Genomic DNA, 140,458 nt, shown 5'->3' on the forward strand with positions numbered 1-140,458 from the left:
TCATGTGCTTTTAATTTAGGGTGTGTACACAGCCTTACCTCAGCCTCCTCCACTGCGCTTGAGGGCAGCAGGCTAGCTTAGACACACACACACACATGCACAAACATAAACACAATGTGCCTCCAGACTGTCAGTATTTTGTGGGAGGGATTCACGTGCCTAATAATGAGTAGATTATTAGTAGTAATAAGAAGTGGCTTAAAGTGCTCTGTTGCCCTTGTGCGGAAAATCCAGTTTAAGAAAGAAAGAAAGAAAGAAAGAAAGATGCTTTGTGGTTAAGAAAGTGGCAGGGAAGTGCATTAAAAAATATAGAATGATCAAATCCTTAATGGAAAGCTGTATAAACACGCTGTATGCAAATTCAAATGAAAGCAGGATCTGTGCTTTTTTCTGGGGGGACACAGGGGCACACATACCCCTAAACATGTCGTGAATCTTTGTATTTTTGTCCATTTACTGTATTTATTTTTCCTGATTTGAACTATAAAATGGTGATTTTCTTGAGAGTACACCAAAACATTTTTAGAAGAGAAAAAAAAGCACTGAGCAGGATAGATGCTCATTTTCCCATAAAATTCCTACAAGCAAATCAGAACGAATGCTTAATAAATCCAAAATATAATCTAACTTTTGCATAAGTGTTTTGCAAGCAAATCAGGGTGAATGCTCAATGAAATAGTTTGTCTACAGAAACCAACACCCACACCCACATATACACACACACACTAGGGATAGTAGCAAAATTCACTGCATGCATCCAACTGGTCCTTAATCTCCTGGTCCTACCTCTTTGCAAAGCAGCCTCGCCTGCAGAAACATTCTGCAGATTTCCTTGTACTGTACTGGTTGTGGTCATTGTTTAGAATTTTTTCAAATAGGACAATATTTGCTCTGATACAATTTAATGATAATTTAATTTAGTCAGCTACCGTCATCATCTACCCTTGGTTTAAACTGTCTGCTAACTGACTACTGCTATCATTATATTTAAACTTCTTACGTTTCATTATTAATCCGTGCAAAAATACAAACTGCATTGTTGTTGTTTTCTGTTTCCTGGGCAAACTGTGTGGATGGGTTGCAGGGGGTCCATATGGACATCCTGATGAACGAGCATCTAAACATGATTAGATCTCCTTTGACCTCAGCTCAGCTCAGAAAACCTCAGGTGTCTTTCTCAAGGAGAAGTCTGTCTCTGTACTGGAGGAGCAAGGGGGTGGGATGGGTGTTTTGCAAAATCAATGAAATGGGTCACACATTTGCTGTAGATGATGACAGCAGCCACGAAATTAAAAGACGCCTGCTTCTTGGGAGAAAAGCGATGACAAACCTAGACAGCATCCTAAAAAGCAGAGACATCACCTTGCCAACAAAGGTCCGTATAGTTAAAGCTCTGGTTTTCCCAGTAGTGATGTATGAAAGTGAGAGCTGGGCCATAAAGAAGGCTGACTGCCAAAGAATTGATGCTTTTGAATTATGGTGCTGGAGGAGATGCTTGAGAGTCCCATGGACTGCAAGAAGATCAAACGTATCTATTCTTAAGGAAATCAGCCCCGAGTGCTCACTGGAAGGACAGATCGTGAAGCTGAGGCTCCAATACTTTGGCCACCTCATGAGAAGAGAAGACTCCCTGGGAAAGACCCTGGTGTTGGGAAAGATGGAGGGCACAAGGAGAAGGGGGCAACAGAGGACGAGATGGTTGGACAGTGTTCTCGAAGCTACCAGCATGAGTTTGACCAAACTGCGGGAGGCAGTGGAAGACAGGAGTCCATGGGGTCACGAAGAGTCGGACATGACTAAACTACTAAACAACAAGTTGGTAACATGCTGGCTAGTTGTCAAGAAAAAAAATGGAAAAGAACATTATCTGGGGAGAAGGATCAGGTCTATTACATCTTCATTCTCGCTAGAACAGACAGTTACCTGAGGCAAGATGCCTAATTCATGCCTACTTCAGTGGGCAATTACAAGCTCACTGGATTTTCAACCAGCTCTGAAATGACCACTAAAAAGGTAAACAGTAGCATTGTTTTCAAAAAAAAAAGGCTGAAAGACCAGATTGGGGATAGTTACATTTAGTAAAGTGAGAACTGAAGCAAAATGGTCTGGGTGATGAGTTCACCGAATCCCAATCCAAACCGATTTTGGCAAGAATTAGATTGTAATGAACTGATATCCATAGCCTTTTATATACTAACCTTTTATGCTCTTCCACATTTATTTAATGCTCCTAACCCTTCTTTTAGCTTCTTTTAGATTCCTATAGTGTTTTATATATACCTTCTGTTTTAATAATTTTAGCTTTCCAAAACGTTTTACAGATTTTAAATTATTGTACCCCACCCTACTTATGCTGGTCTATGACTGTAGTAAAGATTTGATTGATTGAAGAATTAGATTACATTCCTACCACTCACTGCCCCTCAAGATCTGCCGCCTGAGGCAGCTGCCTTACTCTGCCTCATGGTAGGACCAGCCCTGTTAAGAAGGAAACTTTGGAAGAGTGCAAGATATTACTGGCTTAGGCTAAACCAGGGGAATGTTTTATTGCAATATGAGGATTTATGATATCTTTGTTTTTCTCCTTACTTTGCTCTCTTTCATCTGCCATGCCCATCTTCCTTCTTTCCCAGTCTCTCTCTCACGAATAATCTCGTCACATATCTATAGACAGCATTCAGCTAAGTTGTTGTTGTGTGTGGAAAGAGGTATACGCATACAATAGCACCTTTTTCCCCCTCTCCTCTCCTCCCTTCACATGCCACAAACCCCGTGCCCCATAAATCTGCTCTGGACCCAACTATCTTTCGAAATACACACTTCTCTGAATTTTGCAGTACAGTTCTCCAGCCAAATAATTGTGTGTGCGCGCGCATGCATCTGTGCATGCATGTGTATTAGGTTAAAGGGTACACATAAATGTGCATAATCAAAAATAACATACAAAAATGCCTCATAGTAGGAAAAATTGCCTTGCAAAAATGTGTGTACCAGGCAAAATGGCATGCAATGATGTACAGGTTAGGAGAAAGTCACAAAGTGCTGGTGGTTTTCATAAGGACTCGCAAACTAAATCACAAACGTGTATGGAAATGTGGGAGACTGCAAGTTAAGAGTGAAAAATGAGAATCTGAATCTGAAACTGACAGATTCACCCAGCCACTATTTAAAACTTATACTATCTCCATTGGTTTGTATCCAATGGTAGCCCTAGTCAGAGGAGACCCACTGAAATTAATGAACCTAAATTAGTCAAGTCCACTGACTTCAATGGGGCTAACTCTGAGGAGCCCTAGCAGTGGACACAACCCGTTCTGTCCTTGTTGAAGTAGCAAATATTTACCTGAAAGGATCAAGAAAGAAAGCGATTGTGACAAGGTCTTCATGACTTGATCCTACCTCTTTGTTATGATCTCTCCTTCAAGCTTGTTGCTTACCCAGAGTCCTTTTGGATCCACCTCTGAGATTTTCCTTCTCCCAATTATATATGAAGGTTGAAGGTTTGTTTGTTTTTCTTGCAAGAACTCGGTGTGACATCTTGGAAGACAATGGAGGCAGAAGAAGATCTTGGGAGATCTAAGCTCCTCAGACTAATTAATTCACCAAGGGGCTTGGGTGTGTGTTATTCTGAAGGTTTCCATATGTGCAAAAGGTCTTAGGCAGACTTTAGTAGCAGCTGAAGAATAAAATGTATTGTTTCTGGAAGGTACACACCCATAACAGAGGCTATCGTGAGCTCCTTGGAGGAAAAGTGGGATATAAAATTCAGTAAATAAATCAAATGATGATTTTTCATAGGGGAGTTTTATTCCACTTGATTTCCATTACACTTTTTGAATGAATACCCATGGGCCTAAAACATAAAACTTTGTGGTAAAGGTGGAATAACTCTGTACATGCTTATGGGCTTGCTTGCTTGCTTGCTTGCTTGCTTGCTTGCTTTCCCCTCCAATACTTCAGGCATGGATATAGGAACATTTATGTTTTAAGCAGAGGCTTGACAACCATATGTCAGGAGTGCTCTGATGGTGTTTCCTGCTTGGCAGGGGGTTGGACACGATGGCCCTTGTGGTCTCTTCCAACTCTATGATTCTATGATTCTATGTGCCCACAAAAGACCACTTGGCCAGGCCTCCATGAAAGCCTTTCTCTACCTGCGATACAGAGGGTTGTGATTTTTAAAAATAAAAATTAAAATCAGCCTTTGTGCTGTGCTGTGCTGCTCATTGGTGCAGACCACTCTACTAATAAATGGCACAGCTACAGGGGTCAGTTGAAAAGTTGGCAACCTAACCAAGAAGCATTCACATCCTGTACAACAGCTTGCTGTGTGCAGTGGATTCTGAAGCACGGCAAGTTGGCAAACAGGCTGCAAGAGTTCCCTTTCTTGAGATTAAACAATTTTTGGAAAGAAATGGACTAACAAAGTTGTCACAAAAAAACAGATTAATCCTGAACAACAAAATAACACAGCAAGAGATTGAACAAGCTATCCAGAACATGCAATTGGGCAAATCTCCAGGGCCAGACGGTCTGACCTCCAAGTATTATAAGACATTAAAAGACTATCTGATCCAACCATTGATGGAGGTCTGTAATGAAATTATGGAAGGGAAGAAGGCGCCGGAATCGTGGAAGGAAGCTTTTATCACATTGATACCAAAATCTGAAGCTGAAAAGACACAACTTAAAAACTATCGTCCCATCTCCCTTCTGAATGTGGATTACAAAATATTTGCAGACATTTTGGCAAGTAGATTTAAAAGAGTTCTTAATGAAGTAATTCATAAAGACCAGGCAGGCTTTCTCCCAGGCAGACATATGTTTGCAAATACTAGGAACATTATTGACGTTTTGGAACTTTTGCAAACAGATATAAATACAAAAGCAGTGTTAATTTTTATAGACGCGGAGAAGGCCTTTGACAACATTTCTTGGAAATTTATGAAGGGAAACTTGAATGAAATGGGAGTGGGACGGGGGTTTGAGAATGGGATTGACGCAATATATTCAGAACAAAAGGCTAAACTAATAGTTAACAATGTGGTTACAGAAGAGTTCAAAATTGAAAAAGGAACACGACAAGGCTGCCCGATTTCCCCTTTGTTATTTATTTCGGTTCTGGAGGTGCTCTTGAACTTGATCAGAGGGGACCGGTTGGTGGAGGGGATTCAGGTCGGAGCGAAACAATACAAACTGAAAGCTTTTGCAGATGACCTAGTTTTGACTCTGCAGGAGCCAGAATCTAGTACGAAAAGAGTATTACAACTGATACAGGATTTTGGTCGGGTGGCAGGATTTAAATTAAATAAACAGAAAACTAAAGTGTTGGGAAAAAATTTGACAGATATAGAGTCGGAAAGGTTTCAGAGAGAAACAGAACTAACTATGGTTAAAAAAGTAAAATACCTAGGGGTAAACATAACAGCAAAAAACCTGAGTCTATTTAAGGATAATTATGAAAAATGTTGGTCTGAAATTAAGAGAGACTTGGATAGTTGGACAAAATTGAAGCTTTCTTTGTTAGGCCGAATTGCTGCTATCAAGATGAATGTATTGCCAAAAATGTTGTTTTTGTTTCAAACATTACAGATTGTGGACAAAACGGAGTGCTTCCGGAAGTGGCAGAAAGATATATCCAGATTTGTCTGGCAGGGCAAAAAGCCCAGAATTAAGTTTAAGATATTAACAGATGCGAAAGAAAGAGGGGGCTTTGCCCTGCCAGACTTAAAGTTGTACTATGAAGCCGCAGCTTTTTGCTGGCTAAAAGACTGGCTACTTCTCGAAGACACTGACGTGTTGGACTTGGAAGGTTTTAACAATGCTTTTGGTTGGCATGCATACTTATGGTATGATAAAGTTAAGATCAATAAGGCCTTTAAGAACCATATTGTCAGGAAAGCAGTGTTTAATGTCTGGACAAAATACAAAGACTTACTGGAAAATAAAACTCCAAGGTGGCTCTCACCTCTGGAGGCTAAGGCCCTAAAAAGACCCAATATGGAGGCCAAATGGCCAAAATATTGGGAAATATTAGAAAAAGATGGAGACAATTGGAAATTGCAGAGTTTAGAGAAAATGAAGGATAAGGTGCGAGACTGGTTACATTATGCTCAGATTAAAGAAGTTTTTAAAAACGATAAAAAGTTAGGGTTCCAGGTGGAGAAATCGAAGTTGGAAACAGAATTGTTAGAACCAAAGACTAAGGTATTATCTAGAATGTATAACTTGCTGTTAAAATGGAATACACAAGACGAAATGGTTAAATCGGCTATGATAAAATGGGCACAGGACATTGGGCATAATATTATGTTTGAGGACTGGGAAAGGTTGTGGACCACTGGGCTGAACTTCACCGCATGTAATGCTCTGAAGGAAAATGTAATGAAAATGATATATAGATGGTACATGACCCCAGTTAAACTTGCCAAAATATACCATTCGTCTGATAATAAATGTTGGAAATGTAAAGAAAATGAAGGAACATTCTTTCACCTCTGGTGGACATGCCCTAAGGTGAAGGTCTTCTGGGAAATGATATATAATGAGCTGAAAAAGGTATTTAAGTATACCTTCACTAAGAAACCAGAGGCCTTCCTTCTGGGTATTGTCGGCCAGAAGGTGTTAAAGAAGGACCGAACATTCTTTATGTATGCAACAACGGCAGCAAGGATTCTTATCGCAAAAAACTGGAAAACTCAAGATCTACCCACACTGGAAGAGTGGCAGATGCAACTGATGGACTATATGCAACTGGCCGAGATGACTGGCAGAATCCGTGACCTGGGAGAAGAGAAGATGGAGGAAGACTGGGAGAAATTCAAGAAGTATCTACAAAAACATTGTAATTTGGTTGAATGTTAAGAAGGATGCTAGATTATAAAAAACTGGCCACCACTAAATTAGATTTGAAATTTGATGATAAGTGAGACTAAAGAAAATATAAAATTTTTTGGAAGAAGTGTTAGATTATATTTGAATGAGTGGACATGAGATTGTAAACAAGTTGATAATTTGTCTGGAAAAAACCTTTAACGATGTAAATGGGAGCGGGAGACGTGAGGGAGTCCAAAGAAGTGATGAAACTATGTCTGTGATAGAAGTAAGATTGTTTATTATTTGTGCATTTATATTTAAAAACTTTAATAAATATTTATTAAAAAAAAAAAGAGTTCCCTTTCTTTTTTTAAAAAAAAATTAAAAATTATTTTTTTAAAAAAATGAGTTTCTTTTCTTTTCTAGGGTCCTGTTGGTTAGCTAGATGCCTGTTGCTCCTTCAAAGCTATGAGCTGAGGTTTGAATCATAGCTTCACAAGGCTCATGAACTCGCTGCCAGAGGATATAGTGACAACCAACAACTTGGGTGTCTTTTTAGAGGGATTGGACAAATTTTTGGAAGATACAACTATCCCTGGCTACTAGTCATGAAGGGTGTGTTCCACATCCACTGCTGTATTCCAGTTACTGGGAATCACACTGTCAGTTTGCATTTCTTAGTGCAGAAAGTATTGATCTGATGTGTAGAGATTTTTCCTATTCTAATTAATTCAAGGAGCCTGGGTTTCATTCTCTCTCTTTCTCTCTCTCTTCGTTCTGGTGTGGTGTTCTGTATGTAGTGTTAAGTTTAGTCTTATTACAGTATAAGCTCTGCTAACTATACAGTGCTGCCCCGCAAGACGAACGCCTCACAAGACGGAAAACCCGCTAGACAAAAGGGTTTTCCGTTTTGGAGGCGCTTCGCAAAACAAATTTCCCTATGGGCTTGCTTCGCAAGACGAAAATGTCTTGTGAGTTCCTGTGGGTTTTTTTCCTCCCCCCCCCTTTTTCTAAGCCGCTAAGCCGCTTATCAGCTGATCCGATAAGCCGATAAGCTGCTAAAAGCCGCTAAGCCACTAATAGCGCTAAGCCGCTAAGCCGGAAATGGGCTTGCTTCGCAAGACGAAAAAACCGCTAGATGAAGAGACTCACGGAACGGATTAATTTCGTCTTGCGAGGCACCACTGTACATTGGAATCTACTCTGGATCAATGGAGTAGAATTTGAATGACACACACAACTGGGGAGAGTAGTGTTGGCTTCAGGTTCTGCTGTGGGCTTTTCATAATAGGCATCTTGCTCGCCAAAGTATGCACAGGATGTTGATCCTTTGGCCTGATCCAATAACGGTGTGCCAACATTCTTACATTTCCTGTATTTACAATCTGTCATGATTGCAATGTTCCACCTCCACCAGCAGAGGCAGCATGTTTCTGAAGATTAGTTGCTGGGAATCACAGGTGGGCAGAATGCCATTGCCCTCAGGTCCAGCTTGCAGGCTTCCCATAGAGCCAGTGTGGTGTAGTGGTTAAGAGCAGTGGACTTGTAATCTGGGGAACCGGGTTCGCGTCTCCGCTCCTCCACATGCAGCTGCTGGGGGACCTTGGGCTAGTCACACTTCTCTGAAGTCTCTCAGCCCCACTCACCTCACAGAGTGTTTGTTGTGGGGGAGGAAGGGAAAAGGAGATTGTTAGCCAATTTGAGACTCCTCAGGGTAGTGATAAAGTGAGATATCAAATCCAAACTCTTCTTCTTCTTCTTCCCATAGGCATCTGGTTGTCCACTGGGAGAACAGGATACTGAATTAAATATACCTTGGGCCTGATCCAGCAGCCGGACTCCTTTTTATGTACTTTGTGAATATTCCAAAGTGCTTGCTTACTTACTTACTTACTTATTTATTTATTTATTTATTATAGTATTTGATATAAAAGGAAATCTCTAAGACATTTCTAAAGAAAATATAGTCAGAAGAAAACTGTCCATAGCAACTCATATGAAAGCACAACAGCAATCAACCAAGGCTCAATAGAAACAGAATAAAATAATATACAATAGATAAAACTGAGTAGGGTGCAAAAAGAAGAAAAAAGTTTAATGATTAAGAATTGAAGTCTCAAAAGGCTTAGGGTAAACCAGTGGCTCTCAATGTTTTTCCTCTGGGCCACAAATAAAAATTTGCTTGTGCCACACCAATTTTCTTTTAATGATAAGAAATACAATGGAAAACACAACTAGGATTATCTTCAGAATCACTTGATGTTCTTGCTCTCATATTGAAAAAATATATATCCATATTTGGCAAATAAAAAAATATTATTTTGATACTATGCTACACTGAAACATTTCAATGTTTCTTTGATGGTCCTTGAATCTTCCTGTCACACTTGCCGTTCTCTCCTGCCACACCTCTGTGGCGTGCCAGGCCTTTTGAGAACCATGTTGGAGGAGTAAGTTTGTTACACAGGAGCGCTATACAGTTGTACATCAGAAGTCGAACAGAATCCGTTCCGGAAGTCTGTTCGACTTCCAAAACTTTCAGAAACCAAGGCGCTGCTTCTGATTGGCTGCAGGAATCTCCTACAGCCAATCAGAAGCCGTGGAAGCTGCATTGGACGTTTGGCTTCCAAAGAACGTTTGCAAACCATGACACTCACTTCTGGGTTTGCAGCATTCGGGAGCCACAATGTTCAACTCACAAGGCGTTTAGGACCCAAGGTATGACGGTATATCAATTTTAATTGCACAGCCTGCATTTGCCGCTATGTGATCAAATAGCACATGAAAACAACAACGGTCTAGAAGCCACCTGAGTCATGAAGGCCAAAGGCAAAGTAAAACTAGCAAGGTACAGATTGAAACTGTTATGTACTGAAGTTCTCACCCTGGGCCAGCAGGGGGAAACTGTAGATAGTTATGCAAATGAAGGATCGAAAGTGACGTTCAGTGATTGGATAGTTTGTATGCAAATGAAGGATCGAAGGTGACGTTCAGTGATTGGATAGTTTTAGAAACTTGCTACAGTTACGTTGTTCTGGAGCTCTATATAAGCAGGCTGACTGAGCTCTTCAGTTCAGTTCTGTTCTGGCCTTTGAATAAACAAGAGCTGTTGAAGAATCGCTGTGTCGTCTGATATGTTCGCCCACAACTTAACAGAAACCATGGTGGCAGGAAACTCTGCAGGCAGCTTTTTCTGCAGCCAGCTCCCGTTTTCCTCTCACTGTGTCACTCACAGCACAGTAGTAGATGCCAGAGTCACTCAGTGCTGCTGCTACCTTGGTTAGGCAGGATGTTCGCGAGGCCGGATCCACGTCCATGACGAACTCTCCAATGGAACTTGAGCCCGTGTAGCTGGACCCTAAAGTAGCCACAGCCCCCTGAGCCTCTGGTGCCTGTTTGTACCAAGACATTGTGTTATGAGATGTGATGTTGTGCTGGCAAGAAATCAGGAGTTGCTTTCCTTCCACCAAGGCAAGCTGCGAAGGCTGGAGAACTTGGGAGGAGACCCATCTGTGAGCAACTGCAGAGGGAGGCAGAGAAATGTTGTGAGGGGAGCGAATGCAAATTCATACACCCCAGGAAAAAACTGAGCTGAGTGAAAGTACATTTATTTGGCCCCTAGTCCAACACACTAAAAACTGCACCATGCTGGTTCTTTTCCAAAGGTGACACACTTTAGAGTTACTGGGAGGGTGCGTAGAAATGATTTTCAGTAGCTTAGAATTTTGTACCTATCCACCAGGATAAAAAGCACACACAGGCTTAGATTCCTCTCTTTCTCCTCTTCCACACATCTCTGCCTTTCTTATGCTTTACTCTTCTAGCCATATATCTGTCTGTCTGTCTGTCTGTCTGTCTGTCTGTCTGTATAAATATAGTAAAGGTCAGCATCATTTTTCCTGTTGTTTTTGTTGTTTAGTCATTTAGTCGTTTCCGACTCTTTGTGACCCCATGGACCAGAGCACGCCAGGCACTCCTGTCTTCCACTGCCTCCTGCAGTTTGGTCAAACTCATGTTGGTAGCTTCGAGAACACTGTCCAACCATCTCGTCCTCTGTCGTCCCCTTCTCCTTATGCCCTCAATCTTTCCCAACATCAGGGTCTTTTCCAGGGAGTCTTCTCTTCTCGTGAGGTGGCCAAAGTATTGGAGCTCACTGGGCAACTTCAAGCCAGTCACTGCTTCTCAGCCTAACCTTCCTCACAGGGTTGTTGTGGGGGTTCATAAGGGAGAGGAGGACCATGCATGCAACTCCTTGGATAAAAAGGTGCCATATAAATGCAACCAAAAACCAAAGAAACGTAGAGATCCTTCCGAATAGAGATGGGGGAGAAATTTGATTTGGTTCACATTTGAAAGGCATTTTCTGAAAGGCATTTAAAGGTGGTTATTGCCTCTTAAACCACCTAGGGGAGAGAGAGATTGGTTCCCCTTGCTCAAATTCTGATACCATCCAAAGCTGTAAAGAGGCAGAAACTTTGCACACCTTCCTAGCAGATTTAGTGGAGAAATAATATGGATCCTAGAAAAAGTAGTTCATTGAAGACTTTCTGTAATGTCTTCCCAGACATTGGATAACTTTGGACATTCGGAGCCTAATACCAATTTCTCTCCCTGGATCAAGTTCTCCCTTTTGGATTATTATTATTATCATCACCTTCTTCTTCTTCTTCTTCTTCTTCTTCTTCTTCTTCTTCTTCTTCTTCATTATCATCATCATCATCATCATCATCTTTCTGAATGGGCAGAAGTTGACCCACCACCAATTCAGGAAGTGAGTACACTTAACCATCTTTTAGCATTTTGTTTCTGAAGTTTTTCTTTTTTTCAGCTTATTTCATTATTGTATTTGAGCAACAGACAACAGAGAGAGAGAAAGAGGAATATGAACCTGACAAAAGCACTGCTTATTTTCCCATGACAGCATCAGAGTATCAGGACATCATTGCTGCATGCAATTATATCCCAGTCCAGAGACTCCAAGTCAAGCCAGAAAAATCAATACATCCAAATTTCTCTTGCAAAGTCTCTCAAAGGTTCCTCCACCAGTTTCTCCACAATATTGCATGTGAGGAGACTCTGTCATCGCTGGTCCATCCTGCCAATTGATAATAATTGAGCCTATGATCCTATGTCTTCCTGATCTCTGATAACACACAAATTATAGGTTAGTTTATCTATGAGCAACGTTTCCAAAAGCTGGCCTTATCATGCTTCCATTGTCATCTTGTTTTCCTTCATTATTCTCCTTGTGCCACCTGTACAAGTGACAAGGCGAGAGAAAAGTAGATGTGATTGTTCTTACCTAGGAGAAAGAGTGCAGCGGGAGAAAACTTCATAGTTCAATGCAGAGTTCTACTTCAGCAATAAATCTCACAAACGCTTAGCTCCTCTAGGTGGAAGTTGAGAAGAAGGTTCCACATCACAAGGGGTCGGGGGGGGTGTATACTGCGGATGAAACTCAGGAAAGATAGAAACCACTTCCTTTCTTAACTTACAAATACAACCCTACAATATTTGCTTAGGAAGTTGCTCTTTTTTTTTTACTTTGGTCTTCCACTAGCGTTAGAAAGCGTTTCATGCCTTCCTCTGGTTCACACACATTGGGTACATGAACACGTTTTCATTTCTGTCTCCCCGCCTTTTTCTTCCTTTCTTCCTATGGATGAGAAATGGAGGCTTTAAAAAATGGGCTCGCCTCTGCCTGCATAGAGATGTAGGTCATACTCACGTTGTATATTTAAATCACATGGTGTGTCCCCCCCAAAAAATCCTGGGAACTGGCGTGCTTGTTTTCTCCTGCTCTTGAGAATAGCACTCGAGGCAATGGCTTCGAGTTGCAGGAAAGCAGATTCTGACTCAACATTCAGAAAAACCTTCTGATGGCTGTTCGGCAGTGGAACAGACTCCCGTGAGAGGTGGTGGACTCTTCCTTCCCTGGAGGTTTTTAAGAAGAGGTTGGGTGGCCATCTGTCAGAGATGCTTTAGCTGAGATTCCTGCATTGCAGGGAGTTGGGCTAGATGATCCTTGGGTCCCTTCCAAATCTAAGATTCTATGATTCTATGAAATTGCAGCTCTCTTGGGGGGAGAGCTATGCTCCCTATGAATATTTCAGGGGAGCCATGACTGTTAAGGCAGTATAAATGTGCATTAAATGCAAGGTGTGGGTGGCACCTGAGAATTTGAAGCTGGAAGGTAACTTGGAGGTCATTTAGAGCCAGTGTGGTGTAGTGGTTAAGAGCAGTGGACTCGTAATCTGGTGAACCGGGTTTGATTCCCTGCTCCTCCACATGCAGCTGCTGGGTGACCTTGGGCTAGTCACACTTCTTTGAAGTCTCTCAGCCTCACTCACCTCACAGAGTGTTTGTTGTGGGGAGGAAGGGAAAGGAGAATGTTAGCCGCTTTGAGACTCCTTCGGGTAGTGATAAAGCGGGATATCAAATCCAAACTCCTCTTCTTCTTCTTCTTCTTCTTCTTCTTCTTCTCCTTTTTCTTCTTCTTCTTCTTCTTCTTCTTCTTCTTCTTCTTCTTCTTCTTCTCCAACCCCTTAGCCTAGCAGGTGAACAGGAAGCTGAGAATTTCAATTCCAAGAGTGGTTTAGCGATCCATCCCTTCTCCCAGGAAACTCGGGCAATTGTAGCTCTGAAAGGGGAACGCAGGTATCTTAACAGCTCTCAGCAGCCTTAACAAACTGTAGTTCCCAGGATGCTCTGGGGGCTGTTAAAGTAAGGTTCCCAGACGTCCAGAAATGATTTCTTTCAGCTTCTGCCTTCTGGAAGAAGGGACAGGGTTTTAAAGACTAGGAGTAGCCACCTGAGAAACAGTTTCTATTCAAATGCGATTTTGGTTTTAAACGCAGTGTAAGGTAGTCTCTATGTGAGTATATTGTATTTAATTATGGGGTATCAGAGATTTTAGGGGGCTAACCAGGCTGGGATAGCTGGGATAGCAGGCTTGTTGGTTTTTGAATGTCTGGTGTAGATTTTCAATTTCGTTGTTCTGTATGGGACAATCCTATTTGTAAAATGATTGTGATTTATATATGATGCTAATTGTTAAAAGTGAAAATGATTTTAAAAAAATAAAAAAAATAGATATTAAACTAAAATGTTTAATATCAGCAAGCAAGAACAATCCACAATTCAGTTCTGGTAACTAGCTGAATGAGGAATTGTCAAGAACTGTAAGGCGGAAACCGAGATTTCTTAACCCAGGGTACTATTTCTGGGTTAGCAGAGTCTGTAACCTGAAGCGTATGTAACCCGAGGTACCACTGTATATCCTTACATGTTTTTACCTGGCCAGAATGTGTCCTTGGCTTTCATACTCAGAAAGCAGATCAAAACAGCCACCAGCACATGAATAAAAAGCAATATAAATAAGAAGGACATGAGAAGAGCATAGCAGGATCGCGCCCATCTAGCCCACCATCCTGTTCTCACAGTGGCCCTTTGCGTGTTCAGACCCAGAGACCTCCCCCCTAAATAAACATACATTTGACTCAAATTTTAGTTTTGGTTTTTGGCAGAAGTTAGGCCACAACTTTATTGATTACAGAAAGTGAGTGGTTGCATAGGTTCTGGTTCAACTAGTTCCCTGCACCCTTGCAGGTAGCGCTGACCCAGAGCTCCATCATAGGTCAGCCAAGGGTGAACACTTGAGGTTGGTGGAAAGTCCAGGAACCGACTATGTCCACTCCCCAGATGCTCCCCTGGACTCAGGCACGGGCATGGGTGTTGACCAAACCAAGCTGAGTCCCTGGATTCCTTTAACGGAATACCCTTCACATAGGGATGGCGAGACCGTTCTCCCATGCCTATCACCTGAACCAGCGCCTATCCGCCACCTTACAAGTTGCGACGATTTGCTACGTGGCAGGTGAAACCCAAATGGCAACAGCCAATCGGCCAAGTGGGGGAAATTCCTGCCGTGCCCCTGTCCCAACAACAGACGACACATGACGGCATAGCAAGGTCAATCGCAAAATGCCCTAAATATAGAGAGATGCCCTTTATGGGAAACCCAAAAAGCAGGACCTAAATGAGCACGATCTCCTCTTGAGGTTTCCAGCAAACAGTTAACTAAAGGAAACATCAGTTAACTACAAGAAAAAGGAACCCCCATCCAAAGTTGCTGACTTCTCTCTATGGCTTGCAAAGTCGCTGTCTTAAAATTTATTTATTTTTCAAGCACCAACGAAGGGCAAAGATTGCTGCCGCAATCTTGGCATGCAGAACACACACATGGACGCCAGCGATCTCCCCCATGTTGATGTCCCAGCTGTGGGCCCGCCTTGCCCGCTTCCTCTCCCAGTCCTCCTCCTCCTCTTCTCCCCCCCCCACCCGCATGTAAAAAGAGTCAATGCTTTTATCCGCCACACTCATTCACCTCCCGTGCAGCCACCTCCTGTCCCCCTTTCAGCTCCTCCATGTCAGAATCCTGTGCAACACGGAAAGAAAAGGGGCTTGTGTAGGAGACAATGCCTTGGGGAGGAAGAGTGAGCTGGGGGAAGCGAGGATGGGGTGGCCTTGGTGGTGGGGAATGGGGGACTCCAGCCAAAGCGAGGGGGAGGGGGAGGATGGGAGGGGAGAGAGAGAGAGAGGGGTGGCTTCAGCTCACATCTCTTGCCAACTCCAGTTGCATGCAGCGAAGATGGATATGGCCAATTTGTATGGCCCCAGGAAACCAGCGGTTGCTAAAAGGGATGGGTCAGCTCCAGAGCAAGAGGGGGGAAAGGAAAGAGAGAGAAATAAAGGGATGTGATAATAGCAAACAGAGTAGTAGTAGCAGCGAGGGAAGAGGAAGAGTTTAGGCTGCATATACAACATTCATTCAAAGCACATTTATAGTGTATCGCCCCCAGGAAAAACCCGGAGACCTCTACAATCGTACCTTGCTTGTCGAATGGAATCTATTCCGGAAGTCCATTCGACTTCCAAAAACGTTTGACAACCAAGGCGCAGCTTCTGATTGGCTGCAGGAAGCTGCAGAACCCACGTCGGACGTTTGGGTTCCAAAGAACGTTCACAAACCGGAGCACTCACTTCTGGGTTTGCGGCGTTTGGAAGCCAAAACGTTCTAGTCGCAAGGCATTCACCAACCAAGGTACTACTGTACTGTGTTCCTCAGAGAGCTACGGTTCCCAGGATTCATTTTTTTGTTTGTGTGGGAGGGATAAGTTTTAAATATATGGCGTGTCCACAGTTGAATTACGCCTCTCGGGATCTGAATTGTGGCCTAACTTCTGCCACAGAAATAAACTGGCAACCAAAATGGTCAAAGGCCTGGAAACGATGCCTTATGAGGAACGGCTAAGGGATCTGGGCATGTTTAGCCTGGAGAAGAGGAGGTTAAGGGGTGATATGATAGCCATGTTCAAATATATAAAAGGATGTCACATAGAGGAGGGAGAAAGGTTGTTTTCTGCTGCTCCAGAGAAGCGGACACGGAGCAATGGTTCCAAACTACAAGAAAGAAGATTCCACCAAAACATTAGGAAGAACTTCCTGACAGTAAGAGCTGTTCAACAGTGGAATTTGCTGCCAAGGAGTGTGGTGGAGTCTCCTTCTTTGGAGGTCTTTAAGCAGAGGCTTGACAACCATATGTCAGGAGTGCTCTGATGGTGTTTCCTGCTTGGCAGGGGGTTGGACTCGATGGCCCTTGTGGTCTCTTCCAACTCTATGATTCTATGATTCTATGATTCTATGATCTTTTGTGTAACTGCCTTGAACTGTTGCTGGATTAGAAGGCACTTAACAAATCAATAATAATATTTTTGCTGCCAGGCAATTTTTTTAAACGTTCTCTTTGATATGCTGATATGTGTGTCTGGCTGGGAAGAGGAGTTTAAAATGGTTTTTGATGTTGGCCGTTGTCACTGCTATTTATTAGTTTATCATTTTCAACCCAACAGATAAACTGTTGCTTTTAATTGTCAGCTGAACTCCTTTTTACTGTTGAAGCATGAGCCATAAATTTTTGCTAATTAATTTCTTCATTAAGGTAAGAGTGACTTACCTGTTGAACCTGATGGAACTCATCTCCAAGTAAGATGTGCTCAGAGCTACGTGGTAAGAATGGAAATGGAAGAATTATTATTCAATCAATTAATCCTCTTTTGGAGTTAATAACAATGGCAGTTTGGTTTTGGGGGTTTTTTTTGTTTGTTTTTTAATTGGACTGAATTGCTAACATCTCTGGACCCAGAGGTGCAAAGGAGATTAAAATAAATAATGATAATGAAAAAGCACTGGAAAATTAGAGTTTGCTTTATTTGTCTTTGGAAAGGCAAAGGCTGAGTCTCTGCTTACATTTAATTCTGACCCTCAGGGGCTCAGGTGACTGAACTTACCAACTGATACAATAAGACGAAAGAGGGATAGTGGAAAAGGAAGGGATGAAAAGAAAGAAAGGAGCCTTCTCCACTCTTCCTAATTTTCTTGGCGCTTTCGGAGACACGACAGAGATCCCTTCTCCACCCCCCCTCAAAATCCTCTCCACTCCGCCACACACAGAAATATCGTCTCACAAAGGGGCCCGTTTTCTACCTCCCCCCAGAACCACTGAAGTAAAAGTCTTTGCGCCTTTGTGCTGCAGATTCATTAACATTCCCGTGGCGAGCTTCTCTGAGGATTTTACTTTTGTAGCTCTGGGGGGAGGTCAAAAGGCCACAGGGAAGAGGTAAAAAGGAGGCAGGGATGGTGTGGGGCAAAAAAGGAAAAAATTGAGAGACCCCGGAGGCGGGGGGGGGGGGGAGTCAAAGATGTTGGCTTTCAAAGGGGGATGGGAGAGAAGGATGGAGCCTGAAGGAGGTGCATAGGACAGATGGAGAGAGAATGGTGAGGTGGTGCCTAGGAGTGTGGGGAAGGAAGGAAGGAAGGAAGGAAGGAAGGAAGGAAGGAAGGAAGGAAGGGTTTTATGGGAAATGAAGGAAGGAACATACCCAAAGAACAAGAATAGAACGTGTCGCTTTCCCTACTTGTGATTCCCTGAAACTGGTACTGTATTCAGAAGCACTAACAGTGAAGGTAGAACAATAGTCATCATGGCTGATATAAACACTGATAGCAACATCCTCCATGAATTTGTCTTGTCCTCTTTTAAAGCTTTGGGACACCTTTTGTTTTTTGTTTTGTTTTTTGCGAAAAGCCACAAACAAGTATAACAACAACAAAAATCAGCAAATAAATAAATAAACAAGGTTGGAAGCTTTGGCCTCACAAAGGTTCCTAGGGCTGCCTCCAACCCAGTAATGACTTGTGCATGGCAACGTCTGCAAGCGCAACTTCCACAAGTGCAGCAGAACATCCCTCCTCCATCTCCTGCCCTCATTTCCCTGGGTGCACCAATCCCAAATGTGCTCTGTAGGCTTGGGGGAATCCCCAGAGCAGATCTGGGGGTGGGCAGGGGAGAAGAGGAAATTCCTGCTGCAGAGGTTTGCAGAAGTCATTCCATGCACTGATTTAGTTTGACGGAACACCCAGCGATGGAATCTGGAAATCCCAAAACAGTAGCATTCGTGGAGCACATCACACGGTTCAGGAGATTCCTCCATCGGCCAATGTCTACAAAAGAAAGGTGTGGGTATCATGTGCTTGAGGGTCCCTCTCTTTGTTTTCTGCTTTCCATTTTATGAGCTTCAAGGAGCACAGTCAGTGATAAAGCTTCTTATTCTCCGATGAGGACCTAGAAGGTAAAGGTAAAGGGACCCCTGACCATCAGGTCCAGTCGTGACCGACTCTGGGGTTGTGCGCTCATCTCGCTCAAGAGGCTGGGAGCCGGCGCTTGTCCGCAGACAGCTTCCGGGTCATGTGGCCAGCATGACTAAGCCGCTGCTGGTGAACCAACGCAGCACACGGAAACGCCGTTTACCTTCCCGCCGGAGAGCGGTCCCTATTTATCTACTTGCACCTTGAGGTGCTTTCGAACTGCTAGGTTGGCAGGAGCTGGGACCGAACAACGGGAGCTCACCCCGTCGCAGGGATTCAAACTGCTGACCCTCCAAACAGCAAGTCCTAGGCTCTGTGGATTAACCCACAGCGTCACCCGCGGAGGATCTAGAAGACCAGGGTTCAATTGCTTAAACCTTCTCTTGGCCTAGCCTACCTCATAGGGTTGTTGTGAAGATAAACTGGAGAGAGGAGAACCGTGTACCTTGTGCCTTGAACATAAGTGTCTCAAAGGAGGGTTGGGAAATAAATGGAATAATAAGTAAATAAAAATCCCAGGTTTTTCTGCTCATTCTAGATCAGAAACGGACCACTGGTGATTGTGGGCTCCACCATTCCACTCTTCAATTTGTCCATATTTTATGGACAACCAATGCAACACAACTACAAGTGAGGAAGGGCTGGCAAGTTTCAGACCCTACACTACTATCCCATAAATGTTCCGGAACCCCATGAAATCTCAGCACCCCTTTAATGATCTCTTCCTCATCTTGGATTATCTCCTCCTTATTTAGCTTGCTCCGGCAATTTAATTTGCACTTACTATTGCCGTCTTGCCCATTTCACAGATGGGGAAAATGGAGGCTCAGCTACCACCTTATCCAAGACTATTTAAGAAAACCCATAGCTTAGATGGGGTTGAAGTGCAGAATCCTGCATCCCAGATCTGTTCACCAGCCACTCAAGCACATGATCGCATTTCTCTTAAAAGTCTGATACCCAGTCTTCCAGGCTCACCTAATGACTCACAACAAAGTGAGAGGTCTGCATCTTCCTTTACAGTGACAGATATAGGGCAGATTCTAGTGCCTAAACCAGCGGTCAGCAACCTTTTTCAGCAGGAGGCCAGTCCACCGTCCCTCAGACCATGTGGGGGGCCAGACTGTATTTTGGGGGGGAATGAACAAATTCCTATGCCCCACAAATAAGCCAGAGATACCTTTTAAATAAACACACACATTCTACTCATGTAAAAACACGCTGGTTCCCGGACCGTCCGCGGGCCAGATTTAGAAAGCGGCCCCCAGGCCTTAGGTTGCCTACCCCTGGCCTAAACTTACTTTTTTACAGGATGGGAATCTGAGGTGCAGAGGCAGAGGGTTGTGCTGAGTGATGAGCTTATAGGCCTAATAAGGAAAATAAAAACTGACCAATTGCCGCATCTGGATGGCATCCACCTGAGAGAACTCAAAAGTGAAATTGCTGGTCTTCTAACAAAAATATATGTCCCTCAGTCCAGCCTCCTTACCCAAGGACTATAAAATGTCTACTGTAGCACCAATTTTTAAAAAGGGATCCAAATGGGAACTACAGGCCAGTTGGCTTAACATCTGCCCCAGGAAAACTCGTGGGATTTTTTTCTGAAAGGTAACATAACCAAGTATTTAGGAAGACAAGCTTCACTGAAGCAGATCCAGCCTGTTGGACACATAATATTAGTGTACTGTAAATCTTGGTGCTTGCAAACCGCATTTGAACTGGAATAAATTCTTTGAGCGTCATCAAATAAATTTCACCTCTAGCAGGGAGTCTGGCCTCGAACCACAGAGGTGGCTGCATTTCAGCGTTAAAAAGCAGATGCTCTCCTATGTGGTGGTTTAAAAAAAAAAATGCAGAGGACTGGGATAGCTGCAGGCAAAGAAGGAGTTAATTTTGCCCTCTCCCTCTCTCTCTCTTCCCACCCCCCCTTTCAATCCCTGCTAGTACAAAAGAAAAAGAGTGTTCAGAAAGATTAAGAGTTTTGCTTTTACAATGAGGTTCACAAAAGCAGGAGGCGTGTCCCTTAAGTATGTGTGAGTGTGGGAGAGGAGGGGGCTTGGGTTGGGGGGGGGGGTTGCTGGAGAGATCCCATTCCTGAGAGAGAGAGGGATCAGGTGCCCACTGGCTCCCCACCAAAGACAGAGAGAGAGACTTGGGGTCCCCTCCCCAGCCCCCAGCCCCTCCGCAGGGATGTCTCGGAGAAAACAGCGGAACCCCCAACAGCTCATCTCCGACTGTGAAGGTTCCACAGCCTCTGAGAACGGTGGGTTCCTGGAGGGGAGGGCGTATTCTTTGGGGGGGGGGGGTGTCAAGGAGAGCTAGCAGGTGCCATGGGGATGGGGGATGGCAACAGTGTGGGAATGGGTGCGTCATGGGGTGGGGGCACACCAGGAGCTGGGTGGCAAGGAAGGGGTGAGAAGGAGGCAAAAGAGAAAGAAAGTTTTGTTTCCAAACTGGAAGGAAGTTGTTAGGAAACTCCGAAAGTATGCTTTGTAACTAGCCGGTTGCCTGTATGTTCAGGGTTTGGGTCTCTCTACGATTTACTGACAAGCTCAAAACACATCTATCTAGGAGCATAAATTCTGCCATGCTTATATACACATGCATTTTGTCTGTCGTTCTCACATGTACTGTAGTCACATAAGAACTTCCTTTTCATCCTCGTTTTCTTTCTCTCTCTCTCTCTCTTTCTCTCTGACTTACCATCAGCAACCAAGCATCCACTAACATAATGGCCTCTACAGGAAGGATGGGCGATGAGATTTAAAAGCTTAGACACAGTCACCAGCACATTCACTGGGTTTTCAAGGCCCCAAAGACCAACTGACTCCGAAAATGCATGCCATTTCTGACCGCTCCACAAAAATTATCCCAGGAATCATCCGTTTGTCAATAACTACACGGTGGGTCCCTTGGAGGTGAGGGCTGAAAATCCTCCCATGCTTTAGGGGGCAAGGAAGTGTTGTGTACATGAGTGATGCAATATAAATGAAATAATCATAAACCTTCCAACAACCCTGTCAGGTAGGCCAGTTAACCTCACTCATGCTCATTTTACCCACTGGGTGGGCAGAACTTAGAGCGAGAGAAAATTGGTTCACATAAGGACATCTAATGGGTTGGTGGCTGAAGGCCTTTCCGGGTTAGATCTCAGCTTGCCACTATACCCCACCTCTGAGCCCCATTTGCGACCCAGAGATTTCCATCCTTTAGCTCTCACTGCCCCACAGATATACATTGTTGTTGTTGTTGTTGTTGTTGTTGTTGTTGTTGTTGTTGCTATTACTATACAACCCTTCACGGGGTGTAAATTTGCACAGGTGTAAATCACATGGCAGTTTACAATATAAAAACACAAAAATGCATAACCTAGTAACAAACAAAAACAATAAACCCCACCACACATACCCAGTTTAAAAGGCTATATTGTTTACTTAGCCAAAGGCCTGGGAAATGCGGAATGTTTTTGCCTGGTGCCTAAAGATATGCAACGAAGGGGCCAGGCAAGCCTCCCTGGAGCCACCACAGAAAAGGCCCATTCCCATTTTGCCAGACTTCTCACATAGGAAGCACCTCGGATGATGACTCCAGGGTCCTGGTCAGTTCATATGGGAGGGGACGCAGTCCTTGAGGCATTGCAGTCCTGAGCCCATGCCGAACTAGGCCTCAGTCTGCTACAAGAAGAGTTCAGGCGCTTTGTAGAAAGGTCTTGGTAAAGCATGACAACTTCAGGTGACTCAAAGAAGTGAGTCAAGCTGCATTGATCAGGAAAATGGTACGAGAAGGAGGAGCCACCACCCAAGCTGACCGATGTGGAATAATCAGCTTGACCACAACCAAAGCAATTTCCTTCATTATCTACAGCCCAGTCCTAGGCACATTTAGTCGGATGCAAGTTCCACTGTGCCCAGTGAATCTTATTCCCTAGTCTTCAGAACTGCAGCCTTACACACTATGACTAGCACCATTTTGATACATGCCTACCCACATTCTTGTTTCCCTTGCACGCAAAGGCTGCAACCTGGCACACGTTTACTTGGGAGTAAGCCTCCACCTGAACACAGTGTGGCTTTCTTCCAAGTAAAACAAGGATAGGATTGGGCTGTGCATTGATTTTGAGCATGGCATACAGACAGCGCACAAGGATTTGGCCACCTGTACCCTCCCTCATTCATACACAGCCAATCCACTGCACCCACTGGAGCATCGTTTCCACAAATGTGCCTTGATCCTGCCCCCCCCCCCCAAAAAAATTGCTATGCTGCTCTCACATGCATTTTTCTGCACCTTCTCTCTCAGGCCCACATCCTGGTACCATGACATGGCCTGTCACACCCTCTGTTACACATGTGTGCGATACATGCCCTTCCATGCCATCGCTGCCACAGGCCACTTTCACCTTGTCCTTTCCCACTTTAAACAGTCATGGCTCCCCCCCCCCCCAAGAATTCTGGGAGCTGTACTTTGTTAATTGTGCCAAGAGTTGTTATAAGGCCAATATTCCCCTCACAGAGCAACAGTTCCCAGAATTCCCTGGGAAGAGGGACTGATACACCACTATTCTCCCTGCAGAGCTATAATTCCCAAAGTTTCCTGGGAATTCCCCTATTGATACATCGCTATTCCCCTCACAGAGCTACAATTCCCAGAATTCCCTGGGAAGAAGGATTGAACTACTGGGGGAATCGTAGCTCCAAGAAGGAAATAGAGGGGTCTCCTAACAACTCTCGGCAACCTACGCAAACTGCAGCTCCCAGAATTCTTTGGGTGGGGTGGGGGAAGCCATGATGGTTTAACGTCGCATCATAGCGCTTTAAAAGTGCAACGTGAATATGGCACAGTCTTTCTGAGTGTTTTCCTCGACATCTTTCGTGTGTGTGTGTGTGTGTGTGTGTGTGTGTGACTCCCCTCACCCCAGAGAACCAGGAAGAGACGGTCACACACATATGCATTCTGTCACACTTCCTCACACACATATTTTTGCCACACACTGCTTCTTTTCTCTCCCGCTCTCTTTGCTCTTTGTGCTGTTGCTAAGTAACTCGCAGAGTCCTAGATAGTCTCTCTTGTGTTAAGTGAGGTCTCTCTTCCCCCCATCCCCCTGGTTCCCCATCACCCACCCCATCTCGCTCTCCCCCCCCCACCGCCCCTTTTCAGTCCTTTGCTTGAGGAAACTGGACTGGATTGACTCCAGCTTCCTCTAAGAATCTGTGCTGGAGCGAGAAATCAGGATGGAGGCTGGTGGAGGAAAGGAACCGATTAGATGCATCCTTACTCCAAAAGGAGTAAATTCAAGCTGGTGAGGTGCAGGAAAGTTTATGGTCCCTTTGGGAAGAGTTTATTTAAGGGAAATCTGAGCACAGTTAAGCATGGATTCCTGAAAGAAGAAGAAGAAGAAGAACAATAATAATATAATAACATATTAAGTATTCCCCAGCCACTCTGGGCGGCTCCCAACAGAATATTAAAAACACAATAAAACATCAAACATTAAAAACTTCCCTAAACAGGGCTGCCTTCAGATGTCTTCTAAAAGTCAGATAGTTGTTTATTTGCTTGACATCTCATGGGCGGGCGTTCCACAGGGTGGGTGCCACCATCGAGAAGGCCCTCTGTCTGGTTCCCTGTAACCTCACTTCTCGCAGGGAGGGAACCGCCAGAAGGCCCTTGGAGCTGGACCTCAGTGTCCAGGAGGAACGATGATGGTGGAGAAGCTCCTTCAGGTATACTGGCCCGACGACGTTTAGGGCTTTAAAGGTCAGCATCAACACTTTGAATTGTGCTCGGAAACGTACTGGGAGCCAATGTAGGTCTTTCAGGACCAGTGTTGTATGGTCTTGGCGGCCACTCCCAGTCACCACTCTAGCTGCCGCATTCTGGATTAGTTGCAGCTTCCGGGTCACCTTCAAAGGTAGCCCCACATCGAGCGCATTGCAGTAGTCCAAGTGGGAGATAACCAGTGCATGCACCACTCTGGCGAGACAGTCTGTGGGCCGGTAGGGTCTCAGCCAGGTTTATCATCCTGCACAACCAAACATCACTGGACATTTTTTTGCTTCTGCAAATTTATAGTGTGCACTCCAACCTGGTGCTTCTAAGTAAATGCACCCAGGTGCCCGGGTGGTATCTCTTAGAATCCTGCTCCAACAGAACACAGTGATCGGTTAGGAATATAGGAGATTGGGCAATCTTTTGGAGATCCTGGTTCTAAGGTGTGACGGGCTCCAGAGTCCTTTGCTTCTGGTGGTACAGTCAAACCTCGGTTGTCGAACGTAATATGTTCCGGAAGACTGTTCAACTTCTGAAACGTTCGACAACTGAGGATCAAAGGGCGGTCAGCAAAGTCAATGGAGAAAAAAGAAAAATACTCTCCAGAAACCGTTTGGCTTCCAAAAATCATTCAAAAACTGGAGTAGTTACTTCCAGCATTTTGGTGTTCAGGAGCCAAAACGTACGATAACAGAGGCGTTTGGGAGCCGAGGTTTGACTATATACGCTAGATGGAAAGTCCAACACTCCCTACATATCTGAAGAATGCCTTCCCTGGCAACGGCCAACCCAGTAACTCATCTGTTTTGCATGCAAAAGGTCCCGGGTTCAATCCTTGCTACCTCCCCTAAGTTCCCTGTCTGGAACTCTGATGAGCTGCTGCCAATCAGTGAAGACAACACTAAGCTAAATGGACCAATGGTCTGATGCAATTTAAGGCAGATTCCTATTTGGTAAGTTCTGCAGGAGGGGCTCAGCTCGTGGGAACTTCACTAAGTTCAGTCAATGAGGTTATTGCATGAAGCAGGGCCTTCTCCATCGTGGCATCTCAACTATGAAGCTCCCTCCCTGTAGAGATCTGCTTATCCACTTGTTTACATTTAGGCAACGGATGAAAACATACCTGTTTTTGCAAGCCTTTAGGGTGCATTGTAACTGGTTGTCTTTGCACATTGTTGTTGGCTGTTTTGGTAGATTTGCTTCTTCTGAGGCCCTTCTTCGTATGCCTCCTCCTGGAGAGGTGCGGAGGGTGGCAACACGAGAACAGGGACTTCTTTGCGGTGGCTCCCCATCTGTGGAATGTTCTCCTCAGGGAAGTTTGCCTGGTGCCTTCATTATGCACCTTTAGACAACAGGCAAAAACATTCCTTTTTAACCAGGCCTTTGGTTGATCTGATTGGCATCCTATGCCCTTTTAAAATGCGGCTCTATATTTTGGGGGGGGGCGGGTATTGGGTTGTTTTTATTTTGATTACAGTGGTACCTCAGGTTAAGAACTTAATTCGTTCTGGAGGTCCGTTCTTAACCTGAAACTGTTCTTAACCTGAGGTACCACTTTAGCTAATGGGGCATCCCACTGCTCCTACGCCGCCAGAGCACGATTTCTGTTCTCATCCTGAAGCAAAGTTCTTAACCTGAGGTACTATTTCTGGGTTAGTGGAGTCTGTAACCTGAAGCGTCTGTAACCTGTAGTGTATGTAACCCAAGGTACCACTGTATATATATTGTGGTTTTTATCTTGATCTTTTCTTTGAACCACCCTGAGACCTCCGGGTATAGGGCGGTATACAAATAATAATAATAATAATAATAATAATAATAATATTAATAATAATAATAATGCTGCTGCTGCTGCTGCTGATGCAGTGGGATTTTACTTGAGTTTTCAGTGATGGATTTTTTTCTTTTTCTTGATGTAAGGTGTCCTAGGCTCTCATAAGAGCAAGGGTGGCAGTGCTGTTTTTCTGGGAAAAGTGGGGCCAAAACTGCCCATGAACGCCTCCCTTGTTCTCTTATAATGGCAATGGCATCCACCTGAGAGGTACCGGAACTGAGTTCCAGTGAGTTCCGGCTGGGGAGGAAAGCCCTGAAGGGTGGGGTGTATGAACCAATAGTAACACCATGTTCTGAAGTGCGTAAGACTGTGTGGTCTAATGGTCAGAGTGCCAGATTAGGACCCGGAAGGCCAGAGTTCAAATCCCCCCTCAGCTCACTAGGTGACTTTGGGTCAGTCAACTTTCTCTCAGCCTAGCCTACCTCACAGGGTTACTATGGGGATAAAAGTAGAAGCAGGTACGCTGCCTTGAACTCCTTGAAGGAAAATGGGAACAGAAATGCAATAATATAATATATTTTTATATTATATGTAATATGGAGTTTATTGAGTTGGGGATTTATTGGGTTGTTTTTGTTTTGTTTTTGTGATTTTATATTCTGATTTTATCCTGTGAACCATCCTGAGACCTGCAGGTATAGGGCAGCATACAAATTTAGTATTTTTTTTTTTTTTTGAAGAAGAAGAAGAAGAATAAGAAGAAGAAGAAGAAGAAGAAGTTGTTTCAGTTACTTCTTTCAGGTTGCAGTTCTGTATCAAATTACAGATCCTGTAATCTGGTCCTGTGTGAAGTCTTACAGTATGATAATAAGGGCTGTAGCTCTGTGGTAGAACAGATCAATCCCTAGCAACAGAACTGGGAGAGAAACCCTGGCTAAAATCCTGGCTAAAATCATGTTGAGTTAGATGGACCAACAGTTTGACCTGGGATAAGGCAGCATCTTGTGTTTGTTCCCACAGTTTCAAAGGCACATACAGTAGTACCTCGGGTTACATACGCTTCAGGTTACAGACTCCGCTAACCCAGAAATAGTAGCTCAGGTTAAGAACTCTGCTTCAGGATGAGAACAGAAATTGCGCAGCGACAGCGGGAGGCCCCATTAGCTAAAGTGGTACTTCAGGTTAAGAACAGTTTCAGGTTAAGAACGGACCTCCGGAACGAATTAAGTTCTTAACCCGAGGTACCACTTTATCTAGATATGCACTGGCGCAGAAGATGATAACATAGATGGGCAACTTTGTTTGGAATGAGGGGAATCCATCTAAGGGGAGGCCCTCTCCTTAAAAATAGATTGCGATTAAGATTGTTACAGATTTCTAACCCACCTTTCAGGGAAAGTTAGTATGATGCTATCGGCAGAGTGCTGGACCTAGGAGATCAGAGTTCAAAACTCTACTTGGCCCTGAAACACCCTGGGTGACCTTGGGGGCCAGTCATTGTCTCTCAGCCTTACCTACCTCACAGGGACGTTGTGGGGATTAAGTGGGATGGGGAAGAACCAGGTATGCCACCTTGAACTCCCTGGGAGAAAAGGTTGGGATATAAATGCAAGAAATAAAATTAAGAGCATAGATGAAAAGTACCCTGCCTTGAGCTCCTTGGAGGAAAGGTGGAATAATATAAATACAACATTTAAATAAATATATACAGTATATTGTTGTGGGGATTCCCATATGGGGGCAGCTGCATATTCCTGCATTGCAGGGGGTTGGACTAGATGATCCTCAGGGTCCCCTCCAACTCTATGATTCTATTATTAAATGTGGTGGGGAAGAACCAGGTACAGTGAGCTCCTTGGGGTGCGGAAAGTTGGGATATAAACATGGGCGTAGTCAGGAATTTTGTTGGGGGGGCAGAACCTCAGTTTGCTATGTATTTTTATTGATTATTATTGATCGGAGGGCAGGTGCCCCTCCCTGCCCCCCCATATAAATGCAATTTATATTTTTTTAAGAAATTAATTGTGCACTGCCTTACTCCTTGGATGAAAGGTGGGCTAATATAAATGTAACATTTTTTTTAAAAAAAATGTGTCGATTTGCAAAAGGTCCGGGTTTTTTGAGGGGGGGGGCTCCTAAAAGCAGGGCTCCTCCTTCGTCCTGGCTCCTTGGCTCGCTTGCCTCCCTCCTCCTTCCTGGCTCTCCATCCCTCCGTCTCCAGGTGCGCTCCGGAGCCAGGGCGCACGGGGGCGCAGCGCCCTCTCCTTCCGTCGGCGGCAGCCGCCCTCCCGACACCAGAGGTCCCTGCTGCGGCCGGGTGGGAGCCGCTCTCGGCAGCCCACCGCTCGTCTGGCTGCCGCTTGCCTCCTCCTCTTCCTCCATCCTCCGGGATCGGAGGCGGCCGGGCGGGCCGAGATGAGCGCCTCCCGAGCGCACGGAGAGCAGCAGCAGCAGCCGGAGGAGGTGGCGGCGTCGGGCGACGGAGCCGCGGGCGCCGGCGGCGACTGCAGGATGGGCGAGGCCGCAGGTGGGCTCCTCGCCCCTGTGGCTGGTCCAGCCGGCTGGGGAAGGGGAGAGGGGGCGACCTGGCGGCCGTGGCCTCCTAGCAAGGGCTGGAGGGGAAGCAGCCGGGCCCAGAGATCTCCCTCCAGGCGCCCATCTCTCCCCACGCGCTCCTGCATTGCCATTTACGCATCCATCCATCCTAGTTGTTTATCCTGGCCCTTTTCCCCCCACCCACCCAAACAGCCAGCCAGGCTCCTGTCTGATTTGCCATGCCCTGTTTGTGCCTTTCCGTCCCCATTGTCTGCATCCAGAACCCCCTGTTAGCTGTTCTGTAGGAATAAGGTGGATAATTTTCAGGTGTGCTTCCTTCTTTTCTGCCTTCCTTCCTTCCTTCCTTCCTTTCTAGAGAGAACGATGTATGAATGGGCAAAACCTTGCAAAGGTGGGTTGCTGGATAAGGGGGCTTGCAAATTAGTTGGATGTGGGTTGGGCTTTCAGGTAATTAAAGAAATATATATGTTTGCCATGGCGATCCCAATCTTTCTTTTCCATTCTTAAAATTGCATGATATCTGTTTGTCTGCCTTCCCATTTCGTAGGATGATAGGATTTTGCAGTTGGGGGGACCCCAAGAGTCATCTAGTCCAGCCCCCTGCAATGTAGGAATCTCAGCTAAAGCATCCATGGCAGATGGCCATCCAACCTCTGCTTAAAAACCTCCAAGGAAGGAGGTTCTTCTATATTTTTGTTTCCTTCCATTTTTAATAATAGTAATAATAGTAATAATAATAATTTATTATTTATAACCCACCCATCTGGCTGGGTTTCCCCAGCTACTCTGGGCAGCTTCCAACAAAATACTAAAATACAGTAATGCATCAAACATTAAAAGCTTCCCTAAACAGGGCTGCCTTCAGATGTCTTCTAAAAGTCTGGTAGTAGTTGTTCTCTTTGACATCTGCTGGGAGGGTGTTCCACAGGGCGGGTGCCACTACCAAGAAGGCCCTCTGCCTGGTTCCCTGTAACTTGGCTTCTCGCAGTGAGGGAACCGCCAGAAGGCCCTCGGCGCTGGATCTCAGTGTCCGGGTAGAACGATGTCTTTGGCATGCCTGCCACGTTTTCTGGGCTGGCAGGTTTGTTTGTATAACAGGATGGCAATGAGAAGTAGAAACATTGCTTGCTTTCGACATATGGAGGAAACAGACAGAGAAAAGTTTTTCTCTCACACCCTGTGGCAAGGAAATAGTGCGTAGTTAAACTATGGAACTCACTGCCAGAGGAGGCAGCGATGGCCACCAACTTAGATGGCTTTAAGAGTGGATTAGAAAAAACAACAACATGCAGGTTAAGGCTTTCAGTGCCTTACTAGCCTTGATGGCTTTGTTCTGCCTCCACAGTTGAAGGAGGTAATGCTTCTGAATACCAGAAGTGTACTGGAAACTGCAGGAAGGGAGAGAGCTCTTGTGCTCGAATCCTGCTTGCCAGTTTTCCATAGGCATTTGGTTGGCCACTGTGAGAACAGGATGCTGGACTTAGAGGAGCCACTGGCACGATCCACTAGGGCTTATCTTATGGTCTTACATATTTTCTTTTTAAAGTATTTGCAAAACCAGGTACTTGCTGGTGGGGCATAGTGTGTTAGGGGAGGGGGCTACAGCAAGGCAGCTGCCTTAGCATGGAGAAACTCCTGGGCTCACTGTACATCTCCAGCTTAAAGAACCTCCAATGGAAGGAACAGAGGTCCGAAAGAGCAGCTGTCAGTCAACCCTCACCATTGGCCAAGCTGCCTGGGGATTCTGGGACTTGTAGAGCAACACCATCTGGGAATCCAAGCTTGACAAATGCTGCATTAACTAGACAGACAATGTAATTAATATAATACAGTATATGTTTACGTCAAAATATTGGCAGATCCTGAGGAGAGAGAGGGTTGTAACACAAGTTGGTGGACGTACCTGGTTGTGAGCATTAAATGGGCCAGCTTCCTTATACAGTGGTACCTCAGGTTACAGACACTTTGGGTTAAGAACTTTACCTCAGGAAGTAGTACCTCGGGTTAAGAACTTTACCTCAGGATGAGAACAGAAATTGTGTGCTGGCGGCATGGTGGCAGCCTCATTAGCTAAAGTGGTACCTCAGGTTAAGGTTTCAGGTTAAGAATGGACGTCCAGAATGAGTTAAGTTCTTAACCAGAGGTACCACTGTACTTTTGGTCTGCCTAACTCAGCATTGTCCACGCTGGCCGGCAAAGTTTCAAGCAAGGGACATTTCCAGCCACTGTTAGATATAAGCTATGCACCAAATGGCTCCTTAAACCAGGGTTACAGTTTGCCAAAACGGAATGCCTAGTTGCTATTTTGGGGCCAGATGGCTCGAAAGTCGTGTATAATATGACTTTTTGGTTCCAGAAATTCATTCCGATAGTGCAGATAAAATATAATGGATAGAATTCTGCAAGATGTCTTGCTAGTGTGTGAAAACAGCCCGGATCCAAGGATCCGCAGGCACGCACTTCTAGATGGTGGAGACATCAAGGCACCATCCTGACACCCGGGCATATTCATTTGGTCACAAGTGGCCAATAGCCAGGTGCAAAACATGCCTGGCGAAATTTGAACGCTTGTTTCCAGCCATAAGAAGAACCTTCTGGATCAGGCCAGTAGTGTGTGCTGTCTAGTACAGTGGTACCTTGGATTAAGTACTTAATTCATTCTGGAGGTCCGTACTTAACTTGAAACTGTTCTTAACCTGAGGTACCACTTTAGCTAATGGGGCCTCCTGCTGCTCCCGCGCAATTTCTGTTTTCATCCTGAAGCAAAGTTCTTAACCTGAAGCACTATTTCTGGGTTAGCGGAGTCTGTAACCTGAAGCGTATGTAACCTGAGGTACCACTGTATCCTGTTTTCACAGTGGTCAACCAGATGTTTGTGGAAAACTAGCAAACAAGACCCGAGCACAGGCGCACTGTCCTCTCCGGTGACTTCCGGCTGCTGGTATTCAGAAGCATAACTGCCTCTGACCAAGGAAGCAGAGCAGAGCCATCATGGCCAATAGCCACTGATAGCCACGTCCTTCATGCAGATGTCAGAGGGTGAACCTGGGACCTCCTGCATCCTGTTTCCCTTCACTAAAATCTGAGTGTTGCCACTAGCTTCTATCTGATCTGCAGTTGTCCTGTGCATCTTTCTGGTTAAAGATCAGGTGGGCTTGGTTATCAGAGTGCTGTAGTGGTTGGAGCAGAGTACAGTGGTACCTCAGGTTACAGACGCTTCAGGTTACAGACTCTGCTGACCTAGAAATAGTACCTCAGGTTAAGAACTTTGCTTCAGGATGAGAAGAAAAATCACACGGCGGCAGCAGGAGGCCCCATTAGCTAAAGTGGTACCTCAGGCTAAGAACAGTTTCAGGTTAAGAATGAATTAAGTTCTTAACCTTAGGTACCACTGCATCTCAAGATTGGGTCTCCAGCTGTTGTTGGACTACAACTCCCATCATCCCTGCTAGCTGGGATGATGGGAGTTGGAGTCCAACAACAAACTAGGGACCCAAGTTTGAGAAACACTGGGTTAGAGTGTCGGATTAGGACTTGGGAGACCAGGGTTCAAATCCTCACTGGGTGACTTGGGGCGAGTCACTCACTCAGCCTAATCTACCTGGGGATTAAATCGGAAAGAGGAGAACTACGGACACCATCTTGGAGGAAAGTATGGGATATATAAACGTGATGAATGAAATAGATTGCTGATCCAAAATAACCGCACCCCCTTTCTCTCTTGTCTCCGTTTCTCTGCAGGAGATACTGGGGACGAGACAGCCCCATTATCCTGCCCCGCCTGCCGTACCAACTTCAAGGATCCCTCCGAGTTGTCCGCTCACGTGGATTCCTGCTGCTCGGAGCAGCCTACGTGCTCCTCTGCGGCGGCAGCTACAGCCACCGCTGGTCAGGACCACTCCAGCCTCTCCTCCTCGTCCTCCTCTTCCTCGGTAGAAGTCCGTCCCGAGAGCCCTCAGAGCATGGACGTCGAATCGGGGACGCTGCTGTCCGACCCAACCCAAGAAGCGGCCCTTCCCCGGCCCCCTCCCCCGCCTCCCCCAACACTGCCCGCCTCCTCCGCCTCTGTCCCCGGCGGGCACCTCAACATCCCCCTCATCTTGGAAGAGCTGCGGGTCCTGCAGCAACGGCAGCTGCACCAAATGCAGATGACCGAGCAGATCTGCCGCCAGGTGTTGCTGCTGGGCTCCCTGGGGCAGGTGGGCTCCCCGACCCCTTCCTCCGAGCCGGCCCCAGGAGCGTCTCTTCCTCCCAAGCCCCCCTTGCCAGTCTTCTCCATCAAAACAGAGCCAGGGAGGACCCAGGCGTCCAGCTCCCCTGAGGTCCCCAAGCCTGCTTTCTTCCACCTCTACCACCCTTTCCCCGGAGGCGCCCGAGTGCCCAAGGCCGAGCAGCTCCTGGCTCCGGCCTTCCCCACAGCTACGGGCATCCTGGCCGCCCAGTGCTTGGGCACCGCCCGGGGTTTGGAGCAGGCGACGTCTCCGGGGCTCCTGCGGCAGAAGAATGGGGGAGGAGCGGGGGGGGGAGGAGGAGGAGGGTTAGAAAGCAGGCTGGAGGAGAAGCCCGGAGGGCGCCACAAATGCCGCTTCTGCGGCAAGGTCTTTGGCAGCGACAGCGCCCTGCAGATCCACCTGCGCTCCCATACAGGCGAGCGGCCCTACAAGTGCAACATCTGCGGCAACCGCTTCACCACCCGCGGCAACCTCAAGGTGCACTTCCACCGCCACCGGGAGAAATACCCCCACGTCCAGATGAACCCCCATCCTGTCCCCGAGCACCTGGACTACGTCCTCACCACTTCGGGGCTACCTTACGGCATGTCAGTGCCGCCCGAAAAGGCCGAGCCTGGAGAGGAAACCACCCCTCCGCCCACCGCCGAACGCAAGGCCCTGAGCGCCACTGAGAGCCTCACCCTGTTGTCCGGGGCCTCGCCGTCGGCAGCAGCCCAGGCCTTGCCCGGCTTCAACAAGCTGGTTCTGATGAAGGCAGTGGAGGCGAAAGGGAAGGGGGACGAGAACACCCCGCCAGAAAGGGAGACGGAGGGTGCCCGGCTTCAGCTGGGGAAGCTGGTGGGATCGCTGCCCAGCTGGGCCTTGCTAGCCAATCACTTCAAGGCGGGCACAGCGGTGGGGCCTTTCCCCTACGTGCTGGAAGCGTCCCCCTCGGAGACTTCCAAGCTCCAGCAGCTGGTGGAGAAGATTGACCGCCAGGGGTCTCCGTCATCGTCTTCTTGCTCTGCTCCCGTCACGGCTGCCCAAGCTGTGGCTGGTTCCTCCTCCTCCTCTTCCCTGCCCGCTTCTTCAGGGCCCAACCAGTGCGTGATCTGCTTGCGGGTCCTGAGCTGCCCTCGAGCCCTGCAGCTCCACTACGGGCAGCACGGAGGGGAGAGGCCTTTCAAGTGCAAGGTGTGCGGGCGGGCCTTCTCCACCCGGGGGAACCTGCGTGCTCACTTTGTGGGCCACAAAACCAGCTCGGCCGCCCGGGCCCAGAACTCTTGCCCCATCTGCCAGAAGAAGTTCACCAACGCCGTTAGCCTCCAGCAGCACGTCCGCATGCACCTGGGCGGGCAGATCCCCAACGGGGCGCTCCTCCCTGAGACCCCGACTTCGGAAGGGGCCACCTTGGGGGAAGGCGAGAAGCAGCAGCAACCGCAGCAACAGGCCCCTCCGCAAGACGAGGAACTGTCGGAGGAGGAGGAAGAAGAACCCACCGACGAAGACTCCCTGGAAAGTGGAGGGGAGAAGGCCGAGGGGCCCTCCAGCCCGGAACAGGAAGCTCCGGGCCTCACCAAGGAAGGGGGGGAAGCGGTGCAGGCGGAAGAGGAAGACGGTGGCACCAATGCTGCCTTGCCATCAGGGCCCGGAAGCCCTCAGCGGCCCATGCAGGAAGGGGAAGAGAAGGCGGAGGGGGAAAAGGCAGGAGGGGCAATGCCGCAAGAACAGGAGGAGGAACAGGAAACCGGCGGGGAAGGCCCATCGGAGAAGCAAGAGGGCAGTCAAGCCAAAGAGGGGCCAACGCTGGTTTGTGGGATTTGCAAGCAGGCCTTTCCCGACAGGGCCGCATTGCGCAAGCATGCGCTGGCTGCCCACCACCAGGTAAGGGAGAGACCGTTGTGCCTTCTCAGTGTCTCCTATTATAGTAAGTGTTCTGCCTATCCCCTGTTCCCTTGTGATTTCCTTCTCCATCGCTTTATTGACTCAGGAAGTTGGCTTCACTTGGCGTGCTGTCTGTCCCCCTCTAGAGGCAGAACTGGGGAGTGCAAGGCACCATTACAGGAAGTACATCTCCCTTACACAGTATTGACACAGAAAGCTGGTTGCACTTGGTGCGCTCTCTGTCCCCCTCTAGAGGCAGAACTGGGGAGTGCAAGGCACCGTTACAGGAAGTACATGTCCCTTACAAAGTATTGACACAGGAAGCTGGTTGCACTTGGTGCGCTCTCTGTCCCCCTCTAGAGGCAGAACTGGGCAGTGCAAGACACCGTTACAGGAAGTACATCTCCCTTACACAGTATTGACACAGAAAGCTGGTTGCACTTGGTGCGCTCTCTGCCCCCCTCTAGAGGCAGAACTGGGGCACGAAGGGCACCATTGTAGAGAATACGATACCACATTGCCTCACAGTTCTGGAGTGTGGCAAAACATCTTTTTAGTATTATAATTATCGTTTCTTCCACTTGGACCACCCATCAGGTTAAGCTCACACGGCAGTTCATGATATATTTATTTAGAAGCAACAAAATAAAAGTCTGTAGCAATAGAATCCCTGTAAACACACATTTATTAAAGCCTGAAGGTTTAAAATGCATCTTGGCAGTACAGCAGCAGCCCAGTTTGATTACCTTAGGCCTTACAAAGGCTTGCAGCTTCCTGTCCCCATATGGCGTAGCTTGTTGGTGTTTGTTATTTATTTTTAAATAAATGATTTTTCCTAAAAAGGAAATGAAAGTGGCATAAAGCATGCATGCAGTAAACTAAATGTATTAAGGAAATTACCAGAAAATTTAAAGAAACTGTGGTTTTTTTAAAAAAAAATAACAATAATCCTGAAACAAAAACAGCAACCTGTAACAACCCCCTCAAACACACGCACACACACCTGAATTGTGTGAAAGCACAAAAGAAAGGAAAGCAACATTAACATAAAGGAAAGGGGAGAAAGGATTTTTGGCTGAAGGCCTGTACCACGGTCGCTAGACCCTCATTTTCTTGCTCAGAAGCCTGTGCTGCTATCGCCACTCTGCTTCGTCTCTCTCACAGTGCTTCCCAAACTTGGGTCTTCCGCTGTTGTTGGACTACAACTCCCATCATCCCTAGCTAGCAGGACCAGTGAAGAGCCAGTACAAGTTGCAATTTCAGCTGAATTTGGGGGGACCCGCTTGAAGCATCCTTTGCGCCTAGCTATTTCATTTTCTTTTGTTCGATTGGCTCCTTGCAAGCAGCTGAAAGTCTGGGAATTCTTATAATAAACCTGATTTGCAGTGGGGGTTGAATAATTATTTTTGGCAGCTGTGGATCAAAAGTCTTTGAAACAGCAGAATATAGGCAGCCGCCTAGACTTTGATGTTTGGCATTGGACATGTGGGCACCAATTAAGGTGGAGTTGCTTTCATTCGGAAGCATGCTTAGAAGCCATGGCGAATGATAGAAATGGGACACGGCCATAGCTCAGCGACAGAGCATCTGCCTTGCATGCAGAAGTTCCCCGGTTCAGTTCCCGGCATCTACAGGTAGGCCTAAGAATGCCCCCTGCCTGAAATTCCTGGAGAGCTGCTGACCCTCCAAGTGGGCCTATCTTCCAGGGGACATCCCTGATTTAGAGACGCCATTCCGGTTTCCGATTTCATCCTGGAATGTCCCACTTTTCCTTAAAGGTAAAGGACCCCGACAGTTAAGTCCAGTCACGAATGACTCTGGGGTTGCGGCGTTCATCTCGCTTTACAGGCCAAGGGAGCCGACGTTTGTCCACAGACACGTTTTTCCAGGTCATGTGGCCAGCATGACTAAGCCGCTTCTGGTGCAATGCAACACTGAAACCAGAGCAGTGCACGGAAACACCGTTTGTCTTCCCGCTGGAGCAGTACCTATTTATCTACTTGCACTTTGACATGCTTTTGAACCGCTAGGTTGGCAGGAGCAGGGACTGAGCAACAGAGCTCACCTCGTTGCGGGGATTCAAACCGCCAACCTTCCAATTGGCAAGCCCAAGGCTCAGTGGTTTACACCACAGCACCACCCGCGTCCCTCACCTTAGGATGACCCTATTTTCATTGGAGAAATGTTGGAGGCTATGGAGTTCTTTCTCTCTCTCTCTCTCTCTCTCTCTCACACACACACACACACCATCTGAAGGCAATCCTGTATACAGAAGCTTTTTAAAAATGTTTTATTATGTTTTTTAATATGTTGGAAGCCGCCCAGTAAGATGTGTGGGGTACAAACAGTAAAATTATCCTTATGGAATGGGGTATCCCTATTTTTGTCAGAGAAAAGTTGGAGGGTATGGAGCTGCTACCAGTTAGTGTAGACAATACTGAGCTGGGTGAACTCGATATGAAGAAGCTTCCTGTCTTCTGGGTCAAACCAGCAGCATTCCTCCCCTTGTGGCCACCCGGACCATTTTAACACTTGTCCTTAAAGACTTACATTGACTCCCAGTATGTTTCCGAGCACAATTCAAAGTGTTGTTTCTGACCTTTAAAGCCCTAAATGGCCTTGGCCCAGTATACCTGAAGGAGCGTCTCCACTGCCATCGTTCTGCCCAGACACTGAGGTCCAGCGCCGAGGGCCTTCTGGCGGTTCCCTCACTGCGAGAAGTGAGGTTACAGGGAACGAGGCAGAAGGCCTTCTCAGTGGTGGCGCCCACCCTGTGGAATGCCTTCCCATCAGATGTCAAGGACTTTTAGAAGACATCTGAAGGCAGTTCTGTTTAGGGAAGTTTTTAATGTTTGATGTTTTATTGTGTTTTTAATATTCTCTTGGGAGCTGCACAGAGTGGCTGGGGAAACCCAGCCAGATGGGTGGGGGGATAAATAATAAATTATTAGGAGTGTCGGCTCAGGGCGCCGCCTGTGTTAAGTGCCCATCTCTTTCATCTTTCTCCTAAAGGTTAATCTCAGCGGCCACGTGTGGAGCAGCAACCAGGCCCGCCGAGGGAGGCGCCTGCCCCTAGAAGGCCCCGTGCCGGTGCTGTCGGGGGGCCAGGTCAAGCTCCAGGACTTCCTGGGGCGCGACATCCCAGCCCAGCTGGTGGGGGTGGGACCCCTCTCTTTCTGGAACCAGTACACGGCCTTCCTTTCTGGAGGCCTCCCGACCAAGCCTGCTCACGGTGGGGGTAGTGGTGTCGCTTCCTCCTCCTCCTCTTCTTCGGCATCCAACGCGGGCACCCACGGCCTCTTCGGATCCAGCGTCACTCCCGCGAAGGTGGCCCCCAGCGAGGCCAAGGAGAAGCCGCCGGTGGGGTCTCTGCTGCTGCTTCCTCCACCGCCGCCAGCCCCAGCCCCGGAAGTCATCCCTGAGAACCAAGGGAAGGGGGAGAAGTAACGTCATCCTGACGTAGCGCCTCCGTCAGGTAAGGCAAGGTGGAAGAGACCCATTATGGCTGCAACTCTTGCCTGGTGGAATTGGAAGCTGGGCCCCGGTGGGTTGGGTTGGCATCTGTCTCAAGGGACAAAGGAGGAGTGAAGTCAAGCTGTTGGAGAGTCACAGCGCCTGCTGTGGCTGCAGGGGCCAATGTGGGAGAGACATGTTTTGTTGCAGCTAGGGCAGATGGAGGCATCCCTTTGTGCCGCTGCAGATACACCATGGCAGAGTGTGGTGTAGTGGTTAAGAGCGGTAGTCTCATAATCTGGTGAACCGGGTTCGCGTCTCCGCTCCTCCACATGCAGCTGCTGGGTGACCTTGGGCTAGCCACACTTTTCTGAAGTCTCTCAGCCTCACTCACCTCACAGAGTGTTTGTTGTTGGGGGAGGAAGGGAAAGGAGAATGTTGGCCGCTTTGAGACCCCTTCGGGTAGTGATAAAGCAGGATATCAAATCCAAACTCTTCTTCTTTCTGGGCCGTTTCTCTTGTGGTCACTGCTGTGGCTGCACACCCTGTCTGTCCATCTCCAGCCACTGTGCAACTTTGCGACACGGAATTTGCTGGCCAAAGCTCAGCCAGAAGTGGGATTTGTAATTCTATGAAATTCTGAAATCTGACCGGTGATAGGATTTGTGATTCGCGGCAAAGGGAGGTCTGGATTCATGGGACCCAGGTGTATGGGCTTGGCTGGAGGCTGTTACGAGCAGCGCCCTCGGTGGTTTGCTATGTATGCCGTCACTGCCTTGAGCAATCCAACCCATTGCTGTTCTGCCCAGTGTATCTGCTGCTGGAAGCCACTTCAATAATAATAATAATAATAATAAAATTTATACCCCGCCCTCCCCAGCCAACACCGGGCTCAGGGCAGCTAACAAGCAATAATAAAAACAAGTTGAATGAATACAACTTAAAAACAAGATTAAAATACAACATTGAAACATTAAAATGCAGCCTCATCACAGGAGGAGAAAGGAAAAAAGAAAGGGGGGAGGGAATCAAATTGACTCCAAGCCAAAGGCCAGGTGGGACAACTCTGTCTTACAGGCCCTGCGGAAAGAAATCAGATCCTGCAGGGCCCTGGTCTCATGAGACAGAGCATTCCACCAGGCCGGAGCCAGTGTTGAAAAGGCCCTGGCTTTGGTTGAGGCTAATCTGACTTCCTTAAGGCCTGGGGCCACTAGGGTGTTACTATTTATGGACCTTAAGGTCCTCCATGGGGCATACTGGGATAGGCGGTCCCGTAGGTATGAGGGTCCTACTTAGAGATCGTGTATACCGCTTGGGTGGTGGGGCAGATCTGCTGCCCTCTATATGTTGCTGAACAACTGCCCCCATCATCCCTGACCACTGGCTATGCTGGCTGGGGTTAATGGGAGTGGGGAGTCCAGCAATATTGGGGACGCCACAGGTTCCACACTCCTGATTTCGCCCATGGAAGGTGCAAAGTGCAGAGAACATTCCTCTTCTCCCTCTCACTAGATGGTCCTTGTGTGGGGGTGATGATGGCTCGGATGTGATTGGGGAGGACTCTGCTTTCTAAAATGGGCTGTAGCTCATTACCACGGCATCTGATTTGCATGCAGAAGGTCCCAGGTCCCTTGGCATCGCCATGTACGGCCGGGAATGTCCCCTGCTTAAAAGGACCTGGAGAACAGTCAATAGAGAGTAGACAATACTGTGCTAAGATGGACCCAAGAGCCCCCAGTAAAAGACAGCTTCCTCTATCCCTATGTTCAGGGCAAGGTAGAGTCTGAAGTGGCAAGAAATACTGGCATTGTTTGCATATTCTTTATCCTCCCAATGTAAAACTAGGGTTGTCATACATCTGGAATTTCTCAGACGTAGCCAGGATTCGTCAGAAAACGCTTCAATGTCCAGGAAAATCCAGACGTATTGCAACACATGTCGAAAGCGTAGATTTTGGCAAATTTCCTTTAAAATAGCTCAGAAACCTCTCTCTTTTTGAGATTTTGCAAAAGAAAGCCCAACAACTTTTGTCTCCAGTTTTTCACTTTTTGAAATATGGCAACCCTGTCAAAACTTCCAGAGTTAGCAAGGAGAGGCGAGAGTAAATTGATGGGGACTGTTGGGATGAAGGAGGGAAGGGAGCACAGCGTGTTGCTGCTAGCCTGGGAATGGCTGTCTTTTGAATGTTTGCCCAGCATCCTGTTCCCAAAGGTATTCAATTGGATGTCTCCAAGAAACCTGTTAAAAGGTGCAGAAGACCCTATTTTTAGTTCCCCACACATTTAAGGCATTTCTAGATTTCTCCTCAGCCCCGAAAGGCTCCTTGAATAGCTTACAAATAGCAAAAATGAGTCACATCTCCGCTTGCGGTCTAAGAGATAGAACACTTAAGGAAAAAGGGGTGAGGAGGGAAGAGGAAAGCAAGTAAACACATGCACCAGTTCTTCAGTGTTACAAAGTTCATAACGATGAGCAGATTTTGGAAAGTTTGGTCATCCACTCTCTGGATCGACTTTGCAAGATGCTTTGCCATGAACAAAGCAGTCGCGTTTTTGCGAGGTGGGTGTCAAAGTAGTGATTTGCAAGGAACTAGACCACAGGGTGAGTGAGTGTGGTTTCTTTTTCCCTAAATTTTTTCTTTTCTTTTTTTTTAAACTTTATTCCAAAACCGAAAAAGAATTACAAACATCAAATTCAAAATCCATATTAGTTTTGTAACATAAGCCTATTACATAGTTGACTAGATTAAAATACACCTAATCGCTATAGACTTCCCTTTGCTATACATAAATGCAACGCAATTAGAAATATTATATTAGAAATTTTTATAAATTCCCCACTTCCCTTTACCCATGTGTGATTTCAATATATTTTTCTAACGTCTTCCATCTTGTTGTGTTGTTGTAGTTTAATAATTATTCAATTGATTCTTTTATTATTTCCTTGCTTACCCCTGCACGTTTTACACGTTATCTATTAATATTCCAGTTCCGGAACCAACTTTTTTCTTTTCCTTTCCTATCTTTTCCAGGCGGAACTGTTTTAGCAATACCCAGGCTGGTGGGGACGCGCCCCCCCCCCCTTTCCCCAAGCGCAGTCCCGCAAGAAGAGAAGTGGCTCCGGTCTTAATTTTAGCAACATTTTAGTCTTTTACTTTTAAAATGTAGCTTGGATGTCCGTCGGCCGAAAGGCAGGATCCTGTTGTGGGTCAGGGAAGCACGGCAAACACCCTGCACCCATGGGGAGAAGAAAAAGGAAGTGAAAGTGTGTCTCATTTAGATTAGGGCAAGGATGCCGGACGGTCCATTCAAGCGAAGGGAAGGACATCTTGAGCTCCCCAATAAAAGCAGTTTGACAGAACTACCAAGTCTTTGGCTCTTTATTTCTACAAAGACCTGGAGGGGCGCCTGGTTTAGCCCCCTGATGTTGACCCCCAACACACACACACACACACACACACACACACACACACACACACTGCAATTGATGGAAGCCAAAAGGGTCTCTCTTCATGTACACTTCAAATACAGGTAGCTCACGGCTGTGTGTAACTCACAACTCACACACATTTAACTTGCACGATTGCACGGGTGGGGTGGAATAGATAAATGAATGGAGAGCGGAGGAAACTCAAACTTTGGTTAACAGCCCTCCACCTTGCAAGGGGTGGGGGCAGTTCCCTGGGTTCCTGGCTTTATACATTTTTTTTAGTACAGTGGTACCTTGGTTTACAACCATAATCCGTTCCGGAGGTCCGTTTGTAAACCAAAACAGGTGGTAGCCCAAGGCACGCTTTCGCCAGTGGGGCCTTCAAAAAAAAATTGTTCATAATACAGTGGTGCCTCGCAAGACAAAAATAATCCGTTGCGCGAGTCTCTTCGTCTAGCGGTTTTTTTGTCTTGCGAAGCATCCCTATTAGCGGATTAGCGCTATTAGCGGCTTAGCGGCTATTAGCGGCTTAGACAAAGGGGGGGGGGAGGGAAAAGACTTGCGAAGCAAGCCCATAGGGAAATTCGTCTTGCGAAGCGCCTCGAAAAACAGAAAACCCTTTCATCTAGCAGGTTTTTTGTCTTGCGAGGCATTCGTCTTGCGGGGCACCACTGTAATAAAAAAAAATGGTTGTAATCCAAAAAAAATATTGCAAACCGGGACACGCACTTCCGGGTTTGACATGTTTGTAATCCAAAATGTATGCAAACCAAGGTACCACTATATACATATGGACCCTCAGTATGTAACCTCCCTGTAAGATACGAGTTACCGGTACATAGCAGTCTGTCCAGCAGGAGGCAGTGATGAGTACAGGGGAGTCAGAGGGAAAGAGAGTCTGACCCCCCCCCACCAAATGCATTTCTCCCCCATCCACCCCCACCCCATTTATCTGGAATATTTATGTGGAATATTTAGGGCTGCCTCCTGACAAAATACATCTTAACTTAATTGTATGCATTTTAATATTTAGCATTTGCATATGAATAAAGATAATTCTGAAGGGAAAAAACTAGTCTTACTTGGGATGGGCCCATTGAACTTAATGGGCATGGTTAAAAGGTCTATATTCAATTCAAGGGGTCTACTCTTGAGTTAAAGAGTGGTGCACTCTTTGCTTTAGAAAAAGACATTTCCTCTTAGCCAGAATGGGGAGCTGCTTCTAGGGCTGTTTTCATAAGTATTTGTATTAAAAAAGAGTTAACTTTAAAAGAAGAAGAATACTTGGATGAAGCATGAATCTGATGGAATAGAAAAGTTTCCAGCAGATGTTTCTAGTTTTCAATGAAAGGCACTTGCGGAGTCACTGTTGCACTATTCCACAATACTGGGCTGGTAACACTAAAAGGCTCGGTCTCTTGTTGCCAGCTGAGCTTTTGTCAACTTGGGGAACGACCAGCGATGCTTCTGCGGACGATCTCAGTGACCAAGCTGGGATATAAGGGTTCATGTGGTCCCTGATACAACTGTCAATCACCTGATTCATAAATAATCACCTGAAAGAATCTCTCACCCCATACCCAATCAATCTCTGCGCCCATCCAATACAATATACTGCTCAAGCCTTCATTGCTGTGGCACCCACTGTATGGAACTTCTTCCCCTTGAACGTTAGGCTGGTGCCATCTCTGCTGTCTGCTTGTCACCTACTGAAGACCTTCGTCTTCCTACAAGCCTTTTGAGATCTTCCCCAGTATGCATCTGTATTGGAATTGCTCCTAAGATGCTTTCTCAGTTTGTTGTTTGCAGCCCTGGACTCCTTTGGATACCATTTTTTTTTTTGTAAATAAGTAACAAATACTAATTAAAAAAATATTTTAGAAATGGGACGTTGACAACCATCTTTGGTCGACAACTGAAAAAAATAATAATAATCTGCAGTGCTGGTTAAGCACCTTTGCATCAAGCTTAGAAACCTCTTTCCATGTGTCAAGGAAGTGGCAGCATCTGATTTTCTTCCCCTCCGCTTCCCATCGGTTACAGATAATGCTATTTAGCGGCTTATGAGCTCAAGCCTTTGTTGCAGCTTCAACCTGGCAGCCGTCCAAAGGAGAGGGGGCACTTCCTTCTCAGAACTAATCCTCTCCACCCATCCCCATTTACCATCCTCAACATCTTTTGCTCTTATTCATCCTGCAAATTCCAGAGAGGAAGCTGCCTAAGTCTTTCAAGGTGCCAGGAGACTCCTTTCTGCTGCAAGAGACTAGCAAATTTATGGTGGCATAAGCTTTTGCTCCAGTCCATCAGATGGACAAAGTGTTATATTGAATTGCAACAAACACACTGTTGGGAGTTTGGGTGGGAATCGTAAACTGTGAATTCAGAGAGAAATGAACTGCAGAAAATTTAGGACGGTGATAAATAAGTGCCTTACAGTGGCAATGAATTTGCAAAACAGCCATCAATAAGACAGCCATCCTGGCACTGGTATGCTGATTAATACATATAATATGCTTGAAATTGACTGCCAGAGATGGCACCGAATCTCTACCAGTATTGCAAATTAGCAGTTTCACACTTTGGTCTCCCTAAACCATGTGTAACTCAGGATCTGGCAAAGGTGAGCTCCAGTCCATGAAAGGTTATGCCACGATAGATGTGGTTTTGCCACAATAGAGTGACACTCGTCTCCTGTTCTGGAAACTTTAGGTAAAGGTAAAGGTAAAGGTACCCCTGCCCATACGGGCCAGTCGTGACCGACTCTGGGGTTGCGTGCCCATCTCGCTTAAGAGGCCGGGGGCCAGCGCTGTCCGGAGACACTTCCGGGTCACGTGGCGAGTGTGACGAAGCTGCTCTGGAGAGCCTGCACCAGTGCGGAAACGCCGTTTACCTTCCCACTATAAAGCGGTCCCTATTTATCTACTTGCACTTAAGGGTGCTTTCGAACTGCTAGGTGGGCAGGAGCTGGGACCGAACGACGGGAGCTCATCCCGCTGTGGGGATTCAAACCGCCGACCATACGATCGATCGGCAAGTCCTAGGCACTGAGGTTTTACCCACAGCACCACCTGCGTCCCTGGAAACCTTGGCCTTCGCTAATTAAGAGTACGGTTGTGTGTGTGCTTTTTTGTTTTGTTCTCAAAGTACAATTTTTAAACAAGATCAGATTTCCTGCACCCGAAAGAAGGCCTGGATTGGTTTCTACTGTATTTGGAGATTGGGTAGGACATAATGCTGCCCAAATATTTATATAAAAATTATAAAAATACAGTGCTTTTTTTCTGGAGGGTACGCATACCCTAAACATTTTGCGAATCTTTGTACTTTTGTCCGTTTAATATATTTATTTCCCCCGATTTGAACTATAAAATGGTGATTTTTCTTGAATAAAAATGAGAGTACCCCCTAAACATTTTTTTTAAGAAAAAAAGCACTGTGTGTGTGAGAGAGAGATCCAATGGCTGCGGCTCTCCTCAGCTCTCATCATTCCCAGCCTCCGGACAAAAACACTATCCTCCTAATACTGTACAGTACTTTCTTACGTCGGTGGTGTAGTAGAGACTCGAACCCACTACAAAAATGGCCCCTTGAGCTTCGCCGCCTTAAGCAAAGATGGCGGCTCCCCACCGGCTGCCCGGTTTCAGCTTCGAACTACGGGCACGCGACGGGAAGTGTGCTTCCCTTATCTCCGTCCCCCACGGGGTACTTCCGGTCCTTCTCAACCCGGCCCTCCCCTCTGCCGGGACAGCCGCTGCCCGGCTAACCGGGGGCGATGTCGGACACATGGAGCTCGATCCAGGCTCACAAGAAGCAGCTGGACTCGCTGCGGGAGCGGCTGCAGCGGAGGCGCAAGCAGGACCCCCTGGGTAAGGGAAGCAGGCGAAGGAAGCGCAGGGGTGTGTGGATAGGATAGGATAGGATAGGATAGGATAGGATAGGATAGGATAGGATAGGATAGGATGCTAGGAAGCACCAGGGCAGCGCTGCATCCAAGTAAGCCCTGCTCAGAGTAGACCCATTGGTATTAATGGACCTAGGCTAGGCGCGAATAGCTGAAGTCCATTCTCCTCTGAGTATGGCTGAGGCTCCCTTTTGCACCCTACAGTTAAAGCGTTACCATGCCACTTTGAAGAGTTTTGGTTTCCCAAATCCTGAGAATTGTAGCTTGTCAGGAGACACTCCTATTCTCCTCACGGAGCTACAGTTCCCAGAGGTCCCTAGGAAAGGAGGGTTGGTTGCCGAACCACCCAAGAACAGGTCCAGAACGTATTTTTTTAAAGAGCCCCGGTGAATCGGATCCAGTATCCTCGCTGCGCCTAAATACATCTTCTGGACAGCCTCGTCTTTGCATGGGTGCCCCTCTGTGCATCATCTAGTTGCTTTCATTTATTTATTTTTCGATTTTATGCATTTCAGTAATGTTACAAATCATTTTAACACTTCAAAACACGACTTCCTTCCTCCTCTTTATGGTTCCTTAATTTTTTTAAAAAAATATTTTCTGTGTATTCCAAATTTACTTAATCATTTATTCATCTACTTTAAATGTATACTCTTATACAGGCTTCCTCAACCTTGGCCCTCCAGATGTTTTGAGACTACAATTCCCATCAGCCCTGACCACTGGTCCTGCTAGCTAGGGATCATGGGAGTTGTAGGCCAAAAACATCTGGAGGGCCAAGGTTGAGGAAGCCTGCTCTTATAGAACTTCAGGTTGTTACAATAATCCTCCCAATGTTCTTAACTGTTTACAGTTTGTTTGTAAATATTCAACAAACCATTTCCATTCTTGATTTCTTATTATCTTGATTTCTTATTTTTCCGGTAAGTTTCGCCGTTTCTGCGTATTCCATAAAGCTTTTGTATCTGTTGTTGTTTTCATTTATTAATTGACAGTGGCCTACATTACGCAGTGGCTGCGAAGCCTGCCTTTGGAGGGCATTTGTCAATATATATGCTTAGCCTAAGATGGATGTCGGGTGGCGCTGTGGGTAAAAGCCTCAGCGCCTAGGGCTTGCCGATCGTCAGGTCGGCGGTTCGAATCCCCGCGGCAGGGTGCGCTCCCGCTGCTCGGTCCCAGTGCCTGCCAACCTAGCAGTTCGAAAGCACCCCCGGATGCAAGTAGATAAATAGGGATCGCTTACTGGCGGGAAGGTAAACGGTGTTTCCGTGTGCTGCGCTGGCTCGCCAGATGCAGCTTTGTCACGCTGGCCATGTGACCCGGAAGTGTCTCCGGACAGCGCTGGCCCCTGGCCTCTTGAGTGAGATGGGCGCACCAACCCCAGAGTCTGTCAAGACTGGCCCGTACAGGCAGGGGTACCCTACCTTTACCTAAGATGGATGTATCCACGGTTACTGTATTTTTAATGTGAGCTGATCCGGCAGGAGCTGTTCTGTTCTTTACTCTTCTTTCTTTTAGTTGCTTGTCTTCCTCCATGAAAAAATCGGTTTTAAAAGGAACCAATGCTGTGTTTCCAAAAGTGGCCAGGTAGCAAGCATCATAGTAGAACATAAGAGGCAGGATGCCTTTGAGTTCCACTTGCTGGGAACTGCAAATGGGGAGAGTGCTGGGATACTCAGGTTCTGCTTTCAGGCTTCCTTTAGCAAGCCTCTGCGGGAGCAGAAAACTAGACTGGATGGGCCTTTGGCCTGATCCAGCAACGACGCTCTTCTTTAATGACCTCATCTCTCCTTACATCAGACCTGAGGAATCCGGACCTGGCCCTCAGCCCTCCCTTTCGAAGCGACAGTCCGGTTCCTTCGTCCGTCACGCCCAGCACCGCCACTGAGCCAGGGGATCTCGTGGCTGATCCTGAGCTTGAGAAGAAGCTCCTGCATCACCTCTCCGACTTAGGACTGGCCCTACCCACAGACGCCTTGTCTATCTGCCATGCCATTTCCACGGTGAGCATCAAAGCAATAAACCTGATTGGATGTCATTGTCTGCTTCTCCCCTGACTTGCCCTCTCACGAATGCAAGGTCTACATTCTTCCCATTGGTCTGTTCACTTTTAGGGACCCCCAGGTTTATTTGGGAGTTGGAACATCCTCTGCAGGATCCATTATCATTATCATTATCATTATTATTAAAAATTATTTATACTTTTCAAGTTTTTACATTTCACTACTTTTGAACATTTCATTAATTTTACAATCATTTTGACATTTCAAAACTTGACTTCCTTCCCCCTCCTTAACTTTATTTTTAATATCTTCTGCATATCCAAATTAACCTAATTTGTTCTTTGATTCATCTTCTTTAAATATATACTCTCATGAAACTTCTGGTTACTACAATAATATCCTCTGCAGGATCCTAAGAGTCTTGTTTATTCTTTAAAAAGTGAGCGGGACATGGTCCACTTTGTTGCAAAGAAAAACAACTAAAGCTTTATTATTAATTTATTTAAACTCCCACCTTTTTCCCTGATGGGACTCAAGGTGGCTTACAGATAAAAACAAAAATCACTAAAAAAACATGGGGGGGGGATAATAAAAAATAAGACATTAATAGAATTTAAACTATACATATGTAAAGGCAGTTTAAAACTTACAAATAATTACAATAAAAACAGAATGGCATTAGCTATGCTTCCTCCCCATCAGGGCACCCAAAAGCCATGGCTCTTTAAGTATGATTTTCTGTCCCCAGATGCACCCCCAAATTCCACTCTTCGGTGGCAGAGGCTCCCAGAGAGGCCTTGCAGATCATTAAAATCAAAACACCAAGACAGTCTGTGTCCGGGCTTATACAGTCATACCTTGGATCTCAAACACCTTGGCTCCCAAACAAATCGGCTCCCGAACGACCAAAACCTGGAAGTGAGTATTCCGGTTTTCGAATGTTCTTTCAGAAGCCGAATGTCCAACGGGGCTTACAGGGCTTCTGATTGGCTGCAGGAGCTTCCTGCAACCAATCAGAAGCCACACTTTGGTTTTCGAATGTTTTGGAAGTCGAACGGATTTCTGGGACGGATTTTGTTCGACTTCCGAGGTATGGCTGTAATTTAAAAGACATGAAAGGAAGACAAGGATGGGGAGTGGGGAGGGAAAAAGTTGCTTGGGCACCGGTTTTTAAAATTAGCTTTCTTATAATGACCAGATGAGATGGAAACTGTTCTGGTAGTTTGATGGAACAGCCATTAAAAGGAAGAGACAAAAAAAGCAGGCTGATATCTCAGCAGAGCCAAGGGACCATCCCTGCCTCCCATTTGCTGTAGCAATTTCCCCTCTCTCTCCAGAGCAGAGCAAAAGCTTACATGTTCCATATAAACTCGGTGAGGTTAAGCAGTTTATTTGTTGCTGCTTTGCTTAGTCTGTTGCTGTTTTGATCGTGACAGGATGGTCTCATAGAAACATAGGAAGTTGTCTCAGTATTCACAGGGTCTCTGCCATGGGAGCATATTCACCCAGTGCTTTTCCAGCTGCACTGGCTCCCGGTGGAGTACAGGGTCAGATTTAAGGTGCTGCTTTTGACCTTTAAAGCCCTATACGGCCTAGGACCCTCGTACCTACGGGACCGCCTCACCCGGTATGCCCCACGGAGAACCTCAAGGTCCATAAATAACAACACCCTAGTTTTCCCGGGCCCTAAGGAAGTTAGATTGGCTTCAACCAGAGCCAGGGCCTTTTCAACTCTGGCTCCGGTCTGGTGGAACACTCTGCCTCATGAGACCAGGGCCCTGCAGGATCTGATTTCTTTCCGCAGGGCCTGTAAGACAGAGTTGTTCCACCTGGCCTTTGGCTTGGAGCCAATTTGATTCCCTCCCTCTCTTTCTTTTTTCTTTTCCTTTCTCCTCCTGCGATGAGGCTGCATTTTAATATTTTAATGTTTCAATATTTTGATGTTGTATTTTAATTTTGTTTTTAAGTTGTAATCATTCAACTTGTTTTTATTATTGCTTGTTAGCCGCCCTGAGCCCGGCCTTGGCTGGGGAGGGCGGGGTATTTATTATTATTATTATTATTATTATTATTATTATTATTATTATTCTCTACACTGACTGGCAGTCTCTTTCCATGGCTTCAGACTGGTGTCTCCCAGCCCTACCTGAAGATGCTGGGGATTGAACCCAGGACCTTTTGCATGCAAGGCAGATGCTTTGCCACTGAGCCGCAGCTCTTCCACTCCCCTGTTGTCTGATGCTGCCGGTCCACACCTCCTCAACCTCCTCTGACTGGCCTACTCCTTCTCCCGCAGCCCGAAGCCCCCGCCACTCAGCGGAGCGTGGAAAGTCTCTTGCAGAAGTTTGCGGCGCAGGAGCTCATCGAGGTCAAACGGGGCCTCCTCCAGGATGACGACCAGCCCATGCTGGTCACCTACGCTGACCACTCCAAGCTCTCCGCCATGATGGGTGCCGTGGCCGAGAAGAAGGACTCCGGGGAAGGGGTCGGGCCCGGAGGGCCAAAGAGGAGAGCCGGGGAGCAGGATGCTGGGGTTCCCGCCTCCGCGTCCGGGGCCGCTCCCTCTGCCTTGGCGTCTTCCGAGGTGCTCAAGGAGCCCCCCAAGAAGTCTCGCAAGCAGGCTTCGGACCTGGACCTGGAGATTGAGAGCCTGCTGAGCCAGCAGTCGACGAAGGAGCAGCAGAGCAAGAAGGTAGGGGAGGGGAATGGGTAGTCAAATTGTGCAAGTGCTTGGAGCTCGCAAAGCTGACAGATGCAATAAGAGATAAACCTAAAAAATTGGTGAAAGAAGAATGGGAATGTTTAAATAATTATTTAGGGGACAAGGGCTCAGCAAGAAAGATCTGGCTATGTTTAGAATGATACTGCATAGAGAAATGTTCCCAGATACCAAGATGAGGGATTCTTTTGGAATGCAGATAGAGATAACTGATAAGAATAATGATCTGTTGTGAGCTTGACGGAAGTGTACAATAGATGAGCTTTCCTGCTTTGGCTCATCTTCCTTTTTCTTTTTCTTTTTCTTTTCCTCCCTATTTTTCTTTTTTCTTTTCTTTTATCTTTCCCATAGTTGCTTATGTTCTGTGTCATGTACTTCGATATTTTTTGTAGTTTTTTTAGTTTTTTTTTCATTACTATTAAGGAATTTTCCTTTGTAATTTTGGTTGTCTATATTTATATGTACAGTGGTGCCTCGCAAGACGAAAATAATACGTTCCGCGAGTCTCTCCGTCTAGCGGTTTTTTCGTCTTGCGAAGCATCCCTATTAGCGGATTAGCGCTATTAGCGGCTTAGCGGCTATTAAAGGCTTAGCGGCTAAAAGGCTATTAGCGGCTTAGCGGCTTAGAAAAGGGGGGGGAAGCGAAAAAAATCACAAGACTCGCAAGACGTTTTCGTCTTGTGAAGCAAGCCCATAGGGAAATTCATCTTGCGAAGTGCGTCGAAAAACGGAAAACCCTTTCATCTAGCGGGTTTTTCGTCTTGCGAGGCATTCATCTTGCAGGGCACCACTGTACCTGTTTAAAGCAAAATAAAAGTTAAAAAAAAAAGGGAGGGGAGGGAGGGACGGCTGCTAAATCCCAGGGTGGTCGTGAAAAACCAGCGGAGTCTGGTCCCTGAGGGCAAATGGCGCACTGCCTCACCAACCCCAGCCCGCCCTCGGCCAGCCCTCACTTGTCCATCTTATCCTGAGGAGGCCACTGCCTGACAACTTCCTCCTCAAGTTTTCTTGTAATTCACAGCCAGCTGTTCCCTTTGGCAGTATCCTGAGGATGCCCTCATCAATAATAATAATAATAATAATAATAATAATAATAATAATAATAATTTATTATTTATACCCCGCCCATCTGGCTGGGTTTCCCCAGCCACTCTGGGCAGCTTCCAACAGAACACTAAAATACAATAACCCATTAAACATTAAAAGCCTCCCTAAACAGAGCTGCCTTCAGATGTCTTCTAAAAGTTTGGTAGTTATTTTTGTCTTTGACATTTGGTGGGAGGGCGCTCCACAGGGCGGGTGCCACTACCGAGAAGGCCCTCTGCCTGCTTCCCTGTAACTTGGCTTCTTGCAGCGAGGGAACCGCCAGAAGGCCCTCGGCACTGGACCTCAGGCAGAAAGATGGAGGTAGAGACGCTCCTTCAGGTATACTGGACCGAGGCCGTCTAGGGCTTTAAAGGTCAGCACCAACACTTTGAATTGGTCTTGGAAACATACTGGGAACCAGTGTAGGTCTTTCAAGACTGGTGTTATATGGTCTCGGCGGCCGCTCCCAGTCACCAGTCTTTTCAGGCCCCCTTTTGTTTGAGATAGAAATAAAGTAATCACAATACACAAAGTGCAACAGGCTGAATAACCATAACAGTGAACATTTTATTGGTTGTTTCCTAACATAAAGGTCTAGCCCAGTATGTGCAGCATATACAGTTCATATATACGATATATAACCTATGAAAATACATTTCTTCTTTTCTTATCCGTTTTTTCTTGTGAGTTCCTGTGTAACACAATCCTTAGGTAAAAATAGAAAAGTCTTCAAGGTAACGAGAACAACACAGCTGATGTAGACTGCTGGTGCAGGTACAAACTGCTAACTTGGGCAGAACAAGGTTTCCGGATATCTCTCTTGTTTCACCCCGAAGGGCTTCCTCAGCTGATATTAGATCTATACAATATAAATAAACGCATAGTAATACAATATCATTTATATGTAAATTAAACAATGGGGGATACAATGAGCTAGGATACAATGAGCTAGGATACAAGCTTGCTTAACTCCCTTTGTGCCTGGCACGGCTCCTGTGAGCTTCCCATTTGTAGAGCTACGCACTTTCAGCACAGTGTTTTCTTATAGGCATTTAATCAAGAACAATAATCTTTTGTCTATACTTGAAGCGTTCAACTTATTCCAACAGTCTTATTCAAGAGATTGAATCGAATGCAGCTTTCAGATCAATGAAAGCTGCATAGAGCACACTACCTGGTTTCTTAACATACTTATCTATAAAATGGGCTAGTTCAAAGCAATGGTCTGTAGCTGATCTGCCTTGTCTAAATCCTGCTTGCTCTTTGGCAAGAATAGCATCATCAGTTATCCAATCAACTAGCTTATTGTAAAGATGCTTTACAATAACCTCCTTTTTACACTAAGTGTTGCCCTTGAAGACGTCAGCAGGGAGGGAAATGACAGCATAAAGAGAATTAGTTGGCTCCAGCTGTCATTGGCTCTGGCGCCACCTGCTGTTGGCCTCTCTGCTTTCCACCCAATGAGCACCAGCCGGTCCTGGCAAAATTTGTTTTATTTTAGGATTAGGCATTGGGTTATGTACATCTCAGTGCAATACCTAGACATTTATACTGGAGGTGTATTCTGATCTGATGCTGCACCCCTCAAAGACCTGTACAGAAAAAAGGCGCTCCTGATCTGACGTTGAAATGTATACACAGTCGTAACTTGGAAGTCGAATGGAATCCGTTCCGGAAGTCCGTTCGACTTCCAAAACATCCAGAAACCAAAGCGCGGCTTCTGAATGGCTGCAGGAAACTCCTGCAGCCAATCAGAAGCTACGGAGGCTCCGTCGGATGTTCGGGTTCCAAAGAATGTTCGCACACCAGAACACTCACTTCCGGGTTTGCGGCGTTCAGGAGCCGAAACATCCGAGTATCAAGGCGTTCATGATCCAAGGTACAACTGTAGTGAGAAGGCCAGATGCACCTTGGAAGGGGAAACATTCCACAGTTTGGGGGGCCACCACAGAGAAGGCTCTCTTGTGTACTGCTGCCCCACAAACTTCACAGGGTGGCTGAAAGGTCAGCAGGGCATCCCTGCACATAGCAACACCTGGGCAGGTCTGCATGCTTGGGGTCTAGAGTCCATAATTTTCCCAGTGTGCTGTCTCCGTCGATGGTCAGTTGGATGGTGTACCCTAGGGGTGGGGGTCAGGATCTGGCCAGCAGGGAGGATGCTGAGCGCGCACACGCACACACACATACACGCTGTGGGCCACTTTTACAAGTGGGTGTGTCCGCACACCTGTCACGTCAGCTGATATCACAATGACAGTGTGGTGTAGTGGTTAAGAGCGGTAGATTCGTAATCTGGTGAACCGGGTTCGCTTCCCCACTCCTCCACATGCAGCTGCTGGGTGACCTTGGGCCAGTCACACTTCTTTGAAGTCTCTCAGCCCCACTCACCTCACAGAGTGTTTGTTGTGGGGGAGGAAGGGAAAGGAGAATGTTAGCCGCTTTGAGACTCCTTAGGGTAGTGATAAAGCGGGATATCAAATCCAAACTCTTCTTCTTGCAACTTCAAAGAAGAGAATCCTTGATTCTTTCCATTTCAGGCATGCCTTCAAACTGTGGCTGCAAAGTAGCATTTTTGCCTTTGCATCCTGGCTCAAACTCAACCCAGGAGACGAGTGGGGCTTGCAGTCATTTAGCTCCAAACGCCAAGCCCTGCTTTCAGGAAGGATTGGCCGCATGTGGGAGCTCCCGATATGATGACATATACCTCCCCTTAAAAAGAAAAAAGCCCTCCCCCCCCTAAGAAAAATACCTGCCCTCTTAGCAAGCAATGTGGATGGAGACCAGAAATGAAGATTAATTCCAGTTGGAACCATGAAGACTGGAAGCCCAGGCAATTTTTTTGTGTGTGTCTTTCTTTCCACTGACCTGGTCTCGGCCTCCTTGCCTCCCCAGGTGAGCCAGGAGATCTTGGAGCTGCTGAACACGACGACGGCCAAGGAGCAGTCCATTGTGGAGAAGTTTCGCTCGCGAGGCCGGGCGCAGGTGCAAGAGTTTTGCGACTACGGAACCAAAGAGGAGTGCATGAAGGCCAGCGACGCCGACCGGCCGTGCCGAAAGCTCCACTTCCGGTGAGCCTCTGGGGTTCAGTGAGCCCCGAAACAGTTTTGGAAATGCTGCAGGACTTCCAGAAACTTTTAGAGCAGGATCTTGGAAGTCAGGCTTTGTGACTGAGCGCCGGGCTCTTTCTCCATGCCGTGTCTTGGCCTTGCTTTATAAAACCAGCCCCAGTGAATCAGACTAAAGATGCAGGTGACCTAGTTTCTGAAGACGGTTCGGAAACTCCAGCTGGTGCAGAACTTGGCTGCCAGGTTGCTCACCCCACGGGGCAAGATAGTTTTAAGCATATAATGGCAATCCTGGCCCGGCTGCACCAACTGCCAATTAATTTCTGGGCCCAATTCAAAAGGTTGGTTTTGACCTATAAAGCCTAAAAGGGCCCAGACCGCAATACAGTGGTACCTCGGGTTACAGACACTTCAGGTTACAGACTTTGCTAACCCAGAAATAGTACCTCAGGTTAAGAACTTTGCTTCAGGATGAGAACAGAAATTGCGCAGCAGCAGCAGGAGGCCCCATTAGCTAAAGTGGTGCTTCAGGTTAAGAACAGTTTCAGGTTAAGAACAGACCTCCAGAACGAATTACCGTATTTTTCGCCCCATAGGGCGCACCGCCCCATAGGACGCACCTAGTTATTTTGGGTTGGTGGGGATATAAAGAAAAAAAAATTATCCCCCCCCCCCAGGTACGGGGCTGGCACAGGGGAAGCCTGAGCTTCCCCCGACCCCAGCCCCCAGAACAGCCTGCTATCTGCAAGCCTAGGGAGCCGCACCGGTCTTCCCAGGCTTGCGGAGAGGTGCGCGAAGCCCGGGCGCACTTTTCAGCGCGCCCCAGGCTTCGGAATGCAGGCAGCTCTGCGCAACCTTTGGGAGCCCGGCGCGACTTCGCACAGAGCTGCGCGAAGCCCGGGAGTGCAGGCAGCTCTGCGCGACCCTCGGGAGCCCGGTGCGGCTCCGCGCCAGGCTCCCAAGGGTTGCACAGAGCTTCCTGAATCCTGGAGAGCGAGAGAGGTCGGTGCGCACCGACCCCTCTCGCTCTCCAGGATTCAGCGAAAGCCTGCATTCGCCCCATAGGACGCACACACATTTCCCCTTCATTTTTGGAGGGGGAAAAGTGCGTCCTATAGGGCAAAAAATACGGTAAGTTCTTAACCCAAGGTGCCATTGTACCTTGAGGGCAGGCTCTCTCTGTATGCACCAACCCAGACCCTGCATTGATCAGTTGAGGCCCCTTCCATGTGAGGTCCGGAGTGTGGCAACATGAGAACGGGCCTCTTCTACAGTGGCTCCCTGCTTTTGGAATGCTCTCCCCTGGGGAGCTTCATTACATACCTTTAGGTGCCAGGAAAAACCATTCCTCTATAATCAGGATTTTGACTAATCTATGGTTCCCAACCTTTTTTTGGCCATGTCCCACCTAAGCATCTCGAAAATCCTGATTCCCCCATCCACACCACCCCCCCCCCCCCGGTAACATATAATTCTTATTATTCAAAAAGTGATCTCCAGTTCACATGGAGGAAACCTAAAAAGCCATTAACTGTTAATAACTCATTCTCAAATTGCCCCCCTTAAAAATCAAATTGCCCCCCTGTGGGAACCATGGCTCTATATCCTTTTAAACTGTGTGAGAGTGGTGGGGTGTTATGGTTTTGTTTGGTATTGTGTTACACATTTTTGTGTTTTTATACTGTAAAACTGTATACTGATCCTCTGATGAAGGTAAAGGAATTTAATAACAAAATCCAAAACAGTAACAATGAATTGCACATTTATTCAAAATCCAGCTAAAGTGGTTTAGTTTAATTAATCCAACAAAACTGATGAATTTGATCCAGCGATGCCAGTTTTTCAAAGTCATTCACAACTCCAGTGCCCCTGCTGCCAACCCCTTGCCTCTTAGCTCCCACCACTAGGTAATCCCACCACTGATTCCACTGCTTTAGAGAACCACCAGTTTAGATGAACTTTAATAATTATTCATATCTGAACCGTGCCTTCAAGGGGGTGGGATATTTAGTTTGCCATTTTATTTCTAATTATTAAGATACAGTGGTACCTCGCAAGACGAATGCCTCGTAAGACGAAAAACTCGCAAGATGAAAGAGTTTTTTGTTTTTTGAGTTGCTTCGCAAGACGGATTTCCCTATGGGCTTGCTTCGCAAGACGGAAACGTCTTGCAAGTTTGTTTCCTTTGTCTTGCAAGTTTGTTTCCTTTTTCTTGAAACCGTGCATTCATTGTCCTTTGTTTTTTCCGGTGTTATGTTTCACTGACTAGCTGTACGAACCAATCTGGTCTGTGACCGTTTAATAAAATCTGATTCTGATTCTGATTCCGTGCATTCAGGGGGTGCAGTTGCGACTTGACTTCGAGGAGCAACTCATAGCACGCGATGTAGTAGCCTTTTTTGAGGTTTTTGAAGACTTTGGTGATTTTTGAAGCTTTTCCAAAATCCGTGCTTCGCAAGACGAAAAAAATCGCAAGACGAAAAAACTCGCAGAACGAATTAATTTCGTCTTGCGGGGTACCACTGTAGGTTGCCTTTCGCACGGGCCTTTCAAAGTCGCGTATCGTAAAGCCCAAACCCAGAAATATGTGAATCCTGTTAAAATCGCATCCAGTCGAGCAGTCGGGGGGGTGTGTGTGTGTGTCAGAGGCTTCATATGAAACGGTCCAAGGTGGACGTGAAGCAAGGTAAAATCTAGAGAAGCAGCCAGCCACCCCTTCTCCTTGCAGCCGCATCATCAACAAGCACACGGACGAGTCTCTGGGGGACTGCTCCTTCCTCAACACCTGCTTCCACATGGACACCTGCAAGTACGTCCACTACGAAATCGACGCCTGTGCCGACCTGGACGCCCCTTGCGGGCGGGAGCTGAGCTCGGGCCAGGAGCTGGCGCTGCCCCAGGCGGTGGGGAGGGACTCCAGCGTGGACCGCCTTTTCCCTCCGCAGGTACCCAGGGCTGGCCCCAGCGGATATCTGCAGCGGTGGGGAGGTGGGGAGGCATCCATGACTTGGTACGAGGCAGCTTCCTGCGGATGCCGCCTTAATTACAGTGGAACCTCGGGTTACGTCCCTATCCGGATATGTAGTCTTCGGGTTGCAAAAGCAGCAAACCCGGAAGTATTTTTCCAGGTTTCGCTGCTCACGCATGCACAGAAATGCTCTATCAGCCGTGCACAGAAGTGGCGCCTCTGGTTACGGATTTTTGGGGTGAGCAGAGACCCCTGGAACGAATTACCGTATTTTTCGCTCTATAAGATGCACCAGACCACAAGACGACCTACTTTTTGGAGGAGGAAAACAAGAAAAAAATATTCTGAATCTCAGAAACCAGAACAAGAAGAGGGATCACTGCGCAGCGAAAGCAGCGATCCCTCTTGCTGTTCTGGCTTCTGGGATAGCTGCGCAGCCTGCATTCGCTCCATAAGACGCACACACATTTCCCCTTATTTTTTGGAGGGAAAAAGGGAGTCTTATAGAGCAAAAAATACGGTAAATCCGTATCCAGAGGGTCCACTGTATTTTGGGGTTTTTTTGAAGCACTTCTCCATGTTCTCTAAGGCATTCCCTTCCCCGTTTCCTCTCTTTGCCCCCAGTGGATTTGCTGCGACATCCGCTACCTTGACGTCAGCATCCTGGGCAAGTTCGCTGTCGTGATGGCCGACCCGCCTTGGGACATCCACATGGAGCTTCCATACGGGACCCTCACGGACGACGAGATGAGGCGCCTTAACATCCCCGTCCTTCAGGACGAGGGGTTCCTCTTTCTGTGGGTCACCGGCCGGTATGGGACATTAACCCAGCTTGTTCTTCCTCCGAGGATCTCCCCTTTCCCCTTCATGCTCATGACGACCCTGGCAGGTAGGGCAGGCAGAGGGATAGCATCACCCCGTGAGTTTGGTGGCCAAGACGGGATTTGAACCCTGGTCCAGCAGTCTAACCACTACACCAGGTATTCCCCACCCTACAGCCCTCCCAATATTCTTGTGCTCTGAACTCCCATCAGCCCCCAGGCAGCATGGCTCAGGAGGGGATCTGTGGCTGAGAAACGCCTGGCAGGACCAGATTCTCCCACGTACCGCCATCTCGGCAAGACCCAGAGTCACCTCCAGAGGGCGACAGAGAACCAGGAAGAACCTGGCTTCTTAGAGCGGTAGATAGATCCATGTTAGGTCTAAGTAACCTTTTCAGGGCCAGGAAGGGGTGGAACCAGAGGAAAAAGCAGATGGAACAATGAATCTAAATGCTGCCTTTGTACTGTAGGCTACGGTCTGTACACACCGAACTCTAGCCTCCATCCAGGCAGACAAGAGGCATTCTCAGAGGTCAAGTGCAGCCAAAATACAGAGGCTGTGAAGTAGGGCCCGTGTGGCCTGGGGGCCAGTTAAAAGAGGCAGGAGAGACACATTGAGATTCTCCCACCTGTGAGGTAGGAGCAAGCTTGTTCTGGAGTGGGAAAGAGTGTTAACAGCCTCAACCCATTCAACTATGGGGCAACAAGAGACAGGGGCGGAAAGGGTCTCTCTCTTCCCCACTCATGCGCAGCCATGATTCATTCACCATTCATATTGCTCTTTTCTCTCTCTGTTGCAACCGCAAGGGCCATGGAACTCGGCCGGGAGTGCCTGAATCTCTGGGGGTAAGTGCCAAAGGTGGAGGGCCCTCTCCTTTCTGGAACCCCTCTTCTTTCTGCTCAGTCTCACTGCCTGCTGTCCTCCCCCCCTCCCTCTGCTTTCTAGGTACGAGCGAGTAGATGAGATAATCTGGGTGAAAACAAACCAGCTCCAGCGCATTATCCGGACAGGGCGGACAGGCCACTGGCTCAACCATGGCAAAGAGCACTGCTTGGTAATTGGGATGGGGGGGGGAGAGAGAAATTAGGTTAGGAATCCCATGGAAACGGAAAGCATACAGGAGTCCTGGTTATTTTGGGGTGGAGGGAGACACACAGGCAGTCTATAATTATCAGCATGTTGGCTCGTCCATGTATAATCCCTCAAGTGCAGAACTTGGGCATGCTGGAGAGACTTTAAAAAAGCAAGCTACTAGCCCTCGTGGCTGTTGAAAAGAACCGAGAGATACCCCATGCCCTTTCCATCCCCCTGGCTTTCCCTGGCTGAAAACAACTGAACACCCAAATTATTGAGAACACTAGATTACAGCGGGGGGTGGGGGTGGAGAATAAATCCTGGGCCACTGCTCATTGTTTTGTGGGCTCCACAAAGCTCACTGAAATGCTTAGCCTGTGGCCTGTACTTCTCTGCCTCGCCTGGGGTGGGGAGTCTGTCAAAACACCTTTCCTGGGTGTCCTATTTCTTTAGAACGCTTGGTCCGTGCAATATTGCAGGTGATAACAGTGCCAATTCACTGCAACGGATAGCTCAGGGATAGCCAACATCGTGCCCTCCAAATGTTGTTGGACTCCAACTCCCATCAGCCCCAACACTGAAGAGATGATAGGAGATGTAGTCCCAACACTATCTTTGCAAAAGCTGCTCTTAGCGGCTTCACCTTAGAGGGGAAGGTAATGCCTCGCCCCTTCTTTTGAGGAACCCTGCAATAGAGGACGCAAAGCATTGCATGTAAATGGGAGGAGCCCAATTGTGTTACAGAGGAGCCCAATTGTGCCTGAACCATCTTTTTTTTTGTGGGCAGGTCGGGGTGAAAGGAAACCCCCAGGGCTTCAACCGAGGTCTCGACTGCGACGTCATTGTGGCAGAGGTAAGGCAGAGAGTTGGGTCAGCCCAACACTCGATCTAGGGGTGGCGGAAAGATCCCCCCACACACACACACACAATATTTACTGTGTGTGAAATTTACTGTCCCGCAGGTACGCTCCACCAGTCACAAGCCAGATGAGATCTACGGCATGATTGAGCGGCTCTCGCCTGGGACCCGCAAAATAGAGCTCTTTGGGCGACCCCATAACGTCCAGCCCAACTGGTGAGCGTCACCCATCCCTCTTGACCCTGAACCGTTGAATGACCTCTCAACTCTCTCTTTAAGATTTGAACTCTGCGGCAAAGCCCATGGTTCTCATGTCAACTTTGACAGAATTTAGAAATGTGGTCCATGGTTCAATCCCTGGGATCTCCCAAGTAGGACTGGGAATATCCCATCTGCAGCCCAGGAGAGCTGTTGCCAGTCAGTACTGAGCTAGATTGATCAATGGGCTGACTTGGCATCCTTTGCTGTTCCCAATCCAGCCCAAGCCATGCGAGGAAAGGGAATTATTTTTATGCCCTTTCTGGGACCCACTTGAAAATTTAGCTTTAGAATCTTAAGTCCGTTCAGATCGCTCGACGGATTTTCAAACTTCCGAGTAAATTTCAGAATTTGTTTGTGCTGTTTAAAGGATGTTGCTGAGAGTATACATCAGACACGTCAATGAGCTCCTCTTAATGCCAGATTAAGAAGTCACCCTACATGGGGTTGTTGTTTTTTAAGAAAAGCAACCCCAAGTAGTCTTTGGAAAGGTTTAAGACAGGGGTAGCCATCCAGATGTTGTTACCCTCTCCCATCAGCCACAGCTGTGGAGCTGCATGTGGAGAGCATGTTAGCTACTCCTGCCCTACACAAATCAAAGTTTGCATCTCTCTCTTAAACCTGCTGAATTACGTCTCCTTTAATACCATACCAACAGTTGTGGCCTCCCTAACCAAAGAATTCCAGGCACTGTAGTTTGGCAAGCGCATCCCTGCTTCAAAGAGCCTCAGCTGCTGGAAACATGTGAGCTGTGACCCCTATGCAGCATTTGCAGTCAGCCAGGTCAGGGCTCAGCTTGAGGGGAGCAAGTCTGCCTGGGAACTGAAGATGGGAGAGGAGCGTTCTCAGACCAAAGGTCCATCTAATCGAGTATCCATTTCTCACTGCGGCTAACCTGATGCCCCAGTGGGAAACCAGCAAGCAGAATTGTAGCACAGGCGCCATCTCCCCTCCTGTGGTTTCCAGCAGCTGGGATTCAGAAACATCGCTGCCTCCAGTTGTGGAGGCAGAGCATAGCCAATGTCACTATTAGCACCTCGATGGCCTTCTCTTCCCTGAATTTGTCCAGTCCTCTTGGAAAACCATCCAAGTTGGTGGCTGTCAAATGAGGTTTTCCTTAAAGATGCAACATCACGCTTGGTGGCAACTCTAAATAAATAGACAGAGATCTGGTGATCTGATCTGGGTAGGTGGCAGATATTGTTATTGCTACTATTATTTAGGGGGCAGTCCTGTCCACGGGAATGAGTTGGGTTAGGATGCAGCCGATTTGTGGCTGAGTGAGGAGCCTGAGCTCAGCCAAAGATACCTTGGCATTCTCTTCCCACTTACAGATCTCAGCAGCTAATAATCAAACGTTTTCCACCAGTGCCCTTTAACCAGTCCTTCACTCAGCCTCACACTGGAACCACAACACAGATTTTATATAGACCCCCTTTCCTCATTCCCTCCACCCTCCCCTTAATCCATCCTCTCTCTCTCTCTCACGTCTTAGGATCACGCTTGGTAACCAGCTGGACGGAATCCACCTGCTGGATCCAGATGTGGTGGCTCAGTTCAAACAACGTTACCCAGACGGAATCATCTCCAAGCCCAAGAATATGTAGAGGGGAGACAAGGGGAGATTTCAGTGCGATGGACCAAAGGGGGTGTTTTGCAGGGGGTGCTGGCAAAAGCAATGGATTGTAACCTAATATAGGGTGGTTTTTTTTCTAAAATAAATAAAACAAAATGGATTCTTTCTCCATAGCCGAGACTTGGGAAGAATGTGGGACATAGAATCGAGAGCCCAGTTCCTGTGGAAGATGCTGTTTACCCCCTAGAGGCACTTGGTGATTGATAGGTAGAAGGCTGCAACTCCCTCGACCCTAACCCACCCATTATTCTGCCTGTATTCCTTGCTGTTGGGTCTTGGAAGCAGCTCACCAGCAAGGTGAAGCTTCTGGGCAGAGGAGAGGGGATGGGATGGGTAAGACCTTGCTCCTGGACTTTGGATTATCCCACTGAAAGGCTGCATGAGATGAGGGACCAGCCTCTTGCTCCTACCCTCTCCTCCCTTCAGGGCAGGGGGAAATTCCACACAAAGTGAAGATGAGCTCCTGCTGCTCCTTTCCCTCTCATGTGAAGCTGGCTGGTTGCTGTGGCTCTACGGTGCCGGATGCCAGTCACCGAGAGGAGGCAATGAACGGAGCGCAGCTCAGTGGGAATGAATGTGTTTTGCATGCAGAAGGTTCCAGATTTCAGGCACAGAAGGAGGCCCCTATGTGCTTCTGCAAGGAGCTGGAGTCTGAAGGTAGAGGGCTGTTGCACTTCTACGCTCGTGCCAAGCAAAACAAGACGCCCAGCTTTGGGGCAAGACACTGCCCACCCCTTTCCAATCCATTTGGTGGGAGGACGTTCCTAAATTGTAGAGACTTTCTATTTGCTCACCCACGGCGGAAGGACGGCTCCTATCTCTGCCCGCCGCCTCCTGCAAAACAGCACATAGCAGGCCCTGGCCAATATCCCTCTTCCAGCTTTAATTGGCTCCATCAACAGAAACATACCAAGGGATAGTGTATAGAAAAAAATAATAATAAAGGGGGAAGGGAGGAAGGGAAGTCCGCAGCACCCAACCGGGATGGCGTCTTCGCTTGTCGATGGTCTTCGACCGATGGCGCGAATCCTGCCCGCCCAGCCCCATCCCACAGTAGCATGGCGATTTGTGTTTTTTATGTTTTTGATCGTCCTTGGAAAAAAGTGTACGTAGGAACACGAAACTGTCGTTTCCCCAACCCCACCCCTGCTGCTTCCGCCGCAAAAGGGCCGGGGGTTATTTCACAAAGACAACGTTGTTGTTGGAATTGCGGGAGGCCAGCCAAGCTAGAAACACATCCCTGTGAATGAGAGAGAGAGAGAGAAGCAGAGGTTTAGTCAAGAGGCAGGAAGTATATGCAGCAGCAGTTCCTGCAGGTGCAAAGATCCTTACTCTAAAAACTTGCACAACAGGAGTGGGGAGCCAGCGAACCTCCAGTATCTTGCCTAGCACTGACTGGGAGATATATGTATTTAAAAATGCACTTTATTTCATGTCCCCCCCCCCCAAGAGCTGGCAGGGGCCCTCCTTTTTTCACAGCAACCTGTGCTTGGGTTCAGTCTCGGTCCACCCTCATAACCTGAGCTTGCCATTACAAAGAAGCGATGGCAGCAGTGTGTCTTGCTGTGCGCCATTTGCAGTGCATTGCTGAACTGGATGTTCAATAATGAAGATCTGGCGGATGCTTCTCCCTGATCTGACTGGCTTGCACATCTTCATTCCCTGCTCCCAAACCATGTGGCTTGGCTTTGCTGAGGCAGCTGAAACTATTTACTCTGTGTATTGAAGTAGGACTGGGGTGTGTGTGCGTGTGTGTTTGTATTGCTCCCTCATTTGTCTGCCAAGTGTCTAGTCCTCACAGAGGAAGAGGATAGACTGTACACCCTCTGTTATCAGACTTGAAAACCCATTGTTCAGCCCAGAGACTGAGGTCCAGCTCCAAGGGCCTTCTGGCGGTTCCCTCCCTGCGAGAAGTGGTTACAGGGAACCAGGCAGAGGGCCTTCTCGGTGGTGGCGCCCGCCCTGTGGAACGCCCTCCCATCAAATGTCAAGGAAAGGAACAACTATCTGACTTTTAGAAGACATCTGAAGGCAGCCCTGTTTAGGGAAGTTTTTTAATGTTTGATGTTTTATCGCTTTTTAAACATTCTGTTGGGAGTGCCCAGAGTGGCTGGGGAAACCCAGCCAGATGGGCGGGGTATTATTATTATTAGGCAGCCCTGGCTGCCCACCCACCTGCAATGTTTAACCACACACTCGTTGCTGCAATACTCGTTGTCCCATTCGCTGTTGGCCACCGGGGGGTTATCGCAGCCTGCGCGGACGCAGCGAGGGTGCGGGGACAAGGCCACAGGCGATTCGGACACTAGCTCCACGTGCATCGGTGTCGGAGACTCCACCTGGGGTGGGGGAGAAAAAACTAAAGTAACTATGTGCCTTGTTGGATTTTGTCAGTCGTGCGCCTGGGGCAAGTAAACCTCGATTCCAAGCAACCAGGAGAGAAACATACATTGCAAAGAGTCTCGTTTTCCTCCCCCTTCTGTGCTATTGTTCTCAGGCCAATGTGAGAATGGGATGCAGGACTCAGACGGGCCCTTGGCCTGATCCAGCAGCCAGGCTCTTTGCGTGTGTGTGTGTGTGTGTGTGTGTGTGTGTGTAGGCTCACTTGCACCCTGGTCCAGTTCCGAGGACCTTCTGGAGGTTCCCTCACTGAGATAAATGAAGTTACAGGGAACAAGGCAGAGGGCCTTCTCGGTGGTGGCACCTGCCCCGTGGGACATCCTCCCATCAGTTGTCAGAGATAAACAATCATACGACTTTGAGAAGATAAATAAATCTAATTAAATTAAATTAAATTGAGACGTTTCCTCCTATAATTAATAAGTCCGTAAGTCCCATGAAGTAAAAACAAATTAAGACCCAGAAACTCGATTATAAGAGTTTCTGGCACGCATACATATTTATGTATGTAACCACGGCTGCTCCGATGTTATTGTCCCAGAGATGGAAAGAAGATAAAAGCCCCTACCAGAGAAGAATGGCAGATCAAGTTGCTGGATTATGCCAAAATCGCTAAAACGACTGAGAATCAGAAATCGGGAAGGCCAAAATTTTAATAAGGAATAGGGAAAATTAATTATTTCTCTAAAAAAACATTGTAACCAATCAAAATCATTAGTAGGGTCGGAATAACACTTGTAGTTTAATGGTGACCTTTGGACATAACGGAGAGATAAAAGATTTGGATGATTATAAAAGATGCAGCAAGAAACGATGAACAATAGGACCCACAAAGGGGAGGAGGGAAGTCCAGGAGATTCTCTGGAATCTCGTTTCTGTGTTGTATGTTGGATATGGACTGTAAAACTTTAATCTGAAAAACCAAATAAATAAAAGTTTCCTACATGCAAGCAAGCAAGCACCCGCCCACCCGGCTCAGCGCTCCTCACCTCCGGCACCACGTCTACGGGCTCTGGGGAAGCTTGGAGTTCGGCGCTGGGCCTCTCGGGGCTGCCTTCTTCCGTCCGCAGGGCGATGGGCTGGATCTGCAGGGCGGGTGGGGGCAGGATCTTGATCTGCAAGGGCGGCGGCGGCTGCTGCAGGTTGAGGCGCACTTTCTGCTGCAGGGGCGGCTGCTGCATGGCCTGCAGGGGGGGCGGCTGCTGCAGGATGGCAACCGGCTGGGCCGGCGGCTGTTGGGGCATCTGCTGCAGGGGCGGGGGCTGGAGCCGTGGCAAGTGCATGGAAGTGGCCGCCGCCGCTGCCGCCAGCACCGAGCGGGTGACGATCTGGGTGGTGCCCGTGCCGGCCTGCAGCTGCCCCAGCTGGATGCCGCGCGATGTGACCATGGTGGCGGGGATGACCGTCACCACGCCGCCCTGCGAGGTGACGGCCAGGGAGGACGGCAGCATCTGCTTGGGGATAATGATCTTGGTGATGCTGGTCTGGCCCCCCGCCTGGGGCCCGCCCCCCGAGGTCACCACCACGGTGGGCTGCGTCGAGACGACGGTCGGGGCAGGAGGGGGGCTCTCCAGGGCCGGCGGGGTGGGCGGCATCGGCGCCGGGGGGGAGGCGGACTCCACGGCGGGGGCTGGCTGCTCGGAAGGCGAGGAGATGGGGTCCAGTTCCACCGTTTCTACAACCGTCTGCGGAGTGGAGGGGAAGAGAAGAGTCAGGAAGCTGGGGGGAAAACAATCTAGGGGGGCTTTTGGGGTCGCAATGCAGGCGGCGACTGGTCAAGCTTCCAAAAGAAAAGAAAAGAGAAGTCAAGGAAGGGGAAAGGGGAAGGCACAGAAAGCTCCATTATTGGGGGCAGCTGATCTTCTGCTTCCCATTCTGCCCCCGAAGAAGCGTCACAAAAAGGTCCCTTCCCAAGGGAAGAAGAAGAGTTTGGATTTGATATCCCAAAGGATTCTCAAAGGATTCTCAAAGTGGCTAACATTCTCCTTTTCCTTCCTCCCCCACAACAAACACTCTGTGAGGTGAGTGGGGCTGAGAGAAGTGTGACTGGCCCAAGGTCACCCAGCAGCTGCATGTGAAGGAGCGGAGGCGCGAACCCAGTTCCCCAGATTACGAGACTACTGCTCTTAACCACTACAACACACTGGGAGGGAGGAAATAGCTGCTCCTGACCCGATCCAGTTAAGAGAAGGGTGGGCAAGCCAGGAGTGTTGTGTTTTCTCCTCTACTTCTCCGCAGGCACCTAAGAAGTGGTCTCTAGTTGCACTACCGATTGGGCCGCCAGAGGAGATGCACATCAGCAGCAGACCCATGCAGGAAGTCCCACCTTCGATGCTTGGCGTCTCCAGGGAACAGGTGACAGGAACATAGGAACTGGCCACACCCACTGGTCCATGTAGCTTAGTTTCCCCCAAACTTTGGTCTCCAGTTGTTTGGGGAATACCATTCCCATCATCTTTGACCACTGGTCTTGCTAGCTAGGGATGATAGGAGCTGTAGTTCAAAAACAGCTGGAGACCAAGTCTGGGAAACACTGAGCTAGCTCACTACTTTCTATGCTGGGTAGCAGTGGCTTTCCAGGGATTCGGGGCAGGAATCTTTTCCCAGCCCTGCCTGGAGATGCTGAGAATTGCACCTGAAACATTCTGTATTCAGAGCAGATGCTCTCCCACTGAGCGACGGCCCTTTAAGCGATGGGACAGAAGATCCCTCTCCTTTTTTCAGCCTGGAAAGCCACTGCAGGACAGTTCTGGGCGGAAGGACAGGCTTTTCTAGCCTTTGCTATCCTGGTACCTTAAATTTGGAGAACAACTCCCATCAGACAGCATGGCTGGGGCTGATGGGAGTTGTAGTCCAAAGGAATCCAAAGGCACCAGGTTGGCAAAGGCTGTTCTGTCTGGAAGAAGGGTAGTTTTGTAGGTTTCTTGCTGTGTCCATTGAGGCAGGAGAGGAGAGAGCAGGACAGCTTCACACCCCTGCAGTCCTGGGAATGGCAGAGGCAAGGAGGCTCATCTCTCTTACCTGGCACTCCTGGTTGTCACGGTAGGCCGCCAGCGCTTTCAGGTACTCCTTCTTTGCTGCCTCCGTTTTCCGCTTGTACACCTGGCAGGGAGAGAGGAAGGAAGGCTGTGGCAGAGGCTCCCTGTTTAACCCACCCTGCTTTGCCGCACCCCTCTGACGCACCCCAAATTGTTAGGGAAAGCAGAACTACAGACTGCAGCGAGGACAGGCAAACCACAGACATTGCTTAGCAGAAAGCCTGCGAAGATTAACTAGAGGATCATCTAGTCCAACCCCCTGCAATGTAGAAATATGCAGCCGTTCCATACGGGGATCGAACCTGCAACCTCGGCATTATCAGCACCATGCTCTAACCAACTGAGCTATCCTGACTGATCATTCCATTCCTTCAAAAGAAGCATGTGATCAACCGAATAAAACGTCTTGCAATTACTCATGCGTATTGTTGCATTAATTTTTTAAAAAAATGGAAGAAGAGGAATTCCTACGGGGAAGACTTTTCAAAGATGAACGCTGCAGTTTGCATTCTCTTTATAAAAAAGTGATCTCTTTAGAAACACAAAGTTGGAGAGGACCTTGGAGGTCTCTATGCAATGCAAAATCTACAACAACAGGGGTGAGCAAACCTGTGCGGCTGTCAGATGCTACTGGCTGGGGCCACAATCCAAAGCAGCTCCCCCTCCCTCTGTAAGGGCAACGCTGCACGTTCACGATCTCCCCAATGTTTCTGCTTTGCTCCTTTGCAGCTATAGCCTCCTCCTCAACCCCTCAGCAATGCTGTCTCCCCCCCAAAAAAACGCCCTCCCCAGCCCCTCCCACTTCACCCTCCCTCCCTGCTGCCCAACCCCCTTGGCACGCACTTGCTTCTGCTCCTCCCCCAAGCTGTCCCACATCGAGGCGACAATCTTGGAGACCTCGCCGAAAGTGGCTTTGGGGTTCTGCCCCTTGATGGCCGCCTGCGTGTCGCGGAAGAAGAGAGCATAGGCCGAAACGGGCTTCTGGGGCTCGTTGGGGTCTTTTTTCTTCTTCTGCTTCTTGGCCGGCTTCTGCTTCTTCCCCACGTCCACCGCCACCACGGGTGCTACGACCGGCGCAGGGGCCGCCAGGGCCATCACCGCCGGCTTGGCGACGGAAACTTGCTGCAAGGACAGAGAGGGAGAGGGTCGGAAACGGGCTCCACGGGGCAGAGGGCACGGCGGTGGCAGCAGCAGCTAGGGGGGATTCGCCCATGGGGGGGGGCAGGTAGAGAACCAATTCCGCTTTGCTCAGTGCATAATCCCAAACCGTTCCCCCCACCCGGATCTCATCAAGGATGATAAGGAATAGACGGAAAAGGCAGGCAGGCAAACGGCAGCTAAGCTGGTCTGGCAGCATTCAAAGCAATTGAAAGGAAATGGCCTAACCACAGCGCAGGAGAGGAAGTGGGCCACTTTCGCATGAAACAACGGGCGTTTGAAAGAAAAAATGGAATGGAGAGGCCCTCGCTTTTAAAATGGATGGGGAAACCTGCAGTCATCCAGAGGTTGCCGGACGACAACTGCCAGCCCAGCCCACTCTCTTTCTCTCACCATTGAGGCTGCAGGGAGTTGGAGCCTAGCCGCACTGGGAAGGTCCTGGGTTAAGCACAGCAAGATGTCCTGGGCAATAGCCCCCAAACCAAAATAGCCGAGAGCCTGCATGGGGCAACAGGTGGATTGAATTCACCACCTGCTCACCTGACCCAGACGGTCATGGAAGCATAGAATTTTGGAGCTGAAAATGACCCTAAACACATCCATGACAGATGGCCATCCAATTTCTGCTTAAAATTGGAAATGGAATGGGGAAGGCTGACTTATTGTGTTTGTTTTTTAATCTTGCCCTCCTCCAAAGAAGTTCAGGGCAATGTACATGCTCCCCTCCCCTCTCCTTTTATCTTGGCAACCCCCCTGTGAAGTAGGACAGGGTAGTGACAGATCAAAGATCACCTGGTGAGTCTCATGGCAGGGGATCTGGACCTCGTGCCATCCCAGTCTGACACCCTAGCCCCAAAGTGGGAAACTTTTCTCCTTTTTTTGTAGCCTGAGGCAACATGCCCTGGTGGAGGAACCTTCCAGGGGCCACATATCAGTGATGGGTGGGCAGGGCCAGAGGCAAAGCAAGCAGAGCAATGGCGCTCATGTTCCATCCATGCAAAATCAAGAGGATTCTGCACATGCGCAAACCGACTCTGGACACCAGCCGTTCAGGCTGGGATACCCCTGAATGCCGTCAAGCCAAGACTCACCCGCCGGATCTCTTCCGTCTCTTCCTCGTGCATGGAACTGGTGGGCGAGGGGGTGGGCGAGAGCCGCTCCTCGGGCGACTGGGCTGCAGGCGGCAGGATGGCGCTGCCCCCCAGGCTGAGGCCCAGCTGCGAACTGAGCTCCGACTGGTCAATGGTGGTCAGCTGGCCATGCCCCATCAAACCGGAGCTGATGTCCGCCATGGGCACATCGATGGTGACGGGCGGGTTGGCACTGTATTGCGTCCCCATGGGGTGGTCCAAATCCTGCAGAGGGAGAATTCAGGGTCGTGTCAATGGTTATAGAAAGGCAGAAATCTGTGCAACGGTCTGGGCCTCCGGTAAGAAAGATGCCCAACAGCTCCTGTCCCTTCCGATTTGGGAAAAAACCAAACAGTAGCAACCTAAGAAGTGTTTCCTGGAAAAGGCCAATGGCCTAACTAGTCCAGCATCCTGTTCTCACAGCGGCTAACCAGAAACAAGATCCCTCTCTCCTCCTGCGGCATTACTGTCTCTGGCCATGGAAGCAGAGCATAGCAGCCACTGATAGCCTTCTCCTGAAAGGAGTTCCTTGCATTGTGTATCCTCCCGTTTCACTTGGGCTGAAGTGTAGAGAGCAGCGCACGTCTCGGCCAAAGCCCTCTGCGCTTGTCAGAGGGTTTGGGGGAGAACCAGGAGCTTATCTTGTTTGCTGATAACAGCAGCACACCAGACTCCTGCCATTTCCTGCTGTGCAAGGAAGACGCTGGTGAAAGAAGGAAATTCGACCCCTCAGCAAACGACCCTGACCAGCCTGAATCTGTTTATTATTGGAGCCTAATTGCTTACATGTTTTTAAATGGGTGCGTGAATTAATAGAATGTTTAACTGCACAATGGAGCTGACTAAAAAGCCCCAAGCAAATGGGGTTTGGCGACGGGACGCAGAAGGCAAAATTGGCTCCTGTTCAGGATTTCAGCTAGCTGTGGTATCTTCTAGGATGCTCTCATTTGGGAGAAGCCCAAGGTTGGCAAAAGTACAATATATATATATATATATATATATATATATATATATATATATATATAGAACATACAACTCTCAAGCATGCACAGACCCCGGCCAAAAACAAAGGAAGGCTGAGAATGTTCCTCAGTGGCCACAGAATGCTGCATGTCAATAGGAACAGAAAACCGGAAAACTGGGAAGTGGGGGAAGAGTGAAATGCCGTGCTTGGAAGGAATGGCTGGCTGGAAACTGGAATAGGAGCACTCCCACTAAGAGGAAGAATACACTGCAACATTTTGTTGCAGGTCCCACTTATAAATACTCCTCCTCCTCCTGTCTGTCTCTGGTGTCTTTTTGGTGCTTAGCAACTTTCTGTTGAGCCAGGCCATTGGCCCATCTAGCTCAGTATCATCAACACTGATTGGCAGCAGCTCTCTAGGGTTGCTGGCAAGTCATCTTTCCCAGCCCTACCGGGAAATGCCGGGGATTGAACCTGGGACCTTTCTGCATGCAAGGCAGATGATCTTCAACTGAGCTACAGCTCCACTGAAGGCCCTCCTTTTTTTAGCAAGTCTTTTAAGTGTGATCTGTATCTAAGCCTGCATCTGTACTGGATGTAAACTTGTTTTTACAAATCGAAGTATTTTTTAAAAAATTGTTAGAATCATTTTATATATATATATATATATATACGACATATGAAATCGGGCAGTTGCTTTTGCCACTGTTGCAGTGGTGCCTCGCAAGACAAAAATAATTCGTTCCCCGAGTCTCTTTGTCTTGCGGTTTTTTCGTCTTGTGAAGCATCCCTATTAGTGTTTAGCGGATTAGCGCTATTAGCGGCTTAGCGGCTATTAGCGGCTAAGCGGCTATTAGCGGCTTAGAAAAAGGGGGGGAAAGGGAAAAAACTCGCAAGACTCGCAAGACGTTTTAGTCTTGCAAAGCAAGCCCATAGGGAAATTCATCTTGCGAAGCGCCTCGAAAAACGGAAAACCCTTTCGTCTAGCGGGTTTTTCGTCTTGCAAGGCATTCGTCTTGCGGGGCACCACTGTATTTTCATTGCGAAATTGCTCAGACATTTTTTGGGAAGCAACTGAAGAATGGAACACGGAGCCAGTGTGGTGTTGTGGATAGATTGTCAGGCTAAGATCCAGGAGAGACCAGGGTTCAAATCCTCGACTTGGCCATGAAACTCACTGGGTGACCTTGGGCCAGTCACTGCCTTGCACTCTATCCTACCTCGCAGGGCTGTTGTGGAGAGAACCATGCACGCCACCTTGGGCTCCTTGGAGGGAAAGGGGGGCCGCGAAGGCAACAAACTAACAAACTGAGGACTTCTAAACAGAATCATGTAACGTGGAGATTGGCAACTAGCTGAAGTGAATCGCAACACTGACAGAAGCCGCCCCTCTCTCACACACCAATGTTTGCTGCAGCCAGAATGGCACAAAGATGATTTCTGGAATCGTGTTGGGGGAAACAGCTTGGACGCTTCTGGCATTTTCCTCCCCACCTCCTGAAGCAAGCTCCACGAGAAGGTAGGGCAGTTCTCCTCCATGACAGCTAGGAATTGAACCAACTTGCCCTGGCCTGGAAGAATCCCTCAAGGGGATTCTCCACCAGGGGAGTCAGAGAATCTCCTCAAGGGGATTCTCCACCAGGGGAGTCAGAGAATCTCCTCAAGGGGATTCTCCACCAGGGGAGTCATATGAAGACTGCATGCGCTCTCAAAACTATGTAAGGCAGGGTACTCACCATGGCCAGCCCCCCGCTCAGCAGTCCCCCACCTTGCTCCATGAGACCAGGGCTGATGCCCACAGGTATGTCAAGCGCTTGCACCCCATACTGGGCAGAAAAAGTGGTGTCTGGGGCAGTCACAGGGTCACCCAGGTCCTCAAAGTGGCCAACCACGTCAGAAACGGCCAGGGAGGGGTCAGCGTCCAGCGTGATGGGCGGGATCTCGAACTCTTCATCCCCCAGGCTTGGCGTGTGGAAAGTCTGAGCAAAAGGGAGGCAGGAAAACAGAGAAAGAGAGACTTTGATGCAGATGTACAAACTTAGGAAAGGCAGACTACACTAGATCAGATGTTGTCCATCCAGCCCGGTATGGTCTATTCTGAGCCAAGAGGCCCTTTAGGGTCCCTGCTGGTGTAGCGGTTAGGGTGTCTGACTAGGACCTGGGAGACCCGAATTCAAATCCCCCACTTGGCTGTGAAGCTCGCTGGGTGACGTTGAGCCGGTCACCGCCTCTCAGCTTAATGTACCTCACAGGGTTGTTGTGGAGAGGGGGAAAGAGCCATATGTGCCAGGAAAGGTGGGATGTGAAAGCAAAAATAAATAATAAAAAGTGACGCTTATTTAACGATGCTTCCTAAGTTCTGATTTTCAGAACAAGGCGATTCTCAATTTACAAGCTTTTTAAGCTTCAAAGAGGAATACACAGAGCAAAAACTCTTGCCTCGGGTAAACACCAAAGCCTGCTCTCCCCCTTGTTTTCATTCTCCGGGGTCTCAGACAAGAGGACAGTTCCTTGAAACTGGAGGCACCAGGAATTGAACCAGGAGCCTTGTACACAACAAAGCATTTGGTCTGCTGCGAGCTGCAGGTGGCAACATCTCCCTGGTTCCTGCCATCCAGCACTTTCATTCCACGCTCTCCACCGCCAACTGCCCTGCACCCTCAGCCCCTGAAAGCAGCCAAACTCACCTCGGCCCCTGACAAAAAGGGGTGCGCTGTCCCGGTGATAGCCAGGTAATTCTCATTTCCTCCAGGGAACTTAGGGGGAGAAAGGAAAATATTAGCAAGCCTTTTATTTATTTTTCTTCCACCACAAATGCAGCCTCACCCCAAGTCCAATATAACCAGACAAATCCATGGTGTTGTGCCACTCACACTTTGGGAACTCGTAAAACCATCACTTGTGGCCTCCACCTCCGCAGTCTTAAAAAGCTCATTAGTCAGAAGTTGATACTGAATAGGAACGAAGGAAGCCACCTTAAAAGGAGTCATACCACTGGTCTATCTATCTCAGTACTGTCTACACCAGGGGTTGTCAACCTGGTCCCTGCCGCCCACTAGTGGGCATTTCAGAATTCTAGGTGGGAGGTAGGGGGTTCCACAGCACAAGCTGAATCCTCCTTCCATTGAGCACTGGTGGGCGCTAAGGAAATTTTACCATCAATAAAGATGCATTAGTGGGTGGTAGGTATAAAAAGGTTGACTACCCCTGGTCTGGGATGCGGGTGGCGCTGTGGGTTAAACAACAGAGCCTAGGGCTTGCCGATTAGAAGCTTGGCAGTTCGAATCCCCACGACAGGGTGAGCTCCCGTTGCTGGGTCCCTGTTCCTGCCAACCTAGCAGTTCAAAAGCACGCAGTGCAAGTATATAATTAGGTACCGCTCCGGCGGGAAGGTAAACAGCATTTCTGTGCGCTGCTCTGGTTCACCAGAAGCAGCTTAGTCATGCTGGCCACATGACCCGGAGTCTGCGGACAAATGCTGGCTTCCTCGGCCAGTAAAGTGAGATGAGCACCGCAACCCCAGAGTCGTCCGCAACTGGACCTAATGGTCAGGGGTCCCTTTACCTTTACCCCTGGTCTACACCGACTAGCAGCCGTTCTCCGTGGTTTCAGGCAGGAGTTTCTCCCAGCCCTACCTCAGGATAAGAACACGTAAGAGCCCTGCTGGATCAGACAAACAGCCCCTCTAGGCCAGCATCCTGTTCTCACAGTGGCCGACAAGATGCCTGCAGGAAACCCGCAAGCAGGACCCAAGCACAAGGGCCCTCTCCCCTCCTGTGGTTTTCAGCAACTGATATTCAGAAGCACTGATGCCTCCCATTGTGGCTAGTAACCTTCTCTCCCACGAATTTGTTCAACTCTCTTTCAAAAGTCGGTGGCCATCACTGCCTCCTGTGGCAGCAAGTTCCATAGTTTAATTACATGCTGTGTGAAGAAGTGCTGTCTTTTACCCAACATTCAGTTTTACTGAATGCCCACAAAACCCAGCCTTTGAGTTAAGTTAGGCTAAGAGACAGTATACTTGCCTAGGGTCACCTAATGCAGCTTTGTGGTTGAGAGGCAAAGGAATTTCAACCTGGACCTCCCTGGGCCTAGCCTTGCCACGCTACCACACCGAGAATAATGCTGTTTTAAAAGTCACCAGTGCAGTGTCATTCAACATCACAATATATCACCAGCTAAGCTTCACAATATATTGATATGCCAAGATGTCTGAAATAAGGATGAAGCTATGTAGAGGCACTAACTAGCTTCACGGTTTTCCTCACATTGTGATTTTTGCATAGCACACACAGACACACATCATGATTCACGATATAATGCCAGGTCAAAAATTATGAAACTGATTATTACAATACGGACATCAAACCAGTTCCGAATGATATATAGGTACATCAGCAAGTAGTGGGGGAATGAAAATGCCATCTATGGTGCCAAGGCTGTCCCCATGCTTTCACCCACTGGCCTCACCCAAGGTCCAAAGCAGAGAGTGTCACCAGCCCACAATTATTTTTTTTTTTTTAAAAAAAAACATTCAAACTACTGCTGAGCCTTTAGCAGGCATCAGCACACAAAAAGCTTTTCGCAGCACTGAGACCAGCATTTTCTCCTGCTAATGTCTGCAAATCGAGCAGCTGTTTAAGAAAGCACAGCAGCAGAGGCCAGTAATCTTACTGAAGCAGAAGCCAAGAAGCTTAACAGCCCAATCCATCACCCTACCCAACTGCTACGCTCTGAACCCCTGGTGCTCCAGCATCCCTCAAGAGTTGCTGCCAGTCAGAGTAGAAAACTAGATGGGCTTATCACTCGACTCAGTAAAAGGCAGCTTTGTATATTCATGTTCCCCATACCAAATCAATGAATGAATGAATGAAGGGAAGAGACACGGCTGAAAGGGACTCTAGCATTTTCAGAGTTCCCGCCCTCCTCTATGCAGAGGGCCAGACTGGGGTTTGTGTGCACAAGCATCAAAACTCACTGCTGAACATTCCTGCCCCAATGCTCCAGGTCCTGGATAACCATAATCTTAATGGGTGTGGGAGGAAGTATGCTGCAGTTGCCTAGCAACCGCACAAGGAGATCCTCAGCCTCTTCTCATGGCAAGGGCACAACATGTGGATTCCATGATTGTAATATCTGCTTAAACACAGAGGGCTGTGTGTTTGAGCCCCAGTGGAGCCACTATGATTTAAGCAGCCAGGACGGCTGAGGTGCCTACAAACTCACCATCTCCCCTGAGTTATGGGTTCAAATCCTATTCCTGACAAGTAACATTTGAACTGACTGCAGCTCAGAGACAGAGGAAACTGTTTCCTGGTAGAAGGTCCCAGGTTCAGTCCCCAGCATCTCCAGGTAGGGTTGGGATTGTTCCCTGCCTGAAACCTTGGAGACCGACTGCCAGTCAAGTGTGGGCAATGTTGAGCAAGATGAACCAGTGGTCTGACTCAGTATAAGACAGTTCCCTATGCTCTAACAGAGCAGAGAGTTGAAAAATAATAAAACACGGTGGAATTCCTATTCAGTGCTTCTGAATACACACATAGAGCCAAGCACAAATGTGAATTTAGAACTTCTTGAGCCTTCCTGCCACTTCAGACTCCCTGATTTACAGCCCCCTGAACACAGGTCCATATGTCATAAGCAGGTCTGTTGCAAGGACAACTACCTGTAGTCAATTTTAAGGTCAGGTAATCATTTCATGCAGAGGCACCTTGTAATAAGAAGCGTCAGTGAGCTAAATGAGTGGTACTTTGACCTTCATCCAAGCACATGCTTCAAGGCACTCCTTGGATGCAGGTAGTCCCAAGGTGCCCTGCCCAAGATGAACAATGACATCACTGCCTCACACAGTTTTGAAAGACTATAAAGGGCAACTGAGCATACTATGAGAGGAAACATCTACAGTCATCATGCAGCTCAACTGTATTCCAAGCAAACATGATCAGACCGGATACAACAAGGGGTAGGGCAGCCTTCACCAATTTGATTCCCTCAAGATGTTTTGGACTATACTCCCATCACTCCCAGCCGGCATGGCCAGGCTAGCTGGGGCTGATGGGAGTCGTAGTGCAAACCATCTGAAGGTAAATAGGTTGGCAAAGGCATGTGTAATTGGCACACAACTTCAGGTTCGTTAGAGCCCAGAGGTCATTGGATGCAACTGTCTGTTCCAGCCAAGCAGGGCACATCTGACACTCAAGCCACACCAATGGGAACAACAAATGTCAAAAGGATGATGTGCAAGTGGTTGAAAGTGTGCAACGCCAAAGTGCTCATGGAAGAATAACTTCAGATGGACCATACAGACCAAACTATAGGAGAACAGCTATATGCAAAATTAGTTCCTACCCAATCTATCCTGGGATGGGTAGATATTCTTTCCTGGAGAGATCAAGACTGAACAAATGACATTCAACTGATTTCCTCCCCCAAAACAAACTTATATGGACTCAAGTATATTCTGATAAACATTTTATTGCCATTTCGGGGGTATTTAAGATGTGTGCATGTGATGTGGAGAAGAGACAAAGAAGGAAGATCACAGGCTTTTAGAGAACAAATGCCATTTTTGTGCACATGTAAGGTAGGACAATCTGCAAAGAGCAACCCATACCACATTTATCCATGTTACTAGGAGTGAAGAACCCACAATGGGGGGTGGGAATCCACAGCTGGCATTAGTACAAGATGCAAGCTGAACTTATTCTACTCTAACCAAGCACAATCCAAGGCCTGAACTTTCACCTTTGTGCCCTGGAATGAACTCCATTAAATATTAACTTGCTTCCTGGTGGAACTCTCACCCCCACTTCCAAGGCATCCCCTTCCCCGCAAGGACATCTCCTTTCTCCCCACACCCTTCCTCAAACCTCCCCAATTGTGTCATATCTCTGGTGTGGGGTTCAACCCACAGGGGATGAGCCGGCCAGTGGCCATTAGCCAAAAGAGCTAGAGGGGTCCTCCACATCCACTCAAATGCCAAGAAGAGGCGAAAAGAGGGGCGGGTAAGAAGTTAGGAAGATGGACAAGCTAGGAGAGGCCAAGTTGGGCCCAAGGCAACTGCTGAACCCCGCACCCCTCCCCTCTTTTGCCTTCAGTTGGGCTCCATAAGGAAACGTTGGAAGGTACCAAACACACAATTGGGGGGGGGGGGAGATACACTGCACCCCCTGATAACCTCAGCCCCATCCCCTTCCCCTTCCTCCCCAGCCCCATATTATGCCCTTTCCCTCCACAGAGCCAATCCCACGGGGACCCTGTTTAAAAGGCAAGGGGGACCCACCGTCACCCACCCCACCCCCCAGCGTGGTTGTCCCAGGGTCCCTCCCGCCAGTTAGGCTCTCTTACCTCCATGGCCGCAGCCTCAGAGCCTCGCCGAAGAGAGGGGGAGACCCCGCCGCACTCTCCCCCTCCCCCCGTCTTTCTTCCCCAGCTCCTCAACCGGAACCGGAAAGCCCTTCCGCCCACCCGACCTCAGGCCAGGAACGCGCGTCACTTCCGCCCGGCCTTCCCTCCGCTGCTTTTTATTACTTCTCTGAGGGGAACTATTGGGGCAAATTTCCTTCCCACTCAGCCCCCCACGGTCGGACGGCCGCGGCTCTTTCTCTGAACACGCCCGCCTGAGCCGCTGAGGAGGAGAGGCTAGAGCCGAGTCGAGGGGGAGGCTAGAGCGTAGTGCGGGGCAGGAGGAAGGGCAGATGCTAGAGCGTCCCTACGCACACGTCGGGAGAGGGTAGTAGACCAGCGGATGTGACGTAAAACGGCCGGTTCGGCAAACCGCCTAACGGTTCGGGTTGTTCGTTTGTTTTTGCAGGAGGAGGAGGGGCTGTGACGTTAAACCTCCAGGATGCCTAGAGCGACGCAGGAAACGTGGCTCCGGCCAACGAGGGACGGGCCAGAGCGGCCGCGGAGAGGACCGATAGGCTCTGTAGCCACCGGCTTGCTGGAAAATGTGCCGGAAAAGGAAAACCAGAGCGTCACTGGACGAGGGAGGGAGGGAGAGGGAGGACAGGGAGCGCGAGAGCAATAGACATGGCGGCTGTTGTGTGAGCTAGAGTGGCCCCTGGAGAACCTCCAGGCCGGGGCTGGGGTTTAGGGGGGCTTCAGAGCCATGTCCTACGCCTATCTCTTCAAATACGTCATCATCGGGGACACCGGTATGGGCGGGGAAAATGAGGGAGTTTCAGCCTCGGGTCGGGGGAGGGGACTGTGGGGGCGGGGATATTACTATTGAAGGCAAATGTGCACTTGCTCACCATGTATATACATATACATACATAGAGAGAGGTCACTATTTAGGACACTATATAGAGTGTGCGACCTTACAACAACCCTGTGAGGAAGGATACCGTTGATCCCATTTTGCAGATATTGACCATCTGACACTGTGTAAAAGGACCACTTCCTTGCTCTGCGTTCCCCAACCCAAGGCTACAAATCTTGTGCACATTTGTTTTGTTTTGTTTGTGACATTATTTATAGTCCCCCCCCTTTTTTTTTGGCACAGCCCACCCAAGGATGCGTGACGGTTACTAAAATCACACTAGAATTAAAAGGACAGAACAAAGCACAGTTTTAACTAGCAAAACACAACATCTGCTTGGGAGTAAGCACCATTGAACTCTGTTTACTTCTGAGTAAACATGCATAGAATTGGGCTGTCAGTGTGGGAACCACGGAAAGGCTTGGTTACATTTTTGTGTTTTTTAATTCCTCCTCCCTGTACTTCTTAATCGCAGGAATCTTGGACCCAGCTGATGATGCGCAGGTATAAAATCGCTGCTGTAAAAAAATCACTGTCTAAACACATATAACCCATAATGACAGTTTACTACAGTTCAGGAGGATAGTTGCATTATGTTGCAATAATAGTATAGTAATAGTAACAACAGCAAGTTTCAAACCCTGTTGAAAGCTGGAGGTGGACAGGACAGGGCAAAAGGAAGCATTTTCAGTTTGTTTCTTTTACAAAGAGATACAGTACAGTCATACCTCGGGTTGTGAACGTGACTGTAATCTGGGAGGAAACCTGGGAAGTGGACACAAATAGGGAGTAGCAGAGGCAAGGTGTCATGAACAAAAGGGCTTCCCTCAACTGATGCCTTGTCTCCACTGGCTCTCTTCAGTATTATAATGTAGATCTTTGAGTAGGCTGAACAGCAGTAAATATTATCAATTATATACAGTAATCTTAACGTCCAGTCCCACCCTCACCAACCATACACAAGGTTTGGGTAAGATGGTCTAAGCTCAGAAGCCAAGATCCTGCAAAGTCCCCGCAGACCAACCATACAATTTCTTACATATAATCTTACAAGTCTCTCAAACACTGAGACTCCATAAGTGGTTTAGTCATGCTGGCCACAAGACCCAGAAAACTGTCTGAGGACAAAAGCCTGAAACAAGACAAGCGCCACACCCTATAGCCAAGTTTGACTCGACTTAACCATCCAGGGCTCCTTTTAACTTTTTACCTGCCAGTATAGAACAGAGAGATGGTGAGATTCAATTGTGCTGTTGATCAAAGCAATGGAAGATGGGAGTGGTTTCACGTCTGCTAACCAAATTGTGGAAGTGAAATAAAGGGTCTCTTTTTCTCTACAAGACAGTATGAGTTATTGCCTACAAAGCCTTAAAGGGATGGGGAGCTTGGGACACTGCAGGTGTTGCCGGACCACAACTCCCATCGTCCCTGAATATTGTCCTTGCTTTTTTCTGGGGCTGATGGGAGATGGAGTCCAGCAATATCTGGAGGCTCATGGGTTCTCCAACTCTGCTTTAAATGGTCCTTCACATTGTTGTTGTTTAGTCGTGTCCGACTCTTCGTGACCCCATGGACCAGAGCATGCCAGGCACTCCTGTCTTCCACTGCCTCCCGCAGTTTCGTCAAACTCATGCTGGTAGCTTCGCGAACACTGTCCAGCCATCTCGTCCTCTGTCGTCCCCTTCTCCTTGTGCCCTCAATCTTTCCCAACATCAGGGTCTTTTCCAGGGAATCTTCTCTTCTCATGAGGTGGCCAAAGTACTGGAGCCTCAGCTTCAGGATCTGTCCTTCCAGTGAGCACTCAGGGCTGATTTCCTTAAGAATGGATACGTTTGATCTTCTTGCAGTCCATGGGACTCTCAAGAGTCTCCTCCAGCACCATAATTCAAAAGTATCAATTCGGCGATCAGCCTTCTTTATGGTCCAGCTCTCACTTCCACATTAGTGAAGAGCAAAGACATTCTTGTTTAGCCTTGCCTACTTGCCTTTTCTCCCCGAATTATGGATCATGTTGTTTCTGGGCAGTGTTACAAAATTACAAATATAAAACAAATGGAAAAAATAGCAAAACATACATTTTAAAACAACATTGATAAAGCCAGTGTAAGAGCCACATAAAAGGGAGCATGACGGCTGTATAAAGGAGGAACTACTGTATATATGGCGAATAAATAAAGTCTCAAGAGAAAGTGTGGAAATTCTCCCAAGATGTTTGCAGAGGCTTCCATGTAACTTGTACAACTCGCAGGCAGCGAGGCCAGTCCATAGGGCAAAGAAGGCCCTGCCCCACCAACCAATTCAAAATGCTGGTTTTGACCTACAAAGCTTCAGGATCTCAATACACCTTAAGAACCGCCTCTCCCCATATGAACCGACTCAGACCCTCTGCTTGTCATCCAAAGCCCTTCTCTATGTCCCCACTCCCCGAGAGGTTCAGAGGATGGCAACACGAAAACGAGCCTTTTCTGTGGTGGAATGCTCTCCCCAGAGAGGCTCGCCCAGCACCATCATTACATGACTTTAGATGCCAGGTGAAAACAGTCCTCTTTGCCTTCGCCATTAAACCTATGGCCTGTTAAATGTGGGGGGGGGGGGCTGTTATTACGATTGTTTGATGAGTATGCTGTGTCTTATTTTTTTATTATGCCGTGTAAATTAAGTTCCTAATGTTGTATACCACCCTGGAATCTTTTGATAAATGGCAGTATATAAATTGAATAAATACATAAAATTTAAACAAAAATAAACATCAGTTGGCCCTCTGCCAGCCTCCACCAGGAGAGTACTGCCTGTGGGCTTCCTCCTTGTTGCAGGTGTTGCCTTTGTAGAACTCAGCTGGGAGCAAAGCTAGAGTTAGGTGTGTCTGCTCAACACTGGCATTTGTGGGCCTTTCTCCTTCCATCCTATGGGTCTCAATGGGCACCAGCCGCCATTGATGACAGGATGTCTCTTTTTTTTTTCTTTTTTTTTGGTACAACAGGTTCTGAATTTCTTTTCTTTTCTTTTTCCCCAAGGTGTTGGAAAATCCTGCCTCTTGTTACAGTTCACAGATAAGCGGTTCACAGCAGTCCATGACTTGACCATAGGTGAGTCCCCAATGGGCCTTGGGGTATTATTTAAGCAGGGTTCCAGAGGAGGGGGTGTTGTTGCATGTATTTGGACTGGAGGAACAAAGCTGGGGGGACACGATGCCCTACAGCTGGGCGGTAGGGAGAGAACAGAGGAGCACAGAGGCTCTTTTTCAGCGTGTACAGAAACGCAGTCCATAACAACAGCACCATCTCTCTCTCTCTCTTTCTCTTGTGTGTGTGTGTGTGTATTCTTCTTCTTCTTTGGCGATCACTCGTGACCGAGTAAGATTGTCTTCCATGAACACGGTCTTAACAGTGAGTCCATAAGTGACTGTGGAGGCCAGTTCTGGATCCACAAGTCCTTCCACAGTGGGGACATAGGCTTCCAGGCAGGAGTTTATCATGGTGAGGGTTTGCCAAGCGTGCCTTCCTCTTAGCATGTTTCTCTCTTTCATCCTGAGTTCAAGCGTCTTCAAAGCCCACTTAGTAAAGGCTGTTCTCCAACTAGAGCACTCGCAGGCCAGTGTTTCCCAGTTGTCAGTGTTTATAGTACATTTTTTAAAAGATTGCTTTGAGAGAGTCTTTAAACCTCTTTTGTTGACCACCGGCATTACGCTTTCCATTCTTAAATTCAGAATAGAGTAGTTGCTTTGGGAAATGATAATCAGCCATCCTCACAACGTGGCCAGTCCAACAAAGTTGATGTCGAAGAATTATCGCTTTGACACTGGTGATTTTTGCTTCTTCCAGTACACTGGCATTAGTTCGCCTGTCTTCCCAAGTGATGTGTAAAAATTTTCAGAGACACCATTGATGGAATCTTTCGAAGAGTTGGAGATGGCATTTATAAATGGTCCATATTTTACAAGCATACAGTAAGGTCTCTCTGTGTGCGTGTGTGCGTGTGCGCATGTGTGTATGTGTATATATGTAAGTATGTACATACACAGAGCCACATAGGCAAAAAGGATCTCCACTCTCCAGGAGCCTGCAATTTAAGATAAAAGAGTGACACAGAGAGATGATGGGAGAAGCCTGGAGGAATGAATGTGGTTAAGACCAAAGACACATGCTTAGCAGTTTGCATAGCAGGTGGGAATGAGGAGGAAAAAGATAACCCATGAGGATAAAGGGGGATTTGAGCAGGGGCGGAAGAAGGGGGGTGCGGTGGGGGCAGCTGCCCCAGGTGTCACCACTGAGGGGGTGATAAAATGCCAGGCGGCACTCACCGCAGGGCCTACAGTGTGCCCGAACCACACATCTCTTCTGGGAGTGATACTGTGCTGGACCCGGGGGAAAGGTACCGTGAGCGTAGTCTGAGTCCACACGAAGAGGGGCGAGGTCTGAGGCGGAGAGCCGGGCGGGGAACAGGAACGCTGGAACAGGAGGCCGAGCAGGGTACAGGAACACCGGATGGTCAGGAACAGGAGGCCGAGCAGGGATCAGGAACACAGGAAGGTCCAAAGCCAACAACGACGTTGCTCCCGCAACCTGGGACCGGGCTGACTAGGCTTTTATCCTCTTCTAAGGCCAGGGGCGGTCCCGGCCCCCAGGAGCCCCACCTCCTCTGGCCTTAAGGCGAGCACTCCTCCTGGGAGCAACCAGTTCCCTTCGCCTCTCTGCCCTAAGCCTCTGCAGATCAGGAGAGGCCGAAGGGTTACTGGGCCCTGGAGGAGGCTCACCTGTAGCCACTGAGTCCTCAAGCGCCTCTGGGGCCAGAAGGGTTTCACCTGGGGCCAGCTCCTGGTGCTCTGCCACAGGTGCAGGCTCTTCAGCATCTAGGCCTTGCCCCAGTTCAGCCGGCCCTGGAGGCGGGGACTCCTGTGCAGGCTGGGATTCCTCTGGTTCATCCTCTGAATCGGAATCCCAGGCCATCACAGATGCAGTGGCTTGGGCACCCGTAGGCTCCGTGCTGCCCCAAACAGTCCGCCCGCCACCTCCCCCTCAGCTGTAGGGTAGCTGAGTGGGAGGAGGCAGGCTGACTCCTTGGAGGCCCCACGGAGTGTCCTGCCCCAGCTGGCCCCGCTCCTGGGTGCAGGGCATGCGCTGCCCCAGGTGCCTGATGGGTTTGCTCTGCTGCTGGATTTGAGGACAACGGGAAAGAAAGAAAAGATGCCAAATATGTGCCCAAGCTAGGAGTTTCATGTCTAAGGACCAGTGAGGAAGAATGGGTTGCTTATAGGAACAGGAGACCTTTGGTTGGCTGAGGGTGGCAGAACTGGAAGGAGTTGGGGGCGGGGGTCACAGGCCGGGTTATAATGAGAAACATGGGTTGAATGATATGGCGGGTTGGGGTTGTGGAGAGTTCCTCCCCTCTGAGCCTTCTCCTGTTCTTCCATTTCTCCACCAGGTGTAGAGTTTGGTGCACGGATGGTCACCATTGACAACAAAAAGATCAAGCTGCAAATTTGGGACACGGTGAGCTCCCCTTGAAGCCTTGACCATTTGCAAACGCGAAGGAACAATCTTGGGGACCAGAGTGTCAAAACAGAGCGAGGGCATTTTAGCTTCACAGGGATCCTTTTGTTTTAGTTGGTTGTCTATCCCCATCTTGGGCATCTGCTCCCAGCCAGTGTCCCAACCTGTTTTGTTTTGTTTTTATTAAGTGTTGACAGGCAGGAAATTATTCCCCCAGTCCTGTTTAACCAACTGCTCCAGGGCTGCAGAGTTGGAAGGAAGAAAGGAACAAATTAGGAGAATAGAGAGGCTGGAATTTCAGGAGGAGTGGGTTGTGGGTCCGAATTTTGGAAAGTGGAGGGGGGAGGGGGATTGAGGGCTAAGGAGACCAGGGCATGTTTACACCATACATTTAAAGCACTCTTACATCAGTTTAACAGTCGTGGCCGCCCACTGCTCCAAGAATCCTGGGGAATGTAGTTTGTTAAGGGTGCTGCTACAACAACTACTGTGGTACCTCGGGTTAAGTACTTAATTTGTTCCGGAGGTCCGTTCTTAACCTGAAACTGTTATTAACCTGAAGCACCACTTTAGCTAATGGGGCCTCCTGCTGCTGCCGGAGCCCGATTTCTGTTCTTATCCTGAAGCAAAGTTCTTAACCTGAAGCACTATTTCTGGGTTAGTGGAGTGTGTAACCTGAAGCATATGTAACCCGAAGCATATGTAACCCGAGGTACTACTGTACAATTCTACAATTCCCAGAGTTCCCTGGAAAGATGGAAAGATAGACTGCTTTCTGAGGGGAATAAGGTTCTCCTTGCAACTCTCGGCACTCTTAACAAACTATAATTCTCAGGGATCTTCGGAGGAAGCCATGATTGTTAAAGTGGTATATGACTTTAAATGTATGGTACAGATATGCCCTAAAACAGTTAGGATGCCTCTATTCCCTACATGGAGTTAAAATGCCCAGGGTTTCCTGGGAGGAGGGATGGAAAGGGGGTGAGTGCTATAGGTGTGGGCATGCTTAGCTAGTAGTTTAGACAGCTCCATTTTTTGTGTGTTTCCTGATTGGTTCTCTCCCACTCCAAAGGCTGGCCAGGAATCCTTCCGCTCCATCACTCGCTCGTACTACAGAGGGGCCGCCGGAGCTCTGTTGGTGTATGACATCACCAGGTGAGGACAAGGCTCTCAATGGCTACTAGCCATGACGGCTATGCTCTGCCTCCACGGCTAGAGTAATTCTGGAAATTACCCAGAAGAGGAGGGTGCTCTTGTGCTGAAATCCCACCTGTGGGTTTCCCACAGGGATTTCATTGGCCACTGTGTGAACAGGATGCTGGACTAGATGGGCCATTGGCCTGATCCAGCAGGCTCTTCTTATGACGTCAGACCATGGGTCTTAGGGTCCGCATGGCTGAGAATGTGCTGCACGCAGTTTAACTTGGGGGAGGGGACAGGGACTCTATGTTCCACACACTGCTGGCCCAGATGAGTGGTAGAACTTTAGGCTCCCATTCTGCGTACTGCACACCCTAACCTACCTTTCTTGCTCTGTGCAGACGGGAAAGCTTCAACCATTTGTACACCTGGCTAGAAGACGCACGGCAGCATTCCAGCTCCCACATGGTGGTCATGCTCATTGGCAATAAGAGGTATCTGGTCATCTTCTGCTTCCCAACTCACTTGTTCCCCCACCCCCACCAGCCAAGGACTCGGGGTAGATCATGGCTAGGCAAACTAAGGGCCGGATGCAGCCAAATCACCTTCTCAATCTGGCCTGCAGATGGTCCGGGAATCAGCGTGTTTTTACATGAGTAGAATGTGTCCTTTTATTTAAAATGCATCTCTGGGTTATTTGTGAAGCATAGGAATTCGTTCATATTTTTTTTCAAAAAATAGTCCGGCCCCCTACAAGGTCTGAGGGACAATGGACCGGCCCCCTGCTGAAAAAGTTTGCTGACCCCTGGGGTAGATAATAGTGAATTGGGATGTTTGTATATTATTTTATGTGTAAATTACCTTGAGGTGGTAGTTTAGCTGATTAGTAAATTAAGTGGAATAAAGAAGAACAAGAATATAAGTGCATTTGTTTTAGTAAATGTTTGCACTGTATTGTGAAATCGCTTCAAGGTGCTTCGTAGGGAGTGATTCATAAATTAAATTATTATTATTATTATTTATTAATATTTATTGCCTCTCTCATCCCGCAGTGACTTGGAGAATCGGCGAGCTGTACGGAAGGAAGAAGGTGAGGCTTTTGCCCGGGAACACGGCATGGTTTTCATGGAGACCTCTGCAAAGACAGCATCCAACGTAGAAGAGGTGAAGAAAGTCCTGGGAGCTTGCCTACCCCCCTTCCCCCCCCCCCTCTGCCAGTCTGTGTTTCCTTTTGGGCCAGGAAAAGCATTCACATAACTTATTCTGCTTACCGCATGCAGGAGAACATATACTGCTTATATTTATTGTACTGAATCAGACCACTTGTCCATCAAGCTCAGTATTGTCTACACTGGTGGTTTTCAACCCTGGAGTGCCTTGAATGATGGTCAGGGGTGCTGTGGGCAACGCTGGCCTCTGTCCCTCTTTCCTTCCCTCCCTCCTCTGATGCCCTCTCATGTCTCTGCCTGCCGAAGGCTTACACAGCTGTTTGTTGCAGCAGCCCTGGCTACAAGCTCCACAGGCAAATGGTGCTTCTGGGGCTGGCCAGGGAGTGCTGGTTGCCAGGAGTGAAGGCTGCCTCGGAGTGACCAAGCAAGTGGGCGAGGGAGCCCAGCTAGCCAGTCCACCAGCCCTTGCTGTTGGGAATGGAGACTAGTGAGAGGCTGGGCAAGCAAGTACTGCGCTGGCCTTTCTTGTGCTTGCTGTGTGCAAGGCCTGCCTGGGAGGGGAGCCTTTCTGCCATGCAGGCTTGGCAGTACTTGCTACTGACCCTGCCGCCTCCCAAGGTAAAGTGCTGGCCTCACATTCACCTTTGGCCAGTCTCTGTTGGGCCACTAAGGCTGGGCATATCCTCTTCCCAGGCCCCTGTGGGGCAGTGTGAGGAGGCACCTCTCCTTGGACAGGGGCAGATCAGAGACCAGGGGCAGTGGCGGCAGCTGCCCAGAGGACTCCTAAGGAGAGGGGAGAGGAGAGGAGGCTGAGGGAACACTCCACAAGGGTTTTCGAAAAAGGGCAAGAGACTGCCAGCTCTGCAGGCAAGGGGTGACATAACTGGCTCCTGAGTCCCACTGGGGTGCCACAGAAAGAATGTAATTGGCCAAGGGAGCCATGGACTCAAAAAGATTGAAAACCTCTGGCCTGCACAGACTGAAGGTAGCTTTCCAGAACTTCCAACAGAGTTCTCTCCCAGTGCTACCCAGAAATGCTGGGAATTGACCTTGTGTATGCAAGTTACAGATAGGTAGCCGTGTTGGTCTGCCATAGTCAAAACAAAAAATTCCTTCCAGTAGCACCTTAAAGACCAACTAAGTTAGTTCTAGGTATGAGCTTTCGTGTGCATGCACACTTCTTCAGAATTCATTCTGAAGAAGTGTGCATGCACACGAAAGCTCATACCTAGAACTAATTTAGTTGGTCTTTAAGGTGCTACTGGAAGGAATTTTTTGTTTTGTGTATGCAAGACGCATGTTCTGTCACTGAGCTACAGATGGGAAGGTCTGAAGGTCTGAAAGCCTGCTCCTTGGAAGTCCTGCACTGCCCTGGCTTCTGAGGTTTTGACAATCCCCATCCATACAATTTCATGCCCATCTTAGCTGTCATGAGGACCAGAAACTTTAAATGGAAACAGAATTCTGAATTCATGCACCCATATCAAGTCCCCATTTAGACTTGTGTGACTGGCATTGGAGGCGTACAGAGGTTCCTGGATTTAACCCAATTCTCCCAGGTCCATTTAAGTGTGCAGTTTTCCAGTTAAGTTGGGGGAGAAATATAGCTGATGTGGAGTGGGGTGGGGGGGCCTGCTAGCCTCCTTACCACACCATATCTAGAAGTGTGCATGCACACGAAAGCTCATACCAAGAACTGACTTAGTTGGTCTTTAAGGTGCTACTGGAAGGAATTTGTTTTGTCATATCTAGATGGTTATTTGTGGAATATGGTTGGGAGGGGGTGCGGAGAGGTGGGGGAAGAACCCAGCTGTCTTACAGTTTAGAAAAGCTTCTTTGCCTGATCGCTTGAAGGTAATTCTTGTTTGCTACAGGTGACACATGAAGTAACTGTTTACAAGCCCAATCATGTATTATACGGACAATAAGGGCTCAGAGAAGAGGGGATTTGCTGATGCTTAGGTCCATCTTCCTGCCATGGCTAGCTAGCAGCTATCTGTGATACCCAACAGCTGCTGGAGAGTTCATCCTGTACAGCCTTCATTAGAATGGTTTGCCTGCATATATTTTGGCCTGTATCGTTCCCTCTGGTGGGGACTGAGCAAGCTTAGCAGGGACAGAATGCTGACTGTGGATTTGGAGGAGGAAAACAGAAAAACGGGATGGGTAGACAGCATGGAACGCAGTGCCCTGAAAGAGGGAAAATATCCCCCCCTTTGTACTAGTGCCAGACCCATTTCTGTGTCCCATGTTGATGTGCGGGATAGGAACTTGTCTTTATTGCTGTATTATTTTACCCATCTTGCTTGTTTCTTAAAAAACTTTCCCTCTTCTATCTACTCCTTCCAGGCCTTTCTCCACACAGCTAAAGCCATCTATAAAAAGATCCAGCAAGGCCATTTTGATGTTAACAATGAGGCAAGTCAGACCTAGCGGCCTCCCCTGATGGCCCATCAAACCTATAGCTCAAAATTTTGTGATGGGGCTGGAGTGGGGATTGGCTAAGGGGTATGTGTGTCAGTACAAGTAGTTCTCAGATTTGTAAAGAGATTTGTATTAAATTTTAACGCAATAAAACTTGATTTTGTATATAAAGATACTAGCGAACATAGGTAAAAAGTAAAAGTAAAGGACCTCTGGATGGTTAAGTCCAGTCAAAGGCAACTATGTGGTGTGCCGCTCATCTCACTTTTCAGGCCTAGGGAGCCGGTGTTTGTCAACAGACAGCTTTCTGGGTCATGGGGCCAGCATGACTAAACCGCTTCTGGCACAATGGAAGATAGTGACAGAAGCCAGAGTGCACAAAAACGCCATTTACCTTCCCACCAGAGCGGAACCTATTTATCTACTTGCACTGGTATGCTTTTGAACTGCTAGGTTGACAGAAGCTGGGACAGAGCAACAGGAGCTCACCCTGTCGTGCGGATTCGAATTGCCAGCCTTCCAATCAGCAAGCCCAAGAGGTTCAGTGGTTTAGACCACAGTGCCACCCACGTCCCTAGCGTACATCGAGAGCTGCCTTATACCAGCTCAGACAATAGTCACATTAGACTGTAGTGATAAACCATCGCTTAATGCTACATGAACAAGCCTAGCCTCCTTCTCAGGTCATGCTCTCCCGTCGTCGCCTTTCACATGGTTAGAAGATAGAGAAAGTGAAAGCTTCCCAGCTTAAATGTAACTTGTTGTTTAAACGCAAACCAAGATCATGGTTTGAACATGAACTATGGTTTTTGTGTATCTGAAGAAGTGTGCATGCACACGAAAGCTCATACCAAGAACTGACTTAGTTGGTCTTTAAGGTGCTACTGGAAGGAATTTGTTTTGTTTTGACTATGGCAGACCAACACGGCTACCTATCTGTAACTGGAACTATGGTTTTTTTTGTTTTTGTTTGTTAAAAAACCTACATCAAACCATGTCCTGGTTGAAACAAAACATAGGGTTAAATCATGTTCCTCAGCTGAGACAAACAAAAAGCTGTGTTTAAAAGAAGGTAAATGCTTCCAGATTCCTCCTGCTCACGCAGAGAAGGAGAACAGGGAATGTACCGGCTGGAAGGAGGCAAAGCTCATTCACCCAGCACTAAACCAAGGTTTAGATTAGAGGATTATACAAATTAATGGAGGCTGTTGATGGCTCCTAGCCACGGTGGCTATGTTCTATCTCCACAGATGGAGGCAGCAATGCTGGAAACTACAGAAACCCAGTTTCAGACTTTTGAAAGACTCGGTTGAAGGAGTCTCTTGGAGGAAACAGCCGCTGCCTAGAGAAAGGGTAGTCAATGCTGCGCCCTCCAGATATTGCTGGTCCCCAACTCCATCAACATCTGGAGGGAACAAGATTGGCTACTCCTGGCCTAGAGGGACCGCCTCTTTCTGTGGCTTGCCAAAATGGGCTTGGGTGGTCACAGATGGTATCATGAAAGCGGTCAAAGCAGTCCTAGCTTTTCTTCGGATTATTGTTAACTAAGCCCTTTTATTTCTCCACCTGCAGGGAAACGGCATCAGGATCGGCCCCCAGGAACCCACAGGAAGATCCTCCACCGGCCATGGTCGTCAGGCCTCTGGAGACCGGTCAGGTTGCTGCTGAATTTCCCCTGAAGTCCATCCAGGCTCTTCCGTGTCACGCTCTCTTTCTCTCTTTCAGTTTCAGGCACCACACTGGGGGCAGGAATCCTTCAAGCTCACCTTCCCTTGACCTTGTTACAGCCTATCTCTGCCCTAGAGTTGATTTTGGCTGTTGGCTGTTGGGGTGCTAGTAGTAACTCTTCCAAAAGCCTCCCATTTGAGGACCTCTCTTCACTCCCTCATAGGCGAATGCTGCTTCCAGGTTCCATCCTCCACCAATCTGTGCCTTTCCTCCAGCAGTTTCCTCTTCTAATGTTGGAGCTTTCCATTGCCCACACTTTGGGTTCACAGACGCCTTGGCAGAGGAGCTGGGGAGAGCGTAATCCAGGCCAATCTAACCAATCTTAGATTTTAAGCTCTACTGCACTGTTGTTCCAGCTTTGTATTAAATATTTCCATGTTTGACATTATTCTCTGACATGTCTTCTTCTTCGTCTTCTTTGGTGATCACTCCTGGCCAAGTAAAATTGTCTTCCATGAACACGGTCTTAACAGTGAGTCTGTAAGTGACTATGGAGGCCAGTTCTGGATCCACACGTCGTTCCACAATGGGGACATAGGTTTCCGGGCAGGAGTTGATCATGGTGAGGGTTTGCCAAGCATGCCTCCTCTTAGCGCGTTTCTCCCTTGCGTCCTGAGTTTGTGCTTCTTCAAAGTCCATGGTAAGGGCTGTTCTCCAACTGGAGCGCTGGTAGGCCAGTGTTTCCCAGTTTTCCGTGCTTATACTTCATTTTTTTAAGGTTTGCCTTGAGAGCGACTTTAAACCTCTTTTGTTCTTTGTATTTTGTTGTTTGTATTTTGCTTTCTGTTCTTAAGCTGGGAATAGAGTAGTTGTTTTGGAAGACGATAATCAGGCATCCTCGAAAGCACCCCTAAGTGCAAGTAGATAAATAGGGACCGCTTACCAGCGGGAAGGTAAACGGTGTTTCGTGTGCTGCGCTGGCTCGCCAGATACAGCTTGTCACGCTGGCCACGTGACCCAGAATTGTCTGCGGACAGCGCTGGCTCCCGGCCTATAGAGTGAGATGAGCACACAACCCTAGAGTCTGGCAAGACTGGCCCGAACGGGCAGGGGTACCTTTACCTTTTACCTAATCAGGCATCCAGACCACATGACCAGTCCAATGAAATTGATGATATGTCTGGCATGTATTTATATACTGGGAGAAGGAAGGAAAAAATGATATATTGAATGGACTTGATTGTTTTGCATCCTGCCATGGCAGCTCCATAACAGAAGCTACCAACAAGCATCAAAACCACTTGCTTTGAGCTCAGTGACATCCTCTTTGCGGGCAAGAGATAGTATCTCTGGCTATTGGAGTAAACAAAGGAATCTGCTTTGTGCCTAGGCAGAGATCTTTAGAATATACATATAATGTATACATTTCAAAGCAGTTTACAAAGAGAATAAGACAAAAGCACTGCAGTAAAAACAGTTTAAAACAACTATGTAAAACTTCTCCCAAAATCAGCAATGCACTTAAAACACATTATAAAACACATTAATGTTCCACATGTCTGTGTAGGTTTCAGAGGGATTATCCCAGCTGATGGGAACCTCAGGTGGGGAGAATGCTGTTTACACCCAGGTCCTGCTTGTGAGCGCCCCATGGGCACCTGTTTGGCCTTTGTGAGAACAGGGGGCTGGACTAGAAGGGGCTTTGGCCTGATCCAGTAGGACTTATGTTCATCTGGCTGCTGATCCTTTTAAACTTGAGATGCAAGGAACTGAATGTGGCAACCTACTAAATGCAAGGCATGTGCTCTTCCACTGAGTTATAGTGGGGTGTGTGTTAATAATGCAAGCTGTAGCTTAAGGGTCCTGGGAATTACAGATCTGTGAGGGGTAAACTTCGGCTGATCGCCGAAGAATTGATGCTTTTGAATTATGGTGCTGGAGGAGACTCAAGAGTCCCATAGACTGCAAGAAGATCAAACTTCTCCATTCTTAAGGAAATCAGCCCTTAGTGCTCACTGGAAGGACAGATTGTGAAGCTGAGGCTCCAGTACTTTGGCCACCTCATGAGAAGAGAAGACTCCCTGGAAAAAACCCTGATGTTGGGTAAGATGGAGGGCACAAGGAGAAGGGGACGACAGAGGACGAGATGGTTGGACAGTGTTCTCGAAGCTACAAACATGAGTCTGACCAAACTGCGGGAGGCAGTGGAAGACAGGAGTGCCTGGCATTCTCTGGTCCATGGGATCACAAAGAGTCGGACACGACTAAACGACTAAACAACAAACAAAACGAGGGGTAAACTACAGTCCCCACAATTCATGGTGGAGTGTGTGTGTGCTTGAAATGGAAGTTGGATATACAACCATTGCCTGTTCTGCAATTTATTAAACTGAAAGGGGAGATCTGTGGGTGACGCAGGGGTAGTCCTTTCTTTGATGGAAGAGTGATGTATTTCAAAGGGGTGGGAGATATACATTCTGCAGTATGTCAAAAACACATCCAGAGGTGCTCCTGCATGGGCATTTGTTTAGGATCAAGATTAAGATTGTGGATTCTAAGGGTCCATCCCAGCTCTACAATTTTTATGTATGCTTCCCTAGAAGTAAGCCACATTGAGCACGTTAGGATTTATTTCTGATAAACCGCCGAAAGAGTACTCAGTAAAAAAAGCTCAATACTCAACGTTTTTTTTTTTTAAAAAACTCAACAACTTAACAACTTGTGTCCTCTGGACCGTCACTTTTTGAAATATGGCAACCCTAATGGTCCATCATCTTGGAAAAAGATGATCTGGGTATGTTTAGTCTGGATAAAGGGATGCTGAGAGGATATATGATAGCCGTCTTCAATATCTCAAGGCCATGAATGAATCACGGAGCCTGCAAGTCAAATCCCACTTCCTTGAGACGAAGTATGAAATACCATATGGTTTCACTACTCGAGGGCAAAGTCAGATTTACTAGCTTTTATTATTATATGGATCAGCAGCATCATATGGAGCAAGAGACGGAAAATGGACCAGACAGGCGTGAAATCTGTTCCATGTCCCAAATTGCTCAGGCTCAGTTTTCCTCCTCTGTGAAATGGGAAACTAACCACAGTGGCATGCCTTGCAGGGCTGTTATAAAGGGCAAACAAATAAAGAGCAAAAGCGTATGCATATATAACAAGCAAGGTGGCTTTTGCATTGGGGCCACATATCTGGCCCCCCACGCCTCTCCATCCCTCCCAAGATGGCTTCCCCATATAGGTGCCTAACGCATTGCCCGTCTGCCGAGGCGCGGGCCGCGGCAAGATGATATTGCCACCTCTCCACAGGCCCCCATGGTTTAAAAACAACAGCCCTTCAACAATACTGTATATTACTTTTATTTGTATTGGTGGCACGGAATAAATCAGGCGACTTCCTTAGACAGCCTCTCCACGAGCTGGAGGCCCGCTTCCCCCGCTCCCGCTTCCCTTCTCCCCCTCCCCCGCCCCACTCCGGAGAGAGAGGCTGACTTCCTGGAAGGTTCTCTCAACCTAACCTGCTGCCTGGCCCCGCCCCCAGGCCTCCCGGCTCCTTCGGCGGCGGCCGTAGCCTGGCGGAGGAGCGGTGGGCGTGGCTTGGAGGGCCCCCGAGAGAAGTTAAGTTGCACCGTCCATGCTCGGCTGCCTTGTTCTCTCTTCTCTCTCCTTAGGAGAGGGGAGGGGGGCGGGAGAAGTGGCTCCTTAGAGGGTGAGTCCGCGTGGGGGGAGGGGACCAGGCCCTCAGGTAAGAGGTGCTATTAGATTTTTTTCAAATATAAAAAAAGGCCTTTTCCTCTTTCTCTTCACAAACCCACACGAGCGCGGGGGGGGGGGAGGGAGAGGGGGGAGGATTATTATGGGATGGCCCTCCTCACGATGCAGGCCCGATGCGGGGACGTTCCCCTCCCCCTCCCTCCCTCCCTCACCGCCGCCGCCGCCGCTCTCCTACGGCGAGTGAGAGGGACCATTTCTGAAAGGAGGGGGAGGGCCCTTCGCTTTCCGCCCTCCGGGGTTCGCTTAATGGGAAAGGTGGGAGGGAGAAGCCAAACCCAGCTTTTGCAGAGGGGGAAGGAAGAAAAGGCTGCCTGGGTGTATTTCCTCCCTCCACCCCCCCCCTCCAAAAAAAAAAAATCCATGTCGCATTCTCTCTTGTGCATTTCTCTCTCTCTCTCCCCCGTCCCTGTCGGCTCTTTTATTTTGTGTGTGTGTTTTCATCGCCATCCGGTTTCTTAGTAAAGGTTGGAAAGGAAGGATTGCACCCCTGCTTAAAGCCCTTGCACACACAGGCCGCCTCGGAGGAGGAGAGGAAAAGGAGGTGGATTGAGCTTGGATGGAAAAAAAAAGGGAGCTGGATTTGGGGAGAAAAAGGAGGAGGCCGAGATCTGGGTGGTGGGTGGATGTTGCATCTAGGAAAGGGGAATTTCGGTGGATGTTTGCTGTGAGCATCGGGAGCAACCTGTGCGCAGAGGGGATGGCTCTCCTGCACTGCATGGGCCTTTTGCGCGTGTGGGTCGCTCCGTGCAGAAGTTGTGATGGGGTGGGAAGAGGGCATGCGGACACAGTCCTACGAGGAAGTGAGTCCCGTGTTGCCACATGGAGTTTGGCACGGAGTGGGTGGTAGGGTTCCCGAACAGCAGCAGGCTTCAACATTGTCAGCTCCAGACGCACCTGGAACCTGAGTGTGCATTTGGGGAGCGGTTTCTTACATGGTTTTATTGTATATTTGTAGGGCTGCCCATCTTGGAGCAGGCTGTAACTTGGTAGTTCAGATGTTTTAGAGCTTGCACGCGGGAAAGGCTTTAAATGCAGATGTGTCGGGTTTTGAAATCAGTGAGTGGCCAGGTGAGAAAGTGGATCTACAAGTGCTTGTCAGCTTCCTAGCCATTTGTGTGCGAGAGGGACTTGTCAATGGATGTGTTCTCGCAGACAGAAATTTCAGCCTTCCGCATGGCATCTTTTTTTCATTTCTACACATCTGCGTCTGGGAATGGCTTTCATATGTTTTATCACAAAAGTATAGGAGGAAACCAGTGCAGATGTCTCCTCTGTTCTCTGGTGATACTGACAAGGTCAGAGGAGAGTCTAGTCAGTTTCCACCTATGCTAGGAAGAATTTGCCCATTCACTCCTTTCCCTTGTTGCTTCAATGTTTATGCACAATTGTTGATGCAAAGGCTTTTTTCCTAACAGTTTCTTTGGAGAGTGGAAGTGGGGATAGTGAAAGAAACAGCAGAGGGGTGGGCTGGAATGATACCTGGGCTAGAAAGATTTGCATGCAGCTCATTTTTTTATTGCCATTTTTCTCAGACATGTAGATGATCTTAGGGTGGGACATGTGAAAGTGTGTTTTATTGTGTTGTTTGGACCAGTGATTGGGAAGGAAGAGGTGTGATCTGTAGTTCACAGATTGTTTTGGAAAATATTCTGATTTATTGAGAGTTAAACCACAATCCTGAGACATGGGTGTGGAGGGGGGATTTTCTGCAGTGTTCATCAGATGTTTTAGTCTCTTGCCCCATGCAGACTTGGAAACATTTTCAAGGTTCCTGAGAATCAACATTTGATTTGTTAGGCACACAAGTAGCTGAATACCTAATATATTTCTAGTCTTGTTGATCTATGTTTCTTTCTCTTTCCCCCTCCTCTTTAGAAGTCGGCTGCAAACCTACGCTATTTACTTGGAAGTAAATTCTGTTGGAATCAATGGGATTTACTCTCGGGTAAGTGTAGCTTACAATAGGGGCGGAAGAAAATGTATGTTGGGGAAAGGGCAACTAGGAAGGCTTCAAGCCTTTGCATGTGTTGGAGGGTTGAGCTAATATTGATCAGCCCACATTGTCAAAGATGGTTTGTGGAGGGAAAAGGAAGTAGTGGAACTGAACAATGATTTCAGCTGAGAATGGCCTTTTCAGTTTCAAGAATTCTAATAACTGATTTCAGTGCAATCTTGTACGTGATTCGATAAAAGCAAGTCCCAATTTGAGTGGGACTTAGTCCCAACTAAGTGGGTATAAGATTACATCCATATTTAACTTATTCCCATAATATCTATGAATGCATATTTGGTCGTTTAATGCCAGTGCTTTATCTTTTGACTTCCACTCTCATATTCTGAGAGTTAGTATGGTTTAAAAAAATGGTGAAAGGATGCATCCCTTTGCCCTGCCCCCAGTCTTACTGCATATGGAGAAATAAGGATTATAATCTGCTCTAGTTGTTACGGAGCCGGGGAGTGGTTGTTGTTATGGAACAATTAACATGAGATGTCTGGGTGTGTGGAATATATTATACTGTCTAAAGGTGTGCATAAGCTGGGATGAGGAAAATGTACACTTGGCATTCATGTACTTTTTAGTTTGGGGGAAGGGGAGAATATTTTTTTTTTTCTAGGCAGTACTAGAGACCCATCAGAGGTCAGTCAGTCCTGGGCATCCTACTATACGCATTTTCTCCCTCGGCCAGCTTTTGGTCTGAATATTTTCAGCATTTAATGTTTTGAAAACCTCACTTTCTCTCTGTAGCCAAGGACTGGTAATGGTGCTTCTGCTCTTTGAGATGGGTTGGTCTGTGGATGGCATTGGCTTCAACGTAAAGGTGAAGCCAGAGAAGGCTGCAACAATTGGGCAGGTATCTGTCATGGGTGGTATAGGGCAGGGATGGGGAACCTGTGCCCCTTCCCAATTGCTGCAAGGCTGCAACTCCCATCTTCCCTGATTCCACTGGCCATGCTAATGGGAATTTTAGTCTGACAACATATTGAGGGCCACATGTTGCCCCCAACCCCCTTAAAATTATTATTTATTGGACTTATTAGTCTTTTTATAAAACTTAATTTAAGTTCAAAGCTAAGTGCAATATAATGGAAAGCAAAAATTAAAATAATATAAAGCTAAAAATAAACTAAAAGTCAAAAATTTTGAGATACATAAAAAGCAGTCTTAACAAATCCCGCCCACTGAAAGAGGCTACAGTGTCAAAAAGTTAAAGACCAAAAGCTTGTTTTTTAAAAAAAGTTTTCCCCTGGTGCCTAGAAGTAGCTAGTGATGGTGCCTAGCATGCCACCCTGGCCAGAGCATTCCTTAAGTGGGGAGCCACCGCTGAAATGGCCTGGTCTTGTGTTTCCACCATCCAGATTTTCCTCCGAGAGGGCCCACTGAGAAGGAGCTCAGATGAGGAACACAGGGTCTGGTTTGGTTCGTAAGGGGAGAGGAGGCGAGCTTTAGCCCATCATTGATCAGAGTTGTCATTTGGTCTTCTCCACGTGCCCTCATAGTCCCTGATAATTTATTTCCCACAGCTGTTTGGCAAACTGGGGAGCCAGATGGGCTTTTGTAGGCAAGCAAGGGCATCAAGTTCCTGGGACATTTACCCACTGCAAAAGCTGACTGCGACTTCAGATAGGCCAGCAGGAAAACCCCAAAGCCTCCAGAGACACCAACCAGGATTCATCAGGCTTTGAGTGAGGACTATCCTAATAAGTCTCCCACAAAGATGTGCTGTTTTGAGCTCCCATGACCTTAAACCAGGGGTGGGGAAGCTGGTCCTCTCTAGTTGTTGCTAGACTACAGCTCAGATCAGTCCCAGCCAGTACAGCCAATGGTCATGGATGACGAGTGATTTGGAGCAGCATCTGGCGGTCCAATGGTTCCCCAGTCCTGGTTTGGGGATGGCAAGTTCCATCCAAGACTGGCTTCATGTTTGGTGGGCCTCCCAATACGTTTCCAAGCACAATTCAAAGTGTTGGTGCTGACCTATAAAGCCCTAAATTGCCTTGGGCCGGTATAACTGAAGGAGCATCTCCACCCACATTGTTCATCCCAGACCCTGAGGTCCAGCTCCAAGGGTTTTCTGGTGCGGTTCCCTCACTGTGAGAAGTGAACTTAAAGGGAACCAGGCAGAGGGCCTTCTGAGCAATGGCACCCACCCTGTGAAATGCCCTCGCATCAGCTGTCAAGGAAATAAATAACTATACGACTTGTAGAAGACACCTGAAGACAGCCCTGTATCAGGAAAAACAAAAAATTCCTTCCAGTAGCATCTTAAAGACCAACTAAGTTAGTTCTAGGTATGAGCTTTCGTGTGCATGCACACTTCTTCAGAATGAATTCTGAAGAAGTGTGCATGCACACGAAAGCTCATACCTAGAACTAACTTAGTTGGTCTTTAAGGTGCTACTGGAAGGAATTTTTTGTTTTGACTATGGCAGACCAACACGGCTACCTATCTGTAACTGTATCAGGAAGTTCTTAATGTTTGGTGTTTTATTATTTTTTTATATGTGTTGGAAGCCTCCCAGAGTGGCTGGAACAACCCAGCCAGATGGGTGAAGTATAAATAATAATTACATTATTATTGTTATTATTTAATGAAATGTTCTAGCTGGACACACCACCTCCTTGCTGTTGTGGCCGCTGCTCTTTTTGCTTGTCCTCTTCTCCTGGTCCCAGTCCAGACAACCGTCCAGAAGGAGAATGCAAGGCAAAAGGGAGAAGGATGCTTAATCTCTGCAATATGGTCACTATTTGTCTGCTTGGAGAGGTAAAGTGACTGGGCATTGAGAACAATGAAGGACAGCGGTTCTGGAAGTTGGCTGACAGCCTGTTTTGGATGCCGAAAGTTCCAGGTTCAGCACCCAGCATCTCCAGGGAGAGGCCCCTTTCAGAAACCCTGGAGGATTGCTGCTGGTCATTGTGGATAGTATGACGCTAGATGGATCTAGTGGTCTGACTCTCTGTAACACAGCTTCCCATGTTTCTATTGGCCCAGTGTGAAGCTCCCCGAGTTCCCATTGTGCATATCTCTGCAGAGACAGTGCAGATGGAGCCATGGACACAGCTGGTTGTGGAGTGTTAGCTGTGTGCACACTGTCAGTTTCCATGCTCTCCTGAAAGGCTGCTGCTCTTGAAGTCTGAAAAGAGGAAGGGGTTCATTTGTCGTATTCCCATTGTGACGTCTTTGCTGCATTGTCGCTCCTTTGGGAGAAGGGGCAGGATATAAATGCAATAAATAAGTGTTGAACAAGGTGACTGGCATGTGACAAAGTTGCTCCTCCCTAGAGGGATGGAATAGGTGGTCCGCCTCGTCCTTCCCTAACTCAGCAGGAGCATCTTCTTGCTTTCTTGGTTTGCTGGAAGGAAAGTGGGCTGTGTTGATATGGGCTTGCAAATAAGCCACTTGCCTAGCCTACCTAGTGTCAGTTTGCATAAATGCAAAGTGGGATCTGAGGATAAAAGGAGCCCCAATCTGTCATTTCTGTGAAGAACTTGAGGGGGTTTGCTCCTGTACTAATTGTAGACAGGGTAGGGTCACTGATGAGCTATTTTGTGCTGTTCCCTGATAGGTAGCATGTAGTTTTGCAGGAGGGTCGCTAGCTTTCTCTCTCTCTTCACAGTGATCCGTCAGCAAGGTAGTTCTTGGGAGTGCAGTGCAGTAAACTCCATCACATTGTGATCAACATACTTAGAATAAAGTATTTTACATGGGTAAAGTAGGTGTCATTTTGTGTCACACTGCTGGCAGGAAATCTGCAGAATTGGCCTTCAGATATAAAGTTACCCACCCACCAACACATATATACTTTTTCTTGACTTAAATATATATTAACACAAGCATTATATGTCCAAATAGATAGCCAAACAAGCTTTGCATTTGTAAGACACATGGTTAAGCATCGAAAGGGCAGTAAATAGTGGATGATGGGTGCTTTATTTTCCTAGCCTTGTGTAAGTGTAAGTCTCTTGGCAACTACAAGGGCTCACGGGATCCACTTTCATTGTCCATCTGTTCATCCTTGCACTGCAGGGATATCGCTTAAAAGTCCATGAACTTCTTCTGCACATACCAAGGATTTTGCCAAAACAAAGTTAATGCCAACAGTAATTTCTGACAAGAAATTTTGGGTGCATGGCAAAATCTCTGGCCCATCCTAGTGGGACTTAAGTTTTCTGGACATTTGGTAAACTGCCAAGTTTCTCTCTCTCTCCCCCCCCCCCCGAGCCTTCTGCAAATAGGTAGCTTGCGGGGGTAGGTCTCATATAATGGCTGCTTGAAGGAAATATGCTGGCTCACGGCAGCCCCTTCATACTAATATTAGCAGCATCAGTCTTTGCTAAATAGCCTAAAATGGGAAGCAGCGATTTAAAATGTTGGTGGAGAGAGAATGGGGAACACAATTGCCTTCAAAATGCTAGAGTAATTTTTAAAGTGGGGTTTTGTTCTTGCATATGTGTGTGAGTAGAGCTGTTGATGTCTTTCATTGTTTGTCCCCTTTTCTTCTCCAAAGCAGGGGAAAGAAATGAGGCCAGTCCCAGTCTTCCTCTTTAGATTCAGGGGCAAAGATGCTGATGTAGCAATATAGAGCAAATTGAGGTGGGGGGAGGCGACTTGCGTCAATGTTTGCTGGTGGTAGGAATGAAAGGAATAAGCTGAAGTTTTTAAAACGGAGAAGAAAGTGAATGAGGGGCATCTGTGTGTTGCATTCTGAGCTGCGATCCGACTTCAGAGCCGTTTCCCTTCCTCTTAGAGAAGTGATACACTTCCTGTGTGGGATTGTAGCCTGGCATAACTACCACGCCTGGTTTTGCAGAATTTCACACGGGATTAGAATCCTAGTTTGCATCCTCCGCTCAGCAGGCATGTCTTGTAACCCAAGGATTGTTTTCAAGGTCATCCAATTCCTCCCCCCCCCATCCTCTCTCTTTGAGATTAAGATGGAATGAAACACACCCACTCCCCTCGCTTCTGTTGCCTGCTCTCTTTATCCCACTGCACAGAGCTGACTCGGAAAGTTGACGAAAATGGATTAGGAAATGGTTCACATCCTGCATGTTCCTGGTCTGCATGCAAGCACTGGACCCGTCAGAATCTAGAATTAATCTGCATCTTCTATCCTGCTTCAATGAAGTTGCAGTGGAATCTGAAGGATTCGTGTCCCGTGACCTGGTGATAGCCAAGTGTCAAAGGAAGCTGAGCTTTGAACTGGATTTGGCTAATCACCAAGTGAGTTCAAACCGCTGGACCATCAAGGCTGCTCAGTGTCTGCTGGCAGTGGCCAGTCAGATGCCTCCGGGAGGTTCAGGAGCAGGGCATGATGGGAATATCCATCCCGTCCTGCTAATCCTCAGCATCTGGTGATCAGAGCATTTTAAACATTGACGTTTTAATGGCTATTGTGGCTAGTAGGCCAGATTCCAGAAGACAAGTTGTGTTTCAGTCTGTCACAAGGCAGACAGCTCTCTGTCTCTCCTTAAGGGGAACAGGCCTAATCCAGTTAACGCTAGGCACCTTTTGAGTTCATTGATTTAAGTGGGAAAAAACTAATTAACAACTCTATATGCAGTCTCATGCTGGAATAAGCCACTTTCTCCCCAATCAGAGAGAGGTGCATTTTAAAGTGCTTTAACTTTAGACAGTCTTACCTGGTGGTGCTGGTAATGCATATTATCGCTGTTCCTAAGTTACATTTTCACCACAGATTTAACCAAACCGTGTCCAGGTAGTGAGGGAGAAAACACGGACACATGCCTTTCCCAGATCCTTTGACTTATGCGACTCTGTGACTAAAAGTGAATTTATTCCACAGGTATCTTTCTAGCTGTGTTCCTCTAGTGCAGCCACGTCCAACTCCTTAGAGGTTGCAATGTACTGCCAGCATAAAACAACTGACAGTGATCTACCCATCTTTCTTTTTTTATTTTGAGGGGGTGGTATGCAAGCCAACAAGCAGAGGGGTGGCTCCAAACATATTTATTTAGTAAGATTTGTGTACCACTTAATTAAAAAAAACCTCATAAGCGGTTTACACAAAACGTTATAAAATGCTTGTTTGTTTATTTATATTTTCAATTTATTTTCCCACCAAAAATAAAAAAATAAAACTTTACAGATTTTGACGTAGACCATAAATTTCTTTATCCATTGACTTCCCGTCCCCGCCATGCTTTCCATATTTACCCTTCAATGCTGCAGATTTCATGTATAACATCCAATACATCCATTTTAACCTGTTTATCTTAATAATTGATGCCGATGCTCATATTTCAAATCCTGCTCACGTTATAAAATGCTTGCTTAAAATAGGCAGAATAAAATTACAAATATAGATAAAAATCAACAGATTTTGAAAACAAATGTATATGATAAAATTTACACGTCTGGGTGAGCTTACCTAACAAAAAAAAAACCCCGGTGTGAACAGGCATCAAAAATACTACAGATAACTCACATCTTAGGCTTATTTAACTTACTAGATTGCAGCTTTGAGCAGGGGGAGGAAATAAGTAAATGTCTTATTTATTTATTAACACCCATGCATGCATGTACTGGATCTGGTAAGGCTTAGGGAAGGTGGTACTAGGGCTCTGGTAGCATCCCAGGGTCTTCAAAGGCAGAGTAAGCTAGCCGGGGAAGGAGGCAGTTACAGATAGGTAGCCGTGTTGGTCTGCCATAGTCAAAACAAAACAAATTCCTTCCAGTAGCACCTTAAAGACCAACTAAGTCAGTTCTTGGTATGAGCTTTCGTGTGCATGCACAAGGAGGCGTGAGGACTGTGGCAGGGTCCTAGAGTCCTCCTTTCCACAGCCAGGCAAGCTCTTACAGGACTTTGGGAAGAAGAATTAAGGGCTCTAGGACCCTGCGGGAGACCTTGCACCTCCTTCAAGGCGGGAAGGATCTGGGATGTTGCCTGAGCCCTTGCACTGCCTTCTCAAAGTTGAGTAGGTGGTGGGCCACAGATTAGCCACTCCAATATAGAACACCATTAGATCGTTCAGAGCATTTTGTCGCTACTATAACTGTAATCCTGACAATATCCCTGCAAGGTAGGCCAGTTGTGTTTGCACCTTGCGAAAGTTGCTAGGCTAAGAGAACAGCTGAAAACTGTTGGATGAGTTTGTTGCTGAGGTGAGACTTGAATCATGGGACTCCCTGACTCCTTATTATTGCTGCTCTGAACTTGCAATAGAAATCCGGCATTTTCCTGGGCCGTGAGCCTCATGGTATCAACCACAGGGTGGTTAAAGCAAAGCTTGAACTTAACTTCCAGCTGTCTCGTACTGCCAAATTCAACCTTGAGTTACCTGGGATGTTTCCAGGTTGTTAAGGCGTAACTAAAACTTGTGTGTGTCGTTCGCCGTTTACATGCTGCTTTTCACCATTAAAAAATGTGCTCCTTAGAGCACAAGAACCACCCAGTAATAAAAACCATAAGAACATAAGAAGGTGAGGTGTGCTGGATCAGGCCAAAGACCTGCTTGTGATGCCAGCATGTGACATTAAGAGATGTAGTCCTTAGTTTAGTCCCATCATCCCTGACCATTGAGTATGCTGATTGGGGCAGGCAAGAATTAGAGTGACATCTACATTGTACATTTAAAACACTTATACCACTTTAACAGTCATGAATTCCCCCCTCAAAAGAAGAAACTGTAGTTTGCCATGCACTGAGCTACAATTCCCAGTACCCTTAACTGCAGTTCCCAGGAGAAGCCCTGACTGTTGAAGTGGTATGAGATTGCTTTAAAGTCATGGTCTAGACTCTTTAATTCCTATTAGTCCAAGTCAGCATCACCAACGCTCAAGGGTGATGGGAGTTGTAGTCTAGCAACATCTGCAGGTCCACAGGTCCATTCCTGTTTTAGGGCTCTGGCGATTGAACTGTGCTTGGAAACCAGGGAATGTGAAACTAAATTTGGGGTGGAGTGATCAGAAATTGTTCCAAGCTGCCACTGCATTTGGGATGCCCAGATTGTTGCTTCAATGCATTGAGAACCTAGTTTGAAGGTTCTCTCTCTCTGAAGAGAGACTACTTGGTGGGTGTTTGCAGATGGGATATATCCTCATGGTTTGGAAAGGCTTTGCGTGGTGTGCGTTGCGAAGCTCCCATTGTGCAGGAAGCTTCCTTGCTTGCTGGAAATGTGCTGTTTGGTTAACTTATCTGTGAACAGAACTTGCTTGTCCATGTGAACTGTAGATATAAGGGAGACTACCTAGTTGGGACCGATTTTTTTTTTTATATATATATCTATCTATCTAGGGGAGGGGATTGACTTGCAGAACTCTGTGACATAGATTCTGGACCCGGTCAGTGTTCATTTGCATTGTGTGTGTTTCTTTGGCACAGAGGGTGATCTGAATTGAGCAAGTCATGTGAATTTATGTAGTGGGGGAGCAATAAATGTCCTCATCTCCCCAGCCCTATATCATCACATCTCCGTCTTGTGAGTCAAATCCTAGCCGCCTAAAAAAAGTTAATGTTTTTAAAAATGCTGGTGTTAGTGTTACAATGTATTTAGCAGGGGGGAAATTCATGTACTTGAACAAACAATATATCCAAAGGTGAAACGGGGGGGGGGGTGCTCCTCTTGTGGCAAATGCCCCAGTAGGATCCTTCCTCCTCTGTTGTGGGGCAAAGTGTTCGGCATCTATACATGTGTATGAACACTGTTGTTTGGGAGTGTTGAAGGAGTAGTTTTTAATTCGTATGACTGATACGGGTGGTAGTTTTTCATCTTTCAGTTGAATCGGCCAAGAGACTCTCTAATTAAAGGGAGAAAAGTTACGGAGGGGAGTGTTTTTAATAGAAGCGCTTAATGAAACTGCGGATAGTTATTGTCTCTTTTCCGACAGGGAGGAAGGAATGCTGCTTCTTAGGTCATGTCTCTAGCTTGTATGCATCATCCGTTGTAGACTTTTGGTTGTAGACTTGGGTTATTTATTTTTTAAAAAAAGTCAGTTTCTTGCATCAGAATGGTTGCCTTTACTGATAAGCAAAATTTGAGAGATCAATCAGCCTTTCATACAAGTGACCGGTTAAAATTATTTTAATTACTTTTCGAGCCCTTGAAACAGTACACATAATGCATGCAATGCACCCAAGTGGATGGAGAATTATTATTATTATTATTATTATTATTTTAAAGTGTGCCGCTGAATAATCACAGTGCACGTAAGTACTGGTGTGGTGGGGCTCCCCACCTTCGGAAATGGATACCCCAGCAGTTTGGGGTGGGAGAGGAAGCAGCCAGGATAAATGCACCTATGTATGTATGCACGGGCCTATGATAGGTGTTTGAGTGTATATGCATGCACATAGAAATGGGGGGGGAGGGGTCGTTTTTTGTGCCATTCGTTTGTGCATTATATCAGAATGCTCCGCTGAGCCGATGGGATGTATTTCTGCCCCTCCACAGACACACATGAGATGCAGGGATGCAAATGAGCAGTGACAGGGGAGGGGGGCAGCCCCTCTTTCTCTCTGCAGTGAAGCAGAGGAAAGAGGCTGGCTGGCACTCTGTGTCTGGCTAGCTGAAAGGGGGGGGAGCTGAAGGGGGGAGTGGGAAGAGAGAGCTGCTGGGCCTGGCTCCCCCCCCCTCCCTGCACACGGAAGGAAGGAGATGCCGGAGGTTTGGAGGAGGAGCTGTTGCCGCTGCTCTGGGGCTGGGTAGGATCCGGGGATCGGATGGGGAGACCTTGGGGGTGGAGGGGGAAAGGCAGCTTCCAGCGAGGAGGTGGGGAGGGGAGGCAGATTGTGGGTAGCAGGAGGTAAGCGGGGTGGGGTAGCTTGGGGACAGCGACGAAACTGGAGACAGCAGGGAGGCGGGGTGGGGGGTTGGGGAGGACTGGTGCTTGCAGGTTTGGGGGTTAAGGTGGAAGGAGGCGAAGGAAGGAGGGAGCTGGCACTGGGATGAGGAGGTAAAGAAGGGGGGCACGATGTGGAGCTTGTAAGGGGAGGGGTGGCTTGGCTGCCAGGCGGAAGGAATGCCGGGGCTGCAGAAAAATGGTGGGTTCAAGAGGTGCCGGGGTTCACGGCTGGGAGTGGATTTGGGTTTAGGCAGGGAGGCTATGTAGGGAGCTCCGTGGGGATGGAAGAGGGTGGGGGGAGGCATGCCGGGTTGCAGCGTGCAGAGAATGGGGTGCATTAGGGGGCTGGGAAGGCAGAGGTGTGCAGACAGGCAGAGTGCAAGGCTTTGGGGGAGGGAGGATAAGCCCAGGCTGGGTGGAGGGAGGATGTTGGGGCAGGTGGGTGCAAATGGATGGAGGAGAAACAACCGCCAGGTGGGCTGGAGGGAGAAGAAGGGGCCCTGGTGTGAGGCTAGCTAGGCAGGGGGAGAGAAGGAAGTGTTGGGAGGCCAGGGGATTCAGTTCAGAGGTGTGCAGGGGTCCAAAATTGGGTTTGTTGGCAGATGCGAAGTGATTGGAGAAAGCCCTTGAAATAACTAGAGGGGTGTGAGGAGGATAGGAAGTGGGGTACAAGGATGCTCACCCCAAGAAAAAGGGTGTGCAGGGGAGAAAGGAGATGGATCTTGTTTTAGTGGGGGCTGTTTAAATAAGTAAAACAGCCAAGGAAAGCAGGGGGAGTGGAAATACATAGTTTCAAGTTAAAAGGCCCACTTGTTCTGTTTTGTTTTTTCTCTTGAGGCTGTTTTTGGTCCGGGTGTCTTGACTGGAAGGGTCAGGGGTGGTTGCTGCTGGACTAGAACTCCCTTCACCCTGTCTCTGATGGGAGTTGGAGTCTGTCAGCATCTAGAGGGCCAGAGTTTAGCTACACCTGACCTAGAGCATGAGCAAGGGAACACAGAAAAGAGTACTTCCTCCTGACAATGACTTGCTAACTTTTAGGTGTTGTGCATCCTCAGATCTCCTCCTTGCATTTCTCCCCACCCCCTTACAAGACCGCTGCTTTGGTTTTTTGATAATATGCAAATTAAATTAAATCAGCTAATTGGTCAGGTGAAAGGCAGATGATACACCTTAGCTGACTGGTCAATTGACATTCCTGTCTTTTAGAGCAGGATCTCAAACGGTCTCTCTCCAAAGGTGGTCAGTCTCCAGGCTCCTATCAGCCTCAGCAGGCATGGCTGATTCTCAGGGTTCATGGCGGTTTTCCCACCTCTGGAGGGCACTATGTCACCCACCTGTGTTGAAGGGCACACATAGGTGATGTGGTCTCTGTCTGGCTTTTCCAGGACAAGCAACTCTTGTGTCCTTGGAATTAAGGGGTAAGGTGAAAAGATTCCAAAATTGCAGAAAATCTAACAAGCACCTGTCCAATGCATTCTGGCTAATTAAAAATAAAACAAAACCCAACCCTACTGGTTAAAGATCGGATATGCAGAAGCACATTTTGGCTTTGAATTTAACCCTGGAATAGCCTGTTATGCACACAGAAGCAACCACAACTTCTTCGCTTTATTTTTGCATCATCCTCCTCCTCACCAGAAATTGTGCCACTCGTGGACCATTATCCACCAGTTGCTTCAGATGCAAATTTTAAAGAGGCATCTCATTTTGCCAGGCCCATAAGATGGGCCCCTGTTGTTGCTAAATTTTTATTTCTATAGTCCTGTTTTTATGAAACGCTCTTATTTGGGTTGTTTTTTAAGAAAAAAGTTTTATTGTGTTTGTTTATTTAATTTCTATACCACCCTTCATCCAAGGATCACAGGGCAGTTTGGAATATACCTTAATGTTGCATTTTTTTTGCATCTGGCTTAGGGATTTTTAGAATAGATGGTGCTTTTTGGCAATCCTTGTAAGGGAAAATCTGTAGATAATATTTCCCTGGAAGTAGTTATGTTTCTGCAGCTGTCATCAGGCTCATCCACACTCGTTCTACGAACAGGAACACATTCTCTCCACAAGGAGGTTGGTGCAAAGCTGCCACAAAGTCCTGTTCTCATTTCCCTGGAGGGGGTGTAGTTACTTTGGCAAGAGGTACAGACATCCCTGGAGAGGCAAATTTCTCCTCCGCTAACTGTTTGGGGTAGAGAGTGCATTGTTGCTAACTATTAATAATGATTTTAAGAAAAGAACCTCTTAATTGTCCTTCCTCACACAATCTTTTCTCCTAGGAGTCTAGGACCCAGTCATATGTCAGAAATAACATAAGCATGGTTTTGGGGGTGTGGGAATTGCTGGGCTTTGCATTTTAGAACATACAGTGCTACCTCTGGTTACGAACGGAATCTGTTCTGGAGGTCCGTTTATAACTGGAAATCACTCATAACATGAGGCACGCTTTTGCTAACGGTGCTTCCCGCTGCGCGTGCACACGCTTCTGGCGCACGATTTCCGCTCACATCCCGGGACAAAGTTCGCAACCAGGATCAGCTACTTCCGAGTTAGCGGAGCTCGTAACCTGGAGCGTTCGCAACAAGGGGTACCACTGTACATTTATTTAACAACATTTATATACCACTTGATTGCAGTAAAACCCCTAAAGCTGTTTGCAAGAAATGTTAAAACCACCACTGAAAGTTTAAAACCAATTAACATTGTCAGTAAACTAAAAAAAGATCAGAACCCATTGACATTCACACATCCGGATAGGTTTGCATAAATGAAAATGTTTTTCAGCGGGTGCCAAAAAGAGTTCAGCAAAGGTGCCTTGCCTGATGTCCACAGGCCGGGAGTTCCAAAGTTCAGGTGCTGCCACACAAAAAGATCAACTTTTTACAACTGCGCTATGAGTGGCACCTGTAGCAGAGCTAATTTTGTAGATACATGAGACTGGAGAGGACACATGGGGGGGCAAGGCTTGTATTTTTTCAATGCCTTCCCATGTAAAAGAATTCTCTGCATATGAAAAGATATAATGGACTGTTGGGAGACTGTGAGTCCTTTGGTTCTTAGACCTGCTAGCAATTTTTCCATTCTTCACTTTGTTATTCTGGGAGAACACTTACAGAAGAGTGTGGTTTGGTTTTTGCAAAGGACAAGGACAGCTGAGAAAATTATTTAATTATTTGATACAACAAACAACAACAATAATAGGAAATTGCTTTATATTGAGTCAAAAAATTGTTTCCTTTAGCTCAGCCCTGTTTCCACTGACTGGCAGCTCTGCAGTGTTTCAAAGAGGTGTGTTTTCCCAGCTGTACTTGAGGAGGCTGCAGATTGGACCTGCTGCACCAATGAGCTACACCTTTTCCCCTAAGGGCACTCTAGGCAGCGCTTTCTATCCTGAAAGACATTATTCCAAAACTCTTCTCTGCCCTTCTTTGCGCTTGGATGCTTGAAACAAATTCTTTATTTCTGTTCTGCGTTGGGTGATTCGTTATTATTTTTGAAAAATCGTGTGTCGCATATTCTCAGTGCAAATTAGGCAGGAATCCCATTATGAACATGGCTCTGTTTGGAGGGCATCGTGTTGACGTGTAGCCCTGAAAGCCTAAAGGTGACTGCTAAATGACGACGCTTGCTGTAGATTTCCAAGCCTTTCTGGGTTCAGTGATCCCAAATGAGAAGCCACTGCATAAACTGAGTAACTGACCCCATCCACTCTAGGAAACTGGAGGTCTTAGCTCTATGGTGGAGCACATCATTTGTATGCAGAAGATCCATGGGTCACTCTGGTATCTCCAGACCAATGATATGGACTCAGCTGCTACTTCTGTGGGCTAAACCAGGGATGGGGAGCCTGTGGTCCTCCAGATGTTCTTGGGATTTCCAACTTCTATTGATGAGTGTCCAAGGAGTTATAGCCCGGCATCGCCTGGTGGGCCACAGGTTCCTCAACCCTGCCCTAGGGAGTCACTGCCAGAAGTGGGCCAGATGAACCAAAGCTCTTGGGTCCTTTTTGTGTAGGCACTTCCTATGGTACTCTGTAATTCTTTCTGAAGAATGTCCTGCACTGTTCTCAGCAATGGGTTGTTACTTTCTGTAGTTAGATCAGTGCTGGGAAACCGGTGGTCCTGTAGATGCAGCTCCCATTGCTCCTCACTGTTGACCATGTTGGCTGGGACTGCTGGGAGTTTGAGTCCAGCAACGCCTGGGGGGCCACAGGTCCACTGTCCATGGCTTAGATCAGGGGTCAGCAAACTTACTGCACATCGGGCCAGTGTCTCTAGTGCCGATCGCGTGGAGGGCTGTGGAGTGTGTGCCCATAAGCGTGTGCACATGCTATTTCCGGTGCACTTCCCGGGTCGGAGGAGCACCAGAAATAGCTTGTGCGCATGTGGACGGGCCTCCTCCCACCCGGATGTGCACCGGAAATAACGCTTGCGCATGCGCACAAGCTATTTCCGGTGCTCCTCCGACCTGGAAGTGGGCAGCTGCGCAGCGCCGGTAAGAACGGGCGGCGGGGGTCGGCGGAGGCTGGATGAATGAGTCCCCTTAGTTGTTGGAGGTGTAAGGAGAAGGAAGGTACATTTATGCACATGTGGTGGGACTGTAAAAAAGTAAGGGGGTTCTGGGAGATGATACACAATGAACTAAAGAAAATGCTAAAATATAGCTTTGTTAAGAAACCAGAACTCTTTCTGCTGGGAATAACAAGAACGGATATAAGTAGGAGAGACTGTAAACTGTTTCAATATGCTATCGTCGCAGCAAGGACATTGTTGGCCCAGAGGTGGAAACAAGAAGAGGTTCCGACTTTGGAGGAATGGAGGTTAAAACTAACAGACTACGCAGAGTTAGACAAATTAACAGGGAAAATTAGATACCAAAAAGACCAGAAATTCATTGAGGACTGGGGGAAATTTACAGAGTATTTGAAAAACATATGTGAGGATAGCACAACGCTAGCGTGTTTCAAAGAAGCTTTGTGAAAATAGAAGGAGTATTGCCAAAAGGCAAGCAAGGATAGAAATAAAATATTTAATGGCAATATTTAATGAAGGAATGTGAGGAGAGGATTTGAACTACGAAAGATTGTCAGAGAAGTTGAGGGAGGTCCAAACAAGGCGAAATATGTGATATATAAATGGATTGGTTTATTGTTTTTTATGGAAAAATTTCAATAAAAATTTATTATATAAAAAAAAAAGAATGAGTCCCCTTAGTTTGGGGACCCCGGCTTAGATCCTTACGCAGGTTCTCCACCATTTTAAATGTTCAAGCATGTCTCCCAACTAAGTCCAACTTAGAGGAGACCCAGTGAAATGAATGAATTTAAGTTAGTCATATCTATTAACTTCAGTAGGGCTAGCATTGGACCCAATATGCTTAATTTGAGCTGTTGGCTCATTTACACATGCTCTCAATGCTGCCGCTTGATGCCTCGATCTTTACCAGATAAAGAGCCCAGATATGCTCTAGCAAAAATGAGTGGGCGGTAATGGAATGCCTTTACGATGGTGCCTGTTGATAGACAGGAGAAGCCATTGAGTTGCGCATCAGATGATTGAAAGTCTGTAGCCGTCTTCTGGGGGTCTGTTATTTGAATTGGAAACGGCCACTCTCCTGTGTTTGTTAAATCATCAGCATATCTTATTTAAAAGGAGTTCCAAGTAAATGGGAACATCAGAAGCTACCTTATGCCAACTGCTAGCTATGTTCTGCCTCCCTAGTTAGAGGCAGCAATGTTCTGAAGACCAGTTGCTGGAAACCATAGAGGGGAGAGCGATGTTGTGCTCTTGAACTCAGGTTCTGCTTGCAGGCTTCCCATTGGCATATCTGCTTGGTCACTGTGAGAACAAGATGCTGGGCTACACGGGCTGTTGGCCTGACCCAACAGGCTCTTCTGTTCCCACTTCTAGCCCAATATTGTGGCCACGGACTGGCAGTGGCTTTCTGGGGCTTCAAACAGGGGCCTTCCTACTGGGAGAAAGCAGAAATTGAACATGGGACCTTCTGCATGTAAAGCTGGGGGCCATTTGAGCCCTGGGATTCTAGAAGGTCATTGTTTGTTGCACAGGATATTCCTAAGGAGGGCAATGCTCAGATGTGGCCCATGCAAACGCTTGGCTTATCCCCTCTCTATGCATGCCTGGTGGTTTTAAGAGTTAGATTTTCCTGTTTTTTTTTTGTTCCTTTCTAAATAAACTAATCAGATACTTCCAGTTCCTATGAATTTTCGAACTTGGAAGAGGAGATGGGAAGAGCGATTGGCGGTGTTGGGGGGCATGGAGAGGTGTGTGCTTCTACTGATGGGCGCTGCTGAAATGTAATCGGATAGAGCTGTTGTGTGTTTAATTTGTGTGTGGGGGGGTGAGAGAACAAAGTAAAGGAGGTTCTGGGACTGGAACAGGTGTAAAAAGCTGTATTTTGTTGGTGGCCTTTGGGCATTGTGTGATATGGAAATCTGTTGCTTCTTACTTAAAGCCCTATGCTTTCCTCCTTTCCAGCCAGCTCTAGACCGCCTTCTTCTTGCTTCATGAGGCTCAGCCCCACCTGATTGTGACCCTTGGACCGCTGCAGTTGGGGAGGGGCCCCTCCGGACAGCCCCCTCCCTCAGCCAGCAGCCGAACCTCTCTCTTCTGCCATGGCTGACCCCATAATGGACCTCTTCGATGATCCCAACCTCTTCGGCCTGGACTCATTGACGGATGAGAGCTTCAGCCAGGGGGCAGCAGACCCCATTGAGGAGGCCCTGGGGCTGCCAGGCGGTGCCTTGGACTCCCTGGCAGGGGGCGCCAAAGAGCAGCCAGCCCCTGCACAGCCCGAGCCTCCCCAGCCGCAGGCCCTGCCCCTCTCGGACGCGCAGCCCGAGGCTGTGCCTGAGCTGCCGCAGCAGGATCAGCCGGGGCTCCTGCAGGCCCCCCAGGACCAGGAAGTCCTCAGCCAGGGCAACCCCTTCATGGGTGTCTCTTCTGCCGCCACCACGACAGTTGCAGTGCCGTCTTCATCTGCCGGAGGGCAGCAAGGCGCCACTGTCACAGCGGCCCCACCTGCCGCCCCGAAGATTGTCATCTTGAAGGCGCCGGCAGGTAGCTCAGTGACGGGGGCCCACGTGGCCCAGATCCAAGCCCAGCCCATTGGGGCCGCCAACGGGGGCAAAGTGACCTTCGCCAAGGTGCTGACCGGCACCCCACTGCGGCCGGGGGTCTCCATCGTCTCAGGCAACGCGGTGCTGGCCACCAAAGTGTCCCCTGGAGCAGGGGCCCCAGCCACACTCCACCGCCTGGTGCAGCCTGGCCGGCCTGTCAAGCAGCTGGTGCTCCAGCCCATCAAGAGCCAGCCGGGAGGCAGCACTGGAGCCACGCCCCTCAAGCCTGCCGTCACTCTGACCTCTACTCCAGCACAGGTGAGCAAGCAGAAAGGGGTCGGGTGTGTTGGGGCGGCCGGCTTTGGTGGAATACTGATCCAGGCAGCATGGCGCGGTTAGACCAGGACCTGGGAGAGCACGGTTTGAATCCCTACTCGGCCACGAAGCCCCGTGTTTGACCTTGGGCAAGTTCCCACCTCTCATCTTAACCCGGTGTTTCTCAAACTCTGGCCTCCAGCTGTTGTTGGACTACAACTCCCATCATCCCTAGCAAGCAGGACCAGTGTTCACGGATGATGGTGGTTGTAGTCCAACAACAGAGGGAACTGCTACCCTTGAGAGAGGTTCCCCTGAGAGAGCACCATGCGATATTGACCGATGATGGAACAATACAAGGCAGCTCCTTTATATCCTTATTCTGGATCACTGGCTCTTAGGCTAGGGGGTCACTAGGAATTCAGGAGCCTCTAGGCCAGGTGTGGGGAACATAGGAATCTGCCTTATACTGAGAATCAAACAGTGGGTCCATCTAGTGGGTAGGGCTGAATCTTTCCGTCTTCGTATATAACAAACTTGCCACTGTAATGGTATATCGGAGTAACCTTCCTTAATTGGAAGTGGCAGCTTCTTAATGTATTTGGTGCTGAGATATTTTTCCGGTTCTTGAGTCCCCTTTTCCTCCCTACAGGGAGAGTCGAAACGCATCACCTTGGTCCTCCAGCAGCCCCCGGCGGGTGGAGGCGCCCCAGGGCAGCGCCACGTGGTTCTGGGCAGCCTGCCGGGCAAGATTGTGCTCCAGGGCAACCAGTTGGCGGCCCTGAGCCAGGCCAAGGGCGCGCCAGGGCAGCCAGCCAAGGTGGTCACCATCCAGCTCCAAGTTCAGCAGCCCGGACAGCAGCAACTCGGCGGCCAGCCTGGGACCCAGAAGATCCAGCTTCTGCAGCAGCCCCCACCCACCTCCTCCGGCCAGCAAGGGACGTTGGGTGTGTCCTCCGTACAGCAAGCCCAGGTGGTGAGCGGTTCGGGGCAGAGAGTGACAGTCCCCCTCAAAGTTGTGTTGCAGCCGCAGGTAAGGGCAGCGCTTCTGCCACGCTCGGTCTGCTTTGGGGGTGTCTTGGTATACGACAGCTATACAGCGCCCAGTGAAAATCACGATGGGGGCCGCAGGGGCCTCAGTTCCCTTGGGAGTGCTGGTCATGTTAGCAGAGCCACAATCCAACTCCCTGGGAGTCTCTGCCTTAGCTTGGAAACAAAAGGAAGAGGCAATTTTCTAGCTCTCATGATAGTTTTGGAAATATGTGGACAATGTTTGCAGAGATCTCCAAATCCAGAGCGTTAACTGAATGAGACATGCTTTGTTGCAGCTAGGCCTTTCTTCTGCCCTGGCTGCAACAACGCATGTCTCTCTCGCATCGGTCTCGACAGCCACAGCAGGCACTGAAACCTTCTAACAGTTTGACCTCACCCCCAAAGGTTGCACCCCTCCATTGTCTCCAGACAGACGGATGCCACCAACCGAATGAGCGTCCACTGCATTCTGGTGAACGGCAAAACCAGAATAAACTGCAGGCAGCGACAAAATTGCAGGGGAAATGGTGTTGCAGTTTTGCATTCATACATGATGTGGAACTGAACGTGGACTTGTTTTGTGTGGAAATGGGATTCCCTGCGTGCCAGATTGTTGTTGCTTATCACGGAGATCATGTGTGATAAATCATGGAAACAACAGAAGCAGGAAGATAAGGGAAGGTGATTGTAGGTAGCGTTTACCCCTGACATTAAAAAAAATAAAAACCATCTAGGTTTTCTTAAAAAATTTTTTAGAAAACTGGTACACACCAAACCTGCTATTTGCCTCCAAAAGCCTTTGGGCATAAGTGTGTTAAGTTTTTAAATTAATAATTTTTAAAGTGCTGGAGTGTGTCTTAATGAAATTGTTTTTCGTTGGCTACCTTTACTCTCAACTTTTTTTATTGTGCTGTATTATTTTTTTTAAGAATGTTTTTTGTTAAGCCACCTTGAGCTCTGCTGTGGGGGATACGGAGACACTATATTCCAGTTTTGGTCTGACCAATGCAGTCTAAAGCAGCACTATGACTTCCTTTGATGCCACCTAGAATAGCATTAGCTTTTTTTGTTGCTGCATCACCCTGTTGACTCCTGTTAAAGCTTGTGGTCTATTACGACCGCTAGATCCTTTTCACCTGTACTACTGGCAAGCCAGGTGTCCTCCATCCTATATTTGCTCATCTGGTAATTCATGCCTAAGTGTGGAACCTTACATTTGTCCCTGTTGAAATTCATTTTGTTAGCTTGGGCCCATTTCTCCAATCTGTTAAGGTCATATTGAATCCTGTTGTTCATATGCTGTCGAAATCCACCTAGCTACTGATGGGTGGAAAACCTAAGGAACTCCAGATGCTTTTGGACTTCAACTCCCATCAGTCCCAGTCAGCAAAGGAATTGCTGAGGGATGATGGGACTTGTAGTAGTAACTTGTAGTAGTTATTAATTTTTCTACACCACCCATCTGACATGGGTTGCTCCAGCCACTCTGGGCAGCTTCCAACAGAATATGCAAAAACACAGCAGGACATCTGACTTTAAAAGTTTCTTAAGACAGGGCTGCCTTCAGGTGTCTACGGAAGGTTGTATTGTATACAGTGGCAGCTCGGTTTACGTTCTTAAACCAAAATCATTCTTAAACTGAGGCGCGCTTTCCCTAATGAGGCCTCCTTCCACCAGTGCCCTTCCACCATTCAGGTTCCGTTCTTTGACCGAGGTAAACTTCGCAAACCGGGACACTACCAGTTTTGCGGAGTTCGTAAACCGAATCGTTCTTAAACAGGACTCTTCTTAAACCGAGGTGCCACTGTAATGATTTACATCTTTGACATCTGACAGGAGGGCGGGTGCCACTACCGAGAAGGCCCTTTGCCTGGTTCCCTTTAACTTCACTTCTCACAGTGAGGGAACCACCAGAAGGCCCTCGGAGCTGGACCTCAGTGTCAGGGCTGAATGATGGGATACACTCCTTCAGTGTTACGGGCCTAAAGCCATTATTGAATATCTGGAAGCTTGCAGGTTCCCCATCCTTATTGTAGGATACGCTGGTCCTTCGTTAGTGCAGCTTTTGCCAGCCTGGCCTTCTGTCCGGACCAGGATGCTGTTGCCTGGATGTAACATGCATCTGTTTCTGTAACACCTTCTCCCACAGGCCAGCTCATCGCAAGGCAGCTCCTCTGGGCTCTCAGTTGTGAAGGTGCTGAGCAGTAGCGAGGTGGCCGCCCTCCCCTCCTCCAGCGGGACGGCGCGGAGCAGCTCGGACGAATCCCGCAAGCTGGAGCACCAGAAGAAGCAAGAGAAGGCCAACCGGATTGTGGCGGAGGCCATCGCCCGGGCCCGGGCCCGGGGCGAGCAGAACATCCCCCGTGTGCTGAACGAAGACGAGCTTCCCAGTGTGCGCCCCGAGGAGACGGGAGAGCGCAAGCGTCGCCGGAAAGGCGGAGGCGACCGCGTCCCCAAGGAAGAGCGGCCGCGCAAGGGCAGGGGCCAGGGGGGATCGGGGAAGAGCAAAGGAAGAGGGAAGCCCAGGTGAGGAAGGCGATGGGGCAGGATCCTCCGTCCCGCCTTTTCCTCTTGAGAGATGAGCCCGTTTTTCATTCATTCTCTCTCCTTCTTCGCAGCACCATCACGCCAGTCGTTGGGAAGAAGCGGAAACGGAACGCTTCCTCGGACAACTCGGACGCTGAGGTCATGCCGGCGCAGTCCCCCCGCGAGGAGGAGGAGAGCAGCGTTCAGGTGAGGCCGGGCAGGAAGCATGTCTGGGGAAAGTGATGTATTGGTGTGCATGAGGAACAGCTCTGGTTTTATTGAGGATTAGCATCCTGAGTTACTCAACATTCCCATCACGCTCCGTAATCTTTCCAGCACCTCTGCACAGGAGGCCGGCATAAATTGTTTGCAAAATTATTGCAAAGGTCAAGTCTTCCTGGCTTGACTTCTGGATCCCCCATACTTCTTGGGTTGAGTTGTGAGAAGGCATAGACCAATGGTAGCCCATGTGGTGCCCTCCAGATGTTGGGGACTTCGTCTCCCATCACCCCAGACTATTGATTATGCTGGCTGAGGCTCATGGGAGTTGGAGGCCACCATGTTGGTTACCCCTGGATTATACAGTACTTCCAGCATTTAAAAGGGTTTGCATAGTTGTTCCTTTATCATTCCGTGTTTTTGGCTCCAAATAAGTTCAAACGCTCAACCCAGACCTCGCCTGTATGTACTACACAGAAAATTGAGGTGTTTTGCTTTGTTTTTAAATGTAGAAAGCTGGTGTGATTTTTTTATCTGTTTTAAATCTATTATTTTAACTTCAAAAGTCTAAAACGTATTGTTGTTAATTTATCTTATTGAGAATGTTTTTGTTTTTTTTATATCTGTAAACCGCTTTGAGGGTTTTGTTTTGTTTTTAACAACCAACCAGTGTATACATGTCATGAGATAAATAAATAAAATTAATTTGTAGCGTTTTTCCTAAGTTTCAGTAAAAAATAGTTATCACAAAATCAATGTTTGTCTTAACCCCAGCTGCATTCTCTCAGCTCTGGAATCTTTCGTGTTGTGAAAGCGGGGACTGTTTTGTCTTCAGCTGTCGCAAACAAGGCCGTCCACAGAGCTCCATACAGTGGTACCTTGGTTCTCAAACTTAATTTGTTCCGGAAATCCGTTCCAGACTTTTAAAAGCAACCCCTAAAACAGCAATTTAACATGAATTTTACTATCTAACAAGACCATTGATCCATAAAATGAAAGCAATAAACAATGTACTGCAGTCACAGAATCAATCAATCAGTAGCTGAACTGGGTTCCACACAGTCACAAAAACAAAACAAAACAAAAAAAGCTGCAAAAACACGAAATAAATAACAATAACAGACAGACCTCAGCGTAGCACTCAAAACAGAAGTGTGGCACTCAAAACGGAGCATGTTTGGCTTCCAAAAAAAGTTTGCAAACTGGAACACTTACTTCCAGGTTTGGTGTTTGGGATCCAAGTTGTTTGAGTACCAAGGGGTTTGAGAACCAAGGTACCACTGTATTGATATGCTCTCTATTTCCCTGCAGAAGCGGCGCTCGAACCGTCAGGTGAAGCGGAAGAAATACACCGAGGACCTGGACATCAAGATCACGGATGACGAGGACGACGAGGAGCTGGATGTGACGGGGCCCGTCAAGGCCGAGCAGCCGCCAGCCCCCGAACCACCTGCTCCGGAGCCGATTCCCGAGGGGGAGACACTGCCTTCCATGCAGTTTTTTGTGGTGAGGCCTCTTGTCTGGTCCTCTCCTTCCCAGACCAGCTTCTCTTCAGGGTGGCTTAGTTGGGCTTCCCCATCCTTGCTGTGGAATAAGATTATATACCGGTTTGTGTATTGGAGCCCCATCAGTGACGATTAGCTGCGCTTCTTAAGTAGAGCCTCCATGTTCAGAGGCAGTGTGCATCTTATCAGATGCCAAGTGGGCAAATCAATGATGGAGGGTTGTTCCTACTCCCCAGAGGTTTCTGGTTAACCGCTACTGGAAATAGGATGCAAGGTCAGATAGCCCATCAAGGCTGCCTTTCTCTTCCTTATTTAATTGCCTCTCTCTATCCTTTCTGTTCCAAAGGAAAACCCCAGTGAGGAAGATGCTGCTATAGTGGACAAAGTTCTATCCATGCGGGTAGTGAAGAAGGAGGTGAGAACATTTTATCTGCTACAGGGGGGTGAGAAGAGATGAGCTTCCTGCAGCATGCTAGCTCCTACCCATTTTTATTATTATTATTCCCCTATAGAGACTTGTTCTTCCAGCTTACACAACACCACAACTCGCTAAGGCAATAGTGCCGCCTTTTGGCAGTATTGTTTCAAAACAGACTTGGTGTTGCCCCTTGAAGACTAGCTGCGTAGTTAACTCCATTGCGTAACCCAGTGCTTTTTTATCTGTTTATAGCAGTGGTGCTATAAATACCACTTTATATAAACACTGTTTATAGCAGGGACGCGGGTGGCACTGTGGGTTAAACCACAGAGCCTAGGACTTGCCGATCAGAAGGTCGGCGGTTCGAATCCCCGCGACGGGGTAAGCTCCCATTGCTTGGTCCCTGCTCCTGCCAACCTAGCAGTTCGAAAGCACGTCAAAGTGCAAGTAGATAAATAGGTACTGCTCCGGCAGGAAGGTAAACGCCGTTTCCGTGCGCTGCTCTGGTTCACCAGAAGTTGTTTAGTCATGCTGGCCACATGACCCGGAAGCTGTCTGCGGACAAACGCTGGCTCCCTCGGCCAATAAAGCGAGATGAGCACCGCAATCCCAGAGTCGGTCATGACTGGACCTAATGGTCAGGGGTCCCTTTACCTTGACCTTATAGCAGTGGTAGAGAAGCAAATCCAGCCCTCCCTGGAGCTTGGCATCAAGTAGATCATACTTCAGGAGACAATCTGGGAATACATGCAAAGGGCACTCGTAACGCTTCCTTTGCAGCTGCAGCTTGAAATCAAAGCAAAGACTCCTGCGAAAGCAGGGCTCACCCTTAGCTGACCACAAGCCCTGCTTTCTGCAGGGATCAGTTCTACTTGGAGAGTGCGAAGATGTGCTGAATGCAGGGCTCACATTCTGTAAAGCAATCGAAAGTGCAGTTATGAGGCTCCTGGTCATTCCTTTGTGGATACAACCTTACCTGCCCCACACCTCATGACCCATGGCTCAGGTGTAGGCCAGGCAAGAGAAAATGGCCTCATGGGCCAAATTAAGCCTCTGGGTTGGAGGTTCCTCATCTTTGGCTTATAGTAGAACCACTTAGAGTGGTAAAGCGAAAGAACAGTATTGGGGTGGGGGAAATCAACTGACAAAGCTTGAGGGAGAGGGATAATTTTGTATGTATATATTTGTATATGATCATATGTGAGCCCAGACGCATCAGAGGCTGAGAGCCAGAGGCAGCATTTTGTGCATCATTTCTGTTCCGTGCGCATTTCCTTCCTTCCACCCTCCGCAAAACCAGTGCCGGATTTATTTATAAGCTAAACAAGCTATAGCTTAGGGCGCCATTCTCTTGAGGGCCCCCCAAAAAATTAAGGGAAAAAAACTGGATGTACATTTCCAAAATATAAGATACAAACCAAATAAATAAAACCTAATACAGCAACAGTGTTTTGTGTTGTGTAGGCTCCTGTGAGGTAAGTAATGGGCCCCGCCTGCTAGCCTGCTCCCTAAAATATCACTGGTTTGTTCATTTCTATATATAGGGTGCCTACATTCTGCATGGATTGGTTGCATGGCAACATGTGCAAAGGGCTTTAGATATCTATTAGGTCAGGCTTCCTCAACCTCGGCCCTCCATATGTTTTGAGACCACAATTCCCATCATCCCTGACCACTGGTCCTGCTAGCTGGGGATCATGGGAGTTGCAGGCCAAAAACATGTGGAGGGCCGAAGTTGAGGAAGCTTGTATTAGGTCCATAACTTACCATGTAGCATATATTCAACACAAAAAAGGTGGCAATTTGTTGTTGACAAAGGACAGCTGGGACATATAAAGGGCCCCATTATCTTCAGTAGCTTAGGGCCTCATCAAACCTAAATCCGACCCTGCCACAACTATTACATCCCTGTTTCCTTTTCTTTGGCTCTCTGATTTCACTTTCCACCCTCTCCCGTTTACAGCTTCCCACCGGACAGTTTACAGAAGCGGAAGAATTCTTCGTGAAATACAAGAACTAGTGAGTAGGACATGGCTTCTTGTGAGGCCAGTGCTGTAGCAGCTAGAGTGATGCACTAGTACCTGGGAGATCAGAGGTCAAATCCCCGTTCTGTGTGACCTTGGGCCAATCACAATCTCTCAGCCCAACTTCCCTCCCACTGGGATTGTGAGGATAAAGGCGAGGCCTATTGTATAGGATGATGCCCACTGGAACTACAGTTGCCTTGGTTCTCAAACTTAATCAATTCTGGGAGTTGGTTTGACTCCCGAAACCATTTGAAAACCAAGGTGCAGCTTCCAATTGCCTGCAGGAGCTTCCTGCACTCAAGCGGAAGCCATGTTGGGCGTTCGGCTTCCGAAAAACATTCACAAACCAGAACACTTCTGGGTTTGCGGCATTCAGGAGCCGATTTGTTCAACAACTAAGCTGTTCAAGAACCAAGGTACCACTAGTAGGGGGAGAGGCAGGGAGGACAACACTCGGAGGAGCCAGAGCAAATGGCTGGCGGACTTCTGCTCAGTTCTAAAGAGGCAACACTGAGATTAAGGAGAAACTGACCCAACAGCCAATGTTACTCTTGTAAGTAAGGTAGGCAACTGGGGACGGGATGAAAACAGACAGTTCAGCTGCCACTGACAAATTTTAAAATCTGCACACAGGCATATATAACTAGGGGTGTGTTAGAGTGAAGAGTGGTGGCTTACTCCTGGCTGGTTATAAAATCCAAGCACTTCTTTCCAGAGGGAACCTGAGGTGGGCTTTGGGGCTTCCATAGAACCATCAAACTGTAGTTCAAATCCCCTGCAATGCAGAAATCTCAACTAAAGCCTTATGAATTGATAGATTGCGCATGCCGCACAGGGAGTATTTCGCCTTCCTGTTAGGTACCCCTTTTTATGGTCATCCTAGAGATTTTCAATGTATTATTATTCTCTTTCTCCCTTGCTTCCTACCCCAAACCACATCCTGCCTCTGCGTCTTCTCCAAGCTCCTACTTGCACTGCGAATGGGCCACCATCGCTCAGCTGGAGAAAGACAAGCGGATCCACCAGAAGCTCAAGCGCTTTAAGACCAAAATGGCCCAGATGAGGCACTTCTTTCACGAGGTACCTAAGGGACTAGAAGCTTTTTCAAGAGGAAAGAAAGCTGAGGTCCTCAGCAAGCCCAGCTCCCAGATTCCTTCTATGGAGTGCACACCCAGGTCTTGCCCACACCTCCTGTGTTTTGTCTCCGTAGGACGAGGAGCCCTTCAATCCAGACTACGTGGAGGTTGACCGTATCCTAGACGAGTCGCACAGCATTGACAAGGACAATGGGGAGGTGTGTTGGTGTCTTGGAGGAGGTTGGGGGCACTGCAGGAGGATTTGTTGCAGATTGTGACCGGATTCCTTGTGGCGAAGTATTGGGTGCTTTCAAAAACAGCCAGCTCCTTTTTCAGCCTGCCCCCCAAGTCTGTCAATTGGCTTCAGAGGCTCTTTCCTATGTCCCACCACCTCTGGAGCTTTGACAGGCAGGCACAAGAGGCAGAGACTTCTTGGTGGTAGCACCAGAATTGTAGAACTCCTGTCCTGGGAAAGATCGGTCAGGTCCTAACCCTTTCCCATTAATGTTAAAGACGTATCTGTTTAGAGGGGCTTTACAGTGATGACTACTTACCGTATTTTTCCATGTATAAGACGCCCCCTATTTTGGGGGACTCCAAATTAAGAAAATAGGGGTGATTGCCCAGAGTTGTTGAGCTCTTTTTAGGGACGATTGCCAAATATCGTTCACCAGCCTGACCTGTGCTTCAGCGTCCCCCCTGTGCACTATCCATGTATAAGAGGAGCCCAAATTTTTAACTTACTTTTTAAAGAAAAAAATGTAGTCTAATACACAGAAAAGTAGTGTATGTTCCCTGAAGTATACTGCTGCTTTTGAAATGGATAGACATGCACACACTGCTTACTCCTAGACTTTTTCTGTTTTCATGGCACTTTTTATTGATAGCAATAAAAGGTTGTAGCGACCTCTGCTTCAGAGTATCTGAAGAAGTGTGTATACACGCGAAAGCTCATACCTAGAAGGCTTATACTTAGTTGGTCTTTAAGCTGCTACTGGAATTATTTTTAAAAAATATTTTTGGGGAAAGATTCTTTTAAAAACTGTCTTAAGACAAAAAGACTAGATTCTCTTAAAGGAGTTCTTTATTATTTTAATAATATTACTATTATTATTTGTCATCTTGTTATTTATTGGGCGCTGTGGTGTAAACCATTGAGCCTCTTGAGCTTGCTGATCGGAAGGTTGGCGGGTCGAATCCCTGCGATGGGGTGAGCTCCCGTTGCTCGGTCCCAGCTCCTGCCCACCTAGCAGTTTGAAAGCATATCAAAGTGCAAGTAGATACAGTGGTGTCTTGCAAGACGAAAAGAATCCGTTCCGCGATTCTCTTTGTCTAGCGGTTTTTTCGTCTTGTGAAGCAAGCCCATTGACAGCTTAGCGGATTAGCGCTATTAGCGGTCTAGCAGCTTTTAGCGATCAGCTGTTAAGCGGCTTATCAGCGGAACAGCTGATAAGCGGCTTAGCGGCTTAGGGAAGGGGGGGGAGCGGAAAAAACCTGCGGGAACTCGCAAGATTTTTTCGTCTTGCGAAGCAAGCCCATAGGGAAATTTGTTTAGCGAAGCGCCTCCAAAACGGAAAACCCTTTCGTCTAGCTGGTTTTCCGTCTTGCGAGGCATTCGTCTTGCGGGGCACCACTGTAAATAGGTACCGCTCTGGTGGGAAGGTAAACCACATTTCCATGCGCTGCTATGGTTTAGCCAGAAGCGGCTTAGTCATGCTGGCCACATGACCCGGAAAAACTGTCTGCAGACAAACGCCAGCCCCCTCGGCCAGTAAAGCGAGATGAGCACAGCAACCCCAGAGTCGTTCGCTACTGGACTTAACTGCCAGGGGTCCTTTACCTTTACCTTTTATCTCTTTTTTAAAGAAAAAAGTTTGCTTGTTCTTGAGCAGCTCTGAATATAGCTGTACAGGTGCAAAAAATAAAAATCTATTGACTAAAAAAAGATGCTATTGTAGCTTGCAAATGGACCCTAAGCATGCACATGTCTCTTGAACACTCTGCAGCCCGTGATCTATTACTTGGTGAAGTGGTGTTCGCTCCCCTACGAGGACAGTACGTGGGAACTCAAAGAAGACGTGGATGAGGGGAAGGTCCGGGAGTTCAAACGCATCCAGTCTAGGCACCCGGAGCTGAAGCGCGTGGTGAGTGACACCTCTGCATTTCCCCTTCCCCCAGAATTCTGGATACGTAGACTTCTCTGCTACGTGGATTTATCTTCTGTGGGGGTGGTTGTTGCAATTTTGGCTCTGGGTAATGTTGGAACACCTGCTTCTTTGCTCCAAGAAATATATCCCTGGCCCAACTTCTTTTAGCCTATTTTACTTCATTGTTGTAAGGCTAAAAGAGAGTGGGACAGAACCATGTATGCTTCTTTGAACTACTTAAGAGGAAAATGAGATATAAGTGTAATAAATTTTCATTCTTCCTACCCCCTTTTAATTTTTGCTTTAAAAATCAGGATTTTGTTTTAATTTTTGCAAGTGAGGATGATTGCATCTGTGTGAGGCTTTGCACCCGACTAGTTTTTCAATATATTTATATGATTTTTTGGTTATAAACTGTGATCAAGACAAATTTTTTTAAATCTTTTAATATTTGAGCATCCCTAAATGTGACTATTTTTTAAAAAAGGAAGGAAGGCAATTCATAAATGAGTAATTTGGTTATTTCAATGGGTCTTTGGTTTGGGTGTTTTGCGTTTTTTCCTGTTGGTTGTGGTTCTGATTTTTTTTAAAAAAAAGTTTTAATGCTCACTATATTCCTGTTGTATGGGCAATCGTTTCCGGAAGATATTTGTATTTCGAGGAGTTTAGTGATCTGACATGGTCATGTCTTCCTGCCTCTGTTTACTTTCCCTCTCTATCTCTTGTTCTGCTCTTTGATGGCTGAGAACAGCCTTTAATCTGTTGGAAGGAAGTGATAATGCAGGGTACCTTCTGACCCCCTTTGATGTTAGACATTCATTGGAGGAACATGTGGTATTGGAAGAGGAGGCTAGCTAATTAAATAATCTGCACTAGCTAGTCGGGCAAGGCATGTAGGCTAACAAGTTAGCTATCTGTAAATCGGATGGTTTTGGGGCATAGTTCTGAGAAGCTTGTGCACGGACTGATGGCCCCAGGGCCGTGCAACTTCAGGCTACCTGGGGGTCACTTTGCCGCTTCTTGAGGGCTTCCCAGTAGCAGATCGAAGTGCTTGCTTGATAATGTATATAATGCTTGCTGTTTAGAATAAAATCTTTAATCTTCTCACTCACGTGTGTTTGTATTGCTTCTGAATCTCATTAAAAGAACCACCTTGTATTTAGCAAGACGCCTGTCCATTTTATTTCTCGCTAACCGACTTGGATTTTTTATCTGGGGGTGAGGGAAGGAAGGCGATATTAAGATCTTCTTAATAAATAAATTCCAGTCCTGATACGTTAATGAGAAATCTTTAGAGGTTGGCCTTCCTTTCACCCCTGACCTTAGGTTGTGCTGAATTAGAGCTCATGGGAGTTGGAGTCCCACAGTATCCCGAGTCCCACAGGTTCTTCAGCTCTTGATTCCTGAGGTGCAAAGCTCTATACTTTTCTCCTTTCAGGCCCGCCCCCAGGCTGGTTCCTGGAAGAAATTAGAGCTGTCTCATGAATACAAGAACGGCAACCAACTGCGAGAGTATCAGCTGGAGGGTGTGAATTGGTTGCTGTTCAACTGGTACAACAGGTGAGCCCAAGGGAAGGAAAGGAGAAGAGCAGAACACTCTGCTGTCATCCGCATTTGTATCCTGGGTGCTAAATCAGGGAATTAAAGGTATGATGGGTTCCCTCATCTGTATATATACAGGGTCAAAGAGCTGTATAGAACAGTGAAACACCCACTCCCATCTATCTGGGAATTAGAATACAGTGGTACTTCGGGTTACATACGCTTCAGGTTACAGACTCTGCTAACCCAGAAATAGTACCTCGGGTTAAGAACTTTGCTTCAGGATGAGAACAGAGATTGTGCAGCGGCAGCTGGAGGCCCCATTAGCTAAAGTGGTGCTTCAGGTTAAGAACAGTTTCAGGTTAAGAACGGACCTCCAGAACGAATTAAGTACTTAACCCGAGGTACCACTGTAATAGAATTTTAAGAGTTGGAAAGGGACCCCGAGGGTCATCTAGTCCAACCCCCTGCAATGCAGGAATCTCAACTAAAGCATCCATGACAGATGACCATCCAACCTCTGCTTCAAAGCCTCCAGCAAAGGAGAGTCCTCTATCTCCCAAGGGAGTCTTTTCCAGTAATTGTTAGCAGCTCCCCTCCAGCTTCTTAAGGTTGCAGCAGGTATAGTGTCTGTCCCTCCCTACCCCCCACAAACTTTCAAGCTTCCCTTCACACCTTTGAGGGCTAAAATCTTGTTTACTTCAAGGCAAAATAAATCTGAAATTATTTGGGTGGTGCATTGTCTGTCCGGTTCAAAATGCTGCACTTCCTTGGTCCATTGGGCACAGTACTGCTTTCAGTGCAATCGTACGCATGTAGTCACAAGAGGTGATGATATTCAGTCCCTATTGGATTTGTTTAGGGTTTGCAGCCTTAGATCCTGAATATGCCAGCTATTAATAGACCAACCGGCTCCTGAAAGCCCCCCAAAAAGAACGACCGCTGAGTCTGCCCTGTCTTCCTCTTCAGGCAAAACTGCATCCTGGCCGACGAAATGGGCCTGGGCAAAACCATCCAGTCGATTGCCTTCCTGCAGGAGGTTTACAACGTGGGCATCCGGGGGCCCTTCCTGGTCATTGCCCCTCTCTCCACCATCACCAACTGGGAGAGGGAGTTCAACACCTGGACCGAGATGAACACCATCGTCTACCATGGCAGCCTCGCCTCCCGCCAGATGATCCAGCAATACGAGATGTACTGCAAAGATTCCCGGGTATGGTATTTCCCCCAAAAAGCGTTTTACAAGAATCCAAGCACATCCCATCATATGGACCAAATTGGTCTAATCCGGAGCAGAGCTGCTCTTGTGTTCTTAATTAAACAAAACGATTTCGTGCTTGGGTAGGATGGCTCTGAGCTTATGAGCCAGAGGAATGGAACACAGGCATCCAGATGAGAAACTGGCTTGACTCTGATCCTCCTGGGTCTTCCTGTTTGATTTCCCAATTTGTCAATGAGCAGGTAGTCCCCTATTTGCCCATATCAAGAAGTCTACAAAATAGCTTTACGATGGGAAAAGCTCTGTCTTTAACGCACAATCTTTGCTTGGAAAGTGGGCTCTGTAGTAGTGCAAAAACAGAGGAAAAAAGGATTCTTGGGTATGGCACTTGCCCTTGCCTTCCTGAGCACATCCTCTGGGGATTTGAACATTACTACTGATGGGTTATGACACTTCAGCAGTCAGGTTTGTCATGACCTGGGGGGGGGGGTACAACAAAAGTGAGCATTGGGTGATGGTTGAGATGAAGAATTTTGTTCCAGTGCCATGTCTGCTTACACAGTCATCCCCACCCAAAGGTATCTGGGAGTTATAGTTCTGTAAAGTGCAAGTTTGGGGATTAAGCCCATCATTCTGAACTGACTGCAAAGCTACAGTTCCCAGCATTCCTACTTTTTTGTAGAGGGGGTGGATTTGATTGCATCTTCACAATCTCACCTGCCCCTTTATGGTTTCTGTACATTTGCCTTTGGATTAATAACAAGAAGGACTAGCAACTTAATAAATAGAAATGCATATGTTGGGGGAGAAAGCAAAAACCTAGAGTAACTTAATGCTCATATACTATCTGAATGCCTTCTTTTCTGTCCCCCAACAGGGCCGCCTGATTCCAGGCGCATACAAGTTTGATGCCCTGATCACTACTTTTGAGATGATCCTGTCGGACTGCCCCGAGCTGAGGGAAATAGAGTGGCGTTGCGTCATCATTGACGAAGCCCATCGCCTTAAGAACCGCAACTGTAAACTGCTGGACAGTCTTAAGCACATGGACCTGGTAAGGGAACCCTATTTTTTGCTTTCCCGCCTTCCCCGGTGTCAGGAGTCAAACCTTGTTTCTAGCTTACAAGGGTGAGACGAAGTACACAACTTTGGGAAAATGAGTTTCTAGCCCTTAAGATTGTCAAGCAGGAGTGGGAAGCCTTTTGGGGCTCTGCAGACCACCCACCTGTCAATCACCTGGCATCTCACTGATGTCAAGTGCAAGATGCTTTGAAAAGCAATGGGGGTTCTTCCACCCCTTCATTTTAGCAAGGGATGGGATGCAGGCCCCTTTCTGAAGCAGGGAGGGGGTTGCAACAGAATCTCCTGCTAAAACAAAGGAGAGGTTTTTGGGGAAAGGGATTCATGAGTCAGATTAGACGCCCCAGTAGAAGTCCATAGGCCAAACTACATGATGTCTCCAGTGTTGAAGGGTTCAGCATAGCCCCATAGAGCTTTGCCTTTTCTCTCCTCCCCACATCTAACAGAAATAATGATATCAAAGTTTTTTGGACATATATGTGCAGTTGTTTGATTTGCCACCTGTATCTGGGGGTTGGTAAGCAAGGCTCAACTTCCCTATCCTCAGACCTCGGATAGACCTGCAAGCAAGTCTGTTGGCATAAGTGCCAGTCTCTCTGTTCTCCTGTTAACTAAAACCTTGGGGCTTATTGGAGGGCCTGACTTATTTTGCAGTTGCTCACATACATGCACACGCACACATTTCATCTATGGGGCAGGCCTGAGCTTGTGTATTGACACCTTCCTTTGCCTTCCCCCTTCTTCTAGGAGCACAAAGTGTTACTGACCGGCACCCCCCTCCAGAACACAGTGGAGGAACTCTTCAGCCTCCTGCATTTCCTCGAGCCCTCCCAGTTCCCCTCAGAATCAGAGTTCCTCAAGGACTTTGGTGACCTCAAAACTGAGGAGCAGGTAAGCAGTGGCACTTGGCCCTCGTCCTTCCTCCACTGGCTTCTCCCTCAGGTTCACTTCCCATGAAGGGAATTTCAGAGACTGCACAGTGTAGCTCTGGATCCACAGAGGGCCTTTTCAAGGGGGTGGGTGGGCTTCACTACTGTGCTTCTTTCAAGGCAGTGGGCATAACTCCCTCTTGTAATTGGGTATTATCCGCTCCTGGGACCCAACCAGCCAGTCCCTTCCTACTAGATTTTAAAAGCCATGGTGGGCTGGAGTCAGATAATTGCCCTCACCACATGAGTGTCTACATCATCTGCCTGCAGCAATTGAAACTGATCCCAATGTGGCGACTTCCACCAATTTTTCTTCCAGGGCAGTCAGATTCCCCATTACTCTCCCAATTTAACATACTCTATCCATCCGTTTTTCTCTTTCTTTCTTTCTTTCTTTCTTTCTGGTCTCCTTTCTCTTTAATGCCTTGTATCCCGCTGTCCCTCACCCAGCAGACATAGAACCCAGGAGTCCTGGTTCCAGCATTCTGACCATCTCACCTACTACACCACTTCTTGCTCTCAAACCATTCCAATAAACACTACTTGGTTAATTCTCTGTGTGTCTGTCTCTCTCCACCTCATACACACACACACACACACACACACACACACACACGACTGCTGCCTCTGCTCTCTCCACTTATCAACCCACCAACTCTTTTGCCAACCTCCCTTCTCTCCTCTCCTTACATCTCACCCACCTCCTCAAAGCTTGCCCCAGCCCTTTTCAAGGAGGATGGGAGGCAGCTTGGCAGACCATTTTCTGCAGCAGTACCCCTGCTTTAAACACCACTCCTGCTTTGTTTAATACAGACGGGGAGGCATTGCCCACTCACCTTGAAACAGCTCACCTGGGCTGCTTTGCCACCCGAACTGCTTGCTTGCTAGCCTGCCTGCCTGCTGGCCTGTCGTCACGTTGGGGTTGCCATGGCTGCCATGAACCGTAGCATGACAACAGCACAGCAATCTTATTATATAGTAAGATATACACGCACAACCCAAGGAGATGAGAAGAACCACGTGGGAAGCTTTTCTCGGGCACTCTTGAGTTCCTCCTCCATCTTCGCCCTTCCTCCCAGATAGGCCCAGTAGTTAAAAGAATCCCTTCTCTGTCCACCCTCCTAGGTGCAGAAACTGCAGGCCATCCTGAAGCCCATGATGCTTCGGCGGCTGAAGGAGGACGTGGAGAAGAACTTGGCCCCCAAGCAGGAAACCATCATCGAGGTGGAGCTCACCAACATCCAGAAGAAGTACTACCGGGCAATCCTGGAGAAGAACTTCAACTTCCTGTCCAAAGGGGCAGGGCACAGCAACATGCCCAACCTCCTCAACACCATGATGGAGCTACGCAAGTGTTGCAACCATCCCTACCTCATCAACGGCAAGTGTTTTTAAAATACATATATATGTGTGTGTGGTTGGTTTTTCAAATTACAGTCGTATCTCGGCTCCTGAACGCCTTGGGAGTCGAACGTTCCAGCTCCCGAACGATCAAAAACCAGAAGTGACTGTTCTGGTTTTTGAACCTCCGACGGGACTTCCGCGGCTTACGATTGGCTGCAGGAACTTCCTGCAGCCAATCAGAATCCGTGCTTTGGAAGTCAAACGTTTCAGAGGTCAAACAGACTTCCGGAACAGATTCTGTTCAACTTCCAAGGTACGACTGTACAGTTTTACAATGACATATCCAACATACAACATAAAGACCAGACTTCAGAGAATCTCCTGGGCTTCCCTCCTCCCCTTTGTGGGACCTATTGTTAGCCATTTCCTCCTGCATCTTTTATCATAATCCAAATCTTTTACATCTCTGTTATATCCAAAATTCACCATTAAACTACAGGTGTTACTCCAATCCTACTAACAATTTTAAATGTTTACAATGGTTTTTAAGATAAATTATAAATTTCCCCCATTCTTTATTAGAATTTGGGTCTTCCTGATTTCTGATTCTTCCGGTCGTTTTTGCTGTTTTGGCATAATCCATCAACTTAATCTGCCATTATTCTCTGGTCTGGACTTTATCTTCTTTCCATCTCTGGTCCAGTAACATCCAAGCACCTGTGGTCACATACATAAATGATTTATTCATCAACGGCAAGTTAGCCGGGTGGGCAGGAGGGGGGTGGAGATCATTTCAGAGACAGAATTTCTGATATGTTGGATCAGTAGAAATAGGGCAGGGCTGGTTTTTAAAAGCAGGTCTCTAGTTCTCATTACATTGGGGGAGTGGTTTGCGGTATAGTTTCAGTGCTTTCAGGCTCTTTGCCTTTTGGCTTCAGGGACCCTGTGAGTCTCTTCTGACATGCCCTCTCTCTCTTGCTCTGCCCCCTCTGCCGAATCAGGTGCCGAGGAGAAGATCCTGACCGAGTTTCGGGATTCCTGCCACCACCACCTGCCCCATGATTTTCCCTTGCAGGCCATGGTGCGCTCCTCTGGGAAACTGGTGCTGATTGATAAGCTGCTCCCCAAGTTGAAGGCCGGCGGGCACAAGGTGCTGATCTTCTCCCAAATGGTCCGTTGCCTTGACATCCTGGAGGACTACCTCATCCAGAAGAGGTGAGGGCTTGTGCCACGAAGAGACCTGGGAAACTAGGGTTCAAATCAAAGTGCAATGATATTTGGAACACACTTAATTTTTTTTTATTTTAAATGTCATTTATAAATAACCCTATACAGTGGTGCCCCGCAAGACGAACGCCTCGCAAGGTGGAAAACTCGCTAGACGAAAGAGTTTTCCAGCAAGCCTTCGCAAAACGAATTTCCTATGGGCTTGCTTCGCAAGACGAAAATGTCTTGCGAGTTCCTGCGGTTCCCCCCCCCCCTTTCTAAGCCGCTAAAAGCCGCTAAACCGCCAATAGCGCTAAGCCGTCAATGGGCTTGCTTCATAAGACGAAAAAAACCGCTAGACGAAGAGAATCGCGGAACGGATTCTTTTCGTCTTGCGAGGCACCACTGTATGTATTTGGATAACATTAACACACACACATATCTATATATTGGATAAGCATGTATGAAATTGTAGTTCTTTGCATGTGCAGTGATATATTATACTTTCCCCCCTTTTTCTTTTTAGGGACTCTTTCTTTTTACATTATTTTGGTCAGCTGAAATACTTTCTATAAAAAAATGAAAACCAACAAATCCCCACTTGGCCGTGGAGCTCATTGGGTCACCTTGGGCCAGTCACTGACTCATAGTCTTATCTGAAAGGGGAGCGGGAAAAATCATGTACAGTGGAACCTCGGTTGTCCAACCCTTCAGAATCCAAACGATTTGGCGACAACCCGAAAGTGAATGCTCCCGTTTTTGAACGATTTTTGGAAGCTGAATGGCTTCCGAGTTGCGTTTATCATTTTTTCCCATTGACTTTGCAGCCAGCTCATTGATCCTTGGTTTTCAAACTTTTTGGAAGCTGAACAGTCTTCTGAAATGGATGAAGTTCGGAAACCAAGGTTCCACTGTATTTGCACATTCTTGCAAAAAGTCTCCGGCCCACTGGGGATGGAAAATTCAAGACAGACGCACCAGCCTGGCTTTGCGGCATGCCATGCCTAGGTCCATTAGCCTCTTGCCTTCCTGCCAGGGAGTTCTTAACTCTTGTGACTCCCTGTGGCACCTGTATGGGGTGCCACCTCTCGTTCAGGCTCCGTGTTCCCTAATTACCTTGCCCCTCCACGCAGGTATCTCTACGAGCGCATCGATGGGCGAGTGCGGGGGAACTTGCGGCAGGCGGCCATCGATCGCTTCAGCAAGCCTGACTCGGACCGCTTTGTCTTCCTGCTCTGCACGCGGGCGGGAGGGCTGGGCATCAACCTGACGGCTGCCGACACGTGCATCATCTTTGATTCGGATTGGAACCCCCAGAATGACCTGCAGGTACAGCAAGTGGGGACACCTTCAGGGTGGGGAGAGCCAGTCTTCTGCCTGGGGGGCAGCCTTGGGGGCTGGGTGTTGTCCACAGACAAAGCTCTGAAGTCTGCTGAGTGAAAACATGTATTGCCCACCCCCTTTGCCTACCAAGTAACTTCAGGCCCACCTTTTTTCTCTCATGGCCTAACCTACCTTGTAAGTTTGTTGTGAGAATCAGATGGGATCGCCTTATGCATGCCATCCTGGGCAAGACAGGACAGGCTACAACTGTGATGAATTGTAGAGTTGGAAGGGACCACATGATTCATCTAGTCTAGTCCAACCCCCTGCAATATACGAATCTGTTGCACCAACGTGGGGCTCAAACCCATGACTTTGAGATTAAGAGTTTCATACTCTACCTATTGAGCAATACACAGATACTGAGCAGTACACACAGAGAGAGAGAGAGAGAGAGACACACACACACACCCTTTCCTCCTTGTATCCAAGCATTGGAACGCAGGTGGTGCTGTGGTCTAAACCACTGAGCCCCTTGGGCTTGCCACTCAGAAGGTTGGCAGTTCAAATCCCCACAATGGAGTGAGCTCCCGTTGTTCGGTCCCTGCTCCTGCCAACCTAGCAGTTCGAAAGCACGCCAGTGCAAGCAGATAAATAGGTGGCAGGAAGGTAAACAGCTTTTCCTTGTGCTCTGGTTTCCATCAAGGTGTTTCATTGCACCAGAAGCAGTTTAGTCATGCTGGCTACATGACCCGGAAAGCTGTCTGTGGACAAACGCCGGCTCTTGTCAGCCCAAAAGCAAGATGAGTGCCGCAACCCCATAGTCACCTTTGACTGGTCTTAACCGTCCAAGGGTCCTTTACCTTCACCTGTATCCAAGCTACCTCTTTGTGTCGTAATTTGGCACCCATCCGCTCTTCCCAAGAACCCTTTCTATCTGCCTCGCATCCAGACGTGGTTAGTTTTTTAAATGAGAGGACATTGGGCATTCTAGGACCTTTCTGTTATTGGATGGTTGGGGAGTCTGTCCCTTGCGGTCCCTCCCCTACTCTTCCCTTTGGTGTGTGATGCCTCAGGTGTGTGTTTTGAAGAAATGCTATTCCTTACAACTGTAATTTAACTTTCTAATTTTGAATTGTTGTAACCCGTCCTGGGACCTGCTGGTGAAGGGTCAGGAATGAACTGAATAATAGCACACACATAGAGGCAGCCTTCCAGCTCCTAAGATGCAGGTGTTATACCCACAGCCCTGCCTTTTCCCCACCTCTCTGTTTGGTGTATCAGAAAATAGTTAGATTTTCCATGAGTGCTTAGCAAGATACTTTAAAAAATGCCCAAACTGAAACACAGTTACTGGTTGTGACTTTTATTTCCATATACACAGTTGATATATAAAATACAAAGCAGCTGAGGATTGGTTAAGCTAGCGATCTTGAAAATCATTGCCCACCGGCGAACATTTTGCATTTATCAATTTCCTTTTTACAAAAACCTTGGTAGTACTAGCATAAAACGGAATGTTATTCCAGGGCAGGTTGCAAAGGCAGTAGCATCGTAGTAATTTGTTTTATAATGTATTGTCTGGTTATGTTATGATGTGCAATTTTACTTTTTATTAAAAGGGGTCAGAAATGGAATTATGAAAATAACGCTATATATGTATGTACGCCTACTTTTTCCATAAATGTAAAATCAGTCTTTATAATTGCAATGAATATTGCTTACTGCCTCCCAAGGGCCTAAACTGCAACTCTCCTTGCTCCTGTTTCTGGCCGCTAAGAGGAGCGTTCTTTTGAAGAAAACCAAAATGTTCTCTGTCCCAAGAGGGGTCTGTGCAGTTTGTGTATCTCTCACATTTCTCATTTGCCTGCTCCTGCTCTTGTCTCCTCTTCCTTCCAGGCCCAGGCACGCTGCCACCGTATCGGGCAGAGCAAGGCAGTGAAGGTCTACCGCCTCATCACCCGCAACTCCTACGAGCGAGAGATGTTTGACAAAGCCAGCCTCAAGCTGGGGCTGGACAAGGCCGTCCTGCAGTCCATGAGCGGGAGAGAGGGCAGCATCGCCGGGGTAAATAATGTCGGTGACGGTGGCTGGAGAGTCAGTCCTGGGTGAACTTGCAAATGGGGGGATTTGCAGATCTAGGCTGAAGTTTCTCTAGGAATGTGTGCCCAATTGGGAGCCTTCCCCCTGCCTGCCCACCTTCCTCCCCTCCCACCCTGAAGAAGCATCTATTCTAGCTAGTTGCATCACACTGCTTTTTTCCAATATAGTTTTTATTGAATTTCCCGTTTTTTACAAACTGACTTCAACTGTTTAGTTGCATTGTTTCATGTACTGACCTCCCACCCCCACAGTGTTTTTATTCAAACTCTTTTTTTCTGCGTTATATATTAGATTCTCGTCTATTACCAAAATCCCCCCCACTCATTTTTATCCTGCTGCTGCTATCTCAAATTCTGCCTGTGATTTCATTTGTTCCAGGTGCTTTTCCAAATAGTCCAAAAAAGGCCTCCGTTCATTGTATAAAAAGTTTGTCATTTTGATCTCTTAATATTGCTGTCAGCTTTTGCATTTCCGCGTAGTCCATAACTTTTAAAAGCCATTCCTCCTTTGTTGGAAACTTATTTCCATTTCTGTGCATCATCCCGCTCTGCTTTTTAGACTGGATGATGGGTGATGGTGGTGAAGAGCAGAGTATCAAAATTGTCCATATTCTGCTCTGGTGGCTTTGCATAATATAATTTTCTGTATTTCTTCATTCAGTCATAAACATTCATGTACACCATCCTCTGATTTAAAAAAAGAAAAACCTATTGCACGTTTGCAAGTACAGCAATATAAGAAAATATCAAAAGCAGTACAAAGTTTAGAGCATTTGCATCCCATGCTTCAGCCAGAAAGGCTTTCAGAACACTTTGCGTACAATAAAGCAAAACCTTTGCTACCCGTAGGCTTATTGTCTAAAAGGCACGACACACAGGGAAAAGGGGAGAGGAAGGCAAGGTGGGGCTCAGCCTCAGACTCTAATTCCTGAAGTTGCATAGTGATTCTTAATTATGACCAGCTGGAACGGAAACTTTTCAGGGGAAGGTGCCTCCTTCTGATCTGAGTCGAGCTTTTCAGCAGAGCCTGATAGAATGATTCCTGCTTCCATTCCAAAGCAAGTCAGAGAAGATGGTCTTCTAATGTCCCCGCCCCCACCTTGTCGTTGCCTCCTGTTCCCCTCTCAGATCCAGCAGTTTTCAAAGAAGGAGATCGAAGACCTGCTGCGGAAGGGAGCCTATGCTGCCATCATGGAAGAGGACGACGAGGGCTCCAAGTTCTGCGAAGAGGACATTGACCAGATTCTTCTGCGGCGGACAACCACTATCACCATTGAGAGCGAAGGGAAGGGCTCCACCTTCGCCAAGGTAATTGCTCTTTAGCTACCTCCTCCTCCTTTTTCGTTTAGGGGAATTGGAGATTGATGGAGGGGAGGCTTTGCTGAAGAAGTGAAAAGGAAAGCGTGTGCAGAGGGCCAGAACAAACTGTACCAGTTGCTGGAAACCACTGGAGGGGAAAGGGCACATCATCATCATCATCATCATCATCATCATCATCATCATAATTTGCTTGTTTGTACTTCCTGCTTGTGGGTTTTCTTCGGGTATCTGGCTGGCCACTTTTGAGAACAGGGTGCTGAACTTAATAATCTGATCCAGGAGGCTCTTAATTTTTTACATTGTGTGTTCCTGGCTGAATCACTCCCACCCAAGCCATGAAGCATGGAAACCCATTTGCTTTGTTTTAAAACCAAACCAAACCTGCCGGGTTCCATAGTAGAGATGTTATGCTCACTAAGGGTGCATGTCATGTAGGATAGCCAACCCTACCCCCATAAATCCTTTTAAGAAATTATTCTCCTCTCAACTGGAATATAATTGTTGACTTAACAAATGTGTAACATTCTGTATGGAAGAAATAAAAAAATATTCTTGTTTTTAAATATATATATGTGTGTGTGTGTGTTCTCCTCTCCCAGGCGAGCTTTGTGGCCTCAGAAAATAGGACGGATATCGCCTTGGACGACCCCAACTTCTGGCAGAAGTGGGCCAAGAAGGCAGACTTGGACCTGGATATGCTCAACAGCAAGGTGTGTTGAGGAATGGGCTTGTGAGGGGAAAGAGCCTACCCCCATTGTTAATTCAGGCTTTGATTGGCTGCATTAGTAACATGAGGATTTCACAACACACTTCACATTCTGAGGCATGGTGTACTTTTTTTTTTTTTTTTAAGTGAGTTGTATTTCCTTCCCCAACCCTCAGCCTGTCTTAAATTATTGTTGTTGTTGTTGTTGTTGTTGTTGTTGTTGTTTGTTTGTTTGTTTGTTTGTTTGTTTGTTTGTTAATATAACACCCAAACCTGAAAGTCTCAGGGCGGTTCACAGAATAAAATCAAAATATAAAACCATAAAATGCATAATCAAAATAAAAACAACCGAATAACCCACCACCCCCAAAAACCCACATTTTAAAGGGCGTAGGATCCTCACAACATTTAAAGGAAGACAATTTACAAACCTGGACCGGAGCCGCTCGTTGGAAAGACCATGATCTCTCAAAGGTCTGCAGCAATATTTATCGGCAACCAAATTGTGCCTTTCTGATACAAAGGCAACCAGGTGCCTTTCTGATACAAAGGCAAATATAGCTTTGAAATAAGAGTGGGAGAAATTAGCATTAATTGTTGAGCAGATGTAATGAAATAAATGCTCCCTGCTGCCTCCACAATAAAAGAAGGCGGTCCAGCCTTCACATATCTTGATGAAGGCAGGGGATGGTTTTACATTTGGGCATTGCCTTGTGGGAGGGGTTGGTGCTTTGGTAGACCAACCTAAGGCCGCCTCCTCTCTCCCCTCCGCAGAACAACCTGGTGATTGACACCCCCCGCGTGCGCAAGCAGACACGCCACTTCAGCACCCTGAAGGACGACGACCTGGTGGAGTTCTCCGACCTGGAGAGCGACGACGACGACCGGCCGCGCTCGCGGCGCCACGACCGCCACCACCACCCGCTCCACCACTCCTACGGGCGCACAGACTGCTTCCAGGTGGAGAAACAACTGCTAGTCTATGGGTATGTGGCACGGGGAAGATTTTGTTGGTTGTGAGTGAAAACCCGCCAGCATACGGGCAGTGTGTTTCTGGGGCTTGCGGGGCAGGTGGACTCTTTTATAAATCCACTTTAGAAGCAGCGATCGGCTTACAACACAGGGCAGTTCTCTGCGTGCTTACTCAAGAGTAAGTGCTGCTGTGTTCTACAGGACTTAATCTCAGGTCAACATGCATAGGTCTGCTGTTCCTGGCGAGCAAGGGAACTCTTCCTTCCTTTCTTTCTCTCCCCCCCCCCCCAGTTTTTCAAATTTTATTTATACTTTTCAAGTTTATACATTTCACTAATTTTACAATCATTTCAACATTTCAAAACATGACTGCCTTCTCCCTCTTCCTGCGGTTCCTTAAATTCATTATTAATATCCTCTGCATATCCAAATTAACTTAATTTGCTCATTTATTCATCTATTTTAAATATATACTCTTATAAAACTGCAGGTTATTACAATAATCCTGCCAGTGATCTTATCTGTTTACAATTCATCTGTAAATATTCAATAAACCGTTTCCATTCTTTTATAAAAAGTTTATTATCTTGATTTCTTTTTCTTCTGGTAAGTTTCTCTATTTCTGTGTATTCCATAAGTTTTTGTATCCCTTCTTCCTTTGCTGGGGCTTCTGCTTCATTGCATTTTGGGGCAAGTAGCATTCTTGCCTCTGTACTAGCATACATGAATAAGTTTCTATACATTTTAGGTAGTTCTATCCCTATAATTCCCAAAAGAAAAGCTTCTGGGTTGCTGTTTTTTTACAAAGGTTATTTTAAACACCCTTTTCATTTCATTATGTATCATTTCCCTTACTACAAGACCACCACATATGATAAAAAGAGCCTTCTTTCTCTTTACATTTCCAACACTTATGTGATTTAGATTTATACATTTTTGCCAATTTACTTGGTCTTAGATATCAAGATAACATTTTCGTATAATTTTCTCTTAGACTGTAACATGCTGTAAATTTTATATCTATATTCCACAATCATTCCCATGCTTCCCATGTGCATATTATGACCAGTATCTATTGCCCAATGTATCATTGAGGATTTTACTTTCTCATCCTTAGTCTTGACAAAAGACAAAGCAAGGGAACAGCTCTGACTTTGCCAATTTTTCCTGACAGCTGGGGCCGCTGGCGGGAAATCCTGTCGCATGGACGGTTCAAGAGACGCATGTCTGAGCGGGACGTGGAGACCATCTGCCGGGCTATCCTCGTCTACTGCCTGATGCACTACCGGGGCGACGAGAACATCAAGGGGTTCATCTGGGATCTCATCAGCCCGGTTGAGAATGGCAAAGCCAAGGAACTTCAGAACCACTCCGGTAAGCCTCCCTTAATTTCTCTCTCTGTTGTCGTAAAGGGCTTGGCCAAGCTGGGCCTGCCATTTTACATTGCCACTGTCTTGGAATATCGCAATATGTGGGTTGTTCGGGCGAGGGGGGAAGCAAATTCAAGCATGCTGGCAAATTCAAGATGGCGGGACTCTTGGGGAAGGGGGATATGGATGGCTTTGCGGGAGTCGGGGAGGCTCTTTCTGTCTCTTAAACTGCTGCTTGGGTGGCAGTGTGCATGGGTTCTTTTTTGAAATATGTTTGAGCTCGAGATACGATGGAAAATCTGGGGTGACCCTAATCCCTATTGCACTGGTTCCATGTTATACCTAGAGAGCCATGCCCCTGCTCTGAGCTCACTTCCTGTTCCTCGGGCAGGCCTGTCCATCCCAGTCCCACGAGGCCGCAAAGGGAAGAAGGTCAAGTCCCAGACCACTTTCGACGTCCAGAAAGCCGAGTGGATCCGCAAGTACAACCCCGACACCCTCTTCCAGGATGAGGGCTATAAGAAGCACCTCAAGCACCAATGCAACAAGTAAGGATGGGATGGGATGGGATGTGAAGGGATCCTGTTTTGAC

At 47.6% G+C, this 140,458-nt stretch overlaps 5 protein-coding genes across 10 annotated transcripts in view; 4 read left to right on the forward strand and 1 right to left on the reverse strand.

Moving 5' to 3' along the window:
* Positions 1–20,674: 20,674 nt before the first annotated feature.
* Positions 20,675–41,529, forward strand: SALL2 (spalt like transcription factor 2). 3 transcript variants are annotated; one of them, XM_081835394.1, is made up of 5 exons: positions 28,388–28,592; positions 28,977–29,012; positions 32,363–34,716; positions 37,729–38,191; positions 41,201–41,529. In XM_081835394.1, the coding sequence occupies exons 1-4, from the start codon at positions 28,481–28,483 to the stop codon at positions 38,161–38,163; spliced, it is 2,937 nt and encodes a 978-aa protein (XP_081691520.1). In that variant the 5' UTR covers positions 28,388–28,480; the 3' UTR covers positions 38,164–38,191; positions 41,201–41,529. The 3 variants fall into 3 exon arrangements, with proteins under 3 accessions (XP_081691522.1, XP_081691521.1, XP_081691520.1); XM_081835396.1 differs by lacking the exons at positions 28,388–28,592; positions 28,977–29,012 and adding an exon at positions 20,675–20,785; XM_081835395.1 differs by lacking the exon at positions 28,977–29,012 and having other exon boundaries at positions 28,319–28,592.
* A 3,774-nt stretch (positions 41,530–45,303) lies between these two features.
* On the forward strand, positions 45,304–62,102 carry METTL3 (methyltransferase 3, N6-adenosine-methyltransferase complex catalytic subunit). The gene is made up of 11 exons (XM_081836204.1): positions 45,304–45,464; positions 47,300–47,502; positions 49,799–50,194; positions 54,200–54,375; positions 57,101–57,317; positions 57,965–58,152; positions 58,969–59,007; positions 59,108–59,216; positions 60,024–60,089; positions 60,199–60,311; positions 61,849–62,102. Exons 1-11 carry the CDS (start codon positions 45,371–45,373, stop codon positions 61,958–61,960), a joined length of 1,713 nt encoding a protein of 570 aa, XP_081692330.1. The 5' UTR covers positions 45,304–45,370; the 3' UTR covers positions 61,961–62,102.
* A 750-nt stretch (positions 62,103–62,852) lies between these two features.
* Positions 62,853–78,614, reverse strand: TOX4 (TOX high mobility group box family member 4). The gene is made up of 9 exons (XM_081836203.1): positions 78,027–78,614; positions 73,367–73,435; positions 72,416–72,658; positions 69,677–69,940; positions 68,271–68,549; positions 67,411–67,491; positions 65,379–66,074; positions 64,165–64,328; positions 62,853–63,229 (listed from the first exon to the last, which is right to left on the reverse strand). The coding sequence occupies exons 1-9, from the start codon at positions 78,030–78,032 to the stop codon at positions 63,166–63,168; spliced, it is 1,866 nt and encodes a 621-aa protein (XP_081692329.1). The 5' UTR covers positions 78,033–78,614; the 3' UTR covers positions 62,853–63,165.
* Positions 78,615–78,660: 46 nt separating this feature from the next.
* Positions 78,661–91,280, forward strand: RAB2B (RAB2B, member RAS oncogene family). Its single transcript, XM_081836205.1, has 8 exons — positions 78,661–78,835; positions 81,957–82,028; positions 84,364–84,431; positions 85,504–85,586; positions 85,973–86,065; positions 86,624–86,735; positions 89,090–89,158; positions 90,737–91,280. Exons 1-8 carry the CDS (start codon positions 78,790–78,792, stop codon positions 90,830–90,832), a joined length of 639 nt encoding a protein of 212 aa, XP_081692331.1. The 5' UTR covers positions 78,661–78,789; the 3' UTR covers positions 90,833–91,280.
* A 3,133-nt stretch (positions 91,281–94,413) lies between these two features.
* CHD8 (chromodomain helicase DNA binding protein 8) overlaps positions 94,414–140,458 on the forward strand; it is a 63,648-nt gene continuing 17,603 nt past the window's right edge. The window contains exons 1-25 of one of the 4 annotated variants that reach the window (XM_081835363.1): positions 94,418–94,550; positions 96,491–96,560; positions 112,908–113,806; positions 114,456–114,836; positions 116,985–117,361; positions 117,454–117,568; positions 118,892–119,086; positions 119,432–119,500; positions 121,467–121,522; positions 122,493–122,610; positions 122,741–122,824; positions 124,613–124,750; positions 126,192–126,313; positions 127,265–127,508; positions 128,392–128,568; positions 129,342–129,485; positions 130,649–130,904; positions 131,869–132,082; positions 133,207–133,402; positions 135,296–135,463; positions 136,627–136,806; positions 137,418–137,528; positions 138,299–138,510; positions 139,671–139,870; positions 140,213–140,414. In XM_081835363.1, coding sequence (XP_081691489.1) covers positions 113,045–113,806; positions 114,456–114,836; positions 116,985–117,361; positions 117,454–117,568; positions 118,892–119,086; positions 119,432–119,500; positions 121,467–121,522; positions 122,493–122,610; positions 122,741–122,824; positions 124,613–124,750; positions 126,192–126,313; positions 127,265–127,508; positions 128,392–128,568; positions 129,342–129,485; positions 130,649–130,904; positions 131,869–132,082; positions 133,207–133,402; positions 135,296–135,463; positions 136,627–136,806; positions 137,418–137,528; positions 138,299–138,510; positions 139,671–139,870; positions 140,213–140,414 — 4,721 coding nt within the window. In that variant the 5' untranslated portion in view covers positions 94,418–94,550; positions 96,491–96,560; positions 112,908–113,044. Of the gene's footprint in view, positions 94,587–96,490; positions 96,561–112,907; positions 113,807–114,455; positions 114,837–116,984; positions 117,362–117,453; positions 117,569–118,891; positions 119,087–119,431; positions 119,501–121,466; positions 121,523–122,492; positions 122,611–122,740; positions 122,825–124,612; positions 124,751–126,191; positions 126,314–127,264; positions 127,509–128,391; positions 128,569–129,341; positions 129,486–130,648; positions 130,905–131,868; positions 132,083–133,206; positions 133,403–135,295; positions 135,464–136,626; positions 136,807–137,417; positions 137,529–138,298; positions 138,511–139,670; positions 139,871–140,212; positions 140,415–140,458 lie in introns of all 4 variants that reach the window. The other 3 variants (XM_081835362.1, XM_081835365.1, XM_081835364.1) reach the window with 3 other exon arrangements.

The sequence above is a fragment of the Podarcis erhardii genome (genome assembly GCF_964252035.2).
Source record: "Podarcis erhardii genome assembly, chromosome: 13".
Taxonomy (NCBI): Eukaryota; Metazoa; Chordata; class Lepidosauria; order Squamata; family Lacertidae; genus Podarcis; species Podarcis erhardii.

What these genes read in the sequence shown, in the direction of transcription:
- SALL2 (XM_081835394.1), top strand. Translation starts at nt 28,481, where the DNA reads ATGAGCGCCTCCCGAGCGCACGGAGAGCAGCAGCAGCAGCCGGAGGAG. An exon ending in CAGGATGGGCGAGGCCGCAG is followed by an intron (nt 28,593 to 28,976) that starts GTGGGCTCCTCG and finishes CTTCCTTTCTAG; the next exon opens with AGAGAACGATGTATGAATGG. An exon ending in CGCTGGCTGCCCACCACCAG is followed by an intron (nt 34,717 to 37,728) that starts GTAAGGGAGAGA and finishes TTTCTCCTAAAG; the next exon opens with GTTAATCTCAGCGGCCACGT.
- METTL3 (XM_081836204.1), top strand. Translation starts at nt 45,371, where the DNA reads ATGTCGGACACATGGAGCTCGATCCAGGCTCACAAGAAGCAGCTGGAC. An exon ending in TCTGCCATGCCATTTCCACG is followed by an intron (nt 47,503 to 49,798) that starts GTGAGCATCAAA and finishes CTTCTCCCGCAG; the next exon opens with CCCGAAGCCCCCGCCACTCA. An exon ending in GCGACGTCATTGTGGCAGAG is followed by an intron (nt 60,090 to 60,198) that starts GTAAGGCAGAGA and finishes ACTGTCCCGCAG; the next exon opens with GTACGCTCCACCAGTCACAA.
- TOX4 (XM_081836203.1), bottom strand. An exon ending in CCTTTTTGTCAGGGGCCGAG is followed by an intron (nt 72,659 to 73,366) that starts GTGAGTTTGGCT and finishes CCTTTTGCTCAG; the next exon opens with ACTTTCCACACGCCAAGCCT. An exon ending in TGTGTGGTTAAACATTGCAG is followed by an intron (nt 63,230 to 64,164) that starts GTGGGTGGGCAG and finishes TCTCATTCACAG; the next exon opens with GGATGTGTTTCTAGCTTGGC.
- RAB2B (XM_081836205.1), top strand. Translation starts at nt 78,790, where the DNA reads ATGTCCTACGCCTATCTCTTCAAATACGTCATCATCGGGGACACCG. An exon ending in TTGGTGTATGACATCACCAG is followed by an intron (nt 85,587 to 85,972) that starts GTGAGGACAAGG and finishes TGCTCTGTGCAG; the next exon opens with ACGGGAAAGCTTCAACCATT. An exon ending in ATGCTCATTGGCAATAAGAG is followed by an intron (nt 86,066 to 86,623) that starts GTATCTGGTCAT and finishes CTCATCCCGCAG; the next exon opens with TGACTTGGAGAATCGGCGAG.